A 144,179-nucleotide genomic window follows, 5' to 3' on the forward strand; every position below is an offset into this window, starting at 1 on the left:
GAAAGCAGGTTGTAAGTTGGCATAGGAAAGCACCAAGTCATCTACAAAGGAGGCCCATTAGAATCCTATCAGACAACCCAACTGAAACTTTGAAAGCAAGAAGAGACTGGAGTTATGTATTTCAGGCTCTGAGAGATACTAATTGCCATACCCAGCAAAACTACCTGTCATAACTGAAGGGGAAATAAAAACTTTCCATGATCAAAACAGACTAAAGGAATTTATGACCAAAGCCCAACAGAAGATACGTGAAGGAATACTACAGAATAAAGAGAAAAACAAGACATCCATGAGTCCTCAGGAAAACACAAACCATGCTAAAATACCAACACAAAGAGGAAAAGATCAATACCAAATTCCATGAAATCAACCAAATGACAGGAATCAATACATAATTTTCAATAAAACCCTATTAATGGCCTTGTTTCCCCAAACCAAAAGGCAGACTAGTAGATTGGATCAAACAGCAGGAAGTAATCCAGGCCTAGAAAGACAGATGCCACCTGTCTTCTCTCCTATGTGGGTCCTGGCTTTGAATGTTTAGATTTCTGTGTTTCATATGGAGCATCTGCAGAGCTCAGAAAGCTGGAAAGGTCCTTGAGAGGGGAAGGGGAAGAGCCCTTGAGGGATGAGAAGATAGTAGATCACATATGATGGGGGCAGGGAGCAATACTGGGGTTAAAAGGTTCTCATTGTTGTTATTGTTTTTAACTAACTTCATTTTCTCCATGTTAAAACAAAACAACAACAAAAACATAACCAGCTACTGTTGTCCACCAAGAAAATGTTTCTTTTGGTGTTCACGCATCTAAATTTCTGTGACGGTGATCTTGTGAAATTTTCCAGGGGATGAACATTTAAGCAAAGATGGGATGATAGGACAGGAAGAAGATGGGACAACAGGATGTATGAAAAGCTCTTATGGAAACCTACTACTTTCTAAGCTAATTTAAATATATATAATTTAGAAGAAAGTTTTAACAAAGGTTCCCTGCATGGATGGACAATGCTCCCTTGGAAGACATGGTTATTGAATGAAAATCTCAGTGCTAGAGGGATACTGTCCTATGAGTTATTGGCAAAGAACTTTCAGAGACCCCCAAAATAAAACAGACTATTATCTTTGCTCTTGTTTATCTACCAGGACTAGATGGTAAGATCCTATTGCTGATGACACACATATTTTGGTTGCAGGATATAGAGAAATCAAGCTGGAACTGATCTGAAAACTTCTTCCCTTCTGGCTAGCTTTTATAGTGTCAGGGAGTGCTATGGATGCTACTGAGAGAGAGAAACCATTGATGCTCTTATCCTCCAGTGAACCTTGCGTGCTATAAGACTGACCTGCCAGGCAAGATGTACCTACTAGTGTAACAGTGGCGCGAGTGTTGCAGGGATAACCAACCACTTTCTGATTTCATTTGAGGCCTGATCCACAGGAGGATAATTCTTACCTACTATATAGATCTGATCAAGAGATACAGCTGGGGAGGTCATAATCCCTAGCAGGGAATATGTTGTCAAATTGACTTTAAAATATTTATATTTATACGTACATAGGTTAGTGCTGCCCTCAACCTTGGTTAGAGAAGTTTCTGTATACAGTGGCCAGCAGATAGTGCAGAGACTCATACAGGTCAAAATATTGAGAATGAGTGACTGTTGAATGCTCATCCTTAAATGGAACATCTATCTCAATTCCACTCAAGGCTCTGGGAATATATTGGAAAAGGGGTCAGAAAGAATATAAGAGCCAGAAGATGGGGAGGAGTGCTGCTAGTTGCTGTCTCCAGGGCATGTCATGGTCCTTGCACTCATGTACTCACATCAGCAATACTTATCACCACTAGACTTGCATGTACAAGGTCATGCAATGACCATGCATACAACTATGCAATTGTTGTACTAGATAGGATTGTTGTACTAGATAGGATTCTAATGGGCCTCCTTTGTAGATGACTTGGTGCTTTCCTATGCCAACTTACAACCTGCTTTCCTTGTTCTATATATTTAGTGTTTTAGTTAAAATACAAGGAGGGAAGGTCAAGCTAACAAGAGCAGTCAATATTCCAACAGGCAGCACTAATTGAACTCACTGAGTTATGAAAAGGAGATGGAATGAAGGGAGTGCACATTAGGGTAATGGGAAGAGTGGGATGATCACTTAGTCAGGGTTACTATTGCTGTTATGAAACACCATGACCAAAAAAACTTGGGGAGGAAAGGGTTTATTCAACTTATGCTTCCACATCAGTTTGTCATCAAAGGAAGTCAGGACAGGACTCAAGTAGGGTAGGGACTTAGAGACAGGAGACAATGCAGAAGCCAAGGAGGGGTGCTGCTTACTGGCTTGCTCTTCATTGCTTGCTTAGTCTGCTTTCTTGTAGAACTCAGGACCACCAATCCAGGGATGGCACCACATAATGGGTTGGGCCCTCCTCCATCAATCACTAATTAAGAAAGTAACTTGCAGGTTTACCTATAGTACGATCTTATGGAGACATTTTCTCAACTGAGGCTCCCTCCTCTTAGATGACTCTAGCTTGTGTCAAGTCGATATGAAACTGAGACAGTACAGTTGGGGAAATGGGGTATATATAATCAAGATACATTGTATACATACATGAAATTGTTAAAGAATTAGAGATAATCACTTTAAAATAAAAATTAATTATTAAAAAGCTAGCCATTACAATCCACCCCTTGTCAATTTGACACACAAAAACATCATATAACCTTCTAATCTTTGTTCCCACTGTCTCATATTTATTTCATTATGCAGCCCAAGTTTAAAAAAATATCCCAAGTCTGCAATATTCTCAATAAATTAAAATCCAAAGACTCTTAACTGTGAAATCCTTTTGGAATAAAGAGCAAGTTATAGACTTTATACATATTATAAACAGGATCCTATCAAATGAATAATCACACCAAAGCAAAACCAAAACCTAGCAGAGAAAATGTCAAATCTTACAGCTCCAGTAACCAGTCTCTAGGGATCATGATGTAATCTTCTGAGCTCCAGAGGGCTGCTGTCTGCAGCATTCACAGCTTCTCTTGCAGGCATAGGCCATCTCTATTCCACACCTCAAATGTTATGCAGTGAAAACCCCTTAGCATCTCTTATATCCTGGGTTTTCCATTGCAACTAAGGCTTCTTCTTCCCCAGTGGCCTTTCAAGGCCTCTCTGCAGGAATTCCAGCATTGACACAAGGTACTGAGTCTCAGACCGTGTCTGACCACTACATGCATTCAAAACCAGTACTACATGGATGACTCTTATGTTGCCAAGTTCTTCTGACATGTAGGCTGGCCCACTTTGATGACCACTGTATAAACTTCTGTGCTTTGACCTGAAGGAAAAGCTTTCCTATCGTCCCAAGGAAGCACAGGGTTCACCTCAGTGGTGCTGAGCTCTTTGGCAACCACAAGTTTTTCTTCAGCCCGTCTAATCAGTACACACAGATTCTCAACCAAAATATCACATGGATATCCCCTGGTCCTGTTAACAACAAAGGCCTTGTTCTCTGAAATGCAGTGTGGTTCCACTGTCCATGTTACACTCAGCCCAACCACCTTTCAAGCTCCCACAAGAATTACTCATTAAGCTGTGAGCACTCTGACTTTTCCAGCCCAAAGATCCAAGTTTTCCACATTTCTCTCACAACATAGTCCAAGGCATAAAAGACATATGGTCATTTACATCACAGCAACATTGCTTCATGTCCTAGTTTTACTTCTGCTGCCGTGATAAAGCACCCTGGCCAAGGGAACAGAGGGAGGAAGAGTTTTATTTGGATTACAATTTCTGACTGCAGTTCCTCATTGCAGGAAGCCACAGATGCAGACGCTTAAGGGAGCTGATCACCCTACACCCATAGTCAAAACTGCAAAGAAAGAAATTCATGCAGGCCTACTTCCTCGCTGGCTCTCAGATAGCATTCTTCTCTTACACAGTTCAGGGCCCAGTCTAGGAATGGTGAAGTTAACCTGATAAAAATAATTCTTCAATAAGACTGTCTTCTCAGGTTATCCAAAGTTGTGTCAGGTTGACAATTAAAGCTAACATCACACTCACACATGTTGTGAGATGATATTGCATTCCCCAATATATTGTGCACCCTAATAAACTTATCTGGGGTCAGAGAACAGAACAGCCACTAGATAGACATAGAGGCTGGAAAATGGTGGCACACACGCCTTTAATCCTAGCATTCCAGAGGCAGAGATCCATCTGGATCTCTGTAAGTTCAAGGCCACACTGGAAGCAGCCAGGCATGGTGACACACACCTTTAATCCCAGGAAGTGATGGCAGGAAGCAGCAAGGTATATAAGGCGTGAGGACCAGGAACTAGAGTCTTGTTAAGCTTTTAGCTTTTGAGCAGCAGTTCAGCTGAGATCCATTTGGGTGAGGACACAGAAGCTTTCAGTTTGAGGAAACAAGATCAGCTGAGGAATTGGTGAGGTGAGGTAGTTGTGGCTTGTATTCTGTCTCTCTGATCTTCCAGCATTCACCCTAATACCTGGCTCCAGGTTTGTTTTTATTAGTAAGACCTTTTAAGATTCATGTTACAATGTTGTGATGGTTAATTACAATTTTCAGTTTGATAAGATTTAGTGGGGGATTATCTTGATTATGCTAGTTGAGGTGGAAGACCTGTCCACTGTGGGTGGTAGCCTTCTCTGGCCTGGGATCCTAGACTATAAAAAGGAGAAAAGGAACGCAAACATTCATTGTGGATATGACATGATCAGCTGCTTCAAGCTCCCATTGTTGTGATTTCCCCACCACAATGGACCAGAACCTGAAACTATGAACCTACAGAAACTCTTCCTTCCTTAAGTCCCCTTGTCAGGGTATTTTGTCACAGCCATAAAAAGGAACTGTGCTGGTTTGAATGCTTGGTTCCCAGTTGGTAGAACTTTTGGGAAAGGATTAGGAGGTGTGGCCTTGTTGGAGGAGGTGTGTTGCTGGGGTGGGCTTGGAGATTTCAAAAGCCCATGCCATGCCCAGTCAGTGCTCTTTGCCTCGTGTTGTGGATTAAGATGTAAGATCTCAGCTACTGTTCCAGCACTAGGTCTGCTTGTCAGCTGCCATGCTCCCCACCATGATGGTCATAGTTCACCTCTGGAACTGTAAGCCCCCAATAAACTATTTCTTCTATAAGTTGCCTTGGTCATGGTTTTTTGTCATAGTATCATAGTAATAGGAAATTAACTAGGGCAGTAACACACACACACACACACACACACACACACACACACAAACACAAACACACACAAAACCAACAAGAAACTAAATAATAGATTTTGACAGTGGATAAACCGATAGAGAATCTCACGTTGAGCACTATGGGAGTCAATACTCCACCCATCCTCACCATGCTCTTTGTGTCCTCTTTGTGTTCTGTGAGAATGCTCCCTGGCCCTGGTGACCCTCCCTGCCTCTTCAGTTACCATCATGCTTGACTGAAAACTTGGTGAGCTTCCCCCTTGAAGCCAACCTAAGGACTGCTTAGGGATGAGCCTGGGAGGCAGGGCACCTCTTGCTGGGCTGTGGCCTTGCCTCTCTGTCCCTCTCTTTCTCTTTTTACTGTCCCACTCTCACCATCTCCCTGTTCGCCTGTGCTGTCTCCTCATTCCGGCCTTCCTTCTCCCACCCTCCTCTTCTGTGATTTATCTTGTCCCTCTTTGCCTCTGTCTCTTCTCTGCAAACCCTAAGGACTCTTAGCATGTGAGAATAGACTCCGGCTGCTATCCTATCTCATTACCCAGGTTCCTTCAGTGAATTGAGATCCCTGTGAAAGCCCATTACCTCTGCTCAAGCACTTTTCCAAAGAACAGCTCTTAAATCTTTCTCACTATGTGAATGTGCGGGGGATGGGATACATGTTTTCGTGTGCATGCAGAAGCAGAGGCCAGAGGAAAGTTCCTTCCCCACTCGCTCTCTACCTTATTCCCTTGAGATAAGATCTCTCACTGAATCTAAAGCTCATTGTTTGGGCCAGCCTGGTTGACCAGCAAGATCTCAGGATTGTCCTGTCTCTACCCTGTCATGCTGGGTTACAGGCACACACAGTCATGCCTAGCTTTTACACAGGTGCTGAGACTGAAGTCGGGTCCTGGCACTTGCACACAGCCAACACACTTAGCCCTCTTCCCAGCCCCCACACCCTTTATTGTCTAATAAATTTTTATGTAGCCTTGGGAACATAGGTATATGAATTAGGTATACAAATCAAACACTGATATAAATCATGAAGAAAATTCATTTAAAAACAATTCTTTGATATACACATAATTTTACCATTTATTAAAGATGAAAGCAAATTTGCATGCTAATGAGATAGATGTGCTTGTTCATTTTTACATAAAGAATTAAATCTTGGCTGAATATTTAATACTGCAGGATGTCGAGCATCTTCAATGTTTTTCAGAGTTGCTCAATATTTTGATTTTATAATTATCAATGCTGAGAATACCACTTTGCATAAATACATAGTACAAAATGGTAGAAGTATGTTTAGGGCCATTTCAGAAATTGTAGGAAATTCTGTCCTAAACCCAAGCCAGAATTCATTTAATGACTTTTTTTTTATGCAGCCCAAGTCAGAAACTCAAACAGCAATTTTTAAAGTCAAACATTCTAACACAATACAATCCAAATATATACTAATTTGATATTTACATGCTGAGGAGTGACAGTGGGAAATATGAAAAGTCTTTGTTTTCTGTAATTAAACAGTTCTGTCACTGTGAGAGCAGAAAGGTTTGCATGTGCAATGGAAGCATGAGCTCCAGGCCAGAGGGCAATCCCAGTCTGTAAACGCTTGCTGCGAGAGTATGAGGACCTGAGCTCAGTCCTTATCCCCGTGGACTAATCAGAGTGTGGTGGCACACGCCCGTAATCACAGTGCTCGGGAGACAGACAGACAGACAGACAGATCACTGGGGCTCATTCGCCAGCCAGTCTAGTACTCTGTGAGCCCTAGGTCTCAGTGAGAGACTCTGTCTCAAAAAAACAGCATGGATAGTTCTTGAGAAATGACATCCAAGGTTCATCTCTCTCTCCCTCTCCCTCTCCCCTCAATACAACTTACCCCCCCCCCACAATCCATTTCATTTTATAACATATGACAGTCTAGAATCTGAGTTGAGGGATTTCATTGGATGATGTGATATAAACACATTGCAAAGTGGTCAGAACAATACTTCGGTGACATTGCATGCTGCAATGTGCGTAAACACTGCAACGTGCGTGAACACTGCAAGAGACACCTTAGATTCATGATGCATTTCATTTTGAAGTAACTTGGTTGTTGCATGTTTAGAAACCTTTTACTGGTGCCAATTTTTTTCGTGACCACCACATTCAGTTTCATGAGCTTGGTGTAAGAAATTGAGTTCTAGAAGAGTCTGTGGCATGCACTTGAGAGACTGAAGGCGGGGTACAAAGGTAATGGGGTGGCCGTAACTCAGAACCCCTTTACTGCTGTAGGTTAGACACTAACTCCCTGCCCATGGTCTCATGTTCCTGGAAAGAACTCAGACACATCCCCAGAAGGTCTGTGAGCAAGGTCAAGAATCTAATGGGAAGAATCGACCTAGCAGTAGAATAAGTTAAGACATGAAGATGGGTTTCCACAGTGTGTTGGAGGCACTGGTGGACAATATGTACTTTAGGACTCCTTGGGAGGTGTCTTATGTAGCTTTAATTGTCAACTTGACAGCCTAGAGTCACCTGAGAAGGGAGTCTCAATTGAGCAATTGCCAAGATTGGATCGGCACGTGGACACATTTGTGGGGGATTGTCTTGTAAACAGATGAAGAGGGCCCAGATGGTACCATCCATCTGTAGGCAGGTAGTCCTAGGCTGCATAATAAAGCTGGCTAAGTCTGAGTCTGGGGGTAAGCTAGCAAGGAGTGTTTCTTTGTGGTTTTTACGTCCAAGTTCCCACTAAAGTTTTTGCTGACTTCTCTTAACTAGACTGTGACCTGGAAATGTAAACCAAGTTGGTTTGGTCAGAGTGTTTTGTTGTTGTTGTTCATTTTTTGTTTGTTTGTTTTGGTGTGTGTGTGTGTGTGTGTGTGTGTGTGTGTGTGTGTGTGTGTGTGTGTGTAACTACAGAAACAGAAAATAAACCAGACAGAAAGAGGTACTGGGGAAGTGGGGTGTGGCTATGATGAATCTGATCATATCTTTCTATGTCTTTGGACTGTTTCATTGGGGGGTTGGGGGATTATCTAAAATTTTGGGCTGGAACTTCTCTCAAAGCTTAATGGGCCATAATTATGGAAGCTTAGAAGTCAATAAATCAGAGAGAAATGTGCACTGTGGAGGCCTGGCTTGTGAAGCTTCATAGGGAAGCAAAGTAAGTCTGTGAAGACTTGGATACAGCCTATTTGTATGATATTTTGGGTTAAGAATGTGTGTGTGCTCATACCTGGGTCTGAAATGACTGATTGACAGGACATCTGTGCCACTAAAGTGAAACCTTTTGTGCTTTGTTGAGATGACAGGAAAGTATTCCCTCAGGGTCACCACACAGAAGCTGTGCTCCACGGGCACCAATGCTACATCTCCAGCTGGCAGCCAAACTTGGCAATGTGTAAGAGTCCCCACATGGCACTCATTTTGAAGACATGAAAACTGCAGGATTGAGGGGGTTCTAAATAGAAGGTGAGGCTCGGCACCATGTGGCGGGGTCAGGGAACCATTGGTGAGGGTGCAGTTTCAATTGCAATGGAAAGCCTGGGATACTGGAGATTCCAGTACCATGAAAAGTCCACCAAGGACGGCAGCAGGTGTGGACTGGAGTGTGTGGAAGCCTGAGACAAGTTGTGTGTGCTGTGGGTGGCAGAACTGAGGGAGCGGGACTGCTCAAGCCTTTTGAAGCCAGATCATGAGTTAGTTCCAAATGCTGGACATGGTTCTTCTCTTTTAAAATAAGAGAGTGTACAGTTCATTTTTTATTTTATGGGAACCACTGCTAAGGGACTTTGGACTTTTAAAGAGACATTGGACTTTTAAAGCACTAGAATTAGTAAAGACTGTGAGACTTTTAGGAAAAGATATAATTTTTTAATTTATGTATTTGTTTGCATGTATGCATATGCACCACATGAATGTTTGGTACCCACAGGGGCCAGAAGAGGGCATTGAATCCCCTGGGACTAGAGCTATAGATGGTTGTGAGCTGCCATGTGGGTGCTGAGAACTAAACCCAGGTCCTTTGTAAAAGTAGCAATGATTTTAACCTCTGGGTAATCTCCCCAGCTCCAAACTGTAGGACATCTGAAGTTGTATTGTGCTTTGTATTATAACATTAACATGATGTCTTAGGGACAAGGAGTTGAAAGGTCATGGTTTCAAGTGTCAACTTGTGTGTCAAGTTGACAAGATGTGGTGTGTACTAGTTAGCTTTGTCAACTTGACACAGCCTGGAGTCATGTGAGAAAGGAGCCCCACTTGAGGCATTGTGGAGATTGGATTGGCTTATGAGCATGTTTATGAAGAAGAGGTCCCAGCCCACTGTGGGTGGCACTATTCCTAGGCAAGTGGTCTTGAGGAAGACAGCTAAGCATGATGCAGCAAGCAGCATGTCTCTATGGTTCCTGTCTCCAAGTTCCTGCCCCTACTTCTCTGAGAGATGGACTGTGACCTGGATGTATAAGAGACATACATATTTCATTCCTCTAGGCTGGTTTTGGATGTGGTGTCTGTCTCAGGAATAGCAAGCAAACTCAAAGGGGAGGAGACTGAAGAGTGAGGAGGATGAGATAGTAGAGACCTGGACTCAAACCCACCATTTTCTTAGTCAAGCTCCAATCAGTTACTTTTCTCACAGCCGTGACAAAATGCCAGACAAAATCAACTTAAAGAATGAAGAGTTGATTTTGCCTCACAGTTCCAGGTCACAGTCCATGATGGCAGGAGAGCCATTGTGGTGGGACCTGGAAGCAGCTGGATGTGTCTGCAGCAGGAAGCAGGAGGAGATGAAGGCTACAGCTTAGCTCACTCTCTCCTTTTCAATCAGTCTGGGACCCTGGCCCATGAAATAGTAGTGCCTGCCTCTAGGGTGGGTCTTCCTATTTCAAACCACCACATCTAAATAATATCACAGACTAACAATAATAAAATAACAGCCAGAGCTGACAACCAAGAATAACTGTCGTATTCCTCTTCCACGATGGGATCCTGTTTCCTGAGTCACTGACGGGAGTCCTACCTTCAAGGAAGTGACCTGAGTCATCTTGAGAGTGCTTGGTGCCATGTCTGGCCTGAACTCAGGGTGTGCTTTGTCATCTCTCTTTCTGAGCTGTGCGATGCTCCTGTGTGTGTCATCTTTATGAGCTGTGGGATGTTCCTGTGTACACAGAACTAGCTGAAGGAAAACCCTGAGAGTTCTTACTAAGAAGGTTCCCCTGAAAGATGTCGGGCATCATTTTACAAGGCATGGCATCAGTGAGGACTTGCAGGGCATTGCTATCCAGTGAGCGTGTGGATCTGGTGGTATTCTGCAGGTACCTCAGCTGGGAGGCTATGTTTATTGCCTCCCTGGAGATGGGCTTTGGAGGCCAGGTTGCTCCTTCCAGAGACTGCATGTCATTGCCCCTGTTACTGTGATGGAGTTCAGGCTCAGAATCCTGGCCTCCAAAGCTCATCTACAGGGAGGCAATAAACATAGCCAATGGTGACAGTGGGACCAGCTTAGGGACTGTGTAGCCGCTGCCCTTGGTCTTGCTGCTGGGAACACCTCAGTCACAGAGTGGTGGGGAGCATCCTGTCTAGAGACTCCAGGGTCTCTGGAAGGCTCTCCTCCTCTCTCTCCCCTCCAGCTTCCTGTCCTGATGGTATTATATGCTAGGGAGCTCAAGAGATATTGTTTCCCTAAAGAACTCAAACAGCAATGAAATATTTGATGCTATAGTTTCCGTAAGACCTATTCCCGAGAGAGCCTATCTTCCAATGACTGCCAGCTTCTTCAGTGCCAAGGCTGCCTTCCTTGGGGACCATCAACATATGGAACTTGTTTTTAATTTAAAATAAAACAGACTCCCCAATCCCCTTCCTCTCTTGCCTCTGCCTCCCACTGGCTGCCACTCTGACTGTCCTGGAAACATGGGAGTGTTGCTGCCTTTGTCCCTGTCTTACCTGGAAATTGTCACCTACTCCCTCGGCTTGGCCATGCTCCAGCCCCCCCAGCAGCCCCTGTGGTTGCTCACCTCAACCTCCTGGACCCCTTGACCTCTAAGCAAGTGGATCTGTGCTCTCCTCTCCCTAGTAGCCACCCCCTCCTGTTCTTGTGTGGCCTGAGAAGAATCCAAACAAGAACTCCAGGGTAGGAAGGGTTTCTGCTCACCCACACCTGCCTGTGCTTGCCCAGGAAAATGCACCTCTCACCCTTGGTGTGTGCTGTTTGTATTCATTTTTACTACAGCCCTGTTTTCAGGTGAGGAAACTGAGGGAATAGGTGTCTCTCCTCTAGCCTGTAGAACCTGTCACCAATTCTAACCCCAAAGCCTGCTCTTAACTCCACGGGAGTATTCCCAGCAAAATCCCACAGTAGCCACCTAGGACTGTCTCAGCTCAGGGTTGGCCATTGGTGGCATGGTGTAGTTACTCTGAAGGCTGTGTTTTTCCAGATGTTAGATTTTTCACAGGAGTTCAAGTTTCTTAGGGGGGAGAGAGAGAAGACACCATGTGGCAAATCCAGCCTCCAACCTATCACAATCTTTTTCTCTGGGCTTCTCCCAGCCCCAGAAGCCCCCTCCCCAGCTGTGACATCACCAGTCAGCCCCCACAGATGACAGCCCTGTGATCCATCATCAGCCATCTGCTTTCTTGCTGCCAGGGACAGGAGAGCCTGGAGTTGCCCCCACTGGGCTGGGAGGCAGCTGCACCCTGCCCATCACGGCCCACAATAGGCTGTTTGCGTTTGTTCATATTGGTCCCCCCACCCCTGCACCCTCCCCAACCCTCCACTATCTGAAGATGTAACATCTTTTCATCCAGGCCTGGAGTTTCTAACTAGACAGCCTTGCTCACAGGGACAGTGAGATTTAGATTTGATGAGGTAAAGCCTTGGGCATCTGTGAATCCATTCATGGTTCAGGCTGTGATGAAAAGGCTGTTTGCTTAATACCCAGACCAAATTCAGCCCAGGTCCTGGGAGCTTCAGAGAAGTGTCTCTACTTTAGCCTCTTGAAAATTTGGGGCGAGATCCAAACGCTTGTCAATCTTATCATTCCTTGAGAAGAGTGGGTTTAGGGAATGCGATGTGGAACCGTTTGCCAAGAGAGAGGTGGCCCGGCTGCTTTGCTGGGCTCAGTGTCGACCTCTTCATTCTTTGGGTCCAAAATGAAAACACTGAATCCCAGCCCGTTTCTAGAGGGGAGAGTCAGATAGGCAGGCCTTGGAGAGGTTTAAGAAGCTAGAAAAGAAATGAATACTGAGTTTTGCTGGCTCTTGGTTCCTAAAGTGTGTGGGGAGAGATGGGCAAAGAGTGGTCAAGTGAGCACCAGACTTTCTCCTCAAAAAAAAAATTAAAAGGGCTCTTTTCTGTCTCTACCTTGGGACAATGACCTCCCCAGACAGCAGCCCCACAGGCCCCTTCAAAAGGGCACAATTACCCCATAGTGTCTGTCGGTTCTGCTTGACGTGGAGAAATGGCTCCCTCCTCGGAGTCCCTAAAACATTTATCATCCCTGCGATTCCCGGGCAATTAATCAGGTGCTGCCTGGCCTATCTCTTCCAACGTTGTATCGAGCGGCTGTTTAACCCTTATCGGCAGTGGGGCTTTCGACAGCTTGTCTTTCTGACTCAACAGGAGCTTCTAGAAGGCCAGGCAAAGGTCCACCCATCACTGCGTCCTGTGCTCATTCTCTGAAGGCATCTGGTCTCTTTGGCGAGAGGTTCTGTCTATCCCCATAGATTGCATTTGCATGCAGGATGCTTAGCATAGGACTGAGCCCCTCAGTGCTCACAAAAGGACCATCTGCACTGGTATCCTCATGAATACTGCTCCTGGGTTGTTTGAACATGATTGAGTATCTGTGGTTTTTATTGTTGTTTGGATTTTTTTAAGATTTGTTTTATTTTTAAGTGTGTGTGTGCACATGAGAGCAGGCACCCTCAGAGTCCAGAAAAAGGCATCCCTTGGAACTGGGGTTACAAACCGTTGTTGCCTCCTGACGTGGGCTCTGGAAACCTAACTTGGGTCTTCTTAAGATCAGCAAGCACCCTTGAGTCATCTCTCTAGTCCTGTCTTAAGGCTTGATTAATGATTATTGTGGAGTTGGATGTGTGCCATGGTCTGTGTGTGGAGGTTTGAGGGCAATCAGTCTGTCCTTCCACTTCCAAGATTAAACTCGGGTCGTCAAGCTCGAACCACTGAGCAGCAGGAGCCTTCAGCCATGAAGCCATCTCACTGGCCCTCATGACTGAGCATTTCTGAGCTCCAGGTATTATGCTTCTGTGGACATTTAGAGCAGCAGTCATACCTTTTCCTGATGAGTTCGGGAACCTCTCTGGAAACACAGGCTTTGCTCTCCATTGTTAGCAAGCTGTCTGCTTCAAAGGCCCTCCGACTGTGTCACAGGGCCTTCAGTCTGGGTGAAGGTAGTTGTTTTGATTTCATGTGTAGTATGTGGCTTTCAAAGGCTAGAGGGTTTGTGGATAGAAATCTCCCACAGTCCCCCACTGGGTCTGGGGGTGGGGGTGGGGCACTCTGCTAGTCTGGGGCAGGGGTCTCTGAGAGGCCCATGCCTGATGTTGATGGAAAATGTTTATGATTCAGCAATTCATTTTCCCAGCCTCAGGATGGAACAGACTGGCAGCAGCCTGAGCGAGGCTCTGGGTGGCACCAGCATGTTGGTGGGATGGAGGATGCAGTCATTCCAGGAAAGCCAGCCACCACTGGGCCATCGGTTGTCCTGTACCTATGCCATTTTTTCGCCTGCCTGCAGAGGCTCCTGCTTCCTGTGTGAAAAATGAGGGTGCAAGGGGGATCTGTGAGAGCCGTCATGATCCCCTAGATGAAATCTCCGAGCCTGAAATAAGGAGGTGCTGGAGGAGGGAGGGAGACACCTCCCTTCCAGATCTTTCTGACTTGAACTTTTTGCCCTTTCCTGATTCCCTGTGTACCCCAAGGTCCCACCATTCCTCCCCCTATATTAAGGTTTCATTTACAGGTGTATTACCCTGTGTGCTGGGGAGTACCATGAGGGCAGAGCGTGAGATGCATCAGAGCGAGAGAATCACTGCCTCCCTGCCAGGGTTGAGAGCTTTATAGGAACTCCTTTGGGCTATTTCTTGCAGCCAGCCAGACCCTGGAAGTCGAGGAGCTGCTGATCTCTCCTGGCTGCTGATCATTCCATTCAGATTTGAGCATTCAAACCATGCCTCACTCCTGCCCGAGGTTTATGACTCTCTTGGGGTCCGTTCCACAGCCCACTTCTCAGCCAAAGCCTGATTTGGGGGCAGCTGAGACCAGCCCCAGGCCCCTGAAGGAAAGAAACCTACATCTCCCCAAGGGCCACCAGCCAGGGACAATGGATCCTCTGTCAGGCAGGAGCGAGTATTACAAAAACCTAAAGACATTATCCTGGCCCTGGTGAGACGTTTAGGAAATAAAACAGATTTTAAAAACACAAATATACATGAAAAATGAAGTGAAAGCGTTGGTGGTGGGGGATTCCAAGGTGACCTCACCCCCATCTGGCCCTGAAAGAAAAGAAAATAATGTGTGGCCATTCTGAAAATCCCAGGCTATGGGCAGCCTTCAGAGAGGAGCTTACCCCAATCAGGGTGAGGTCAAGCCCAGCAGAACTTCACAAGGCAGCTACGATGGCCCAGCTTCATTGTCAACTTAATGGCATTTAGAACTTCTTGGAAGGCACAGTCTTGCTGAGGAGATGTTTCCAGAAAGGTCTAACTGAGGCAGGAAGGTCCCCCCTGAATATGGGCAGCACTACTCCATGGGCTGGGGGCCCAGCCTAGATGAAAAGGAGAAAGTGAGGCGAGCATCATATTCACCTCTCTCTGGTTCACGATGAGAGGTGGAGTGTCGCTGCTCCTACTCCTGCTACTGCCGTCTGTGCCTCAACAGACTGCATCCTTGAAGTGGGAGCCTTTCCTTCCTTGAGTCACTTTCGTAAGGTATTTTGTCACAGCAAGGAGAAAAGTTAACTAATACATAATCTTATTTGGAAATAGGTTCTCCAAAGATGTGGTTAGTTAAGGATCTTCAGATAATCCTTGAGTTAGGGTGCCCCAATATCCAATATGTGGGGATCCTTGTGAGAAGAGAGAATTTAAAACATAGAGTCATGTGACAACAGAGTGGACAACTAGAGTAATATACCCACCAGCCAAGGAATGCCAGGAGCCACCAGAGACTAGAAGAGGCTGAAGGAGCCTTCCCTGCAGCATAGCCACACACCTAGACTTCATACTTCTGGCCCAGAACTGATCGTGTCCACATAAGCATTCCTATCTATGCTGGTTCATGTCCAAAGAGCATGATTCCTCAGTGGCTTCCAAGATTGTCAGCTCCATAGTGGCTATCTATCCACAGCTCGCCTGGAGAAGCTGAGCCCCCAGGGCGGGTGTGGGGGGTTGCAGAAGCTAGATTCAGCAATGACGTAAGCTTGCGCAGGAGACACAGCTCACCATGCAGCTTTCCATGAGGGAAGAGGGGAGAGCAAATGGAGCTGTGGCCAATGCTCTATGGAATGCTGGTTTCCACGGGCAGTGGGAATGAGAGACTTTCTCACCAACAGCACCTTCTGGAAAACCACCAGAGCCTCATCCATCCATTGGGCCGCAGACACGAACTTAGGGAGCAGCTAAATACAGTATCAAAGGGGTGAGTGGGTCAGGCTAGCTTGTGCCCTTTAAGAGGTACACATAAAGAGATGAGGTGCCAGGGTGGAATCCTGGGGAGGCCTACTGAGAACATGGCTAGAGTCATCTTTAAGCAGGCACCAATCAGGCTGGACCTGAACAATAAGGAATAATGTCCAGGGCAGAATGAGCAACGTGCATGAAGGCCCTGTGCAGAACAACTTGGCTAGCGCCAGAGACATTCCTTTTACTTTTTCATTTTTTGAGACAGGGTCTCTCTATATAGTCCTGAAACTCACTATGTAGACCAAGCTGGACTCAAACTCACAGAGATCACCCTGCCTCCGACTCACAAGTGCTGGGATTAAAGTGTACATCACCATATCCAGCCTCTCAGAAATGTTCTTGAGTCCACAATGGCTGGATAACAGGAAGGCCTGGGGGGGTCCGGGGAGGAACAGGATTTCCAATTTGTTATTTAGCTGAGGACAATGCTCTGGAAAGGAAGGCCCTTCATCGTCTCCTGGAAGTCTCTCAGAACTGCCTTTGTAGAGGTGAACAATGACTCTGAGGAGTTTGGGCTTCCGGTAACAGTTTCTCCAGGTTAGGGGATCTTCCCGTGGAGGTGTGTGACAACTGGAAAGCAATGTCTAGCAAGCCTGGACAGGGAAGTGGGGTCAGGAATGCCATGTTAGTCATCCTTTATGGAGAACATCTTGTTCTTCCTAAGTCTCAAAGGTTTTTTATCTCCTAACCCTGTGGCATATATACGATAGACATTTAAATATATTTATTTGACTGGTTGTCTATTGGTATTTCAGAGGCTAGTGACCACAAGCTAGGTGAGGAGAGAGGAGAAGGGGGTAGAGGTGCATAAGCATTTCAGATGAGATGGTCCTCACAGGAAGGCCAAGTGTCTCACAAACCCAAGCACAGGAAGTTGCTTTACATGCATGGTCCAAAGGGCTGGGGATGCCATGGGTTTGCCCAGGAAAGAACATTTCTTTTGGGGGTGAGGCTTGAGACAAGGTTTCTCTGTGTAGCTTTGGAGCCTTTCCTGGAACTCACTCTGTAGACTAGGCTGACCTCAAACTCACAGAGATCTGCCTGCCTCTGCCTCCTAAGTTCTGGGATTAAAGGTGTGTTCCACCACCGCCAAGTTTGAGACAGGGTTTTATATAGCCTAGGCTGACCTCAAAGTTCCTATGTAGCCAGGCTGGCCTTAAGCTCAACCTTAATTACTTTTCTGTTGCTGTGACAAGACACCATGACCAAGGCATGGTCTTCTCTGGAAGAAAGAATTCATCTGGGGTTTATGGTTCTGGAGGGTTGGAGTCCATGATGGTGGAGCAGAGGTCACAGAATGCAGATGACTGGAGCAGCAGTTGAGAGTTCACATCCTGAGCCGCAAGTAGGAAGTAGAGAATGCACAAGGGATGGCAGGCTTTTCAGACCCGGAAGCCCTCCCCAGTGACACACCTGCTCCACAAGGCCACACCTCCTCCACAAGGCCACACCTCCTACACAAGGCTACACCTGATTCCTTCCCAAACAGTTCCACCAACTGGGGACCAAGCATTCAAACACATGAGTCTGTGGGAGCCGTTCTCATTCAGACTTACAAGTTCCTTCTCCTGCCTCCATCTCCTCGGTGCTGGTGTAACAGATGTGCATCACTACACCCAGCTTTTTGTTGTTTTTGAGACAGAGTCTAATGCTATAGTTCAGGGTGGCCTGAAACTAAATATCCAGCTCAAAAGAGCTTCAAACCTGGGCCTGTAGTCCTGTCTTTGCCTTCCAAGTGCTAGGATTATAGACATGAACCAGCCAGACCTCCCCTCTACTCCAGGGAGGTGATTGAGCTCAGGTCCGGGTGCTTAAAAGATAAGTCCTCTATCACTCAGCCCTACTTTTCTCTTTTAGCCTCACGAACCTTTTCCTGGAGTCCTTGCTGGCTCCCACCTCCCAGTGTGTCCTACTTTAGTTTCTACTGCCACGACAAAACTCCCTGACGAAAAGCAACTTAGGAAAGAAAGGGTTTATTTCAGCTCACAGTTCCAGGCTGCAGTCGTCATTGTGGGGAAGTCAAGGAGAGTGTGCTGAAGCAGCTGTCACACCACGTGCACACTCAACCCCAGGAAGAAGTGAATGTGTGCATGCCCATGCTCAGCATGTCTTTTTCTTATTGTATCCTCAAACCCAGGGAATGGGGCCACCCACAATGGACAGATCCTTCCACTTCAATGAATATAATCAATACAAGCCTCCACAGACACACCCACAGGCCACGTTGATCTAGACTATCCCTCACTGAGACTTTCTTCTCAGGTCATTCTATATTGTGTCGACAATTAAAACCAACTACCATAACTCAACCTCTTGTCAACTTGATGCACAAATATACCGTATCAGTTTAAGTCATAACTTTCCAACCTCTTTACTTACTTACTTGTTTCACATTCCCCCCCCCATAATATGAAAATTTCAATTTTTATAACAATTCCAATTTTTTGGAAGCCCAAAGTTTCTTTACTGTGAGCTCTTATAAACCTAAACAGGTTGTATACTTCAACCATAGAATGGCACAGCGAAAACATCCTTATACCAAAAGGGAAGGGGTGGTTTGAATGAGAATATGACCCCCACGGGCTCATAGATTTGAATGTCTGATCACCAGGGAGTGGCACTATTTGAAAAGATTAGGAGGTATGACCTTGTTGAAGGAAGTGTGTCACTGGGGATGGGCTTTAAGGTTTTCAAAAGCCCAAGTCAGGCCCCAGTGTCTGTCTGTCTGCCCCTCTCTCTGTCTCTGTCTCTCTCTCTCTCTCCCTGTTGACTACAGATCCGGATATAGAACTCTCAGCTACTTCTCCAGCACCATGTCTGCCTGTGTGCCGCCATGCTTCCCACCATGATGATAATGGACTAAACCTCTGAACTGTAAGCTAGCCCCAATTAAATGCTTTCTTTTATAAGTGTTGTGGTCATGGTGTCTGCTCACAGCAACAGAACAGTGACTAAGACAGGAAGTATTAACAGTGACCAATCACATTAAAGCAGAACCAAAACCCAACAAGGAAGCACTGGTTCTTGCAGCTCCATATCCAGCATCTTGGGATTGTAACAACCTTCTGGGCTACAGAAGACTTGGATAGCCCCACTCCAGCTCTGCCACTGCACACACAACTTCTCTTTTAGGTGTTGGTCATCTCTACTCCACACATGCAGTTCTTCTTGGCAGACATCTCATAATCCTGGCAACTCTGCTATCTTGGGGTCTCCATCCCAACTTCACCAGATGGCTTCTTGGGGCCTCTCTGCAAGGACTCCAACCCTACCAGACAGTCCTCGGTCTTGGCTGAGCTCCACACATCCCCCACTCCACTCTTCCATCTTTGCCTTAAAGACTAGTGCCGTGTGGACAATGTTTATGGCATCGACAAAATGTGCTGACGGCTTGAGATTTATCCCCACCCTCTTGAATGACAGCTCCATCACCTTCTATGCAATGACCGAGAAAATGTCTTCACATTGTCCCAGTGAAGTGCGGAAAGCTCCTCCACTGTAGTGCTGATCTTTCCCCCAATTCCTGCTGTCTCGTCCACACCACCCCAAACACCATCCTGCCTTGAAATTTCCCTGGCAAACCAGTCAGTTGGTCATCTTCAAACTTAACCCCATTGATGCCTTCATGACACATGAAAATTGCAGCTTGATTCTTGGCCAAATGGCACACAAATGCCTCCTCACCTAATTCCCCCATTGAGTTCTTGTTCCTCTGAAACTTTATGAGCTGATCTTCCATTGTTCATGTTTTTCTCAGTATTCTCCTCTTTTAAGCTCCCACATGAACACTCCATGAAGGTCTGTTCACAACATGCAGCAGCTTTTCTAGCCCAGCGTTCCAAACTCTTCCACTCCCCCCTTCCCCCAAATTCCAAGGGCTTAAAAACCAGGCAGCCAGGTTTATCATTTCTGTCACTATTAAAATCCTCCAACAAAAGCAACTTAAGAAAGGGTTTATCTCAGCTCATGGCTCCAGGACACATCCCATCATTGTACAAAAGTCAAGGCAGGAGAGTCGTCAACAGTTAGTCTACCTGACAGCCACATACAAGAGCAGAGAGAAATGGATGAGTGCATGCTTGTGCTCAGCTCACTTTTTATACAGTTCAGGACCGAAACTCAGGGAATTGTGCCACCCACAGTGGGCAGGTCTTCCCACCTCCATGAACATAATCAGGACAAGCCCCGTCTACACAAGACCATGGGCCAAGCTAATCTAGACAGTCCTTCATTGAGACTCTGCTCCCAAGTGGTTCTAGACTGTGTCAAGCTGACAAATGAAAACTAGCCATCCCACAGCAGAACAGGAGGAGGTAAATCCCAGCCCCCTGGACGTTTGCCCATAGCTAGTGGCACAAAGGCCCTCCTTCATGTCTCAGAAAATGCAGAGTTTCAGCTTTCTTCTCAGAAGGGAAAGTTCCCCACAGGTCCTGCCCGCTGCCAGTGCACACATGTGGGACTGATTTACTTGCCTACTTGTTGGCCAGGGTTCCTCTGGTTACTGTGAATTCCTTCCTCCTCTCCAAGTGAAACAGTCACAGGGTGGTCTCCCAGGGGACTTTCTCCAAACTTGTCCCTGGTGGAACCTGATGCTGTGGAAATGCCAGGAGCTCTGTCTCTCGAGAGGTCTCTACCTCTCTCCCCTCACAGCATCCCGGGGGGGGGGGGAGGGGGATACAGAGCCACGTGACTCTGGAGTCTCCCCTGCTGTCACCACTATTCTGGGTGAGAAGGTCTGTGGTGAGCAGCGCCATTACCTTGTAGTGAATTTCACTGGGTCAAGAGCCCCAGGGACATGTTTTTCATGGTGTGGAGGTACTTCCAGCCTTGAGATAACAAGAGTTTCTTATCGGGTTCAGGAAGCTGCCAACAATAAGACACTCACGTTGTCAGCTGGCTGCTTTTGCCTCCAGGGCACATCTGCAACCTCTGGAGCATTTGGGACTGCACAGTGTGTGGGTCGGACTGTGGGGTCCAATAGACAAGGGCAGGGGTGCTTACTTCTGTGGTCTCAAGAGCCACCAGCACCTGACGGGGGACACCTGCACTACAGAGATGTTCTCCTGGCCTGCCTACTCCCCTAGCATCCCTCACTGAATTCCCTGGGGCTCTAGGAATGGCCACACCTGGGTCACCTTGGGTCACTGACCAAAGGAATTCTGGGAAAAGGACTTTCTCAGAGCCACTATCTGCCTTGTTTCCCTCCTTCCTCACCTCACCTTCCTCTTTCATTCCTCCATGTGTAGCCTGGTGTACCTTAAAAATAAAAATGAGTGGAGAGAGGTCACACGGTACTCCTGCCAACCTTCTCTAAGAGGAGAGAGTGAAGTCATTAGACAAGCATTGATCAGAGACAAAATACATCTCAAAATGGGTGGAAAGGAGCAAGGGAGAGAGGGGAGGGGAAAGGAGGGAGGAGGGGTGGAGACGCCTCACTGCTGGCCCTTTATGTGAGGCTCACACAGGTCTAGTTGTTTTGTAGAAACTTCTGGAGAAGGGCTTTGCAGTGGTTCCATTTGGAACAGTAGTGTGGGCAGCTGCTCACGAGGATGCGGCAAGGAGGCCACCCAGCAGGTGGGAGCTGCCAGCTAAGCACTGAAAAGAAAGTCTGCCCCAGATCTTTCCCTAACACCACGAACTTGGAAGGCCCACGTTCCTGTTTCTGTCCACCTCAGGGCCACAGGCATTTCAAAACCAGAGGCTGAGGCCCGTGAGGTGGCTCAGTGGGTAATGGCACTTTGCTGCCCAGCCTGACGACTGGAGCTTCATGCCTGGAACCAACATGGTGGCAGAGAGAACTGACCACACAAGCTGTCCTCTAATCTCTGCACCTATAGGAAATGGCGCTAGCCAGTTTATATTTACCACAGGCAAGTTCTTTACCAGAGGTGTTACTGGCCTTCACCCTTTGACCTTTGCCATTCATCAGTTTTCTGTTTTGTTTTGTTGTTTTTAAATCCCCTTCCTCTTTCCTGGCCCCTCTGCCTGCAACACTCAGTCCCAAGACGGTTTCTTGGTCTCTACTGCAGCACCACCTCCTCCAGAGGCCTTTCTGAGCATCCTTCCATGTCTCCTGTGTGCTGGGAGACAGGGACCTTGTGCCTTGCTGGCCATGTTTCCCCAGCATCCACTCTGCCAGTATCTCAGTGCTTTGACTCCCTACCTTTATGGGTTATTACGTAAGACCATTGTGGGGAAATGAGTAGTTCTCCCAAATGACATCATTGAAAAGTGAGGGAATGACCTCACGACATCCACAAGAACTCTGAAGCTACTCCTTCACCTATAAAATGGGAAGGTGGAAGAGGTTCACAGAGATGATCCAGTAGGGTGTAGAGCACAGGGATAATACACACTCAAGAAGCGGGGGCACCATTGGACGGCTTCCTGGAAACTCATGTGTTCTTTTCACCATGAACCGAGAGCCTGGGATGTTTCACCAACTTGTCCCATTTCCCATTTGCCTGTCATCTGAAAATACCAAGCAGCTGTGGCAAAGGAGATGCTGTGAACACTTCCATGCTGTCCCTTTGGCCCCTCCACTGCCCTAGTCCTGTGACGGAGGCATGCTGGGGCCTCCTACTTTGAAAACTAAAATATCTGCGGTTCTACCACTATCGACATATGTCTAACACTATGCTGGCTAGGTGCAAGAGAGCCCGATGGGGAACAAAGACACCAGCCTGGCAGCTTCCCTGGCACCTCCAGGGAAGAGGTGGCCGCCTTCCATCTCTACCTTGTGTCGTGCTGGCCTTCAGCAATCCAACTCAGACTCAAAAGAAGAGCTTCTTTGCACTCCATTCTGGGTGGGTGAGGGCTTGGCTTCCAAGTGGCAAAGGATTTGATCAAGTTCACGACTCTTCCTATCCTAGATTCGCCTGATACCTCAGAGGCTCCCCAAAACTAAGGTCCATCAACCTGGATTGCCACATCTGACAGGAGAAGCCCCTAACATCACAGCACACTGCCCTGAGCCCACCTGTCTGTCCTCCATATGCCAGTTCATGAGGTCACCCTTTGAGCTGTGACAATTGCCTGCTGCATGCCCCCCACATTGTTGTCCTAACAGTCTGGGTCCTGGGGCCTACCAGGTAAGCCAATCATGTTAGATGTGACACCCACACTGGCCTTCTGTGACACTCAGTTGGGTGGTGGCTTTATCCCCACAGTGAGGACTGCTTTTATCTCTCAGGAGGTTCAGCCATCCGTTGACTATTCATTTATTCCTTCATTCACTCAACAAATATTTGCCCAGCCCTTGCTCTGAGTAAGGACAGAGCAGAAATGAATTACGCACACACAATCTCACAGCTCTCCATGGTGCCAGAGGGGAGATAAGAAAATCTGTGCTAGCAACTCATTGTGGGGCTCCCTGTTCTTTTCAGCAGCTGGGGTCTGCTGCTAACAATACCCTGATTTTCCCTGGGAAAGTGCTGCCTTGGGTCAGAGGTGGGGGTGGGGTGGACAATGCTCCATAGTTTGCTAGCAGATAAACTAAACAAGGGCAGGGAAGGCTCGGTGACCTGGCTGTGGCCTGTCAAAGATGGGGGGAGGTGATCTGATTTCATTTTGGTACCTTTGTAGGGATGACCCATGAATCTAGTAAGGACAGAAGTTACCAGTGTGACTTGCCAAGGAGTTCTTCCATCTGCCATTGGCCTGGGAAGGAGTTCTAAGGGTGGGGCTTCCTGTCTGGACAGAACCAGAGAGTACAACCGGTATCCACGTGTGGCCACGGGTCACCTGCCAATCAACTGTCCAGTGTTGGGTAAAGACACGGTGTGTACCCAGTGGCCTCAAGTTTTTCACTGAGTGTGTCATGCTTTCCAACCTACCTTCACTCCGTACCCCACACTTTCAAACTACATCTAGGTCCAAGTGATTTTACCCCTAAGTGAAAAAATAACACCAATTAGTTAGCTGGATGTGGCCCTTGGGAGAGACTAAGGCAGAAGGATTATGAGTTTGAAGCTAGCCTGGGCTACATTGATCTTGACAAATAATGATAATAAAGAAAAAAAGAGTTCAGTTGTCCAGATAGCTAAGCAGTGAGACACTGGTCTTCATAAGGACAAGGAAAGATAATAAGATGTGCTCAGGGCTACTCTCAGCTTCCAAAAACTGGACTTCAAGTTCAAACTGTTTCCAAGCCACTATGTGACCCTGGGCAGATAGCTGCTTTTCCTCAGACCACACAATCATTAGGTATTTGTCCTAGAAATGTGTTATTTCTGTGTATTAGCTGCATTTCTCACTGCTGTGACAAAATGCTCGACCAAGGAAATGTAAGGAAGGAAGGTCTCGTTTGGAGTCAGCATTCAAGCTGACAGTCCATCATGGTGGAAGTCATAGCAACAGGAAGGCAAGGCACCTAGTCACATCGCATCTGAATTCAAGAAACAGAGAAGGATGAATGTTGGCACTCGGCTTGATTTCTCCTTTTTCAGTCTAGGACTGCAGCCTAGGGGATGGTACTGCCCACTCTCAGGATGGGCTTTTCCTCCTCAGTTGTCCCAGTTTAGAAACTACCTCAAAGATATATCTGGTGGATTATCTCTTAGATGATTCTAGATCCTATCAAGTTGACAGTCAAATCAATTAAAGAGAAGCACCGCGGTCAGGAGACTTGAACAAGAACTAGAGTCAGCGGGATGGTGACCTGGGAAGATCCCTGCCTGCTACGGGTCTCCAAACCCTGAAATGGTTGTGCCTCTGTTCCCAACACTATTTCTTAGCATTGCTTCTCCCCTATTTTTTCCTTTGATCCCAAGCAGAGGAGGGCAGGACCCTGTATCAAATAAAGTAGTTGGGTGTTGCTGTAACATTCCATCTGGAAGTTCTTCCCTTCTCAATTATCCAGTTTAGAAACTACTAGGAAAATGACATGGAAAGCTACACAAAGGACCCACAGTGCTTTTATCAGAGGAAACTTTTATCTGGAAAGAGCTCCTTTGTGGGTGGAAGTCTGCACCCCATGGAAAGAGGGGGTTCTGAAGAGGCCAACAAAGAGCCAGGCCTCCTAACAGAAGGGGGCAGGAAGGTCGTTAAGTCAAGCCCAGACAAAATGTCGGCCCATTCAACTCCCACCATCTCTCTCTAACACATGCAGACAAGAGAAAGACAGAGACAGAGACACAGAGGCCATTTTACACTTACTCTTCAAAGAGAAATCTGTGTGGCTTTTCTGGCCCATTTTGAAAGATGCTTTCCCTCAGGCATGCTCTCAGAGTAAGATCCAAATTCCCTCCTGTGTCTTCCAAGCCCAACAAAACTGGAACCAGCTTCAGGTTCCCAGTCTTCCCTGCTGCTTTCCCTCCTCTAGCCTGCTTGGCTCCTTCCTGCTCCTCGAAGACATCCTGCCCAGGCCACTACACAGCCTCACCCTCCAAGTGCCTTCTCCGTGGCACCTGCACAGACACACCTTGCTTTCCTCAGGACCATGTGCTCAGAAAGGTCTCCTGAGCTACAGAGGTCAACGTGGACACTCTGGCTTTCTACTGGCAGTTGTGCCTCTTGAAAGTCTCATTGTTTGCTGCTTGCTTTCTGGTTTCTTCCCTTAGAAAAAGATTGCAAGATAGGGCTGCTCGGGTCTTGTTCATCATCTATGAGTTAGGAGTGGGGCCTGGGCCCCAGTGGGTGTGTCTGCCAGGAAAGCGGAAATAAGAGCTGTGGATAATGAATGAATATGCTGGGGTTATAGAGACTGGCTGACCAGTTCTGGAAGCTGGCTAAGGATGTGTCTCTGGACTTCTGTGGATGTCTGAGGTCCAAAAGTCAGGCCACTGGGAGAAAGGTGGAGAAGCAGGGAGAAAAGGAACAACCTGTGTAGAGATCCCAGGACAACAGAACTGTTATCATTTTCCTGGATTGTGGGGCTGAAGAGTTGAGGGGTGCAGGTGTTGTTGGGGTGCACATTGCTTTCGGGCCACACAATACTTGTCAGTTACAAAAATGCCCACCACCTCCCCTTCCTTCCACATCTTTCAAGATTGTTCCTGGTGGTCCATTGAACTGTAAACATAACAGGAAAAGAATTAGGAGAAATGCAGTTGCACCAGCCAAGAGAACACATTCCCCAGCCATCATCACAGGTCTGCAGCAGCCTCAGTTGATGGAGTGAGGAACAGCCTGGCTCCTCTGTGACTCCCAGGGACAGGTACATCAGCCTCTGGGTGATCTAGCTTCTGCTGCCACCTCCCAGCCCCCACCTCCAACATCTGCGGGCCTGTGGGACTGTTCCCTCTGTCCAGAGCCCCAGCCTCAGCCACCTTTAAAGATTCCAGCTTCACACAACACCTCCTTGGAGTCAGCTCACATTAAGACTGAGTCGAGCTGGTATCTATACACACTTCTCAGCATCCTTCTCTGGGAGGACAGGTGTCCCACTTGGACACCCCCATAGTCAAAATATGCACCTCTTCTTTTCTCACATAACATTCTGGATCTTGGGTTTTCTTAATTTTTAAAAAAAAAAATTTTTTTTACATTTATTTACTTAGGAGGGGCACAAGTGGAGGTCAGAGGTCAACTGCCAGGAGTCTATGGTCTCCTTCCAACATATGAGTTTTGAGGATTGAACCCAGGGCCTCGGGCTTGTGCCACAATGCCTGTATCCACTGAGCAAACCTACCTGTTCCGAGTTTCCTTCTTTTAATACTGTATCTCAGAGAGCTTTCCAAATAGAAATACACAGATCCTCTTTATTCTAATGGTAGCAAGGGGTTCCACAGAGACAGATCTTAGGGAGCTTACCTTGTTGCCTTTTTACTGGACACTCAGAAAGTTTCCATTTCCACGAGAATAAGTAACAGATCCTTCTCACACATCCTGGCTTGTGTCTCTGCACCTTCTGTACATAGCTCACTTTCTGGTGCTCCACAGGACTCCATAGAAACATCCCCTCCTCCAGGAAGCCCACCTAAACCATTAAAAGTTAAGTTTTAACATGGTTTGACGCTTAGTCCCTCAAAGGTCCATAAACCAAAACCTTGGTCTGCCTTTAGGAGTGGGGCCTGGTGGAAGTGAGATCACTGAAGGTAAGCTTTTGTATGGGGTACTGAAGTCCAGTCCTTCATCTTGATCTTCCAGTGGTCTCTCCAGCATACTCCCTGCCATAATGTCCTGCTTCACCACAGGCCCTGAAACAACAGTGCCTAGTGACTATACACTGACATCCCGGAAACTGTGAGTGAACATTAACATTTCTTCTGTCTATGTTGATTGCTTCCAGCTATTTTGTCACAGCAATAGGTGACGCACAGAGGCTGGCATCTCTCCTTTGGCTTCCAGGGACATGCTGCATACCTGTTATATGACACTATCATGTTAACAAACATCTACTCACCCCAGATAGGGAGCCCACAACAGACCAAATAAAGAGACTGCTAAAGTCCAACTTGAAGAACCAATGCATTTTATTGGGGTTACTTACAGGAGTATGCATGAGGAGTGATTTACAGGAGCAGAAATAACTCACAGACAGCTGTATCACCAAAGGCCACCCCAGCATGGGTGACAGCTCATGAAAGCTGGGACCCTGGAACTTCCTGCACAATCTGCAGGCACAAGCAGCTCAGCTGGCCTCAACTTTTTCCAGGTAGCTTGACCTATCTGAGTCTTACCTAGTCATCTCAGCTTGTCTGAGAGTGCCTTCCTGTAGCCCCTGATGTTATATATGCTTGGGGAAGGAGGAACCTGGCATCTACTGAGTTTCAGGGACTTCCTGAAACTGTTCAGTTGTTTATTTCTTGTGTCCTAAGAAACTTCCCTACAGGATGGCATGATTCACCTTTCCTGTGAACATCTTGAACCTCTACTGTAAGAGATTGGTGTGTCTGTCCTTCCTGTGTCCTAACACCATTTACATTAGTCAACAACACACAGTAGGAACTCAATGGTTTCGTGAGTTCAGAGAACAGCTGATTTCAGTGACTGACTCTCAGTGGCTCCAAGTGTTGCCTCCCTCATTTTATACATCTACCCTCAGTTCCCAGATTTATCACTACTTTCCCATTGACTCTAGCATCACCAGCATCACTGCTGGTATCACGCTCCCTTCTGGAAGACTTTCCCCATCGTTCACACCCAGGTTTTCCCCCACCTGCTCGGCGAAGAGAGCTTTCGCTGAAGCACTCCTCATTCTCTCCCACTGCTGCCGCCTATGTAGTCACTTCAGCATATTTTTTCCAAGCTCCATTGCCTGCTAATTGTTTCCCATCTGTTGGCTTTGTGTCCCTGGGCTAGACTGCGTTCTTAGAGAGTGTAACCGCCTCTGTGATACTACAGAATCTCCCACAATACAGGGATTATGGAAGCTGTTCGATAGTTCAATAGAGCAATTGGTTCCTTCATTGACTGGGTCTGATTCCAATACCGATCACTGGCTGTTGTCCCTGGGGCACCAAGGAAGTGCAGAAATGACCGTCCTGTTGTCACAGCAGGTCCAAGTCACATGGAGAGCTACCATGATGGTCCTTCCAAAATGCCCCACACTTTCAGTCTCTTACACCCTAGCAACCAAGGTCTTGCCCTCCCTTCAGAAGATGTCCACAGTATGCACCTGGAATCACCCACCCCAGGAGGAGAAGAAACAGAATGCCCAGAGTAGATGGAGTGAACTTTACTCAGAGCCTGGAGTCTAGAAATACCTTTAGACATAATTTGACATGAGTCCTGCTTCACTGGCCTTTATTTCCATCAAAAGGCATGCAGTGGATTCTCCACCCCACCTTGGTAGTACAGTGATGCCACAGCTGATATGGCCAAAGGAAACACTGAACCTGGTTTAGAACTGAACATGAGGAGGGAAGAGAGAAAGATGGAGCCAGTGATATGTGTTTATTTCAGACAACCCAACCTAGAGGTGAACATTGATTTAGACTGCCAGCTATGGATGAGTCAGCCACTCTGAAAGAGAAGATGTACCAGTTGATGACACAAAATCACCACCCAGGTTCATCCATCCTTTTCATTAACACTCAGTTCCCTGTGGCTTAGAGATGCTACTTACTGACAGGAAGAAGGCCCTCAGAGGAAACACAGCTCAGAGGCAAGCCAAGCAGGGCCTATCTTCCACTTCTTCCCCATCTGGTAGAGGTAGACAACACAAAACACACCAATACACGATGGGCCAGAAGAGTGTTCAGTAAGCCATGTGTGGCCACAGTGTTTGTGTTCAGAGAAGTGGCTGGAGTCTTAGCTAGGGTGGGAATGAAGGAAGAAAGCACTTCTTTGCTGACACCAGAGTTCTATCTTGAAAGGTGGATGGAAATTTGGCAGAAGAGGATAATGTAGAGGCAGGCATTCACAAGAGAGGATATCAGCTCTAAAATGGACAGAAACAGCAAGCAGAGTGTGGAGAGATTGGAAGTGGGTGTGGTAGGGAGGGCAGAGACACTTCCGGCTTATTAAGGCAGTCTGAATCCATTTCTTCTACAGGCAGGAGGAAGATAAACCTCATCAGAGACATGTGGGCAGAGTGATCTTTCTAGAAAAGAGATGGCTTAGGAAACATCCCACTGTGGGACCAGCTCTAGAGTCATGGAGTCCAGCTAGATTAATCATTGCTGCAATCTCCCAGGCTAAAGAGGACAAGACTAGTGCAGAGGCTGTGTGGATGGACTGGAGGGCAGGCAGGTGCTTGGTCGTTTAGACCCAATATCTCTGAACTCTGGTCATGGATGGCATGTCAGCTGTTGTCAGGATCAAAGAAAAGCAAGGCTGGTAAGGGCATCATTGGGCCACCCACTGCTTCAGATCAGGAATAGAGGACAGAGTACACATTCAAGAGAGAAGCCAGTCACTCATGGTACACCTGTGGAATGTTCCAGAAGCTCTGTGTGCTGGAACCTTGCAACAGAGGGAAAGCAAAGGGTGGTGGTGGAGTTTATGGAGATGGTTCAGGGGCAGGTAACTCCTACACCAAAAGTAGATGAAAGGTAGTGGGGTAAAACATGGAGTTGGTCCAGAGAAAGATTCTGAAAATGAAGGAGAATCAGTAATGAGTCTGGGAAGACTAGATGGAAATGTGTAGATCACACAGTGGATAGAAAACTGACTAGAGGCAGAAATCTGTTGCATGTGAACACAGGACACCCATTTCTTGATTCTAACACACTAGTTGGAGGGGTCTAACCCTGGCCCATTTACCTTCCTAAGTTATGTCAAGAGGTCATAAGACTGACCTGGGAATATGATCATTATTTCTTATCAGTTTAGGGTTTAGGGCTAAAGATGTGACCCAAGATTTGCCAATAAGAGTCAACTGTAAGACTTTTGTTGAAACCTTTGGGAACATAAGTGTCCTGCTTCCTGCTGGGGTGTGATATTGTAGGACACCAGTACAGAGCTTTCTAGACACCAATTTGTCACCTCTCGAGGAGGCTGGCCTGCGAATGAAAACCAACACAGAGGAAGAAAGAGTGAGCACACACTCTTCACCCTCCAGATCATGCTGCGCCTAGGGATTTTATTTACTGGAGTCAAAGGAACTTGCATTTAAACTTAGCCAGTTTGATTTGAGTTCTGTCATTTGCAACCAAAAGAGTGCCGGCCCACGCATGACTGCATAGCTAATGAGAAACTTCTGGTGACAAAGTAGCGTCATGGAGAAGGCTAGCATCTAGCCCTGCACTTGCACATCACACAGATTTCCAGAGCAGGTCAGTGGTTATATAAACAAAAAACCCCAAAACTAGAAATTGACAAGCTGGCTGCATCTCAATACCTGTCAGTGTGAAAACACAATGATTTCCTTTCTATTGCAAGGAGTGAGTCATGCTGATGAGGCCTGGCTTGGCACAGAAGCTTCGTGCTCCTGCCAAGGGCGATGGTTATGATGGGAGCTGATTTATTTGAGGCCACATGTGTTAACATCATCCCAGCAACAGAAATGCAGATATGCTTTGCTGCTGTGTGCCGTCCCAAAGAGGTCCCTTGTTTGGCCATGGAGACCAAAAGCCAGGATGTTAGATATTATGTAAGTCCTGAGGCTGACCACATGTGGGTTCTGAAGAAGGAGAGTCCACTCCTCACAACATGGACATAGTAAAGGGTAGCTTTATATCAAGTGGATCTGGATTGTGCAAAGAAGTCATTTCTAGAAAGACCTAGAAAAGGGATACCAAGTGTTCAGGCAACCTGAATAATGAGGATGCCATGTGGCTGAAGAACCACGCTGGCTACAGATTGAGGACTACCATTCTCTCTGTAATGTGAACAGAGAGAATGGTATCTTGGTATCTTGTCTTTATAGTGTTTCCTGGTACTTAATGCATTCAATCTCATCTTTCCATGTAGAAATCTGTCTACCCATCCGCCTACCTTCCCATTCATCCCACAAACATTTATTGCACCAGACTGTAGGGGGCGCTAAATCTGGAAGGAAGCATTTCCCAAGCAGAATGGGAAGAGCCCATTCTGTTAAGAGCTTGCAGAGAAAGCTCTTAACGGATACTTTGGAGTGGAAGCAGCTTATACTATGGAGCCAGTTAGAAAGGGCTTTGGATGCTGACCTTTAGTACCAGGGTCTCTCTGCTGAGGGACAGAATGGAGGCCCTACAAGTCCAATGCCAGGAAAGATGAGACCATGAGGGAAAAAAAAAAAAAAAAACAGTGATGAAATGAACCCTCCTGGGATAAATCAGATAAACTCCCACACTATATTCTAATACAGCCGTGTGATAGCAGAGACTGACGCTTTAAGAGAAAATGAGGAGAGAAAATACTTAAGATGGAGACTAGTCCATCCATTAGCTTAATTTTTTCTGCCAACCAAGAGGGAACTGTCATTGCTTAATATTAGCAATAGCCCAGCTGAGAGAACACCTGCCTCATGCAGACAGTTGAAGACGGCTGCTGTGGCCAGAGGGAGCTGTCTCGGGGCCTCCATCAGGCAGGGACATGATCAGATTTGCGCTCTGGAAAGGTCACAGCGGCTGCACTGCAGAGGATGGATGAAGGGAAAGAGACGTGTGGTTGTAATGGGGCTGTTGGAAAAGTACACATGATGAAAGTTAGACTCTGGGCACCTGAAATGGAGAGGAAAATCCCTCGAGGGCAAGCGTTTGGGTCTGTTTGCCCCCTTTGACCAACAGCTAGCCTCTGCCACCAGTAGGATTTGAGAAATGCTTATAGAATTGAATTGTCTAGGACAGAAAGCTAATGGAGTCTGCATGAAACAAAACCGATGTCTCTTGCCATTTTCTGCTCTGGAATAAGCATCAGGGCTGAAGGCAGAGCTGGGAAGCTTCCTGGGGTCAGACACCCTTGAGGTTGTGAGCAACAATTTAGGTGGGCAGAATACAAAGCTGCTGTTTCCTGTGTCTGCCTGTCCGATCAGATCTCTGCACCTGAGCTATTCCTCGGGCTAAGGGATTTTTGCTGCTCATCTGGGTGTGGGAATGACCACCTGCCTTTTTAGAAGGTCAAAACTCAATGGTGTCCACTGGGACTAGCTAAACTCCCTTCCTATGAGGGAACGTTACAGCCACATCTGGATTCCCAAACCATTAAACAAGAATCTCCAACATGTGCTTGGATGTTGTTCAGTTCCCACAACTATGCCTTCCTCTTTGGGAGTGCAGAACCCAACCAATGCTTTCAGATGGCGGGACTGCTGCAGGAACAGATTCCCATCGTGCTCACTGTGTTGAGGATTAAGGGCTTTTCTAGCATGTCTCCTTTAAATTTCTTCCCTAAAGGCTGTGTGACTCTCACAGTGCTGCAAACCCATCTTGTCAAGCCACTAGCCTGCTCTTGAGATCCCGCTCTTGCTGCCAGCCTGCCTTCACAATGAAAGTACATGTTTATGGCCCCCTTCGGCACTGATTAGGAAGACAAGCAGACAATGGAACACTTGTTCCCAAAAGGGACTTCGTGGACCCATTGGCAAAACATTAGAGAGTGGGTCTGAAGCCCAAGAAACAGGACACCAAAGCTCTGTAAGCTTGGGGAGGATTGCAGAATCCTATCCCAGGCCAAGAATGAGTCACAGCGAAAGCTTTTAAAACATAAAACCATCACCGTAGATTTCAGTTTTAGGGTAACACATACTTGGCCATGAGGGAATGCTTAAAAAAAATCTGAAGCTACTTGACAGAAAAATGAAACAGCTAAGAACATTGGAATATAATGATTTAACACTCCCCCACCCTCCATTCCTGCTCCCCCGTAATGTGGGTCAGAGCCTACACGGACATAACCGCTGACAGGGAGAGACAGGACTTCTCCCCAGCTCTTAACACCAGTTCTTGCCCAAACCCTGCGCCTCCACGAGGCCGGGGCTTAGCTGCTCCAGGCTGCCTTCTGGCTCCTGTGCTCAGCTCCTGTATTCTTCCATCTCCCTGTTCCTGGGCTCTGGAGTTGCTTGAGGTGCCTGTTTGGAGGATAAGAGACTTCTTGTTCTATTATTCATATGTGCGAACACTGTTCATCTCTCTCAAAGAGATGCAGGCTTGGTTGGTTTCCTAAATGTCCTACAATAAATATTTAAGATTCACCAAGAAGGGTCGTCACCGTGGGCTGAAACACAACACCAGGAATTTCTCTGCTAAGCTTCCTGAATGCAAAAAATGAATAAATTACCATTCTATATATTATTTGTCCAGAATCTGTAAAATTATTTTACAAAGTGCTTGTATTTGATCTTCACAATAACCTCTGAGAGGTGGACAGGCACGGATTGCAAAAATTATTAAAAATCGGACATATATATATATTAAAATACATACACTAAAAGAAAGCTCTAAAGGCTTTAGAGACGCTGGATGGAGGTCAGACCATTTGGGAATTTAATTTCAGGTCTCCAATATTCGTGCACGTATTAAAAAACGATTTATTCAGAGCTTGTTACAAGCCAGATGAGATGGCAGTGGGTACAAAGATGACTAAAACACAGCCGTCCAGCGTAGGAGGAAGATCAGGTTCTAGCCAGAAGTAAACAACCCCTGCTTTGCAAGGTGGGGGGATGTGTGCTCTAGAGAATGGAAGAGAGAATAGGCCCACAGCTTCTAATCCGATGTTCCTGCCTGAGCCCGGCTCGGCGGTTGTTTACTAACGCCGTGTGCACTGAAAGGAGGAGGAGGAGGGGGCTTTGCCACGTGACTGGGGTCGGCTCTCACTGGAAGGGTCGGCTGCTGGTTGGCAACGGAACTCTTTCTTCCCTCACTGCACAGCTACTTCCCGGGGTCTGCACAGGCTTCCTCGCTTTTCTCTCCACGAGATGAACTCGGGGCCTGTGGCTTTGGGGCCGCCGAGTGCACGGTTCTACAGCCTCCAGCGGGGTCTGAGCCGCTTGTCGTCTCCGCAACAGTCCCCGCTGATCGTCGGCAGCTCTGGGAAGGGGACTTGGGGGTCTGCACCGAGCTCGGCAGCGGAAGCCGGTCCTCAACAGCCTCGGCATCAGCGTGCACCGCTGCTCGCCGGCACCCTGATTCTTCTTCCATACCTTAATTGTGTTATGTACCTCAAAGATACTTTGCACACGAATGCTTAGTTGCACACTAACGCACGAACATTTGCACACGAATGCTTAGTTGCAGACGAAAGCACAAACACGCGCCCTTAAGAGGAAAGGCACCCGGGCTCCTATGCCTGGCCTCGCCGTAGCGCCGGGCTCTGGGCTCTGCTTGGCCGGCGTCGGAGAGACGTAGGCGACCCCAAGTGTGGCCAAGGTGTCCCCAATGCAGCCCCCAAAGCTGTGGTCAAGACTGTGGGTGATACACCCCATGAATCTGCACTGCAGATATGGGTCTGTCACCCGAGCTTGCCGATGACCCCGGCCTGCTAGGCCTCTCTGCTCTAGGGATGCTGCAGCTGCAGCCCTGGGGGGGCCCTTGGCGAGTTCCCCCAAGCCAAGCCAGAGTATCAGTGAGTCGAATGCATGGTTCCAGAGACTGGGAGGCGACCCGAAGGTCCTGCTCGTTGGAACGCAGGCATAGCCACAACACAAATTTCTTTTGGGGAGTAGGACTGGGGGGGGGGTGTCTCCAAGTTAGCAGGGAACTTTCCACTTGACCAGTACAACACTGTAGTGCCGCCTACAGAGTGTGGCGCCCAAGGGTGGGGGCTTGACGACCCCCTGACTGCACGCAGCAAGGTTTGCAAGGCCTGGAGCTCAAGCTTTTTTTTTTTTTTCCTTGTTCCTTTTTATCGCCTGGTTGTTTTTCGGATTTTTTTTTTTTTTTTCAGTTAAAAAAAAAAAAAAGACCAAGCCATCTCAGCAGCGCCAGCCGCCTGCAGTGGAGCGTGCCTGGCCTGCAGAGGCAGTCGTCTCCCACTTTTTCTCCGCCCCCGCGCAGGACTAGGCTCTGCAAGAGCCACATTCTGTCTGCTTGGCAGTTGTGCTAGAAGTTCACAATTGCCTGGACCCCAGCGGTGGTTTTGGGCTCCAGGGCCAAGTTTTTGAAGTTTTTTTTGGGCCACGACGCCCGGCCCAAAGCCTGCACACACTTATGCAAAGGGAAACAGGGCACCCGGGGAAATACCCCGGAGAGGGCGGAGCGCTCCCACCCTTGGGGCAGGGCAACAAGGGAGATCCCTCTCCCGGAACGTTACAAACAAAGCCCATGATTATCGCAGGGGGGCACCCGTGAGGGACGGACAGGAAGAGGGCCGGGGGAATGCCGGGGAGGGGACCACAGCACGGAAACGGCCCTGGGGCAGGGCTGCAGCGGTGTCCCGGGACGGAGGGTGCCGGTGAAGAAGAGTGAGGAGGCCGGGGAGGCAGGCCGTGAGGTCCTAGTGGAGGCCTGCAGCCTGTTGGCAGTGGAGGACCAGGCCACCCGAGAAAGGAAGGGGTCAGGTCACTGAGCCCTAGAAAGCTCAGTCGACTTGGAGGGAGCTGCAGACGCTCCCTTGTAGTTTTGGGCTCAGGCCTTTTTGGTGTTTGGAGCAGGCCTCTTGTGAGGAGAGTTAACCAAATCTCGGAGTTAGAGCCACATGCCAGACACGCAGGCGCTAAGTTAGGGCTAGAAGGCCAAAATCTTTGGGGGCGGTCCTAGGAAATGAGTGGGTAGGGGTCTTTTCCATTCTCTCTCCTGATTGGTGGATTTGACGCTTGCACATCCGCGGTCGGATTGGGGAGGGGTCTCTAGGACGTTAGGTTTCGACGCAAGGATTGGGGGGATTCAAGTGCTTTGAGATCTGAGTTAGGCCTTGGTAGGGGGAGCCAGACAATTGGAAAGCCGAGGTGGTTATTTGGGGAGGGGTCTTTGCGCTTTGGCGGAGCGCAAAATTGCGCCTATTCTGGCCTAAGGCTTTGTCAAGAGAGGTTTCTATGCAAGGGCGGACCAGCTAGGCCAGAGCTAGAGAAAGAAAGGGGGAAAAAAAATCAAGAATATAAAGGGGTGGGGGACCCTGAGAGGGGGTTCACAAAGGGTGAGACATGGCCACCAGGCGTTTAACCGACGCTTTCTTGTTGTTGCGGAATAATTCCATCCAAAACCGGCAGCTGTTAGCCGAGCAAGTGAGTAGTCACACCACCTCCAGCCCTCTGCATTCACGTAGCATTGCTGCGGTGAGTCTCCTGGCGGCCTCTCCAGACACACACACCGTGTGCACTGCGGCTCTGCCTGTCTGTCTGTCTCTGTTTGTCTCTCTGTCTAAAAAGAAAAAAAGAAAGAAAAAAAAAAGGAAGAAAAAAGAACAAGACGACGACGATTAGGAGTGATACTAAGTGGAAGGGTTCCTTGGCCAGGGGTCATGGGGCACCTACAACCCCCAATGGGGACCACAGTATCAAGCCCTGCTCTACCTTACTTTACCCTTTTCACTTCGGTGGGCCTCCTAGTCCTCCTCCCCCATCTCCCGTCGTCACAGCACGACAGGCAGCTGCAATTTACATATGTTTTAACCACGAGGACTTGGAATCTAGGCCTTTCTCCAACCTTTTTGTTTTGTTTTGTTTGGAGTCCCCCCCCCAACCCGCCAACCCCCCCCCCCCCCCCCCCCCGCCCTCCTGCACCGGCTTCACTTTGGTTCTTTGAGCCAGGTGGTTGGTTAGCTGACTCAAATCCTTGCAGAGAAAACTGCCCCCCTCCCCCAGGAAGGAGGGGTGTGTGTGTGTGCCGTGTGTGCCCCCCTCCCCCAGGAAGGAGTTTGTGTGTGTGAGTGTGTGAGAGATGTTCTTTTCCCACCATTTTTCTTCAAATGGCCAAGTCCTCGGTGTAGCCATACACCCCAAGAATAATTGCTTTGCTGTTTTTTCCCGGGGTTCATGTTGGTGAGACTGGAAGGTGCCGAGCACTTTGTTTTCCATTTCCCACACAGGAAATTAAGCTTTCCCCTCCATTCGAACTTTTTTTAAAAGCATGATGTGGATGTGAAAATTAACACCCCCAAATAGCAGATGGCTTTTGATTTTATTGACCGGAACTTGGTCTAGCAGTAGTGGGGTTTTTTTGTTGTTGTTCTTTTTCAAAGCAATGTGTCAGAAAGATTGCTGTATTTGGTTTGTTTTTGATGGAGGCTTTGACTTCCTGAGCCTCAGTTTACTGCCCTCTCAGATAGGGGGCAGGTCTGAATGGTTCAACCAGACGAATATTGTTAGCTTTTGTAATACCTTTAATTGAAAATCAGGGAAGGATTGAATGGACGCAGCCTTGGAATATAGGGGAATGAACAGTCACCCCAAGATCTTAGGAGGTTGTATTTGAAATACAATTTGTGAAACCCTGCACCTTTCCCGCCTTTTAGATGCTGTATTGCCTTTTCATTTATTTCTTTTATCATTTATCAAAGTGCTAATGAAAAATTAAGCTCTGTGTCGTGATTGTCAATGTGTTGCCAAGACAGTTGTCCCTTTTTTAAGTCACTGTGGAAATTATGTTTGGCCATATTATTCACAGAAAAGGGATTTTAAGCGGTGTGAGCAGTTTTAAGAATAAAAGGATGCAGGATGTAAACTTTGGTTGCAAGGTATAGAAAACTGGCTCTGATTGTGCAGGGGCTTTTGTTTATATTCGAAGGATTTTTACATTTGTAAACTGAAAGAAATAATATTATATAGAAATAAGTAGGAAAAAAATCTTAGCATGGAAACGGGTTCATTCTAACACGGTTTTTGAAAAGAGTCTCCAGAAATAAGCCGAGAAATAATGAGTGGAGACGGAAAAATACAGCTGGTGGGTCTTCACTTATATTAAATAAGAGTTGCCTGCCCTTTATGACTTAATTTTATGCTACCTCATGGGGAAGGGGAAAAAAAAAGCCGAAAAAAAAAAGCCGAAAAAAAAAAAATGGAACTAATATGCTAAAGCTTCTAGGGTCTCAATTTTAATTGATGAAAAAGATATTATTTGATTTTTTAAATTTAATTCTGTAAGTTGAAAACACCCTGAACCTTTGGGTAACATGAGAAAAAAAAATTAACCATTAATTCAGAGAGTTTAATAACACGGTGTCTCAGACAGGCAGCTTTTCAAAACGGCGTTGCTGAGTCCCGCTGCTTTTTAAATGTTTTTCTAAGGCAAACTATTTGAATATGTATCTGTTTGTATGTCTAAATATTTGTGGAATAAAATAATTTAAAATGCTTAGCTATAGGTATGGTTTGGAAAAGCAGATAATGTCAACAGATACACAGATCTGTTTAGCAAATTCGGACAGTTTTTTGAAAGTGATTTATAAATGCAACTAAAATTCATGTTGAAGTTAAGAACATTAAAAATGTTTTCATATGTCATGCTTTTGAAAATACTGAATACTTTTATTAGCCTGTGCTCTGGCGTTTTTCTTAGATGACTAGAAGGAGTCAAGTCTATGGAAATACCTGCGTGATCAGTTTGGACTACTCCAAAAAACAGATTTTTGCAGTCCAACAGAAATAGTTTGCCTAAGTTAGAGTTTAAAAGACAAAAACACATTTCTACTTTTCTATATTTTAATTGTGTTCATGGAAAAAAATGCATGCTATAAATCTCTGTTTAAAATTAAGTGTTACATTTTCAGGTTTTTTTATAAGGTTTTTTTTCACAAATTATTTCTGCACATAAAATAATCAAGAATGTCAAGATATTAACAGAGATTACAATTTTTTAAATAACTTCTGGAAATCAAGAAAGCATTATAAATATTTTGAAGAAAAAGATATGCTTAAGACAATTTTCAGAAACTCTGGCATCGTTCATGCCGTGCTTCTGGCTCAGAGAAATTTGAAAACCACATTTTGACTTGCAAATTTCAAAACCGGGTGGTAAATCAAAACTATCAGTCAGCTTTGACTATGGACAAGATATTAGATGATATTAGGTTATCCAAATAATTATAATTACATTTGCTAATTTTATTAGATATTTATGGAGATGTTTAATATTAAAATGGCAATTATTTTATATATTCTGCTCTCAAAAATAGAGGAAGCAAAAGAGCAAAACATTTTTAATTGTTAAATCTAGTGATGCATTTGTATGTCAGAGACATTTTACCGCTTTGCATTTTTCTCAGCACGTTTTTCAGCTTGGAGAAATTACAAATAAACATTTAAAAAGTATATATTTGTCTTAGTCATATAAGACAAAAGAGACAATTTGTAAATACATATTTAAATTTACATAATTAAAGGGAAATAGCCAACCCTGAGAATTTAATTTTTAAAAATCATTACCTGGAATTTTACATTTCTAATTAGAAGGTAAAACTTTAGACATTGATTTTAGTGTGTTTGTTGTCTCATGTGTAATTAAAAGCAAATATCTAAAATAATAAAATTAAAAATTTAATAGTTAAATTTAAAAATTTAATATTGAGCTTTCACATCCTTATTTGAGGACAACCTACAGAAATGGATTACAAAGTAGGTTGTGGATGTACATCTCTCATACAACTCAAAACAAACCACAGTAGAAGCCTGAACATTTAAAAACAATACGCCCATACTTTTAAAATAGTGATTTGAAGAGAAAACTGCAGGTTTGCTGGTGGCAGTGTCAGTAGGAGGCTATGGAGGCACATAGACTTAGGGCTGGGTTCGGGTAAATGTGTCACCAGTGAGAAGGGATTTAAGGAGGACTTTCAAGCAGCAAAACAAGCCAGCAGCAACAACAATAACAACAACAAACCCAAGGACCAGAGTGGACCTAAAGGCCTCTGGCCCAGTTGTCCCTTTTTGTGGAACCCCCACGTTTCCTTGCTGGACTCTTCTGTGATAGATACGGCATTCTGGCAGCTGTCATCTTTTACTTCTAAAGTGTCTTTTACTTCACCAATGCCAGCAGTTTGTCTCCCACGCTAGGGTCTGTCCCCTGGTGTTTGTGGCATAGGACACTGATTCTTGCTGCATGTGGACCCCACAGCTGCTTTATTCCCTGGAGGGTTTTTCTAGGCTCAGCCGGCCCGGGTCAGACGAACAGCTTAAGTTCCTTCCCTGTGAATGAAGGCTGATTTTTCTGTATTCTTTTTAAAGCACAACAACTACACAAAATTCTACTCATTTAGAATTTTGAGTTCTACTGTTTTTGTGTTCATATTAGTAAAGTTAATTGTTAAAAACAGACTGGGGTTTGATTTTTGTGTCCAAGCCAAAGGCACTTGTTGGTAATTTAGAGGAGCTGTGTTCTGCCTTAGGTTTGGAGCATCCATCATGGTATCCCTCAGCAGCATATGATAAAAGGAGAGTGATGGATGGAAGTCTGGGAATTTAGTCTAAGCCCTGCTCTGCTGTGGATGTAATCTTTTTGGATGTCTTTTTGTCTTCTTGCTAAATTGAGGATTTTGAGTGAGGTGATCTCTGGTGGCCCCATCAATTCAACAGTGTTTCTGCAGTTCTGTTTTAATACTTGTTTCTCCTGACCAAAGCACACAGCCTTACCTTTAAATTGAAAAGGAGAAATCCATAGTCAACAACAGTTTTGGCTGTCAGCTCAAGGCTGCTGAAGAAAAATACGTAGAAGCAGCTCCAGTACTGTGCAAAAGTAACTCTTGACCTGTCTGCCAAGCACAGGGTTAAGTCGGTACCTTGTATAGGCAACTGCAGGCAGTTGGCTTCGGGAACCTAGATGGATTTATAAAGTTAAATAATAATTAACTTTATAATTAAAATCAAATATTTAATTATATAATTAATTAATTAATATGTAATAATTAATATACAATTATTATATAAATTAATTAATTAAATTATGTAATAATTAAAAATAAAAACCAAATCTTGGAAGGACTGAAGGGGAAGCTGAATTGGTTAAGGTGCTGTGTGGCTCTTGTTTTCTTTGATCTTGAGATGAATCTGAACCCGGGTAGGAGTGCTTGGTTAGTGCTGACTGCCTGATCTATACTCTGCTGCAGAAGCATACACAATCTATAAATGGATTATAATCTATAGAGTTAAGTGCTCCTAGATTAGTTTGAAACTAGCACATTATTTTTAATAAAATGTGTGCTTTGTGGGGGGAGGGGACCTAAGAATTAATTGTGGTTATTGGTACCTAAGGTCCTTACTGAGTCTTGCCTGTGGTATTAGTGAAGATTTATGAATGCTTACTGTGTGCCTGGCAAGGCTGAGCCTTTCCCATGTGTGACCTTGTGTTGTCCTGGATGAAGTTGGTGCTCATGGTTCAGATGAAGAGTGATGGGTAGAGGAGTTAGGAACTGACTCGTCACCCACCTCACGAATGTGGGATTGTGGGTAAATACCTGGGCCACAGTGGCCCTGGCTGCTTCCCAGTGGGTGTGGAAGGACTTGTTTAATTACATGTTTTTTCTTTTGTAGTAGGCTAGCCTGGTTTTTTATTTCTTTTTACAGCCGTCCATAGTCAGTTTTAACTTGCTCATCGAAGCTGGAGAATTATGTCTCTATGTGTAGGCTCCAAGTATGAAATCATTGTATATTTCTCTTTAGATATATTTGCTTTTCTGCGTGTGAAGGAAGGTTCCATTTGAGCAGGGAGACTGACTTTCAAATGAGGGTTCTTTGTTGGATGAAAGTGAAGCAAACTTTTATTTTGGCAGCAACAGGGATAAAGTAAACATCAGTATAGCACAGACCTGGGCTTCCAGCTCACTTTGCTCAACTCTTCCAGACCCCTAAGCAAACACAGATGGGTTTCCACTTCTCAGTTTTATGTAGCAAGTTCTTTAGACTATAAATTCCAAATGCTACTTGGAATTTTTCAATGTTTGCTTGATTGCATGCCATGGGCAGGTCACAAGGCTTGGTTTATATGATATAAAGGTTTTAGAAGGTGGTGATGAGTACCAAGGTGTTTGTTTTTGTTTTTTGTTTTGTTTTGTTTTTTTGGACTATATTATGGTCTCTCCTGATGGTGATTCTTATGTTTTAACTCAGTTCTAAATGACTAAATTTCCTGGTAATTTCGTGGCAGGAGCTTTGAAAACCTTCTGATTTTTAAGAAGTAGAATGAGGGTGGTCTTTGAAAAGGTGGTGTTCTGAATTTAGTCCTGATGTGCAAAAAATTCCAGGAATGATTAATAAAAATAGAGAGGCTGGAGGGTGGCATGGGGAAAGGCTTGGTGTACCTGAGCTGCCCCCATCCTCGCCAGCGTCAAATACTGTGACTGTGACATTTTGAAGTGTTGTTTTGAGGATTTGCAAGTGTTGCTTGTAATCCTAGAATCTCCTGACTGTAATTTCACCTCTTAGCGCCTAGTAATTGTAAGAATGAAAAGAAGAGGATGTGTGCGGCCAGCTGATAATTCAGTGGCACGGACTCAGGTGGCAGGCGCCTGAGACAGTGGCTCACGGTGCTGCTTCCCTAGACGAAGCCCTGGGAGGCCCCTCAAAGGGGTCTCGGCTCTAGCTCCACTGCAGCCTTCTTCTTGCATCTGAAATACTGATACAAGATGTCCATGCTCTCTTTATGGATCTGCTACACTTTTTAAAAATACAAATTTTGTTTTCTTTTTAAAGCAAAATGAAATGAAATGAGGTATTTTCATGACATGATCTCCTTGAGCCTCTACCACAACAGTCTGTGTGTATGGTACGTCTTTGCACCAGCGCAGAACATGAGTGCCGAAGCTCTCAGCTCCAAGATGCTCTCTCCTTAGATTTCTGTGCAGAGGGGTTGTGGGATTACTTTGTGTGTGGATTTTGTTGTTGTTTTTGATGTTTTTTTTGTTTTTGTTTTTAGTTTTTTGCTAGCATCGTGTGATAGTATTTTGGTATCAATAATCAAGTTTCATTTGTACTACTAATCTTTAAATAAGAAAATTATGTTATTTTTTTTAATTTACTGCTAAACATAAAAAATCAACACCGTTGATTATTGAAATTCACCACTAATTATTTCCATGATCGATACTGTAGGAAAAAAAGGACCTTGTTGTTTAGATTATCTGTCATTAGTAACTGTCTCTTCAGAAGATAGAGTTTCACGTTGGCCTAAAAAAGAAGCTTTAACTTTCAACTGAAATTTAACCCTTGAGTGCCCTTTGCCCCCTCTACACACTGGTTAAGTGGGGTCCTTTTCCCGTCTGCATTGTCTCCTTGGTTTGCAGGACTGTGTAGCCCTCTGCATAGCTGTGCCAAATCACAGCACATGCAGGAGTGTTTTTTCTTATTCCTATTGGTGTCTCCGTCACTGGGGATAGAGCCATGGCCATGGGGTTTGATTTGTACAGTCCTTAGGTAGAGTGGCTGCAATATTATTTGGATGCAGCCATTGGTAGACAGTTTTGTGGGTTATTTATATTTTATTTCATTGCATTTGCTGAGCTGATTGTAATGTTAAAATAGGCATTTATATGACACAGTAACATATTTTAGCATTTATTTTATCTTCCTAAGGAAATTTAGAAGTGATATTGCAAGTGATAATTGATCTTTATGAATAAAAATTACCACTATACTTAAGTGAAACAAAGCAAGTATGTTTTGCTTGTTTGCAATGTGTTTTAATTTTTACAACTATGTATAGATTTATTACCTCCTTTACCAAAAGAACTACAGTAAATAAAAACACATGTTGGTGTAGCCTTTTCTAAGAAGGAAGACTCCAGAACAACCTTTTAAGGGCTGGTTTTGTAGTCACTTGAGTATGTTGATGCGTGTCTCCTCACCTGATGGCCTTGTGTGTCTGTCTGCCCATGCCTTTCTGCTTTTCCTGCCCGGACGGACGGCCCGACGGCAACACCACAACCACAGGAGCTGGATGAGGTACTGTGCTTTGGGGATTTTTGTGTGTTGGGTGATTTTAGTTTATAAAACACTGTTTTCTTGCAGTCTTTGGTCATATAGATGACACTAGCCCTGGCATACATGTAGAGTTGATTGGAATTACTGTATGGAGTGTATTGATTTCATATTTCACCAGTGTTCACACCATTTGAAGTAGTGACCTAGAAGGATGCTTAGGAGACATGTCTACTCTTTGGGAAAGTTCTCAGTTTGGGAGCAGCCACAGGGGGAGAGTTGCTTGACTGGGCAGCAAGCTGCCTGCTTACAGGATGATGACCTGGGCTCCTGATTTCTGAGATAAAGGGGATATAGTGGTTCAAGTGGAGCATAGGGGGACAATCCATCTGATGGAAGCCCTCGAGCAGGCAGGGATGGAGCCACGAGTGCTGCTGCCATCTGGCTGGTCCCTCGCGCTGCTAATGAAGTGAGGGGTACTGCATGTCTCGGCTTCTGCTGCAGAGACCACTTCTGACCTCCTGACAGCACATGCTTGGCCTCTTCGTTTCTTGTCAGCGTCTCCCCAGGAAGGTGAGAGTATGCATCCATGTCACTTGATTTCAGTGGCCCTGCTAACGGGGCCAGGAGACCGGTGGGCAGGACACCGCTGCTGACCACATTAGTGTCTCTTTCTGTCTCAGCGATGAAGGGGCAGTGAGAGCATTTCTGAGAGAAGACTGCTTTGTACGGAAAGGCAAATCAGAGGTCAGGATCCCTTCCTCCTTTTATAGTCCTGCAGGTGCCAGCTCCTGGTTATGCTCTAGTTATATGTTGGAAGAGCCTAAACTCACAGGTGGTGATGCCAACACACTGTACCACTCAAGCATCCTTCCTTGTGAGCCAGTCAAGTGAAAAGCGGAACTCTTTAATCCTCATGACTTCATGAGAATTCCACCATGAAGCTTTACAAGAAGCTTCCTGCCCTGTGGTCAACTGGGAAGGATACAGGGTGCAAATGGTGATAGACTCCTGTTCCTTTTTTTGTTTTGTTTTGTTTTTGTTTTTGTTTTTGTTTTTTTAGAAGAATAACCCATATTCATGTGTTTGAAAAGATACATGGGATTCCATTAACAGTGGTCCCTCCTGAGATTGGGAGGGAGAATGGGGTAAAAAGAAAGCTTCAGTTTTTGATCCCCATCCTACTGTACACATGTGTTTAACCACTGGCCTGCATCATTACTGTCACAAGAAGCATGGTTAAAACACACCCCCAGCCTGAAGCTCAAGGACTAGGTAGCTGGGGCTAGACCTTCCTGTCCCACCCAGGATCCTCACTGCCAGCACCCAGCCTGGGCTGAGGAAGATGTAAGATTTCTGTTCCTACACAGTGAAGCTAGCAGGTGGGTCTCATGGGGCACAGCAGATGGAGATGGATTTGCTGATGAAACCTCTGCTAGGTTAAGCCCTGACACATAGACCCTGGTGGACACACATGGGACGTAAGGATGTGCCTCCTTGCTGAGCAGGTTGCAGCTGAGAAAAGGGGTGTGATTGTGGGAGGGCAGGTAAGTAGTTCTGACACCTCAGGCCAGCCCTCATGAGCACCTTGCTCTAGTCCCTGCTGTAGGGGCAGCTTCTAGAGACTAGCCATGTTTGGGAGGAGCTTGCAGACCCTTGTGGGTTTCTCTGGGGGTTTTGACCAGCATGTAGCCTAGGCTGGTCTCCAGCTCTTGGCAGCCCAGGTTCTGGGGTCACAGATGGGTACCAGCACATTGGATCCCTGTTTGCATTTCTTGTGCTTGGCATCTGTGCACAGGGCCCTGGCGGAAGTGCGGCGTGCTGAGCAGCCTTGCCCTCGTGCTCTCGGCTCTGCATGCTTCACTTCCTCCTTCCCCAGCGCCATCATGTTCTTCATGAAGTGTAGCTTCCAGAATTATGCGCAGCATACTTTATTTACCTCGTCCATTCATTCCACCCATTTACTGTTGACTCATTCAGCTAATTATAATTGTGTGTTCATTACTGTGAAGTGCCAGGTGCTGAACGAGGAACTAGGGATGTTGTTGGGAAAGGTGTCCAGAGGCTCGCTTTACTGAGGGAGGTTGGGCTTCAAAGTAGTGTCTTCTGGGAGTAGTAAACATCTGCCACTTGGGCATCCTGGCATGAATCCACGGATCTGAGAGCCCCTGCTCCCTACAGGTAGTCCTGCAGGCATACATGTTAGCCACTCTCCTACTCAGGCTGAGGACCCTGGAGACACTGCTTCCATTCTGCTCAGGAAATATGCAGTAGAGTTTTGGCCAAGGAGGAGGCCATTCTCCATCCACAGTGTTGTCCAGGACAATATCTGTTCTCTCCTCTGTCTTCTGTGCCTGGTCTTTGCATTTTCTGCCTTGGACAGATAGTCTTCCAGAAGATAGGAGCTATTAAAAAATTATAAGGTATAAATGTCAGGATCCCAAACCACCTACTCCTATGAGCTAGCCCTTGTGGCCTTGAGCAGGTGTCCATGCCCAAGGGTTTCAACATCCACTGAAGGTTGGAGCAAACCCTGGGGAAGGATTGTCTCTTTGGTTGCAGAAGCCAAGTCTGCAAGTGTGCTCAGGGCCATGGTGATGGGCAGGGTTGCTTCTCTTTGTTTTTTAGCTTGTGTATGTTGATGAAGGAGAGTCGGTGAATTAGCGCGATTATCAAGACAGTGCATGGGATTCCCAAGGTTTGTGTTCTCTGTTCTGGTGCCATCTGGAAAGTGTTTCCAGTAACTTCATAATGAGAAGAAAGCTGTTGTTGTTGTTGTTTGTTTGTTTGTTTTGAGACAGGGTTTCTCTGTGTAGTTTTGGTGCCTGTCCTGGATCTTACTCTGTAGACCAGGCTGGCCCCGAACTCACAGAGATTCGCCTTGGCTCTGCCTCCCGAGTGCTGGGATTAAAGGTGTGTGCCACCACCGCCTGGCCTGAAAGCATTATTTTTAATCTCAGATGAAGATAATTTGGTTGTGACTTCTAGATTCTTCTATCCACTTGCTTGTTCATCCCTCCGTGAGCCTGGAGATTTCTTAGACCACGTTGTTTGTTCTTGTGCTCTGGCTTCAGGATCCACAGCCCATTGCAAGAGTTGCCAGGCTGTGGTTTGTAGTGTCGCTTCTGGACTCTTGAATGTTGAGTGCTCATGCAGTCGGCTGCTTGTGAGAACTGCTCTTGTTCTACTGTTGAACTTGGTGTAGATCTCTGTGCTGTTCCTTGATCTCACTGCATGCGTCTACACATGCAATGGGGTGTTGTAAGCATGCAAAGCTGTGATTTGGAGCAGCAGGATTTATAAGACAGAGTGTGTATGTGTTTCTTCCATAGGTCAGGAATTTTGTCTTCAGACAGGGTGATAGACACCTGCAGGAAACCCAGACACTGTGAGCACTGTCAAGGGTTTCTGCATTCAGCACAAGAACAGGGCTCTGAGGTAGGACTGTGTCCTCTGTGGCTCTTGGAGGACAACCCCAAGTAAAAGACAAAAGAATTCTTAAATTCTTAATTCTCAAATGCGAAGCTTATATAACATTTTTTTCTTGTTTAAAAATACATAGATTTTATTTTATTTCTTTTTAACTTCAGAAATACAAGTTTATTTAAGAAAAGCCTTAACTCATGTCAGGTTTTAGGAGTAGGAAGAGTTGAAATTTGGCAAAGATAGATGAAGAGAAGCATGGCTAGTGAGGTCTGTGGGAAGGACGGCAGCCTGGAGACCAGTGTGAGCTCAGCGTAGCACACCAGCATGTTGGTAAGGGGAGGGAGGTTCGGGAAGTTGAAAGGGTGATTATTTATTTTGCCCGTAAGATACATTTTCATGTTCCTGTTTGTTCCCATTTCAAATAGTTGACGTTATCTTCAATTGTTTTCTCTTCGCAAAACACATGTTCTTTTTCAGTAGTACACACTGTGCTACACATTACAAACCTGTACCAGTAAGAGACATAGAATTTTTCTTCTCAGTAGAACAGGCTTTCTGTCACAATGAGCTATGGCCGTAGACTCTATCGGGGACAAATAATTGACCACATGCAAGCCTGCAGCCCTGGTGCAACGTGAGAAAGCCGCAGTGGCTGTGCAGGCTGGCGCCCGTCCCTCCTGAGGTCTCCTCGTTTATCAGCTTCCATAGAACCCCATGAACGAGTGGTCTGACTTCAGTCTTGATGTACAATTGGATGGGGACACCTCTCTTATAAAAGAAAGAGCTGCTTAAAACTGTGTGGTCTGCTTTAGCTGGATGCTCATATGTGGTGTCTGACCTTATAAATGATGCTAGTGAGAGTCCAGGTGAATTTAAAGATACCATCTCTCCACATCTTCCAGTTTTACGTGCATTTGTAAACAGTGAGAACAGCACTGCCTGTTTTGTTCACGAGTCAATACTTTCTCTGTTGAAACACACATGGGAATAATGCAGATTGGAAATTAAGCTCTATGGCTCTCATTAATAGAGACCGTGACAATTTAAAGTTGTCCTTTGTGTGGTATTCTGGAGTATTCATGTTCTACCCCTTGCAGCAGTGAATCTGTGGAGATCTGCTAAAGAACGTACCAGGCCAGAGCTGAGGGCTAAGCCAGAGGTTTGCCTGGTCAGTATACCCCCACAAGGACATGCTTGGTGGCCGGGGAGTGGGGTTGTTTCCACAGTGACCAGCAAGGCAGGCCTGGGCAGACTGGCACTTGAGTACTGGAGCCTTCTCTGGCCCCTGTGTAGATGCTACAGGAAGATCCAAAGCCCGGGGTCTCCTTTACTGTCTCAATTTAACAGCCTGTTGTCCTGGTTGATTTGCTTCGTGAACTGCAGTTGTATTGCATGGGTTACTAAGAGCAAGCTTGTGGAATGGAGTGGGGATTCTGCAATCAGCTGGCCCAGGTTTTAATCTGTCCCATTACCAGTAGCATGTGCCTTAAGGCAGGCTGTTTAACTTTTTTGTATTTCAATTCTGTATTTATGATTGAAATAATGTTTCTCAGCTCAGCTAGGTTTTTTTTTTTTTTTTTTTTGAGAATTAAAATCATAAACATGAAGACTTTCCATTAGTGAAGGCTTAGGTGGCTGAGAACCTCTAGGACCTGTAGTCTGCAGCACATATTTGAAGGACACACCATTAGCTCAGACATAGATGTAACGTGGGCCTGCAGTGGTGATGTGGACAATGGTGGATGTGGTCACAACCCTCAGGCCTTGGGTCCATTTCCGTCATCATAGCCCTTGCTGGATGCTGGGGTAGGTGGAGGCCAGGCTACCGGAAGTGTGTGGGGTGCTGAGGATGACAGTTGGAGTCTGAGTGAGTTTGTTCTTGGGGATCAGAGGCTTGTTCCTTAAGGTAGTGTGTGTGTGTGTGTGGGGGGGTTTTCCCTTCATTTGTGAGAATTTTAGATTTACTTCTTTATTGTTAGGTAAGCAAATATGAATTTGTCAGATGCATTGAAAAATAAATGCACATGATTGCAAGGAAGGAAGGTGGTAGATGTTGCTCACCCAGTGCTGCAGTATGCCCCAGCAAGTTCACAAAGTGTTGTCTGTGAGGGCGTCTATTGACCACTGTCTTTTGGTTATCATTTGGGTCTTTTGAATTAGCATTTAAAAATTCTGTGCTTTGGAGGACCTCTAGATCCTTTCAAATCCATTCATTGCCTCCAGGCAAAATAAATAAATAACCAGGCCAGCCTGTGATCTCCCTCCCACTCGCTGGAATTTCAAATTTAAAAAACAAAAACTTTCTGTCATTTCAAAGTAAGGGAAGTACAGCCAGTGGACATGCAGCTGAAGCAAAGAAATGGCTGGTGTGCAGAGGGCGGCGCTGAGACTGGAGGATGGCTGCGGTCCACGCACAGTCTAGTTAACCCTTCCGAGCAGTTCTTGGACACATGTTAACATGTGGTTCGTGGTCTTGTGACTGAGGTAACTGGCCCACCGTGGTTTCAGCAGCAGTTCCTGCTGCTGTCCCACCAGCACACTCACTCTGCTTCCTGCTCTCCTGGCTTAGTGCACTTGCTAAGGAGCTGGGTTTCTGACATTTTCATTACATTTCTGTAGCCAAATCGAGTCAAAGGCGCGTCCACAAGGATGTCCAAGGAAGTTAAGAACTGGTGCGTGAAAAGATAGGAATGGAGTTCAGACCCTAGCATGTCACAGGCAAGCTTGTAATACAGGCATGTCATTTCCCCTACCTTTCCATGTCCTCTCCGGGACAGTAGGGGGATCCATGTCCTAACTGACCTCTAACCATCTTTCAATGTCCATCATTCCCTGTAGCTTGCTGATGACCGCATGGCACTGGTGTCAGGCATCAGCTTAGATCCAGAAGCAGCAATTGGTGTGACAAAGCGGTCACCTCCAAAATGGGTGGATGGAGTAGATGAAGTAAGTTAAATGTTAGTTTCTAAGTGTTTTGTTTTGTTTGCTTTTTTAAGTTTGGATGATAACATCGCCTAAAATATCTGCCATATGAGTCAGTTTGGTTCCAGTTAAAGTTGTAACCTCAGACACACTCACACTTTGAATTTATTCATTTATATACCACACAATAAAATTAAGAGTGTGTCTGTTTGTCTGTCTAGATTATTTGGACTTAACATTAGCAGCAACTACTTGAATTATAGGAAGAAATGAAAAACTATGGAATAAGGAAGAGTGTGTGCTTGTTTTAGATGAGTTTATTCAATTATTTATTAATATGTTAGCTTTGGTTTTTCGAGGCGGGGTTTCTCTGTGTAGACCTGGCTGTCCTAGAACTCACTCTCTAGACCATGTTGGCCTTGAACTCAGAGATCTACTTGCTTCTCCCTCCGAGTGCTGGGATTAAAGGCATGTGACACCACCATCTGGCTTATTTCATTTTATGTGTATTAGTATTTTGCCTGCGTGTATGTCTGTGTACCAGGTATGTGCCTGTGAAGATCATAAAAGGACACTGGATCCCCTGGAACTGGAGTTACATAGATAGTTGTAAGCCACCATGTGGGTGCTGGGAACTGAACCCAATCTTCTACCATAACAACAAGTGCTTTTTTTTTTTTTTTTTGGTTTTTCGAGACAGGGTTTCTCTGTGTAGCTTTGCGCCTTTCCTGGAACTCACTTGGTAGCCCAGGCTGGCCTCGAACTCACAGAGATCCGCCTGGCTCTGCCTCCCGAGTACTGGGATTAAAGGCGTGCGCCACCACCGCCCGGCTTGAACAAGTGCTCTTAATCACTGAGCATCTCACTTTTGGTTTTTTGTGTTTTTAAGTTTTTTTTTTTTTAATTTTTTTTTGTGTGTTTTTTTTTGTTTTTGTTTGTTTGTTTGTTTTTTGGTAACTTGAATTTAAAAAGTTACTTGTGTGTCAGTAAGCCACCAAATTCAACTGAATGCAGAGTCTGGTATAGCTAACCATCTTGAATGCAGAAGGATACTTGCCAGGCATGAGGGATTCTCGTGACTTCCATTGTTTAGGTACAGTATGATGTTGGCCGCATTAAACAGAAGATGAAGGAGTTAGCCAGCCTTCATGACAAGCATTTGAACAGACCCACCTTGGATGACAGCAGCGAGGAAGAGCATGCCATCGAGATAACCACCCAAGAGATCACACAGGTGAGGACACAAGCCCAGCTTTTGAACGGCCACCTCCAGTGCCACAGAGCCCCTATTCTGAACCCAGCAGATGATGTCCTGGACTTTCATATTCCAGCCTAAAGCCCTCATGGGGACTTGCAAAAGCCCAAGGTCTATGAGTTGCCAGCATGTGTATGTGGTTTCTTGGAGGTAAGGGCACTGTTTCTCAGTTGTTGGTAGATACCACTGTGTTTGATTGTGTAAGAATTAAACTCAGCATAGTAATACATTTGATCATTTGATGTTAAAATGTATAATTGCTGTGATATACCAGGACTTGCAAATTTATGCTAAAACACAGTTCAGTAAGAAGACATCTTGGGGATTTTATTGGAAACCCAGTTTAACCTTTAGGTGGTGTGACTGTGTTTAAGTCGCCATCTTACTTTGAGAGTAGACACCCAAGTGTCTGAAGCCTTCGCTCTAGCTGAGTCACCATGAAACGTTTCTCCCTCAGTCTCTGACTCGGCCCTCCCATCTGTAAAGTGGGCACAAAACCACACCAGTACCTGCCTCGTGCTCCTCGTGTAGGAAGTCAAGGAGTGTCAGGCACACCGTGAGCGAAGTAAGCAGAGGGGGGCACACCACAGACACTGTACAAACAGAAGGTGGAGTGAGCAGAGGGGGGCACACCACAGACACTGTACAAACAGAAGGTGAAGTCTAGTTAGGTCTTCAGGGTGCACATGAAACCTCTGGCCACTCCCACCCCCTAACACACACACACACACACACACACACACACACCCAGCCCAGCCCAGCCCTGCATACCAGCCTGCAGAGCAGGGTGCCCCTTGGCTAGGAAAGGCTTCTCGATGTAAGCCAGAGCTATTCTCTCAGCTCTTCCACAGGTGCCAGCGTGCCGTGCAGGCCTTGCCCAGTCGGGCACGAAGGGCCTGCTCTGAGCAGGAAGAGCGGCTACTGCGGAACGTGGTGGCCTCCCTGGCACAGGCCCTGCAGGAGCTGTCTACCAGCTTCCGGCATGCACAGTCCGGCTACCTGAAACGTGAGTGCTGCCGGCCCTGTTGAGGGACTCTTGAGTAAGAAACATTGTGTCTTCTCTCCTCCTTTGGGCCCGGTTCTCTATCCAGCCCTTGCCTTTCATTGTTAACAGCTAATTAGGCACATTCACACCTTTTGAACAAGAGGAAGCTGCTTCCCCAGGAGACCCTTGCTGAGGAGGGAAGGCCTGGCTCCTGGTGCAGTGGTATTGACAGTTCTTGTCCAGGTGAATAGCATCAAGCTCTGGCTGTCCACAGACTTGGAAAGTCACAGCATATTTAGAAAAGAAGGCTTGTTGTGATGTGATGTTGGGCTTTGGAGTTCTGATGACACACATGTAAGAGCCATTTCCTCCACAAAGTGACATCTACATGGCCCCTGGGGCTTGAAAGTCGGGTACAAACACTCTTGCATCAGCTCCCCCATACTGCATTTCTCTCTTTCATCTTTGTAATGAATAAAACCCCACTTGCTCCTGAGACCCTGCTCCCCTCTCCCCACAACCTGCATGTCTGTTTTAATTTCATTCTACCCCTCCCCCCAGCCCCCGAATCTGACCAGAGTGCTTACTAGAGTGCTCCAGGAGAGAATACTGGTTTTGTGTTAGTGTGTTATAAGAGCAGTTAGAAGAGTCTCAGATGGTTGTGTCCTGCCTTGGCATCCAGTGAACTGGGCATTTAGAGAGTGACTGCCCCGAACACTTGCATGCTGTTGCAATGCTTTAATGCAAGGCTCCTCCCTCTGGAGGTGGGCTTCTTCAGACCTGTTTAGGGGGCCTCCCCTTGCTGTTGGGTTTTACTCTAGATTGCCTTTTTAATTGGTGGAACAGTAGCCATATGCATTCAAGTAAAGTGGGCCCCTGTCTGGTAGGCATGAAGAACCGAGAGGAAAGATCACAGCATTTCTTCGACACATCGGTGCCACTAATGGATGATGGAGATGCTGCTGCTTTGTATGGTCAGGTATGTGATGAGACCCCCATCTGCCTCTTCTTTTCCTAAGGTCCTTGCTCCTGTGCAGTTGAGGAAGTGGTGGTTGTTGTCTGGTGTCTGCCAAGTAGCCCTTGCACAGGCAGGATTGCCATGCTGTGCTTCCCTTCCAGTTGTCACAGGGAGGCCTGCAGTGTGCGTCCCAGAGCCTGAGCTACACAGAGCCATCCCTGGGCCCCATGTGGCTGCACATGTAGCTTCTTTCTGCACCCCTACTTCAGCCACTATATTACACACCGTGCTGTTTGGGGATTGGGTATTTACTTCCTTGTTGCCAAATGCTTTATACAAGTATTTTCAGAATTGGTTTTCCCTAACTGTTGTCTGAACTGCCTGCCACAGCTTTCCTAACGGGCGACTCTTGTTGGGACAGGGTTTCACGGATGACCAACTGGTCCTGGTAGAGCAGAACACTCTGATGGTGGAGGAGAGAGAGCGGGAGATCCGTCAGATTGTGCAGTCCATTTCTGACCTCAGTGAAATCTTCAGGGACTTGGGAGCCATGATTGTGGAGCAGGTGTGTGTCCTGTGGGGTGTCTCACCCATCCTTTCCTGTGGCCCTTTTATCCTGTCCTCCAGTTGGGAAAACATTTAAACATGTGCTCCTCACACTGCATGTGTCTGGAGGGGTGTGTGTTTGCAGTTACTCTGGGCTATTGTCATTCCCTGTGAAACTACTGATTTTTTTTTTTTTTAAATCTGCAAGAACAAAGGAATAGGAATTCTAATGCTTTCTGCTCTGACCCAAAGATACTTGTGTGCATGCATGCTTTGGAGGCCTGGTGGACTCTGACCAAGCCTGGCCTAATTCTGCCGTTGTACAAGATTCCCTTCTGACAGTGGCAGAGCACTGTGCAATGGCTGTTGGAACCACCAGCTTTTAAGTGGAATTAAATCGTTGCTCATTGGTATAATTTGATTAGGGCGTTTTTATTATCTTGCCAGTAGGGATTTGTTTGGGTCCTGGTCCCCTGAAACCAGCTACAGAGTAGAGCGTTGAGGCACCATCAGAGCCAGCTGATGAACTGCCATTGTTTCCCAGTGAATTGCCATCTTTTCTCCGTGCTTCCTGTAGGAACCAGGAAGAGACTGATTAATAACCTGTCCTTGAGGTCCAAGTTGTCATTTTAGACAGTGATTGGAGCAGCCTGGCCATGGTGGTAGAACCTAGTTGGTATTCTCCATCTGCCAGATCCCAGTATTTAAGCAGCAAGAAGTGGAAAGCCATGGCCCTTGGCTTCCCAGAGCCCACTCCTCTGATGGGTTTCCCAGCCCTAGTACATCTGAAGGTGGCCTAGCTACAGAAGTGATCAGCCGCTGAGACCCATGCTGTTGTTGCTCAGCTGACACCGCCACACTCTGCAGAGTGCCTGCACTGCTTGGGGTCGGACACTGCTCTGGAAGGAGTCCCGAGGTCTGTGATACGCATGTCTCAGGGCTTGACCCTCAGTCTCCCTAGCTGTAATTATTGACCATCTGTACTGTCTCTTATTACTCAGGGTACAGTCCTTGACAGAATTGACTATAATGTTGAACAGTCCTGTGTCAAGACCGAAGATGGCTTGAAACAGCTTCACAAGGTACCAATGTTCTCTGTGCTGGGTCTTTAGGAACTGTTATCAAATCTTGGGAATTCCTAGGAGGTTCTCTTCTGTCACACGTCCTCAACCCAAGACCCAAAGGGGTATAAATGGGAGCAGCTATGAGGCTTGCTATCATGCTGTAGTCTGGTTGTCAGACAGGCCTCACCGAGAGGTCAGCAAGGCTGGGATCCTTCTGTGGGCTGGGGTTTTCTTTCTGCTTTTTATCTGTCTGAGTTTTGTTAGAAGTCAGTTGATTGGCTTCTCTTGGTGTGGCCTGAGAGGCCATCTCTTGTTGCTGCTAACTTAGGGTGCTGGGGTTCACTTCTGATGACTTGCTGGTGGAGGACTGTCAACAAGGTAAAAATCGAATTATCCCTTCCTCTTTCACTCTCAAGAATTGTAGAAGTGAGGTGGGTTGTGCTCTTTCATGGGGTTTGCATGTTTGTTTAAATTTCTTTTTAAGAAGTCAATGGAAATCATTTTAGAAATCCTGTAATCAGTTATGAGAAATGGGCTCATGAACATGAGTGTCATGTGTGTGGTTGGACACATGCCTCCTGTGAAGGGAATGCAGCCGGCTCTGCTACCAGGTCAAATCAATCCTGTCTGCTTCCCTGTCATTGATACCAGTTGGTACCTCTGGCTGTGGGTTGAGCATTTTCCCAAGTGATGTTCTTCTTTTGAAAGCAGAAAGCCCCTCATCTATCTCTTCATGGTTCCAGGTTGCAGGGTCTAAGAACAGCGGCTTTGCTGTCCCTGTGCTGCACCTCACAGACTAGGGACAAGTCTTGCTTAGTAGGTATTTAGAGTAATGGAGGCGCCAGCCCGTGTCTCACAAGCTGAAGCTCCCTGAGCTTCCTGTTCTGTAGTGGGTTTGAGGTGCTATTGAATTGCCTATCAGTCCTAGAGTTTCCTAAGTCATACCTAGGAAACGTGGTTTGTGTTGTGATGCAGACACAGGGGGAGAGACATCTTCTCCATGGGAGGGACTGGGTCTGAGGCAAGCTTTTCTTTTGGTCTGATGTTATTGGAGAGTTTTCTCAGTATGTGGTCTGCATTGGCTCCTTGGTTCTTGGGGTTGCCTTGAAGAATGGGGCTGTCCTCAGCCCACACCATGGGGAGGCAGCTGGGACTTGGGAGCTGCTCCCATTGGCCAGCTCTCCGTGTGGTCTCCTGTCCTGTTTTTAGGTGAGGAGGGGCTTTTCTGGGTAGGTGGTGGGATGCTAAGCTCCCAGTCTCTTCCTGCTCGCTGTCCTTTGAGGGTCTGTGTCAGTCCCCAGCCATGGGAGGACGTCAGTGTTTCTGTACCACCACATATTGATGGGGAGCTGGCTCCCCAGTGCTTCTGTAGGAGAGGTGGGTACAGGTGGGCAGTGCTTCTGGGTGCTGCATGTAGGGGAGGTGTGCAGATGGGGCTTTGGGAACTCTTTTATGTGCCATCGGTCCTAGGGTAAGGGCAGGCTTGATCCTCAGGTGGCTCTTAAACCAACACAGATGGGCACATATGGCCATTTCTTCCTCAGACAATGAGGTATTCTGTTTCCAGGTTCAGAGGAAGTAGAGACAGGGCCTCTTGGGGCCACTGGTTCCATGCTGCACATTCTTCCTGGGTGCAGGGACATGGCTCAGGGTCTTGGTGGTTCACACTGAAGGAAGGTCTAACCATGAGGCCTGTCCTGTGCTGTGGATGTAAGCCCATCCTGCAGAAGCCAGGCTTGTGTGCTGTCTGTGGGGAAAATGACACCTTGCCTCCTCTTTTGTAGGCAGAGCAGTACCAAAAGAAGAACCGGAAGATGCTTGTGATCTTGATACTGGTTGTCATCATCGTAGTCCTCATTGTGGTCCTCATCGGCGTAAAGTCTCGTTAGTGGCGCCAAGTTCTTGAGTCTGCTACTGCATGGATTCCTTGGGTATGAGGGCTTCGCTGGCGCCACACTGCTGTACTGCCCACAGAGCGCAGCCCACTGGCCCAGCAACGGGCAGTGGGCCTTCCTGTGGGTGCCCCTCCTGTAGACTGGAATGCAGCAGGCTCAGCTGTGGGTTTCCATCTCTGTCCAGAGTTTAAGGACTGGGAGCTGTTGCTGAGGAGACTGGCCCTGTGACCAGCTGTCATGTAAACATGTTTTCTAGAAAGCAAGAGGAGAAAAGGTTTACAGGCATTGCCGAGCACCAGTACGATGTGTGTGAATGAAGGTTTACAGGCATTGCCGAGCACCAGTGTAATGTGCGTGTGCTCAGTTTTAGCACTCATGTCTGAGCAGCATGTTAATAAGTTTTAGGAATTTTTTTTTTAGCCATCTGGTTTTTAAGAAGTTTGGTACCAAAAATTTATGAGTAGAGGCAAAATGCCTCTTCATCTTCCCAGCTGAAAGCAGACCAAGAAGTCCTTCAAGAATTTGTAATCCGTCCCCATTAACTTAATTTAGCTTTTCCATCACTGTTAACGATCAGAGTAACAAAGTGTGAGAAATAAGAAACCATCATTGATGTTAATTAACACATTTAGACGGGCCAGTTAAACCAGCTTCATGCATTTAAATCAATTGTAAATAGTGTATTCCTCATTCAGAATTTTGCACTGTATTTTCTATTGTAAACCAAGAGCAGTTACTAAGCAAAACCTCCTGAATCAGAGAGTTGGTCATTTGAACCAACCTGACATTATAAGAAAGCTTGACAGTATCATGAACTAGATTGAGCCAGTGTGTCTCTAGTCATCCTTACTCAGTCCATTACTTACATTCTAGCTACGTAATGACCTGTCCAAACCTGACTCCATTTAATGAACTGTAAATTTACACAGAGGCCATTTTAAATGGGTCACCCCATTTAGGATTAGTGGATCTCAAATTATTAACCAAACATCACTCCATTTCAAAGTAAAATATTCTCCCCATGATTTGATTTATCGACTCTTCCATTGTCACTTAGCAATGCCCAGAAAGCAGGGATATTCCTGAGGACAGTGAGAGCCCTATGTGTATGCTTGCTGTGTGTGTGTGTGTGTGTGTGTGTGTGTGTGTGTGTGTGTGTGTAGATATGCATGCTCTGTGTATGCACATGTGCTATGTGTAGATACGTGTGCTCTGTGTGTGTATGAGTGCACATATCACATACATATCAGATTGCCAAAGTAAGGTTCTGTTTACTTACTTGTTAACTCTGGTGCTCGAGTGCTCTGCAGAGCTAGAGTGATGTGGACAGTGATGGAACTTTGAAGATGAGGGTGTGAGTGTCTCATTTGCTGTCTTCATTGACACTGCTGTCATTTTAGTAGTCTTTGTGTAATTTTTGATGGCTTTTTAAAATTGTCTCTGCCTCTCTTAAATGATTTAAGAGTGTGGCCTGTTAAGTGTGTCACAGTTCCATTATTTAAGAGTCTGGGACTGTTGAGTGTGTCACAGGTCCATTTGTATATATGCAAATGTATGTATGTATAGATATCACTGAAGGGGTGGCTCAAAACTCTAATTCATGCAGACCCACCATTAGCTCAGCCTCCCTGCCCAGGCTGTGGGATATTGGGGTCCAAAGGTTTACCAGATCCTTTGGTGACATTCGTAGGGAGCATTGGGGAGTCAGCACCTACCCCATCACTTCAGAATCGAGAGAAAGGGTCCCACAGGCCTCTTCTCCCGACTTCTGAGGTTTAGACAAGCTGCTTCTGGGTGGACTGGTCAAATTAGGAGGCCTGCTTCAAGCAATCTGTGGAGCATGCTGAGTCATTGTGAAAGCCTTGAAGAAAAGTGACCTTTTAAGAAAGGAGCACCATTTATTTCTATTTATTTCCCTCAATAGGGTTTTTTTTTTTTTTCCAGAGGGGAGGTAGTTTTTCCCCAACCCTTCTGGGTAACCTAACAGTTCTGGTTAGAAATTGTCCCAAGGACCTGTGGGAAGAGGGACTGTCCCCTTCTGTTTGAAGACAGTATGGTTCTGGTCTGGGCCCAGCCACCCTGATGGTCATCCTGAGGGGGCATGGACAGGCCTGACCTGTAGCTGGATCAGAGCCTTGTACACTAGCTCTTTGGGGACCCCACTGCTCTCTTGTGTTGAGCCTGGCCTGGGGGAAAGATTAGAAACCTGTGAGGACACAGAGAAGTTAGTGCCAGTGTCCTAGTAGGGACCTCAGGATAATTGGTTTTGGAAGAGGACTCTTCTATCTGCTGACAGCCACTGTCTGTGGGCTCCTTCTGCCCTTCAGTCTAGCCGCAGAGGTGACAATCACATCTCTCCCTGTGCCTGGGAAGCACCGTGGGGAAGAAGCCCAACCCCTGGACACCACCTTCCACTGTCCTGGGAGACTTCTGTAGAGTGGGGTGGAAGGAGAGAGAAGTGTTGGTCCTTTGGGGCCCCTGATCTTTCCTAAGACTAGCCGAAAACTGCTGTCCATCTGTCTGTCTGTTGCTGGGGGGAGGGGTGTTGGGGTGCTGGCTGGGCCACTGTGTGAAGCAGCGTGTGTCTAATTGAACGGATGTTCTGCGCTCTGCTAATTGAGAGAGCGTTATTTATTTGTTTTGACACAAGTGCTCGCAGTGTTTCAGCCCAGCTAATGGCTTCTTAAAGGTAATAAAACCCTCCAACCTAATTGGCCAGATAAGACTGTTTTCCTTGTGTGCTTAAATAAAGCAATTAGTGGAGCGCTTCTATCCAAAATGACTTTTTTCTGTCCTAACTAATTCACCGCTACTGGAAACTTTGTACAATAAAGCAGTCTCACAGACGAAGAGCATCCTGCATTCTTAGTGTTAATTTTAATGATGGGGGTCATATTTTGTTCAAATGTGTTGTGTTAGCAGAGGGTCTGGCCACGTCTGGGATCTTTGGGGCCATGGCTATTTATTTTGTGCCTGAGGCCTCTGCCTCAGTGTCTAAAAGTCGATTTGTCTATATAATGGAGGCCCGCAAAGGGACCAATCAATTTGCTATCCAATATACAAAAAGGGAAGCCACATAAAAGGCAGATAATTATTTTTCTTTATGAAAACACACTTTATGTGAGCATGTTTGGCATTCTTCAGATTGTGCCCAAAGTGGTTTGCATGTGCAAATGCCTTCCTCCAGTGTGGTATGACGGACATGAGGTACAATGTTTGCTAGGAATGTCCAGGTCTTCCTCCAAGGCCAGAACAGAATGCTGATGTTCATTTACATGCATATCTGGGAGAGACATGATGGAGGGCCAGAGTCGGGTTGCTATCACTGCCCGTGAGTCCTGGCAGACAGGTGGTCATGATTGTGAGTGCTTCCCCAGAAAGCTTGTTGAGTCACAGATAGCGTCCTGCACTCTGCTGTATGGTCCCTCTGTTCTCATCAACCATTACCTAGCCCTGTCTTCCATAAGGCTAGAGAATTGAGTCCAGGAGTGGTGCCGATCAAGCCCTCCCTCCTGACGTGGCTTGAGGTAGGAAGCCCTCCCTCCTGATGTGGGAAGGCCTGGAAATTTTTAGACTGATAGATGTAAGGGGAGAGTATGTTTTTTGAGACAGGGTCAAGGTAGCCCAGGTTACTCTTGAACTTGTGACTCTGTCTTTGCCTCTCAAGTGCTGGGATTACAGGCAGACAAGTGCTACCATGCAGGATTGTGGGTGGCTCTAGAATGAAAAACGTAGTCATCTTTGCAATGGAGTCTTTGGTGACCTGGGCTTCAAATGGTCGCACAAGAGTGTGTGCATACAATTGGACACTGCCATTAAGCAAACTGCCCTGAGACTTGGGCACCGGGTCAGGGTTGGTGGACAGTAGAGGTGTGTGATCCCTTTGAGTCTCGTCTTGACTGTCGGAGGACTAGCTGTGTATGAAGTCACTCCACTAATTGTGGTGAGCATCGTATGTGAAATAAGAGCAGCCTTCTTCATGTGCTTGCCATTGTGAAGTCAGAGCTAGCCTACCTATTGAACCAGAGGCATGTGAAAGCCATAACAGCTTGCCAGCTGTGAGCCTCCTTGCTCTGATGGTCAGAGTCCCTTGTATCTCAGCCATATGGAAATGTGGAGAAGCCTTTTCATGGTGGGCTGCTATTAAGTGGGTAAAGAGGGGACAACAGCATCTGTAGTTACACAATAGGATTTAATTTTTTCTAAGGAGGCAGCTCTGCTTCATCTGATGTGTATTTGGGAGCTTCGCTCTGCTCAGTGCATATAAGTGTGGGTCTCAGTTGTGTGTTTCTGTGTTTATTGGCCCTTTGAAACCTCTGGGTTTTCTCTGAATTCTCTTGACCACCCACACAGCACCTTTAACCTTGTATCTGATGTTTTTGTTTAGTTGTTTTGAAACTGAAGGAAAGCAGACCCTGCAAGCTGATGGGTGTCAGGACAAGCTAATGAGGGCACTGGTGGGCATGTAGACAGCTCGTGTAGAAGTGCTTCCTATTTGGGGCTTAGACTTAGATTGGGGGACGCCAGCTGTGTGCATCTAGTCCCTACCTCCAGACCCTCAGACAGGCTAAACCTGGCTGTGCTGGGTTTTCTTACCACATCAAGGACATTCCACAGAGCCAAATGGCAGAGACTCGTGCACAATTATCTGGCCAATTGGGGCAAAAGAAAATAATCATTTGTCCAATTGTGCAAATGAGCTCCCTGGACTGTCCTGAATACTGAGATAATTGTGTGGTCCTCCACTTTCATTCCATAATCTGGCAAAGATGGGCTATTTAAACAAGGCTCCATTTGAGAATGCACATTGAAATCAGGCTCCGTTAAAGCAGACCACTGGGTTTAGCATTTTCTGTTTGTCAACTATAATTCTATAATTGCTTTAAGCTAACCATCCAAATTCCACCATTAGTAATCACTGTTTCTCATTTACAGATGTGATAGAGGCCAAGGGCCCTGTTTGTATCATTTGGTCTCATTTTCCCAGGAAATGCTGAGGGAATCAAATGCTTGTTTTTTTAACTTAGTGTTCTGACCCAGGGCATCAGACCTCTGTTTCTATCCACTGTGGGGGACAAAGAACGCCCTCCCACACTGAGCCTTCCCCTTTTCCAGACAGGGAAACTGAAACCCATGCCCAGATGTGCCATGGTCACAAGGCCAGTGTAACTCAGAACTGGAATTGTCAGCTTCCTAATTTCTAGACCAGCACTCCTTTCTGCTTATTCCATTTTAATTGTTCATTTCTTTCCATAAAATTAAATGACCTTCTTCAAGAAAGATTTAATGGTCAAGATGTGATTTGGTAAAAAGCTTCCTCAAGGGTTTTTTTCTTATTACAAAGATGATGCCAGGCTGCAGCTAAGAGAGATTTGCAGACAGTGGTGAGCCATTATCCCCAGTTCAGCCTCTGTGTAATTGGTGCGAAGAGATTGCTGCCGATGAGCCAGCCTGCTGCCGAACAGAAGAGGAGTGATGGGCTGGTGACTCGCGTAGTGTGCGTACGTGTGAGCTTGAGCTTGCAGTTGTTTACAAAAGGTATATGTGTGCACAAAATGCTCACAGAGATGGAGGATGTCATTTTAAAGTTGTAAATAATAAAAAATTGTCTCGGGCAGACCTGATTTTACAATTGCCTGAGAATGTGGTACTTCATTTCAACACTATGTGATGGCTAGAAATTGATTTTTTTTTTAAATCCAATTAAGCCTCAAGGTTGGTTATCCATTTAAAAGGTCGGATGAGTTAAACAGTGACAGCGTCTTCGGTTCATGCTCATAATTAGATTTACACAGAACTCCAGCCCTCAAGTCTGCCTTATGGAGGCATATGTTTTCTGTTTGTACAACTGGGAGCTGCCCAAGCCCCCAGCCCATAGTGCAGACAGACCAGGAGAGCAGGGACCCAGACTTTCTGAGTCCCCAGCTGGCTACTGACTGCATCATGCCTTCCCCTCAAATCTCCAGAATCTTCCCTAAGGAGTGTGGGTCACAGCACCAGGCTACCTCCTGGTTTGTAGCCCTGAGCGTCCTGGGAAATGGAAAGTAGCCTCTCATTTGAAGATTTGGTGTCATCTAGTTTCATGTGCTACTGAGTTTAATGCAACAAATAAATCCTGGTTTAAAAACGGCACCTTATAGCACATATTTGCTGAGTGTACCTGGCATGGGGAGAAACAGGCTTCAAAATGCCCTTTTAAGGTTCTCATGGGTAATGTTTTAAGTGTTACTATGTTATGAAGATGTTGGAAAATCCATGAGTCTGAGTAGAATGCTTTTTTCTGTGCTTGAGCTAGAATGCCAGTCAAGTTTTATAAATGGCTGAGACCTAACATTTCAGCCTGCACTGTAATGTAAGGCATTTCAGTAAGCTCCATTCATAACCAGACCAGCCTGAAATAAGAGACCTTCTAGAACTTTCCATCCATAACTATGAATCAGCCTGAAATAAGGGACCTTCCAAAACTTTCCATTTATAACTATGAACCATTCTGAAATGAGGGCCCTTCCAGAATGTTGCATCCATAACTATAAACAAACCTTATATAAAGGCCCTTCCAGAATGTTCATTCCATAACTATGAACCAGCCTTAAAGACCCAGAATTTTCCATCCATAACTTTGAACCAGCCTGAAATAAGGGACCTTCCAGATTCAGTGAGAAGAAAATATTGACTTTGCTTCTCATTACTCACTGTTCCAGACAACAAAGAATTTCAGGTTAGCTCTTTGCCTCCCCCACCCTTTCCTCACACCACTCAATTGCCTAAATCCTCAGCAACAGATTTATGATTCTTTTTGAAAGGTCTGCGTCGGATAGCACAGATAGATGTGTAATAAACACAAGGGTGTTTGGGAAGTAAATGTGACGCAGGTTGCAGTGAGTCATTTCAATACACTGGAGAAATCCGCCTTCTAACAGGATCCTGCCGGGGAAGGTTTTTCCTCAGGAAAAGATTTGATCAGAATAAACATTTACCCCCATTTTGCTTTTCTGTAAGTCTTCGTGTTCACAGGTTGAGTTTGCTTAAGGGAATGTGGGACTGTAGTTGCTGTTAATCATTTCCCTCTTCCTTCCTGCAACCTCCCAGTCCCAAGGCTCTAGGTCTTCAATATGCCCTCGAAAACTTTTGCAACTACAAAAATAATTGTGCTGGTGTTCGAGGTAAATAGGAATTTAGTTCCTGAGACATGAGGGTTATTGCTGCCTTGAGCTTGGAGGCTAATTCAGGGACTAGCTCAGCCTCTCATCTTCTCTGGAAGTCCCAAGACCTAGTATCCAAAGGACCAGGTTCAACTTGTTAATAAATGGTTCTGCTAGTACACTGTTCTTAGCACGCTCTCTCTTGTCCTTCTGATGGCAGAGAGTGGAGACCGTTGAAGAGATGCGATTGCACGACGTGCGCTTTTCAAGCCCAGTGCAAAAGATCATGTGGCACCTTTTGTGTAAGATGCATGGTGGTAGGAGCTATATTTTTCTCAAAGAAGAGGCAGGCAAGATAAACCAGAAACTAATAGAAATGGCTACCTGTGGGGGAAAAGGGATGAATAGAAGCCGGGACAGGAACGACCCCTTTTGGAGCATTCCTTTTTACGGCTAGGATTTCTGAGCTGTATAAATGTTTCATGTATTCAGAAAAGAAAATAGAACAAGAAGCAAGAAGAGCAAGCCTCCACCTGAACAAAAACATGAACCTAAGTGCCTATCACAGATAAACCACACAGAAATGAATTCCTGACATGTTGGTGGGCATACTGCAAGCATAAAAAGAATAAAGAAATGGCAAGTGTGTGGTCAGGAATAGAGCTGGTGCTGTTTATGGTTGTTGAAAAGCAAATGATCATCCATGGGAGGGTAGGTGGGTGGCAGGAAGAATCCTGCAGAGGGATCAGGAAGTCCATGATGTCCTATGTTGGTCCATCTAAGCCCAACAAAAGGACCAGAAGCAAGGACCCCATGGCAAGTAGGGATGTAGGATCTAGTGTGCTCCCACTTAACCAACCAGCCAGTCCCAATGCTACCCAAAGGAGCCACAGCATCCTGGAAAAGTGGCTGCTAGAATTTGGGCAAGAAGGAACAGAGTGAGCTAATCATCTTATAATTCCAGACCAAACTTACAAACAAACCTGTAAGAATGTGTTAGATGGACAGGTGAACCAGTTCAATAGGGCTGCCACCAGCCTGAGCAACTGTATTGAAGACAGGTAGGCAAATACCTGTGAGTGCTCAATAAGGACATGGAGGCAGGGTGCTGGTGCCCTAGGGCCTCATGCTTGGTTCAGTTCCCTGCCTTGTTCCTTTTGGAGATAGGAATTCTGCATTTTCACTCTCTATTGGATTTACATGATGTAGCCAGTCCCAGGGGTGAGAAGGAGACCACTGCTCCGAAATAGCAGCCGTTGAAACCGCAGGACCGTTGTCGCACCTGGTGCAGGATTAGGGCTGGATCTCCACTGACACTGAAGACACTGAACACCAGCCCCAGAGTGTCCCCCCAGCCCTGCGAGGGGGGCGCAGTTTCCCCATGAGGAAAAGAGAAAGGTTCTAGCAGGGGAGACACTGTACCCTTCACAGTGGGTGAAAACAAATGTCTGTTCTGGTGCCTGGGTTCAGAACACCAAATTAACAGTAACATCATGGTTAGTTTCTTTCGTCTCTCCTGAGGAAACGAGGCCAGTGCGAGCCAGAGCCCTTTGTGGCTGCTGCTACTGCATGAGGGAGGTAAAGACTGGGAATGTGGTCCAGTCGATCGAGTGCTTGCCTATCATGCATGAAGCCCTGAGTTTATTCCCAGCTGATAATGGCACGCACCAGCACTCCTAGCAATCCTAGGAGAACAGGCAAGAGGATCACAAGTTCAAGGTCAACTTCAGGTACATGAATGAGTTCAAGAACATCCTAGGCTATATGAGTCCCTGTCTCCAAAACATTTTTTTATAAAAATGGATGACAGAAATGGAGGTTATGAATAGCAGAACTTGGTTTGTAAAGCAGACATTGCCTTTTAATTCTATCATTTATAAAGGGAAACTATACTTTGACCATGAAGAAATCCCTCAGACCCCACTTAAACCAAATGTAATCGACACTTAGATCCTGTACCTCCTCATGAGGGACAGTGGAAAGCATAAAGAGGTTTTTGCCAAACAATTTTAACACAAATCTAATCGTGAGGAGGCAGACAGATGCAAACTGGAAGGCCTTTTACGTGACACAGCCGCCTTGTGAGAGACAGAACAGGGATTATTCGGGATTCAGGGAGACTAGAGAATCTGACAGCCAAATGGAACGCCTGATCCTTGCTTGGATTCTGGATGTTAAAGGTAAAAGCCACAGAGGATGTCTGAGGACAACGAGGAAGACGGTGCTAGAGGACACTGTTGGTGACTCTGCAGTGGGTCTGAATGGCCGTTGCTGGGATGACATGGTCCAACCAGTGTCCTTGTTCTCAAGACACAGCCTCAGGTTCACAGGGATAAGTGCGTGCAATCTGCTTGAAACAGTGCAGGAAAGAATATGCTCACATATATGTACACATGGCTGTACAGATTATAAACATACATAGTCTTGCTGAAGGGCACAAAAGTGTTTTCATTGTACTAGTTTTTTAACTTTCCATAGTTAGTGAAGGTTTTTGTTTTTGTTTTTTTAATATTCTAGAGAAATGTGTTTTCCACAACAGTGAGCTCCTCTTTCTTCAGGGGACTCTGGTGTGAGCAGAAGTGAACCGTCTGGTACCACCGGTTACAGAATGTAGCCAAGGCATTTCCTCATCTTAGGGAACTCAGGACATGGTGTAGAGAAGCAAGACAGACATCACAGCCTGAAGCAGCACTCAGGGAGGTCACGTAAACATTCCAGTCTTTGCTGGTCTGGGCTCCCTTCTAGGCTAGTAGCTTCAGGAAAGTGTCATAGAGTGGGGACCAGCAGACCAGAAGCTGGCTTCCACTTCCTTCATGCTAACGTAGATCACTGCCAACAGCAATCAGTGTGCTCTTATCTTACTTGAGTCCTAGCTGAGGTACTTCCTACTGGTCGGTGTACAAGGACAAGCACAGCCCTATGGCTGAGTATTATCTTGGGCACATATTGGGTCCAGCCATGTGAGTTCAGATGTCCCAAGTGGACTGTGTCCTTTACCACCCCAGGGCACCCTATGAACAGTTACTTCCTGAAGCAGGATCAGACTGCCAGCAAACTTCAGTTCATCCCTCAAGACCCAAGCCAAAGGTCTGTCCCAGGCCACAGGGCCTTCCCTGCTCAGTCCTGTCCCAGCAACTAGGTGTCTGGATTTTGTGGCTGTGTGACACCTCCCATCCACACCCTTCAGCAGCTTTCACACACTAGTGTTCTCTTTGGAGGTAACGGCCTAGAACTGTTCAAAACTGATGTTTGCTGTTGGACTGAGGAGGCGGAGGCAGGAGGATTGCAAGTTCAAGGCCAGCCTAGGCTAGAGATGAGTTTAAGACCTGTCTAGTGACATATTGAGACTCTGTCTCAAAATGAAAAATGAATCTAGGGATGTGTTTCAGTGGCAGAGCGCTTGCCTAGCATGCTGAGACCCTGGGGCTCAGTCTCCAGCACCAAAATAAATATGTGACTGTGTACATGACAGGGAAGTGAAGATGCCAGAAACGAGCATTGAGAAAATCTGTGGATCAGTGAGTCTAAACGGACATGTCCCGGAATGTGACTTAGCAACTGCTGAGAACTCTACTCTGCTTTCTTCCAGAAGCCTCTGAACTTTTCGGCTGTTTCTGCACTGCGGCTGAATGCCCGGGTGTGGAATTGGTTTCAAGTCATCAAAATTGTAAGTTGCAAACTCTTGGGTTGCAGGGTCTGGCCATTTGTTTTCAGAAAAAAAAAATAATAATAGTAAGTAGAAGTTGAATTTTTCCTTGACAGGGAGGTGTATCCCGAGCCGTGGATTAACACCTTCATAAAAATGTATCTAAACCAAGTGCCCTGTCTTATTTATGCTAGTGTCTGTGAAGTCTGCTGGGAGAGGGGAAGTGGTTTCCTGAAACTTAACTTGTATCTGTCACATGTGTTGTCTTGAAGAAATCTGTAGGCATCCAAAGTGGAATGTTTTGTTTGGTTTGGATTTCTTTGATTTCGGGGGTGGGGGTGGCATAAAATAAGGAATCAAGAATCCTTGTTCATATGAAACATCTAACTCCCCCCTTGATCTGTGTGTAGTAAGTTTTCAATAAATGTTGGCTGAACTGACCCACCTCATTCATCTTTGTGGTTCACAGAGGTCATTTCCTCTATTCATGAATTCCGGGGGGGGGGGGTTGGGGGGCGGGTTCTGAAAGTGTTCCAGATGACCTGTGAGTAGCCTCTCTCCTCCTTCAACTCCCTGGCAGTCACAAGGCTGCCAGGCCCTGCTGTCTGAAATGCTGGTGTGTGTGTGTGTGTGTGTGTGTGTGTGTGTGTGTGTGTGTGTGTGTGTGTGTATGTGTGTGTGTGTGTGTGTGTGTGTGTGTGTGTGTGTACATGTAGAGGTCAAAGGCTGACTTTACGTGTCTTTCCTTAGTGAATCTCCATCTTTGTTTTTGTTTGGTTTTTGGGCAGATTTTTGTCTTTACAGTTACTTATATATTTATTTTGTGTTTGTGTTTTTGCTTGAGTGTGACACAGTACTCATGGAGGTCCAAGACAACCCATCTGAGTTGGTCCTCTCCTTCCCATGAGGGAACTGAGAATTAAACTCAGGTCATCAGGCTTGGCTTGTCGACAAGCGCCTTATCCACAGACCCCACCTTTCTTTTTGAGGCAGTGTCTCTCACTGAACCTGAAGTTAACCAGTTAGGTAAGACTAGCTGGTCAGTGAGCTCCAGGGATCCTCCAGCCTCTGCCTCCTCAGTGCTGGGGTCACAGCCCATCTTTTTACATGAGTACTGGGCATTCAAACGCAGACCCTTATGCCTGCATGGCAAATACTTCCTACACCAACCCATCTCCCAACCCCTCGGAAATGCTTCTTGGATCTCTTTATGGTCTGTAGTATCTGTAAAGTGAGTAGATTCCCTGCTTACCTCCAGGCTCCCATTCTTCACTCTCTGTCATCCTGTCTGTCCACCCCACCCCCCCACCCCCAGTGTCATTCCTGGGAACATCTTGCTGTGAACTGGCCTGGGAAGTCCTACTTTGCTCACAAGGATCAGCTTGATCCTGCCACCCTCTAGGTAGATTGCAAGTTGTCTTGGCCCCTCCTGAGTGCCTTGTGCCTCACACTGTATTTGCAAACACCTTAAAATCAGGATAGATCTTCGAGGAACACTTAGTACCCTTTACAAATGTGTGAAAACATTCAGTTGCTGTAAAAAAAATCTTTTTCAAGAAAATAAGATCCAATTAGCGTTGACTCTTGTGTCAGGCAAGCTAATGTTTCAAAGGAATTCCCTCTGCTTATTTAGCTACTATTTTGTGGTGTCCCTGCCATGCCTGTCTTTAGGGCTGGCCTGCTCTGACCTGTGTGTTGCCACAGAACCCTTCAAACCTGAGGGAGGACACCACAGGTGGCTTGTGGGTGGTGACAGCAAGGCAGGTGGTATGGAATGCTATGCTATGAATCTGGCTTGACTAGGTTAATTTTTTATTTATGTAGTTTTCTATCTCTCTCTGTCTATCTCTGTCTCTGTCTCTCTCTGCCTCTGTGTGTGTGTGTGTGTGTGTGTGTGTGTGTGTGTGGTTGTGGGTGTGAGTGGGTGCCTCTTGGTCAATGGATAACTTATGGACGTTGGTTTGCTCCTTCTAGATACAGGGTTAGAACTCAGGTCTTTTTCTCGCTGAGCCATCTCGTGTTGCTACTTGTAAAGACGGTTATTAAAGAAAAAATTCAGATCAAGAGCGACATATAAGACTGGAGGTCACTGAGGGGTGCCAGCACCATGCCTGGAGCAGTCAAGACCTGGGCAGTGTTGGCTCCTTTCTAATGACTTCCCATAACGTCCCCACACTGCTAACTTTTCTTCACATAGGTGACCAAGTGCAGGCTGTAGGGGCAGCTTGCTCGCACTGCTGCTCGGTGACCTTTCTGCCAAGGGTTAGGCTGAGGAGGCGGCCTACGCTGAAAAAGGGGGTAACCTGAAAATGCCTAATTGTCTGGCCCAGTAGCCACGGCCGCCCCTGGCATGGAAGGCTTCATCGTGTCCCGGAACCTACTGGAAGGCGGGCCTGGGTAGGAGCTAGAGCTGGAGCGGTTCCAGGGGCTCGCGCGCCACTCGACCCCAACGGTGGCCCGGAAGGCGCAGTGCGGCCCGCGCCCCGCCTCCGCCGGCGCCCCCTCGCGCCCCGGGTGGGCCCTGCAGGGCGGCGCGGCCCAGCGGCGGCGGCGAAGGCGGGGCGCCGAGGCCGGGCGGGCCGGGGCGGCGCCGAGCCGGGGCCGGAGCGGGGCCGGAGCGGGGCGCAGGGTGCTGGGCGGCCGGGCCGGGGGCGCGCGGGGGGCGGGAGATGGCGAGCGTGGGGTTGCAGTTCCAGGCGAGCGCCGGGGACGCTGACCCCCAGAGCCGGCCCCTGCTGTTGCTGGGCCAGCTGCAACACCTGCACCGCGTGCCCTGGAGCCACGTCCGCGGGAAGCTGCAGCCCCGGGTCACCGAGGAGGTGAGCGGGCCGCGGCCGCCATGCGCCCGCCAAGCCCAGGCCCCGCGACACAGGCCCCGCCTAGCCCGCGCGCCCCGCCGGGCCCTGGGCGCAGGCCCGACACAGGCCAGGCCGCCTGTCCCGAAGGCCCTGGCCTTGCGAGGCCCGGCCTGTGTCGCCGGCCTGCCCAGGCCGAGCCACCTGGTGCCGCCGCCGCCGGGCCTGGCCTTCCAGAAAACCCAGTGGCAGCCTTTCGCGTGGCCTCTGGCCTCGAGACCCGCTTCCGTGGAAACTGGCCAAGGCCCAGGAGCCGGGCTTCCAAGTGTTTGAAGCAGAGGGTCCCCAGACAGGCCTTGCCAGCTCGAGGTGCAGTCCCACGAGGGTGGAAGGGCCAGAGGGCCGTAGACAAGCAGGCGTGGCCAGTAGGGCATCTCCTGACACAACACGTTCTGAAGCCCGTCTCTCGTCTCCTTTCTAATCTAGCTCTGGCAGGCAGCTCTGGCCACGCTCAACCCCAACCCCACGGACAGCTGTCCCCTCTACCTGAACTGTGCCACAGTGGCAGCTCTGCCTTCCAGGGTGAGCCGGCATAACAGCCCTTCCGCCGCCCACTTCATCACCAGGCTTGTGCGAACCTGCCTGCCACCTGGAACCCACCGGTGTATCCTGGTGAGTGCTGAGCAAGGGCCCCACTGTGCTGGCCCTTCAGTGTACTCAGAAAGCCAGTGGCCCACCCCAGGCAGAGCGTGCTGGTCCATGTGACCTCCCATTCTAACTCTTCAACCACAAAGTGATTTACACCAGATCAGTTCGCGTGACAAATCAGAGAGGCCAGCTTAGATTTATGGAGGCCTGGGCTTAGGTCTGTGCCTTGCTCCTGTGTCTGGGAAAGAGCAGACAACATCTGGTGGCAGACACTTTTCTCACGTAGCCTCAGGTTACTGTGGGTCACAGACCTCTGGGTTTGTCCACTGTAGCGCTGGTGTTGGGACAGTCCCGGTGGCATCCTGCTGTAGCCTCAGCAACCCCCCCCTCCTCCTCTCTCACTACAGATGGTCTGTGAACAGCCTGAGGCTTTCGCCTCCGCCTGTGCCCTGGCCCGGGCCTTCCCACTCTTCACACTCCGCTCAGGGGCATCCCGTCGCACAGAGAAGAGGACGGTTGTGGTGGAATTCTTCCTGGTGGGACAAGACAATGGCCCGGTGGAAGTGTCCACCTTGCAAGTGGGTGTCTAGAGGGCACACTGCCCCCTGGGAGCTCAGGTGGAGAGAACTCTTCCCCTCCCTTGCTCCCCAAAAATGCAGCAGGCCCTTCTGCCGCAGGCTGCTGTTGTGCTGTGGTTGGGTTCCTGTTCTGTTTTGTTGAGTACCTGCTCAGCACCTGGTGCAGTTGTGTTTTGGTTCTGCACTGTTTGACCCTTGGTTGGGGAGCACTTTATTGTGTGTCATCTCACTGAAGCCTAAGTCAACCTGTGCAGGCCGGAAACCATCCCCAACCTGTCAGTCAGTGGAGCTGCCTTCCCACAAAGCCCACTGCTTTGGCGTCACTCCCACCCAACAGCCAGAGACCAGCTTGTCCCTCCACTTTGGTTTCAGGAAGGCTGTCACCTTGAGCCCCAAGCCAGCCCCTACTTGGGGGTTTTGTCCTCTGTCTCTCTGGGAGAGTTAGAGAGAAGGTGGGGTCTGCCTCTGCCATCTTGAATCAGCTTTGTGTGTTCTTGAAAACAGCCTGGTGGCTTTGCTTGTTTTAACTTCCTTTCTCTACCCACCCACCCAACCTGGTTTGGGCCCCTTCTCTGTTTCTGATGGCCACAGTGTGGCCATCCCTCCTGGAAGCATGCCCACCAATTCTCAAGCCCCTGCCTCTCTGCTGCTTCCTCAACCTGCCTTCATCCTCCTGCATTCTCTTCCCCATTGGCCTCACTGCCTCCACTCTGGGAGGTGTCAGCTGCCCTTGGACTTCACCTGGCAATGGCCACTGAGACCATGTCTGTCCCTGTCTCTGGGGAGTTCCTTTGCAGCTGCAGGCTCACCTTCTTCCAGATCCTAGCCTGGAGCAGAGCCCTCCCTTCTTTCTGCACACTGCTGGCCCTGGCCGTTTCCATCCCTTCACTGCTTCCCACCCTCCCACAGCAGACTCCCTCATCCCTCAACTAGCCGGGCATGTTCATGTCTGGACACCCGGTGCTGCCTCCTCCTTTTCCTCAGTAAGGTGTCCCCTCAACCCCCAGTCCTAGAGCTCTGGGTCCTGTGGACTTCAACTTGTTGCTTCACTCTTGTCTCTGCTGGCATTGCCTCCTGTCACCTGAGAGTCTGTCACATTGCCTGACATGTAGCAGGCCTCACGCAAACACGTACAGAAGAGCGAATGGACTTTGCTTTTCTTGTCATGTAGAAACTAAGGCTTTCATTCTCTTCATTCTCACTCATTGCCTTGTGGAGCTCTGTGCCTGTGGAGGTCTCCAGGGTCATCCCTGCCTCCCCTGAGGCCAGTCCTCGGCCCAACACACATCCCACGCAGGCCGCCGCCTGCTGACAGGTGGAAGGGGCCTCACAAGCACAGCTCATATCTGAGCTGTCAGCTCCCAGGTCTCTACTCGGAGCCTTCGAGGTTTAATTACCTGGGACAGGCAGTGGCTCTTGTGATGATCAGACAGCGGGGGCGGTGGCCGGCTGGCAGAATCGACCTGCGCCTGCCCTCCTGACATACAAGTCCGGGGGAGGCGATGATGGACTTCAAGCTGCTGCCCTGCGCCTCCGCAAGCCCCTTAATATCTGTTTCTTCTGGCCAGCACAGAGGCACTGACGTAGCCAGCTGTCCCTGGCTTCAGAGGTTTTGGGTACATGAGATTAAATGAAGGTAGAGGTATGCTCAAGTCAGCTAAGAGGAAGGCCCTATGGCAGAGAAAGGTGGGCAGGCAGGGGTCTAGGGCTGTGCTGGCTCGGCAGACACATGGGACCACACTTCTCTCAACACACCTAGCATCTTCAGTCACTGTTGGCCTGTCTCTGAGTTGTCCTTCTTGGCACAGGACCAGAGGTCTGGCGGGGGTCCGTGATCTCAGATTTCTGTCTTTTCCTTGGTCTTCTGAGACTCATGAGTTCCCTAAGACTGAGCTTGGTCCGGTTCCTTCCACAGCCGTGCCCCAGTAGGCCATTCAGTGACAAAGAAGACAGGGTGGTAGACCTCTGTGCCTCCAGGGGACTCATGGGAAGCACCCCTCAACACCCTGGGGTGGTCTCCAAAGTTCCTGTTCCCACCTGCTCCCTCCATGGCTGTGAGCAGCCCGCTGCGTTCTCCTAGAGTCTTAGGTCTTTGAGGTCTTTGGTCCCTGGGGAACTTCCCACCCTGTCCCCGGGTCCCAGTGGTGAACTTTCTTTTTTCCTAGTGTTTGACCAATGCCGGAGAAGCTGTACGGCTAGCTGCCCGCATTGTGGACACACCGTGCAATGAGATGAACACAGACATCTTCCTTGAGGTTTGTGGCCTTCTCCTTCTAGAAGAGGGACAAGCTGACGTGGGGAGAGGGGCATCTGACCACAAGGAGAGGCCAAGGAAGCCTGAAGTTGGTGCTTTCTGTGCCCAGAAATCCCCGTGTTGTTTCCATCAAATTCTAGAGTCCATCTTTCTCCAAAAGGTCAGCATCCTCAGCTGAGTGCAAGGGTAGGATGGAGCCTCGCTGGGTCTGTCTGTAGGACGGGGACCACCAGCTGCAGGAAGCTGAATATGCAGGGCCAGCCTTCCCCCCAGACTTAATCATGAGAGGTGCAGCCACTGGCCTCTGAGTGGCTCCTTTCCCATCGCGAAGCCATGGACAGACTCCTCTTTGGCATGAGTCCCAACCTTGCCTTGACTCAAGCCTTCTTCTCGTGTCTCATGTCGTTTTTCCGTGAATATGTCCAGGAGATTACTCAAGTTGCAAAGGAGCTGGGGATCACCCCCACCATCATCCGGGATGAGCAGCTGAAGACCAGAGGATTTGGAGGTGCGTAGAGTTGCCCTCCCACAGCTGTTACCCTTCAAGAGAGGCTGGGGGACCCCAGGTGGCAGGGCTAGCAGTGGGGACATTTGGTACAGGGTCCCAAGTTTCATACTGCTTGGACCTGAAGGGAATCAACCTTGGTTCCAGTCCAAGACTGATCTGGGAGGCAGAGCATCCCTCAGGGAGACAGGGGCAACCTTCCAGGCTCTGATGCTGATCCTGGGAGCCACTAGACCCATGTCCTTTTCCTGCCTGATCTCCTCCTGCCTTCCACACCCCTGCTCAGAGCCTGCTCAGCAGGGCCTTCTGTTCCTGGAGTACACAAATTCATGGCCGTTTTTGGCATCTCAGTGGATAGTGTTCTCCATATAGAATATTTTACTGTGATATCCATGCAGTGGGCTCTGTCACGACCTTCATGTCTCTCTCAAAGCCACCTCCTCTCTGATCTCTTTGTACTTAGGAACTGGAGGAAAAACTGGGCTGTCTTGAGGGGCTTTTAGACTGAGCAGGCAAAGGTCACTGTCACAGTTGTCTGTGACTATGAAACAAGTCCTTTCTAAGGTCCAAGTCCCTCCGGGCTCAGGAAGCAGCTCTCTTGGTCACAACCCTCTGATGACTTAGGGTTTCTCCTGGCCACAGCTGTGTGAAGACTCCAGGAAAGAAGCTGTTGCAGGGTGCCGGCTAGACTTGGGGCTGAGGGGAGCTGCTAGTCACAATGTGTCCAGTGTTTACCTCAGAGCAAGGTGTCTGGGGACAGAGTTGTGAACCATGACCAAGCAAGATGTCCATCTAGTCTGAGAAGGCCCTGTTGCTTCTGAGTGCTGTTACAGATGAGACCCTAGGACCACCTCATCTAAGGGAAAGGGGATTGCAGGATCCAAATGCTTATGAGCGGTGTCATTGGGGGCCGGCCAGTTGCTTTAGCCAACCCCACACGTGGACCAATTGACCACTGAGGCAGAGGCCCTTTATGTTAGGGAGTTTCTCTCAGGATTTAGCAGTTGCAGTGGGTCTTGCCTGATGAGTAGGAGTTTCTCAGATGGCCATTTTCACCCTCGTCATGGTTGAAAGTGTTTGGGCAGGGTACCTTGTGTAGCCTCTGTGCTCAAGAAGCTCCTCATTCTTTGGGAAGTTGGAGCATGTAAGCAGTGAGCAAGGGAGGTGGTGTTGCAAGGGCCGTGGGAGCAGGCTGGAGAAGGAAGACTCAAAGATCAGAGTAGGGGGACCCATGTGGGCAGGAGAGGCCTTGAAGCATCATCCAGGAAGCCTCTCACTCTGTACTCCTGTTCTCTTCCTCCTGGGCACAATACAATATTTTTTTCCCTCAGTGAGTTTTTCTTGCCTAACAATCCTTTGCAGTCTTAGATGTTGGAATGGGTCTGCATTCCCCCATCCCACACTGGCCCCTAGCAGGAGGGGGAAGGGAGATCCATCCAGGGTTGCTCTGCAGGGAAGTGTGGGCCAGCTAGCACCAGAGTTTGCAGGCCCCCGGAAGTCTCCGCTGGGGAGTATACACCTCACCCTCTCCCTTTCCCTGCACAGGAATCTATGGGGTCGGCAAAGCTGCCCTCCACCCGCCTGCTCTGGCCATCCTCAGCCACACCCCTGATGGGGCCACGCAGACCATTGCCTGGGTGGGCAAGGGTATCGTCTATGACACTGGTGGCCTCAGCATCAAAGGGAAGGTGAGATGTGGGTTTTGGGGTGCAGTTCAGACCAGTGTGTTCGAGTACCTAATGCACTAGGTATCAGGAGTGGGCGATTGTTTTATTTAAAATCCCTCCTCTTCTATCCAACACAATTATTTCCAGGACTACTCAGGGAATGGAACTAATAATACAAGTTTAAAAATAACCCCAATAGCAAACACTCTCTTTTATTGAATTCCACACATATTATCTTGCCAGTTGAAAAATTTGAAAAGAAAAATATTCCAGTCCAAATAAAGAGAGCGGCAGCATATTAACACTTCAAATATCATTAATGTATTTTAATAGGGATAAAACCCACAAAACAGCTTCCATCTCAGTCTCTGCTAATTGCTAATGGACTGCGGCATTAAAGAAGTTTGTCCGGGTCTCTCTCATCCTGGGAATTTGACTTCATCTAACCTGCACATGTCTGTGTTGGATACACATGGGAACCAGGGCTGTTCGTGGGTCCCTGCTCAGAACCCCAGAACACTGTTACTTAACTCTGAGGAGTTTCTGTCACCCCAGGCAATTGATACCAGAGGCTCCTGAAAAACAATACTAGATCACATTCTAGAATTTGCCGTGCTGGCCATGTGCTCAGATCTCTGAAACCCATTTTAACAGCCTCCACATATCTGTGTGTCAAAATGTCTCAAAACACCACACTCGAAGACTTGCAGAGAACAGAGGAACAGGACTCTGGGTTCGGTCACACGCTTCTCATCTGCTGTGATTGAGGCATAGATGTCCCAGCTCTGCAGGCAGCTCAGCAGTCTTGCCCCTCTGTAGCATTCACAAGTGGGTGGTTAGCTGAGTCTGTCTGCCAGGGCCAGAGGCCCTTTTACTCCAACCACAAAAAACAGGCTGCTGCTTAAGGGTAAATCGTGAAACCATAAAGTCAGGTGAGTGCAGAAGATAATGTTGATATGGTTATAGCAGCAGCTGTAGAAACTGCTGAAACTTTGAGCAACTGAAGATTTGGGGGAGGACTGTTTAGTTTCCAACATCAAGTAGAAGCAGGGTAGCTGCTTTATTGCTGTTGGAAAACCCCACCCAGGCCATGCTCCTGACCCTGCACCTGGCCATGCTCCTGGCCCTGCACCTGGCCATGCTCCTGGCCCTGCACCTGGCCATGCTTCTGGCCCTGCACCTGGCCATGCACCTGGCCATGCTTCTGGCCCTGCACCTGGCCATGCTCCTGGCCCTGCACCTGGCCATGCTCCTGGCCCTGCACCTAGCCATGCTCCGGCCCTGCACCTGGCCATGCTCCTGGCCCTGCACCTGGCCATGCTCCTGGCCATGCACCTAGCCATGCACCTGGCCCTGCACCTGGCCATGCACCTGGCCATGCTCCTGGCCCTGCACCTAGCCATGCTCCTGGCGCTGCACCTGGCCATGCTCCTGGCCCTGCACCTGGCCATGCTCCTGGCCCTGCACCTGGCCATGCTCCTGGCCCTGCACCTGGCCATGCTCCTGGCCCTGCACCTGGCCATGCTCCTGGCCCTGCACCTGGCCATGCTCCTGACCCTGCACCTGGCCATGCTCCTGACCCTGCACCTGGCCATGCTCCTGGCCCTGCACCTGGCATAGCAACCCTGAGTGCTGCCCTTTGCAGTTACCTTCTCTCTGGTGGGAGGTGAACTCCTGCTTACTCTTGCTGTGGGCTTGTTGGTAGGTCAGAGCACGGATCATGGCTTCTGCAGGCTGGATCCCTCTGATGTGGCTGTAACTCCTGTTGTTCAGGAGGAACACTGGGCCTGAGGTCCTCTCACTTGGCCTCTGTCGTGTAGCTTCCAGCAGGCCATAAACTCTGGGTAACTGAAAGAGCTGCCAGAGCACAGGGGTCCAGGCCAGCCTCCAACACTGAGACACCAGCTTTGTCTTCCTGTGGTCACACTAACCTGCAAACATGTGGTAGACATAATGACCATGGTGGCACATTGGCTGTTCTTAGCCAACCCACTTGTCCCCTACCCTTGGAAACATTTCACCCCAATTCGAGGTGAACCAGGGGTGCTTTCTGAGCCTCAGCCTGGCATGGGATTGGACAGTGAGCCTCCAGAGGTCGACACAATATCCCAGGCCTGACCTGTAGATGCTTCCACAGCCCTCTCAAGGCCGGGCATAAAACTCAGTGCAGTGAGAGGGAGCATGAGCTCATGTAGTGCCCCAAGAGCAAACCGTGTGGAATACTTGCACCACTCTTTCCTGGCTCTGTTTGCAAAGAGGTCAATGGCAGATTGGAATCAGTGGAGTGGCAGGTCCTAGGAGGCCTCAGACGTCCCTCCTGACCTCTCTACACTCTTACAAAGTACTGATCCCAAGTGGATTTGGTTGGTAATGCTGGTTATGGCCTGTAGGTCCTGTGCAGTTAATTAAAATTGATAATTAAAATTGGGATCCATTTGAAAATAATACACCATGAATAGTAAAATGTGATGAAGATAATATGATTTTCAAATGAGAAACAGTTCCACGTGTGGCACTGGGCATTCTGTCAATCTCTCCTTCATGGGGACCTAACGGGGCAGCGAGGAGCCTGTGCTGAGAGCCGGCTGCCTGTGCTGAGAGCCGGCTGTCCCTGTGGGGATGCATCCAGACAGTCTGGCTGCACATTTCATAGGGGCAGCAAGGAGGAGGCATGGCCCATGGCCCTGAACAGTCTTTGCTCTTCTACCCAAACTTGACAAGTGGTATTTGTGAATGATTGTTCTGCTATGGGGCCCAAAGCAGTAAGTGAGCTGTCTTGAGCTTCAGATGTCTGTCTTGTACGTGATGGGTAGATCTTTGGAGGCTGTCAGCACACAGAGCTGTGCAGAAGCAGTGCCTTTTTGTGGACTTCCTTCTACCAGAAACCTCATATTCCTTGACGTCACCATCAGCTTATCAGAGACGTCCTTGAGCCGGGGGAGGCTGTCAAGTGGCAGACACAGGTTTCTCCAAGTTCTGCCTTGTGCGGGAGAGCTCATGTTAAAGCCGGGGGTGATGCTGCCCCTTGCTCTCCCACTCTCGTGGCCGCCCTGTGCTCTCACTGACCGGGAAGAGGCCGCAGAGGCATGCCATCATGCACTAGCGATAGCGACTCACCCGCAGGTGAGACTTTTTACCTTTTTTAGAGATTTATCTTATGTATCTGAGTGTTTTCCCTGCATGTCTGTGCACCACACACAAGCCTGTGAATGGTTCTGACACCACACGGGTGCTGGGAACTGAGCTCTGTCTACTCAGCAAGTGTTCTTAGCCTCTGAGCCATCTCTCCAGCCCCAGGAGAGTTTCCAAACTTAGCATTACTGATTCATGGAGGGGCTTCTGCAAGTGAGGTCGCCATGACTTGGTTTTCCTGGAGTGCATGAAGAGGAAGCTGGTCAGTCCTAGTTCACTGCCAGGCCATAGCCTCTGTTGGACTAGGGCTCTGGCATTTCCACCAGCCATGGCTTCTGTGCATGTGTCAAAGTGACTAGGGCAGATGGCACCTTAGCATTGAGAACCTTTTCCTTTATAATGACAGAGGTGACACAGATGAGTCAGGAGACCTCATGTGAGCAGCCGAGCTTTATCTGCGAGCTTGGCACTCTGCTTAGGAGGTAACACCTGTGCAGGGGCACACCATGTTCCATGAACAGCTATCATAGACATTTTCTGGGTGGGTCACTTTGAAATGGTTTACTGCCAGGCCTGTAGGGCCATTTCTTCATTTCGACAGGCCTGTGCTTTGTTACTGATTAGGTCAGAAAGATGGCTTCTTCTCAGTCATGCAAGATGGGTCCTTTTCATTTGATGTACTTATGAAAGCAGCATAGTTTATGTCCAAAAATACTTCCAGCTAAAATCCAGACCTCATGGAATACAATAAGGACTCCAAAAACCCTACCTTTCAAGCCAAGATTCTTACTTCTGAGGACCTGTTTTTATTTAAAATATGAACTTGTCAGTTTGAGTTGGAAGCCTATACAACATAAACATGTGTAACGACATAAATAGTTCATAGGAGGCGACATTGACATTGGTGGCAGGGGCTACAGCTTAGACCCAGCAGGGAACTGAACACAGTAGGGTGGAGAGACCCCCTACTGATGGTTGGATGGCAATGGCATAAGAGGTGACCAAGGTGTGCAAGGAGAAGAACTGGCCTAGACCTGGGCCTCCCCGGGAAAGCTCCAGGGGTGGGCCAATGGAGGTGAGTGAGGGTGGCTTCAAGGGTTGCCTGGAGGAGCAGATGGGAGCAGGCCAGGGTGAGTGGGAGTGTCTATGGCAGAAGGGGCTGGGCTCCAGGGCACGCGCTTAGAGGACAAGTGAGCAGGACGTTATGTAGGCTGTACCCTCACTGTGACTGGAGATGGAGGGGCCAAGGGCAAGGCAATCAGCACACTCTGACTCAACTCCTAGAAGCCAGAGCCACTCACAGGATGGCTGCCAGCCTATGCTCAGGGAGGATGGGATAGGCATGAGCCTGGGGTTACCCTGTATCCCTCTTCAGAGTAGACACAACAGGAACCTGTGGTAAGTGGGGAACACAGGCAAATGGCATATCGGCAAACACATCACCTCCAGGGCCTCACATCCGAGGTGGGACCCATAGTTCTGATTGCCACTGGGAAGCCTGGCCAAGCCTCTTGAGGTGCTGGCTGGGTGACTCCTTGTGAGTCTCAGTTTCTATGGTGTTTGGGTGGAGAAGAAGGCAGAGGCCCCGAGTGTAGGCTTCCAAGCTGGCATGGAGTCCATGCTTCTGAACTCGGTCATGGTGAATCTGGCCAATGGACAGCTCTTGGTCTCCCTCTATCATATTATCTATTGCTTGAAAGCTCTAAAACTCCACAGAAATAAAACATCTATCACCACCATTTCTGAACATTACTTCTTCTTGCTTTGGTAGAACACCCCCTTTGGGTGGTCAGTTTCGTGGTTCTAGGGGTGTTCAGAGAGCCCTGATATGCCATGCAGGTTGGAGCCTGAGAGTCTGCTGCCAGCTGTGTCCGTGCTCCTGTGACTCATACCCTCTCTTCTGGTCCTTTCATGTCACCATAGACCACCATGCCAGGGATGAAGCGAGATTGTGGGGGTGCCGCAGCCGTCCTGGGAGCCTTCAGAGCCGCCATCAAGCAGGTGAGGACGAGAGTTCTGGTTTTTCTCCTTTAGACTCCGTTTGACTCTCCTCTCTCCAGGACTTCACTTCCCTGGCCATGGACCTTATCAGGGGTTGTTCAGTAAGAAGCTAGTTTAGGGAGCTTGCCAAAGGTTCTCTGAAGGAAGCAGCCATGGCTGGACCTGTTTGGAGAAGTCCTGTTTGTTGGTTTGTACCAAAGACACGCTAGAAAGGAAATGCTCAACAATGGTTGTTCTGGACTTTGCCCCAGCCGATGCTGCGGTACTCACTGATGGGCATGAGGGGTACTGGACCTACAGGAAGCTACAGCCAGTGACTTGCGGGTGCTGAGAGGACCTCTCCCCCGTGTGGAAGTATCCCCCACACATTCACACGAGCCCCTGCCCTCTCTGGTTAACACACATGTCCACTTGGCACTGACCTTCCCCTCCGCCCTCTTGAAGAGGAATGTGCCTCAGTGAGAGTCCCAGAATGAACAGCAACGGCAGTGACTTGACCCACAGGATGCCAAGGCCCCACAGCCACAATGGAGGGTCTCACTGAAGGAACACAGCGGTGGAAAGCCTGGTTCTCGCCATGGGGGAGGGAGGGTGCCCACTGCAAACTGAGGAACTGAAGTCATCTGCCAGTCCTCAGTAGCAATTGTATGGGGTAAGAATGACGGTCAGGAGGCTGAGGCAAGAAGATTGCCTCAAATTCAAGGTTTTCACGTGCTGTGTAGTAAAGTCTGCTGCGTGGTCTGCACTCTGGAGGGCTTTGCCCCTTCTAGCAGGGATTTCCCAAATTGCATCTTCAGACCTGAGCTCCACTTCCTGCTCCTGAGGTCCCCAGTCTGTCTCCTGCTGTCTGCAGGTCTGAGAGCACCTGGCTCTCCCCTTCCAGGGCTTCTGGTCGGTATACCATGGGACCTCTCACCTGCTTCTCCTCTCAGGGTTTCAGAGATAACCTCCATGCTGTGTTCTGCTTGGCTGAGAATGCTGTGGGCCCCAATGCCACCAGGCCTGATGACATTCACCTTCTGTACTCAGGAAAGTAAGGACAGCCCTCTCTCAGCTCTGGAACTGTTGTTTAGACTGTTGGCTTCCTCCCAGAGCCAGGCTAGGTCAGTTTGAGCATAACCCAGGGTGCGCGAGAAGCCCACCCTGCCTCCCACCTGCCACACTCCTGGGGAGGGCACATGTCTTGGAGATGGAAGAGCTACAGTAGCAAAGGGGTCACTCAGCACTCTGGAGAGCTGCGTTTCTGAACCAGGATCTGTGTCCCGCCCAGGACCGTAGAGATAAACAACACAGATGCCGAGGGCAGGCTGGTGCTAGCCGATGGAGTGTCCTATGCTTGCAAAGACCTGGGAGCTGACATCATCGTGGACATGGCCACATTGACTGGAGCACAGGTGAGTGTCACATGTCACACCTTACGCCCCCATTAGCCTGGACCCCTCTTGGCAGGTGAGAATGGAGCAACTGTCATTTGGAGGCGACGAAGCGTACCCTCATGCTGTTGAACCAGGATGTGCTCTGCCTGCTTGTTGTTCATGGTTCCTTTCTCTGCCCTCCTTTCTGCCTCTCCCTTGGTCTGTCTGTCTGTCTGTCTGTCTACTGCTCCACTTTTGCCTTTTGTGTCTCTCTTCTGTTCCCCCTGGTATGGTTGCTTCTCTTGTGTCCTTTGTCTAGGGCATTGCCACAGGGAAGTACCATGCAGCCGTGCTCACCAACAGTGCCGAGTGGGAGGTGGCCTGCGTGAAGGCTGGCCGGAAGTGCGGAGACCTGGTCCACCCTCTGGTCTACTGTCCTGAGCTGCACTTCAGCGAGTTCACCTCAGCTGTGGCTGACATGAAGAACTCAGTGGCGGTAGGTATGGGGCCTGCCTGCACTGATGTGCAGAGCTGTGCCCCTGGGGAGTCTGTGAGCCAGAAGACCAGTATCCCCAGGCACCAAGAGCAGTGCAGAGGTGAGGTGTGGCTTTATTCAGGACACACTCACTGAACATGCTCAATGAACAGACTACACTGGAGTCTGACTTAGTTGCCCCTTCAGGTTCTTTGTGGTCCTCCCTTGTCCTGGGGGAGGTAGACGCCTTGTTCTAGGTCAGAGCCCTCCTCAGTCATCTGGGTCAGCAGGTACCTCTGTGCTTATGGCTGAGGGATAAGGGTAGACTCTTCCCACTCCTGGGAACAGGATGTCACCCTCTTGTCCTCAGGACCGAGACAACAGCCCCAGCTCCTGCGCTGGCCTCTTCATTGCTTCACACATCGGATTTGACTGGCCTGGGGTCTGGGTCCATCTGGATATCGCAGCTCCAGTGCATGCTGTAAGTGCCTCAGGGATGCTTCTCAAGGCCAAGCGATACACCTACTCCTGCCAGACACATTGTGTCTCCTCCTTACAGCCTGGGCTCCTCCCTCCCTCCTGTCCTGTCCCTACAGAGCCCTTCTGGCTCAGAGCTGCTTCTGAGATCATCAGAAAGATTCTGTGTTGTGTGTCAGATTGTCTGTGGCCCAGCCTCCAGCCAGCTGTGGTCTCCCTGACCTCTGGTCTCTTCCCCACCAGGAACAGAGTATCTGCTCTGGTGCAGTCACCCCCCAGCCAGCCTCGCCAGGGCCTCTCCACTCGGAGCTGTGGCATTAACCACCTGGTTTCCTCTGTTGGCCCTAGCATGTCAGGACATCTTCAGGAAGGCCAAAGACACAGCCTCGTGTCCTAGGCCCTCCGTGTGGAAAAGAGGGATATGGGAGGCCTTAAGGTGCCCCCTGGCCTAAGATTTCCACCTTCTCTGTCCACAGGGCGAGCGAGCCACGGGCTTTGGTGTGGCCCTCCTATTGGCACTTTTTGGCCGTGCCTCCGAGGACCCGCTGCTGAACCTGGTTTCCCCACTGGACTGTGAGGTGGACGCCCAGCAGGGTGATGATGTGGGACGTGACTCCAAGAGACGCAGGCTCGTGTGAGAGACGCAGGCTGGTGTGAGAGACGCAGCTCGTGTGAGAGACGCAGGCTCATGTGAGCGCTCCTTCCCACCTGGTGACATGGGTTCCTTACCTCATTTGCACTGGCTGACTGGTTTTAAGCATTTGAGAGATTAGATCTTGAGATGAGTTTGGCTTTTCCTTCTGTAACCCGTGGTGATGGGAGTGGCCATTCTTCTCTTAGAAGACAGCTTAGCGTTTGGTGGGATCTGGTGAAGGCTGTCACAGACCTCCTAAGTCGGCTTCTGCAAACTCACTGTCCCTTGTCCCCCACCTGGTCTTTAGAACCACCTCAGGTCACCTCTGTGGTGAGTGCACTTCCTGATCCAGGCCCTTGCTCCAGCTGGGGCTCACTGGGGTGCCCAGCCAGCCCATGCCTTGGTAGATGTGACTGGCCGTTAGAGGCTCCATGCTGTGAAGCAGGAAGAGCCTCACAGCCCTCCAGTTCACTTGAAGTTGAAATAAATATGACCACAACATACCCTTGCCTCTGCTCATGTTTTTCCTACTCCTCTGTCTGATAACCCGCCTGGAGCCTGGCAGAGGCAGAGGTGCGGAATTGCTCCCAGCAGCCCTTAGTCTCTCATCTGGTCTTGAGATGGCTAGTTGAACTGGTTTTGCAGCCCAGAGCCCTGGAGTCTGGGGCAGAGGACAGCAGCCCTCAGGCCTAGGACTGTTGGCCAGCTGCTTTGGTTTTCCCAGTGTCTCCACAGATTGTGGGATGGCTTCTGAGAGGCTCTGTTATATTAGGGTGGGCATGGCTTTCCTCAGCTCTGAACCTGCATCTTCCCAGTTCCTACCAGAGAAACACTAGGCCACAAAGGGCCTGGTTTGGAAACCACTTATGACTCCCAGGAGCCCAGCCAGGGTTCAGAGTCTGTAAACCACACCTGGGCTGCAGGGGAAGCCGGCCTCATGGTGTCTGGGGGTATGCTTTCTCCAGTTTAGACGAAAACCGCCTGCTTCCCTTTGTCTTCCAACACAGTCCATCCCAGTGTGACTGTGAGAGATCAGGGCTAGCCCAGCGAGTAGGGACAGGGTTTCCTCCGCCTTCTCTGAAGGGTGATGAGGCAAGAGCCTGACTGTAGCTTTGAGAATGCATGCATTGGGACGTCCTAAGTCCATGGCAACTCCAGCCTAGGCATCCTAAGACTCCAGGTCTCTTCTGCCTTGGAAAGAAGGTGTCCTGTTTCTGGGTCTGATGGCCATGCAAATGTTAACTACCTACTGTATACATAGCCCTAGGTGGACCTGAAAAGTCAAAGCCAGCTCCTAAGTCCCAACCCTATATGAGAAACCTTGCTTGACAATTAATAGTCATTGTGGGCAGTGGCCAAATGAGTGAGAAGCTGTGGGCTTCTGAGCAGGGAGAGGCATGGCCAGGCTGGAGGGCAGGAGCCTTCATGGGTCATTAGTTCACTTAATTGCTTGCAGTAGGCAGCTCTCACCAGCTTCCCCCAGTGACACCCCAGAGGAGGCAGGGGTCACCGAGGTGGTCTGGCTCCTTCTCCGGGGCAGCTGGCACCATCACTCCCCCTTCCTCATGCCAGGGAGCTGTGCCCGTGTAGACACAGGAAGCAGGGTCACAGAGCAGCAGGGGAACTGAGTCTCCCTTGTGTGGGCACAAAGGCAGCTACAGGGCTAGGGACCCAGCTGGGGACCAACTGCAGTCCGAGGGCCTGGATGGCATGCCCAGTGTTGAGGCTTCCAGGGGTGAGCCAAAGGCTCTGCTTTCCCCAGGGCCAAAGGACTTAAGGGTGTAGCATGAGTCTTAAAAGTTCTTATTAATAAAATCAAACCTGAAGCCAGTTATTGGGGTGAACACTGGATGATCAGAGAGACAGAACAAGCCACAGCTATCTCACCTTGCCAATTCCTCAGTTGGTCTTGTTTCCTCAGACTGGAAGCTTCTGTGTCCTCATCCCAATGGCTCTCAGCTGAACTGCTAGAAAGCCTGAATGCTTAACCAGCCAAATGCTTAACCAGGCAAATGCCTCTAGTTTCTGGTCCTCACGCCTTATAAACCTTTCTGCTTTCTACCACCACTCCCTGGGATTAAAGGCTGCTTTCTGGGATTAAAGGTGTGAGTCACCATGCCTGGCTGTTTCCAATGCGGCCTTGAACTCACAGATATCCAGAGGGATTTCTGTCTCTGGTATGCTAGGATTAAAGGTGTGTGCTAATATTTTCTAGCCTAAGTATCTTGTGGCTTTTCTGTTCTCTGACCCCAGATAAGTTTATTAGGATACACAATATTTTGGGGAACACAATACCACCACATTTCCTCTCTTTTTGTCTAAAATTAAAAAAGGCTTATAACTAATACAAAAAAAACTATCCAATAAGTATATACAATATATACAGCCAAAAATTACATTAATGATGTCTAGTCCATTAACATTTGACAGATTCAGATAAAAACTCCATTATATATATTAACAATGTCCAGTCCAGTAACATCTGATAAACTCAGACCAAAATTTTTTCATTACTTATCTTATTTAAAACAAGTAGCTCCTTTTTAAAAGTAGATTCCATAATCTCCCTTTTTATCTTATCATATCCATATTCTCTCTTTTTTCTTTTCATAATAGATTCAGTAGTCTACCTTTTGTCATTTTTATATCTTCCCCTTTTTCTTCAGTGTAGATTCAGTGATCTACCTATTTATTCTTTATCTTTTTTCTCTGAGTAGATTCAATGATCTATCTCATATCTTATTCTCTTTTTCTTTTTGCTTTCTTGGGGTGAAGATATCTTTAGGGAATCTTGAAAAGAAAATTTTTGAGTTAATTGTGAAGTCCTATATCATTTGTCCAGTCTCTGTATAACAGGAAATTTAGGGCTTGTCACAAGTTCTTGTTTGAGTAGTCTGTCAGGCTGGATCATCTCAGCTAGTAATCTCGAAATTGTCCTGACCAGTTTGTAGTCCAACGTAGATCTTTCCTTGGTGTTAACCAGCTTAATGGCTTTATCATAGTCCATGTGGAATCATCTTTGTGGAGTCCTGTCTTCTTTTTGAAGATTTCAAAGTTGCTGTTAGGCGTAGTCATGGTTCCCTGCAGACTTTTTTTTTTTTTTTTTTTTTTTTTTTTTTTTTTTTTTTTTTTTTTTGCCTCCTCTGTGGTTTGGAGCAATCACAGTCTGATAAATGTCTGTCTCTTGGAACCATGAACATTCTTCCCTAGAAGAGAAAATCTTCACAACAATTTCTCCCCACCATTTGTCTTGCCAAACTTTTCCAAACTGACCTTTGTTGATGCTTTCTTGTAACATGATGGTCCTGGCAATTCTTCTCTGAACAAGCAGTAGTAAACCCTTCTTCCCAGGTAGCAGCATCACCGCAGTCACCAACATGATGAGAAGTAGCCAGCAACGTGGAGCAGCAGTCACTGCCTCCATAGTCCCACTACCATTTGTCACTGGGTCCCAGGCCGAAGCTTTTCCTTAGCAAACCTCCTAGGCAGGCCTCAAACTCGGGATCCTCCTACCGGCCAAGTGTAGCTTGGGCCTGAGCTGGGGCCCACAAGCACCTTTTTCATGAATTCGTACCATGAACATTGGGCGCCAGATGTAGCATGAGTCTTAAAAGTTCTCATTAATAAAATCAAACCTGAAGCCAGTTATTGGGGTGAACACTGGATGATCAGAGAGACAGAACAAGCCACAGCTATCTCACCTTGCCAATTCCTCAGTTGGTCTTGTTTCCTCAGACTGGAAGCTTCTGTGTCCTCATCCCAATGGCTCTCAGCTGAACTGCTGCTAGAAAGCCTGAATGCTTAACCAGCCAAATGCTTAACCAGGCAAATGCCTCTAGTTTCTGGTCCTCACGCCTTATAAACCTTTCTGCTTTCTACCATCACTCCCTGGGATTAAAGGCTGCTTTCTGGGATTAAAGGTGTGAGTCACCATGCCTGGCTGTTTCCAATGCGGCCTTGAACTCACAGATATCCAGAGGGATTTCTGTCTCTGGTATGCTAGGATTAAAGGCGTGTGCTAACATTTTCTAGCCTAAGTATCTTGTGGCTTTTCTGTTCTCTGACCCCAGATAAGTTTATTAAGGTACACAATATTTTGGGGAACACAATACCACCACATAAGGGTACAACTGCTTCTCCAAGCTCTGCTGGAACCCCAGCAGTAGGAGTCACAGGACAACTGTCTGGGCAGATGGACACCCCTGGAGTCATGTCAGCCTGGGCTCTGGAGAGCTGCACAGAAGAAATGTGGCTTCTCAGTGTGGATGAGGAAGATGTGCAAAGCCAGCCTGACCATCACCACCATCATGAGGAGGATGGTTGCTTTGTCAACTTGACACAACCCAGAATGACCTGGAAAAGAGTCTCAATGAGGGAGTGTCTATGCTGAGCTGGCCTGTAGCATGTCTGTGGAGAATTGTCTTAGTAAGTTAAATGCTGTGGGAAGACACAGCCTACCCTTGATGGCACCATTTCCTAGGCAGGGTATCCTAACTACGGAAAAGTGGAGTGATTGACTTCTGATGACCACAAAAGAAGTGCTCTGAGTGAGCTGGGCTGTGGTTGTCACTGCCATCACCACAGCAGAGTCCTGGCATGCTCAAGGAGGGAGTAGAACCTTCAGCTTCCATGCTGAGAGCTGGCCAGCTTCTCCTGGACTTAAAGAGGACAGAAGAAAGACTTTCCTCTCTGCGTTAACTTCGGGAGCCTTAGACAGAGCCATTAACAGGAGCCTGTGTGTTTTCAGTGCTAAGGGGACACGGAGACACATAACTTAGACCTTTTAGGGAGCAGTACAAATGACCTGTAGGTGCTTAGAAGCATGGAGTGGGTTGGGGGGGGGGGGGAGTTGGTGGGCTGAAAGCCATGGTTTCTATGGCCAGGGGTGCCTTACCCAAGCTCACCTTCTCTGGACACTTCTGTGCCCCCAATCACCCAGTGTCTGGATTGTTGCCCTAGCCATTGGGCCTAAGCACCTCATCTGGACCATTGCCTTGCAGGAGACAGCCAGCCAATCTCCATGCTACAGCCTGAGGGAGTGGGTATATGAAAAGGGTGTAGTCAACAGCTATAAAGGAACCCCCACTCAGGTTTCAGAACCACAAGAAGTCACTCCCCCCAAATCAGTTCTCTCTCTGCCAGCAAAGGGGTGTTGACCGGCTTTCCACAACTGTGGTAAAATACCTGAGAGAATCAGTAGAAAGGGGGAAGTTCATCATGGTTTCAGAGGGTTCCATCTGTACTTTGTCTCATTGCGTTGATTTGTAACAGACACAAGGCAGCTGGTGGGGCCAGATAGCTGTGGAGGCTGCTCATCTCACGGCAGCTGGGAAGCAGAGAAGAGAAGAGATGTCCTTCAAGGCCTGCTTCTGACCGTCAGGCCTCACCACAGGAGCATTCAGCAGGAACTCCTCAGTGCCTAATCCACCAGTAGAGTTAGTGCCCTGCCTCCTTCCATTTCTGTTGCTAAAATAACTGACGAAGAGCAGCTTAGGGAGAAAGGGTTTATTTTAGCTTAGAATTCCTGGTTACAGTCTGCCACTGTGGAAAGTCATGGCAGCAGGATCTTGAAGCAGCTGGTCACATCACATCCACAGTCCAGAGCAGAAAGAAATGAATGTATGCATGCTTGTACTCAGCTCAATGACTCAACTTTTCCCAATTCAGGATGCCCTGCTTAGGGAATGGTGACACCCACAGTAGACTGTGCCTGCCCAAATCATTCAACTCTTAAGACGATTCCCCATGGTGTAGATAATCCCTCATGGAGACTCTTCAGAGATGATGCTTGATTATGTTAAGTTGACAATGAAAGCTATCTGTCATCCTCATGATCCCACCACCTCTCCATCCCATCACCTCCGAGCATGGCTATGCTGAGTGTCAGACCTCCAGCACAGTATCTCCAGAGGACAGATCCATTCAAAGCTGGATCCAAACTGCAAGGAGGAAACAAGGCAAAGTCAGTGCCAGATCCAGCATCTTTGCAAATGACCTGCTGCTGCTTGGACCTTGGAAGGACCAGGGCTACTCAAAGTGACGACAACAGGAGAATGACGCCTTATAAGACATGATGAGTGTTTTAGGGAGTAGGCTATGCTCACCTGCCCTTTAGGAGTGCTGAAGTGGTCTCTGAGGCTCCTTGAGATGGAAGAGATAGAGGCTGGAGAGATGGCTCAGCCAGTAGTGTTTGCATGCAAGCAGGAGGACCCAAGTTTAGATGCATGGCACCCAGGGGACGCAGGTACGGCAGCGTGTGCCTTTCGTCCCAGCTCTGAGGGGTACAGACATGAAGACTTGGAGCTTGCTGGTCAGCCTGTCTAGCAAATCAGTGGGGGACAAATTAAGATATAACAAATTAAAGTAGACAAGCAATCGAGGAAGGACACTGAATGTCAACCTCGGGCTTCTATACGTAAACACACACAAGTACCCACATATTCTCACACCCCCCCACACACGCGCGCACACACACACACACACACACACACACACACACACACACACACACACACGTGAATCCCTACAAATATATACACCACACACACAAACACATTCAAAAATATTTTTTTAAGAAGGGAAGCAAATGAATGTTATTTCTACGGGGGATGTTGGGGGCCAAGGGAACCAGTGAATTATTAGCTCCCCCACTTCCACTGCCGATTACGTCTGCTTGTGATTCCATCAGAGACTGGTAAGAGCAGACACCTGTCCCTAAACCTTTTCTTCCAAGCCCTTCCCAAGAGGACATCCTGTTCAGGCACATCTCTCTGCACCACACCAACCTGCCCCCTCCCCCCTGCGCAGAGCCCATACCTAAAGCATCTGCCAGCATCTCCTGTGAGTTCCCGGCTGGAGGGCTTCCGGGAAGGTTGTGCCCTGCCTGTAAGGACATGTTGCTGTGCCCCCAAAGCTTTCACCCAGGTGCTGGCCTGGTCCCAGCAGGCCCCTCCAGCCCAGTAAACGCCTGTTGAATTTTCTGCTGCGATTGTCTGCCTGGGGCTCCAGTTCAGACTGTGTTCCCTGGCGAATTAGCGTTCAGCATTTTTGTTTATTTGTTTGTTATTTAACAAAAGGTTGTTTTGGTTTGAGATTCAGCAAAAATACATGCTGCATTCAGCTTCCTCTCCATTCAGGACTCAGTAAATTAGTTGTTTTCCAGTCTGTTCTGAGTCCTTGCCTCAAATGAGCCTCCAACAAGATAATGCATTTAAAAGCTCTGGAAAAGTACCAGCCCCACGCACATGTGGGGGGACTGTCATCCTCTGAGCTCTCAGAAGACAAGCCCTGCAGCTGGCTCACTCCATCCCTGCCCCCACACTGGGCCTAGATACAGGGCCTGCTGCGAAGCTCCAAGATAGGACTCAGATGGGGAGGGAGCTGCCTCCAGGTTGGTCCCCCAGAGCCCAGAGCTGTCTCCACCCCCAGAGGCTTGGGGTTTGTGGTCCAGGCACGGGACTGAAGGGAAGGACAGGTGCAAAACCAACATTCCTTAGAGGAGATGATCTGTCCATATCCATGTCTGATCCGAAGGCTGTTTTGGCTTCCTTTGGGCCCTGCTGTGGTCCTGAGGGTTTTGGGATCAATCCAGGGAGGGTGCTGTGGTCGGGAAAACAAACTCAAATCTCCCAGCTTAAAAGGCTCGGAAGCCTGCTCCTTACTCCCAATCCACAGTCAGAACAAAAGGTGCCTCCAGCCATAAGACTCTGTTCTTGTTGGCTGGCCCTGTCCTGCTCTGGGGTAATGGAGTGGGTGGTAAACTTTCCTTCTACCCCATAAACCTTTCCTTGTTTGTATGCCTCTTTCCTGTCATGATCTGGATGACTCTGTGAGATTCATACCTATGCCTAGTCCAGTGTGCCGTTCAGTATACCAATGGCATGGAACTAGCTTCCTCATTCACCAACATTTATTAGGCACCACCTGCATGCATGTAAACACCCTGAACCACAGACCCCTCTCTTGGGAGTGTCTTCCCATCCTGAGCCCTAGAAATCACTTGTCAAAAGAAGCCAAAACTGCCTTGCTGGGGGCTGGAGAAAGCTGTGTGTGGTGTTCAGGGGGGCTGCCTGGTGGAACTGAGAACCCTAGGGCTTACCTCAGAGACTGGCATTATTCCAACCATAGAGTACCATGAGCCATCACAAGAATAACTAATATGCCACCACCAGTTTTCTGCTTGCTAGACAGCCAGGCCCTTGGCTGTATGCTATGATCTTGTCCTGTCTAGCATCTACAGAGGGCCAAGGTCACACAGATCATTGGTGCCTATATGTGGAGTAAGGGGCATCAGAGCTGGCACAGTCCATGCATGACAAGATCTGCTTTCCTTTCACAACGTTTGCCATTTGTTTCACCCTGTACAGGGCAGATGAGTCCAGTGGAGCAGACTGTGTGTGGTCAGACATGGCACTTCCCAAGACACCAGAAAGCAAATACCCAGGATGGTCTATGTGTGGCCCTGGGCTCTGAGCCTCGGTTTCTGCATCCGTAAAGTACATAAGCCCTACAAAAGCTTCATGGCATTGTTTGGTAGTGATGTCTAGGATGTGACCTCAATAGTGCTGGCAACAGCAACAAAAAAAAAAAAAAAAGAGAGAGAGAAAGAAAAAGAAAATTAGACTTGGTGAAAATTCTAAGATGTTGTGCATCAAAAAGGACTACAGTGGCTGGGGCTGGGGCTCAAAGGGGAAAGTGCTTGATACAAGCATGACAACCAGAGTTCATCGTCAGCTCCACATACAAATCCTGTCAGCATTGAGAGCTGGAGACAGAAAGATCCCTGGAGCTTGATGGACAGCTCATGTTGGTCAACCAGTGAGTTCTGGATTTAGTGAGAGACCCTGTCTTCCCCGAAAAAATACAATGGAGAGCAGTAGACGAACATACTCAATGTTGATTTTATCCTCCATATGCACCTCCCGACAGGTGTGCGTGAACACACGCACGCGCGCACACACACACATACACCCATACACTGAAATACACATATCCAAAACACTATTAACTGAGTATAAAGGAGAAAACATTGGTAAATTACATATCTAATAAGGGACTGACCCAGAATACATAAACACCTATAACTCAAATTATGTAGCGGAGCATTGTCTAGCAGACACAAAGGCTTGGCTCCTCTCCCCATTCTCATTCTCCCAAAGCGAGACAGACCAATTTAGGTGGACACAATGGCAGGCACCTGTAATTCCAGCTACTTTGGAGACTGAGGTGGGAGAATCACGAGCTGGGGGCCAGGTCAGGCTACATAGTTCGAGCTCATCTCAAAAGCAGCAGCAACAACAAAGCCTCCACCAAACAGCAACAACAGAAAACAGCCTAATTCAGAAATAGGCAAAGGAGTTGAATAGACATTTTTCCTAAGAAGATACACAAACGGCTAATGAGCGTATGAAAAGATGTTCAACGTGACTAATGGTTAGAAAAATGCAAGACAAAATTACAGTGAGATACACGCTCACACCCATTAGGTGGCTGCTATGCAAGGAACCCAGGAGATAATGAATGTTGATGAGGCTGGAGGGAAATTGGAGTCGTCACGCAGGGCTGGTATGTCTCGTGGCATGAGCACGAGGGAAAGAGCCTGCTGCTCTTTCAAAAGTTCAAGTACGATTACCCCATGACACAGCAGCTCTGCTTCTGAGCACGTCTCCAGAGAAGCCAAGGCAAGGATAGCAGAGAGAGGTGTGTAGGCCCATGGTTGTAGCGAAACACAGAGCGAGTAGTGTGGGTGTGGAGGGTTAGGGGGTAAATGCAAACACGTACAATGTGTGTGGGGTGGTCCCGAGAGAGGAGGCAACCCAGACCCAAGCAACAACTAGGATGAACCTTGGGGCCGTTCCGACATGTGAAATAAGCCAGTCACCATCCCACTCACCGGTTCAAAGCTGAAACTAGAAGGCTGGTTGCAGGGCTGAGGGAAGGAAGGAGGGAGAGCTGGTTTGATAGCGCTTTAGCTGAACAGGATCAATGGAGTTCTGGAGGTGGGTGGGAGGGATGGGATAGCATGAGTCTTCTCAAAACCCATATACTTCAAACTGAGCAAGATGGTAAACTTTATGTTGTGTGTATTTTACCACAATAAAAATCAGATGTTTTCGTAGGGGCTGGGGAGATGGCTCACTTGGTAAAGTGCTTGCCACACAATCATGAAGACCTGAGTTTGATCCTCAGAACCATGTAAAAAGCCAGGTGAGGCGGCATGAAGTTACAATACTAGGGGTGGGGGCAGGGGCTGTTCTTGCACCCCAGCCTAAACAGCAAGCCCTGGGCCCACGAGAGACCCTGTCTTAAAAATAAACAAGAAGGTAGACCCTGAGGCACAAAATCTGAAGTTGACCTCTGTCCTCCACACGCAAGCATGCACATGTGCACGTATACCTGAACATGTCACAGACATGAACACACACATACGAAGAATAAATAAGTAGGAACTTTAAGACATGGATGAGCTCTGGGCTCCCCTGCTGGGAAGCAGGCTGGTCTGTGAACAGTACATCGGCTCTGAGGCCAGCAGATCTTTGACTACCTCTGTCATCTTGGTAGCTTTGAGACTTGGAGTTTCCCCCAAGTCTTCCACTTGTGTGGCATGCCTGGTGATCTGTCGGGGTGTTGTCTTCTAACACAGAACACATCTTTTCTGTTCCTCACCCACAGTAGCTGGGCTGGACAGGACACCCTTTCAGCAAAGGCAGGCCCCACCTGAGCCAGGAGGACATCTCCAGGGCTCCCTCCTGGCATGGCTGAGCATTTGACCAGTGTTGTTGTGGCTTGCTTCTCCATGTGTTAGGCATCCACTCTGTGCTGGCTAAATGTTTAAATCTTCTTGCCCAGAGATACAATACTAAAGCAGGGAGGGAAAGCCCAGGGGGCCAGAGGCCAGTGCCTGGGTCTCAGCTTCCTCCCTTCTCAGCAGATGACCCACCTTTGTCCCTCTGCCCTGTTTCCTCCAGTCAGTCTTCACCCAGCCCTGGGAACGCCAAACAAGACAGCCACACACGGCTCCTTGAGACCCCAAAGGAAGGCATCATATCCTTCTGTGGTCGGGAGCCATCATGGGCCTCTTTCCTCCCACGCTATAAATAAATAGCTGGCAGATGTGGAGACAGCAGAGAAGGCTACGTCATCTTTCTCCTTACCTTTGAATGCATTTTTATTTATTCATTTGACAAGCATGCATCTTACTCCTCCTCAGTGTCAGATGCCAAGAGACAATGTTGAAAAGATAATCTCCAGTTACATGATGGTCATAGCCTAGCTCGTGGGGTGGGGGTAGGGGGAATGGATGTTCATCAAAATGTCACACAAATGAAGACACTAAAGTCTGCAACTGCCTCCCCAAAACCTTGGTAGGTGATAGGATGAGGACATTTTGGAGACATCACTCAAAGACTAGACAGCTGGTGGGCTGGAAAGATGGCTCAGTGGGCAAAAGTACCTGCTGTGCAAGCCAAATAAGCCCAATTTGATCCCTGGAGCACACGTCACTGCCGAAGGCGATGACTGATGGTACAAAGTTGTCCTCTGATCTCCACACACTTGCCATGACACAGGTGCCCATCCGTATACAACACACACACACACACACACACACACACACACACACACACACACACACACACACACACCTAATTATTTTTTAAGGACCAGCTGATTAAGCTAAAAGTACAGAGATGCAAATTTAAATGGAGAAGAAGATAGAGAAAATCCATCCAGAAAGAAGGAAATGTATTTGCAGCTAGGAAAGACAGTGGCAGGCTGATGGATAGCACAGAGGCCCCTGGAGTTGGAAAAAAAGGGTGGCATGAAGGAGTGCAGTGAGATGGGGAGGTGGATTGTAGAGGCAGCTGAACTGCACTCTGAGAGCCGTAGAAGCCTGCAAGGAGTTATGAGCAGAGAAGAGCTTGGCAGAATCCACATCTGTGAAGGAGCCCAGGCTGCACATCACATCAAAGGCTGTCCCCGCTCACCCAGGTACCTGGAACCCATTTTCACACACAGGAGCCACTGGGGTAAACAGGTTCTACGTAATGCACAATTAGGGTGCGCTAGGACGTTGTTCTGCACCCCCTCGTGGCTCCTCCACATCCTGGCCATGTGACTTTTGCCCCAGTGACTCCATTATTCACAACTCAGCCCTTTCCCTTGTCACTGGAGAAAATAATAGACATTTGCACCTCTCAGGAGACCCCCGGGTAAGCATTGTGTCAGTGGTTGTTGGAAAACCAGAAACAAATGTGAACGCTCAACAAATACAAAAGCCAATTGCCTAAAAGTGCTACTGGACTGAAGGAGGGAACTGAGATGTGATGGTCAGTCTTCATTGTCAACTTGACTGAACTTGGAGTCACCTTGGACACACATTTGTGGGTGTTTATGAGGGTGTTTCTAGGGAGGTTTAACTGAAGAGGCAACACCCACCCTGAATGTGGGTGACACCATCTCCTGGGCTGTGGTCCTGGACTACATAAAAAGGAGAAAGCTGGCTTCCTGATGCCGCTACAATGCCATCAGATGCCTCACTCTCCTGCTGCTGTGGCTTCTTGACATGATGGACAGTACCTCTTTAAACTATAAACCAAAGAAACCCTTTGACCTTTAAGTTGCTTTTGTCACAGCAATGGGAAGAGTAAGGGATATACAAGGGAGAAGCATGCTACCTGAGCTTTGCCCCTGAAGATGCTCCAGTCCCTGGCATGGAACAGCTGGACTCTAGCAGAAGAGCCCTGTTCTTCTGGCCCCAAAGGCGATGCCAAAGCACTTGGAGGCCAAAGGTCTGAACGACAACACTCACCATCACTCAAGCCCAGGCTAATCTCTGAGAGACACAAACAACAACGTTGAAGACGCAGTTGATGCTGGAGCCGCCATCCACAGAAGAAACCGGAAGCTTGCAGTGGGAAAGGGACTGGGTGCCAGATATAAGAGAAAGGAAGAGGGGTTGGGCAGAGGGTGTGGGGAGAAGAGAGGGGTAAGGACTGAGGAAGGAGCAAGAGAGCGGGGAGAATGGGGAAGGGGGAGGAACCAGAGAGGGAACTGGACAGTGAGTCGAAGGAAGAAGAGAAAACTATACTCTCCAAATAGTTCACAGGACCCACTCTTCTTACACACCATACACAAACATCCAGGATAAAAACTAAACTTTACTCAGTTTATCAAGAAGAAAGTCAATCAACAAAACAAACAAACAAACAAACAAACACCAAACAACAAGACAGACAGAGGAAACAAAGTGGTAGCCAAGCTGCCGCAAGGCGGTCTGGATGTTGAAATTACCAAAGAATGAAACCAGCTCTCTGTGTCATCTTTACTTAGGTAACACTGAAAATCTTGATATAAATGGAAAGGAAGAAAACCTAGAAAAGAGAGCCACTGACTGTGATGTGACATCCTGGGCCAGTGACAAGGACAAAGGATGTGAGTGTACAAGAACTAGTGTAATCTCTGCAGGGACTAGAGTCTGGGTCTTCCAAGGCACCACAGTCACCAAGGGCATCAAGCCAGCATTAGCTTTGATGGGCATATCATGCTACATCATGGCATGGGCATTAGCATCAGAGAGAAATTGGTGGGGTGAGGGATAGATAGAAATGAACTGTATTCATCTTGACAATTTTTGTAAAAGACAAATTATTATCAAAATCAAATTCTAATTAGAAACCAGCTAGATCAAAGTTTTAGAATGGAGGGGTATCTGAAATAATAATACAGAGTAGAGTCACAGCAGAAAGAAAAAGATGGGGGAAGGTGGGGGACAGAGTCAGTGAGTTGGCTCAAGAGCAACAGAAATGTCCAGTCTGAAAAACTAAGAGGGGCCTAACTGTTTCAGGAGATGAGTGACTCCAGGACTTGTGGGACAGTGTTGGAGTGTCTAGTTCTTGTCCCTGAATTCAAGAAAGAGATTGATGCAGAAAAATAGTTTTCTTTTTTTCTTAAATTTTATTTTTAATTATGTTTATCTCTGTGTGTCCATGTAAGTGCAAGTTCCCACAGAGGTCAGAGGGGTTGGATCCCCCAGGGCCGGAGCTAGAGGAAATTGTGAGCTCCCTGTTATGGCTGCTGGGAACTGAACTCAGGTCCTCTGCAAAAGCAGTACATGCCCTTAACTGCTGAGCCATCTCTCCAGTCCAAATTTTTCTTTAAAATTTCTTTGTGTAGGGTTGAGCCCTTGTGAGGTTTCCCATGTCCGTGTAAGCCTGTCTATTGCTGTTACCCTTGTTCAGCTCATGTTTAGGCAGCCATGTTGAAATGCTGAGAGCTGAAGAAATAGTCTTCATACCAACATTTATATGGACTGAGTAAATTATGTTTATGTACTTAGGAGTACATACACACACACACACACACACACACATATAACAATGATTGAAAAAAAGAGCTCATGAATTTGAAAGAGAGCAAGGAGCATATGGGAGGATTTGGAGGGAGAAATAATGATAATCTCAAAAAATAAAAACTATTGCATTTATTTATTTACACATGTGGAGGTCAGGAGACAATCAACAAGAGTCTGTTGGCTTCTTTGTCAGTGTGCACTACGCATCTTCACCTGCTGAGCTTCCCTAAATTTGATAAAAGGAATTAGCATATGAGTTCAAGCTTAGAAGGCTCAACCAGGTTAAATTCAAAGAAACCAGCATGCAGATACATCATAATGAGGCCAGCAAGAACCAAAGACAGAGGCAGATCTTGAAAGCAGATAGAAGTTTCTGCATTTGACAGCAGGAAGAATTTCAGACTCCTTTACCTGAGAACAGTTGTCACAACCCAACACATGGCATGAAACTGTCCACTCAGGGTTCTATACCCAGCAAAACTACTCACTCCAGGATGGACGCAAATCTGAAACAAAATGTCAGGTGTGTGGCTACAGGGAGAAGTGGGAATTGTAGAGAGAGAGGATGGAGGACAAAGACCCATAGACAGAGGCCACTTGAAGTCCAGAAATACTGAACTTTAGGTACAGTTATAAAAAAACAAAAACAGGCCGGGCGGTGGTGGCGCACGCCTTTAATCCCAGCACTCGGGAGGCAGAGCCAGGTGGATCTCTGTGAGTTCGAGGCCAGTCTGGACTACCAAGTGAGTTCCAGGAAAGGCGCAAAGCTACACAGAGAAACCCTGTCTCGAAAAACCAAAAAAAAAAAAAAAAAAAAAAAAAAAAAAAAAAAAATCAAAACAAAAAACGGACCCTAGCACAGAGTGCTAAGCAAAACAGTGGGATGGAAGAGAACCCTCCTCTGAGGCTGTGAGCAGAGAACAAGGGGGCACCTAAGCATATAGCTGGTCCCCGTGAAAATAAAGCTTAAGACAGGAGAGCCCTGTGCTGTCCATCAAGAAGATCCAAGAAAAAGGGTGCCCTGAAATCCAGTCTTGCTCATTGGTAAGGGACTGGGGACTTGTTTTGGAAGAGGGCTGGTAGTCAGATCTCTTGGTTAGGAAGAAACAAGAACCCTGCTCTCCAGTCTCCAAGCTCGAAGGCCTCTCTGCTTTCACTGGCCCAGTGAGTGACACCGCCAGGAATCACTGTGAACCTAGGAAGTCTGTATGACTTAGATTCATTCACAGATGCAAATCTGCTTAGGTAGGAAGCAAGCTGCTGAGAGACAGGAGCCAGGGACCACAGAGGGAAGCCCAGGAAGAATGCTCTGGGGGAGGTGTAGCTAGAGTTTTCCTGCCTGGCCCACAGTCAGGACAAATCTCTGTCACCCGCCAGTCCTATAGCTGCTCAGACCCGACCAAGTAAACACAGAGACTTATATTGCTTACAAACTGTATGGCCGGGGCAGACTTCTTGCTAACTGTTCTTATATCTTAAATTAATCCATTTCTACAAATCTATACTTGCCACATGGCTTACTGGCATCTTCAGATGCTGCTTGTCATGGCAGCAGCTGGCAGTGTCTCCCTCACTCAGCCTTCCACTTTCCAGAATTCTCCTCTCTCCTTGTCCCACCTATACTTCCTGCCTAGCCACTAGTGTTTTATTTATACAGAATGATGTCCACAGCAGGGAGGTGCAGGACAAACAGTAAAGAGGGAGAAGTTTGATGTCTGGGATGTGAGTGAAGACCGGGTGGACAACTAAAGGCCAGAGAAGAAATCAAAAGACGCTGGACAGTGATGAAGAGGACAGTTCATGAGACTGTAAGCATCTGTACGCTGCGGGTTGGCATACCCAACTTCAGACAAGATCGGGCTGATATTCAGAGTGATACGGCTGTAGCAGGGCATCTGATTTCTTAAAACAAAATACTTCTAGACACACAGGCGCAGATGGGCTCAGACATAGTAAGAGTCAGAGATCTCACTTCCCTGCCCTCATCAGAAGGTTGATCACCAAGACAAAGAAACGACGGAGTTAAATATCAGCAGAGAACAAATGGACTTAAAAGACATCTTCTGGCCACAGACTATTTCACTGAGCAGCTAAGGAATGTACAATCGTCTCAGAAGTTCCTAAACATGTCTCTAAAACTCTCATATTTTAGGCCAAAAAGAAAGTCTTAACAAATGCAAAAAATAAATAAACAAAAAAAAAAAAACCTGAAATAGTTTCTTGTATTTTATCAAACCATAATGGAACACAATTAGAAATCAATAGTAAAATTAACTACTGAAACAATATAAACATGGGGAGATTGAATAACATACTTTTGAATGAGTGGTGTACCAAGGAAGAATTAAATGAAAATGAAAACACAATTTCCCATAGCTTGGGAGCCAATGAAGACAATTCTAAAAAGGAAATTTATAGTTTGAAGAGCCTACATTAAACAAAAAATTCAGCATAAGGCTGGAATTACATCCAGGGGATCTAGCACCCACTTCTGGCCTCCATAGACACTGAGCGCATAGGTGGTATACAGACAAAATATCCATACACATAAAGAGCAAATAATAATAATATAGAAAGTTTAACACTATGAAAATGGCTCTATGATCAAAAGGGATCCATAGGTTCAATAATATATCACCACTATTCTGAAGATATTCTTTCCAGAACTAGAAAAATACATCTTAAGTTAAAATGAATCACAGAAGATCCAGAATTTGAAAAAGCAATCCTGAACAAGAGACCAACAAAGGAAAGATCTCAATGTCTGATCTCAAATTATAATATTGAGCTATAGGAACAAAGATGTCATGGTACCATCACAAAAACAAACATACAGACCAAAGGAATAGACAGAGGACCTAGAAATGAATTAGCTATCTAATTCTTTGATGAGTGAGGGTGCCTGTGTGTGTGTGTGTGTGTGTGTGTGTGTGTGTGCGTGTGTGTGTGCGTGCGTGTGTGTGTGTGTGTGTGTGTGTGTGTGTGTATGTGTGTGTACTACCATGTATATATGTCCATATGCTTGCAGAGGCCAGAAGTCAATCTTGGATGTGATTCCTGGGAGGCAACACCTCATTTTGAGGCAGCCCCTGGGACCTGGGGCTCACCAGTTAGGCAAGGCTGGCTGGCCAGAGCACCCTGGGGAGTCCTTCTTTCTCTATGCACCAGCACTGGGGTTCTGTGCACAGACCACCATTCATGAGCATCGGACTCAAGCCATAATGCTTGCCTAGCAAGTACCTTGCTTGCTAAGTTGTCACTATAGCTGCTGATGTCTTCCAAAAGGACCAGAATCTTCCTCAGCCCACCATCTAGGAAAACTGGATATCTGCATGTAGAAGAATTATCAACCCATTCTTTACTCTGTACCAAAACCAGTTCAAAAGGCATTACAGACTTTAATATAAACTCAGAACTCTGGAACTACTGTGGGAAAACACCTCTAGACACAGGATAGATGGCTGCCTTCTGAATGGGCTCCAACTGCTCAGGGAATAATAGCAGGAATTGACAAATGGACTCGGATCAAACTAAAAAGCTCCCCACAGCAAAGGAGACAATTACCAGAGTGAACAGACATTACAGGGAAGACGATCTCTCCCAGGTACAATTCTGACAGGGATCAATACTCAGAATATATAAAGTACTTAAAAATTAAACAACAGGGGGCCAGAGAGCATTTCAGGGCCCATGAAAGCAGAAGGATCAGGGAATCCCACAGGACAGGGGCATGCCAAGGGTCCAGAGGACAGCTCAGGGCCAGAAACCACTGAGAAGCAGGCCTCTAGCTCCCAGAGCTCCACAAAGAACTCAGATTGGGGAGACTAACAGCTCTCATTTCTCCTCTGCCACACGGCACCACATGGAACCTACTGGAAGCAGAAGGATTTGAGAACTTCATCTTTCAGCTCTGCAGCTGTGCCAGTAACTCATCCCACAGGTAAGCTTTTCATCTCTTGTGTTGAATGCATTGACCTTCTGCTCTTACATGTACGGCTCATGATGGCTTTGCCTTCGTTTGTGTGTGGCTCAGTTACTTTGAAATTGTTCTCATGTTTTTCCACCTTGCCTACTAGACAATATTCTTCATCATTTGCCTCAGTTCACACACTCCCAGTCCTTTTCCCTTCCTTCCTTCTCTTGTCTGTCTGTCCTCCTCCTTCTACTTCTTTCAGATATTTTAAGTATATTTTATTGTATGTCTATGAGTGTTTTGCCTGCATGTATGTCTGTGTGACATGTGTGTGCTTGGGACCCTCAGAAGCTAGAAGAGGAGGTCAGAGTTCCAGATGGTTGTGAGCCACCATGTGACTGCTGGGAATTGGATCTGGGTCCTCTGGAAGAGCAGCCAGTGCTCTAACCACTGAGCTATCTCTAGTTCTTCCTTTTACTTCTTAGTTATAGCCTTGCAAAGTTTAATAGTCCCTAAATTCTGTAGACCCAACAGTACCCAACTCTCCTCTCTCAGATTTACCCATTCTGTCTTTTTTCTCTTCTTCAAATTTATCTAGTACTTGATTCTTATTGCTACCCACCCCATCCTTTCAAGGTTGTTCTTACCCATTCCCTCCCACTGCTAATCTTAACTAAAATCTGTGTGCATACTATACTATGCTTGGTTGTTCATCTTCCAGTCATTTTATTAAGACAGGGTTTCTCTGTGTAACCCTGGCTGTCCTGGAACTCACTATGTAGACCAGGCTGGCCTGGAACTCACAGAGACCCACCTGCCTCTGTCTCCTGAGTGCTGGGATTAAAGGTGTGCACCACTACTCCCAGCCTCTTCCAGTTTTTTTTTTTTTAATGTCTAAGAGGTCACTGTTATTACTTAGCTATTGTGACAATACCAAACAATTATGAATGCTCAAGTTAATACAGGGGATATTATACAGCTTATTACACCAGATACTGGGTACTTCCTGGACTGAGGAATTATTTTGTGAATTACCACCTTTGAATCCCATAAGAACATTGCAAATACTGCAACTGAAAAAATATAGCTGAAAAAGTTAAGCCAAGTAAAGAAGTAGCATCAGGTTCATAAGTCCCAATTCATTAACTTAAGAAACACAAAAAGCCAAGGCAACATAATTAAATCCCAGATAGAGAACTCAGATGATGCTCATAATTATGTTCAAAGACACAAACAAACAGCTGAATTAAATAAGAAAGGTGGCAGATGATACCGAAGAGGACTTCCACAAAGAGATGGAAATAATGAAGCAAATCCATCTGAGATGCTAGAAACAAAGTATAATAAGCCATGAAAAAACTGGGGTGGGAAAGGGGTATATCTCAGTAACGACGTGGGTCAAGGAGGAGGCAGTATATCTGAGTCTGAAGACTAGATGGGTGACAGGAACAGTCCAATAAATTAAAGGATGAAAAATGAATGGGATTTTCAAGATATACAGGCAACTCTGAAAAGACAAACTGCATGAGTCATAGGTATAGAAAATGGAGAAGAATCTCATTCTAAAGACATAGAAAATATTTTCAAAAGAATCAAAGCATAAAATGTCCCAGGGTTAGGAAACAAGATGTCAATTCAGATACAGGAGGTATTTAGAGCACTAAACAGACAAGACCAGCAAAGATCCTTCCCTCCCCATGCTAGAATTAAAACATTCTCCAAAGGAACAGAATTGATAGAATGAAAGATTTATTAGACAGGCTCCAGGCTGTGGTCCAGGTAGTCCAGCAGTGGCTGTCTCATAGTGGAAACGCTGAGAATCTGGTCCTCATTCAGTCCATGAGGGTGATGTCTCAGCAGTCCCAATCTGGTGCTGGAGGCCTGGAAGATTCCTGGAGAGCTGCTGGTCTTCAGTCTGAATTAGAATCCTGAAGACATTGGACTGAATAAAGGTTGCAGCAGCAGGATAGACAGACATGCCAGTGAAACAGCAAGCAGGCAAATAGCAAGAGCTCCCTTCTTCTGTGTCCTTCTATGCGGGTCGCCACTAGAAGGTATAGCCAGATTCAGGGTGGGTCTTCCCACCTCAAATAAATACTCTGATTAAAAAAAGAAAAGAAAAAACAACCCTCACAGTTATGCCAAGCGACTTGAGTTTTAGTTGATTCTAGATGTAGTCAAATTGACAACCACTTCAGATACTAAATACAGAGAACAAAAACAGGACATTGAAAGTGGCAAGATACTGAGTCACACCAGATTACACAACCAAGACTGTGAAAGCCAGAAGGGCCTGGAATGCTGTATTTAAAGGTCTGGAAGACGACAGCAACTTGCCAACCAAGGCTACTATACCCAGCAAAACTATCTGTCACTCTTGAAGGAAAATTAAGAAGTTTCCATGATAAAAACAGACCAAAGGAATTTGTGATCACGAAGTCAGTTCAACAGAGGACACTGGAAAGAATCCTATAGACTAAAGAGCAAATGAGTCTCCCCATGAAGAAGGCCACAGGAAAGAACAAGTCAGACTAAGCAAGAGACAAAGGAAAGCAATCCAACCATTACAAAATAAACAGATTGACAAGAATCAATACACAACTTTCAACAAAAATTCTAAATATTAGTGATCTCAATTCCCCAGTCAAAGACACAGACTACTAGAATGTGTCAAAACACAGGGACCATCTATGTATTGCCTTCACAAAATATAGCTCACCAAAAAGGACAGACACTAACTACCTTGGGGTGAAAAGATGTAAAAAGATATTCCAGGCAAATGGACCTAGGAAACCAGTAGGCACTACCACTGTAATATCTGACTTCACACAAAAACTGGTGGGAAGAGAGAAAGATAGTCATTTCATATTGATTAAGGGAACAATAAACCAAGAAGATATTACTGTTCTAAACATATATGCCTCAATACAAGTACCTCTAATTTCATAAAAATAAATATTACCATAGATAGAATCCTAGACTGACCCAGTGCAATCTTAGTGGGTGACTTCAATACCTCACTCTCACCAATCGACAGATGATCCCAACAAAAAATAAACATAGAAATGTCTGAATTAAATCATTACCCAAATGATTAACAGATGTCTACAGGATATTCTATCCAAATACTGTAGAATATTTTTTTCTTCAGCATCCCACAGAACTTCCTCTAAAATAGATTGTATTTTAGGATATAATGCAAGTTTTAACAAATATAGAAAAACTGAAATAATTCCTCATGGTTTTTCTGATCACAGTAGAATAAGACTCTAAGTCAACAGCAAGAGAAACCCCAGAACATACACAAACTCATGGGGCTTAAACAACAAACTATTGAACAATGAATGGGTCTTTGGAGAAGTCATCCCCAGAATTTAGTAAAATGGTAATAAAAACACAATTACCAAAACCTATGGGATACAAGTCTATAGCTGTAAATGCCTACTTTAAGAAAGCAGAGGACCAGACTGTAGAGGTGGCTCAGCTTTTAAAGGCTAAGACTTACAACCAAAAAGACAAGACTTCACAGGAGCAGGCCTTTGGCTCCACAGGGGTCAGAGGGCATGTTGTAAGGCAATAGGAACATTGAAAACAAGCAAAAGAAATATTTGAAATGAAAGAGACGCTCAATCAAATTTTTCAAAAAATTAATGGACAAGACCATGCAGAAGAATGAATTTCAGGGATGGAAGATAAAGTGGAGATGATAATATAGACAGATATACATAACGGGGGGAAAAAGCATTAGCAAGATTTTCAAGAAGTCTGGGATGCATTCAAGAGGCCAAACCTGAGAATTTAAAGTCTAGAAGGAGTAGAGGTAAAATCAAATGGAATAGACAGACTAGTTACATTATAGCAGAAAAATCTCATAAGGTTATGGGAAAAAGCAGACATCTAAATGCAAGAGGCACACAGAACTCCACATAGATGTGACCAAATAAGAAACTCTCCATGACATATTATAATCAGGATGTCAAAATACAAAGTATAGAAATAATCCTAAAAGCAGTCACTCACATACAACAGCAGAAATATCAGAACTACCCCAGAGCTTTAATCAACAACCATAAGGCTGACGGTGTGGAAAGAAACATTCCCAGCTCTGAAAGGAAACCACTGTGGCCAAGAACTCTGTCCCCAACAAAGCTGTCTTTCAAAGTTGATGAGAAACAGATGTATTTCAAGACAAACACAAAATAAGACCATTCATGACAACCAAGGCAGCACCACAGAAAATTCTTTTTTTTTTTTTTTTGGTTTTTCGAGACAGGGTTTCTCTGTGTAGCTTTGCGCCTCTCCTGGAACTCACTTGGTAGCCCAGGCTGGCCTCGAACTCACAGAGATCCGCCTGGCTCTGCCTCCCGAGTGCTGGGATTAAAGGCGTGCACCACCACACCCGGCAAAATTCTTAATTGAATACTTTATAGGGAGGAAAAAGAAAGATTGACTGCTTCACGTGACTATGAAAATGTAAACCTTATCAACATAGTGGGCCAACAAACTAGATTTAGGGTAAAAAAACAACAACCATGTCCAACACTCAGCAAACCCTCAAACCAAATACAAGAGAAAAAAAGAAATATCAATAATTCAATAAAGCAGAACATCACCTGACAAACTTATATGAAATAGCAATCTCCTTTTTATAGCAGCCTTAAGTGCAAATGGCCTCATCTTACCACTAAAAAGATACAGACAAATGGATTGGATTAAAATACAAGAACCAACTTAGCTACCAGGTTATCCAAAAATGTAATATAAAGGGTGGAAAACAAACTGCCAGGCAAACAGAAAACATAAACAAGTAAGCATAGCTTCCTTAGTATCAAACAAAGTAAACTTCAAACCAACATCAAGCAGAAGAGATAAAAAGGGATAGTATATTAACAAAAGGAACAGTTAATCAAGAAGATATAACAATGTGAACATTTACACATCAAGTATCAGAGCCCCTGCCAACCTAAAGCACACACTAAAGGGGTGAAAGACCATAGCAGTCTGACACACTGACCATGGGGACTTCAGTTCTCCAATCATAATTAGATGGATTTTCCAAACCAAAAACAAGTAAAGAAACTGCAGAGCTTCAGTATACTACATATATATATACACACACAGGATATCCCACCCAACAGATAAGGAACATACGTTTTCTTAGCATCACATGGAACCTTTTCCAAAACTGATCATATCATAGGACAGAAATTAAATCTCAACAGATATAAAATAATTACACAAAATGAGATAATTACTTGTGCTTTATTAGACCATAATAAAATAAAAGTAGAAATCAACAGTGAGAAACTACAGAAAACATAAAAATACTCAGAGACTAAACAACATATATTTGAATAAATAGTAAGTCATCCAATAAATTGAGAGGAAATTTTACAATTACTAGAGACAAAATGACAATGAAAACACATCATATCAGAATCTCGGGGATGAAGCCAAGGCAGCCTTAAGAGGAAAGTTTGCAGTGGTAAGTGCTCATATTAAAAAACAAAAATAAACAAATGAGAAAAAAAACCTTAGAGACGTCCAATAAACAACCTAATGATGCATCTCAAAGATCTATAAAACAAGCACCAAATTCCAAACACAATAGACAGCAAGAAGTAATAGGTTATTAATATTAAATAAAAGAATATGGAAGAAATTAATGAAACAGAGATTAAAAGAACTATGCATAAAATCAACCAAACAAAAAGTTGGGTTTAAAAAAAAATTTTGAATAACATTAACAAACCCTTAGCCATCTGATAAAAAGAGTGAGAAAACACAAATTAACAAAATTATAGATCAAAATGGTATTATTACAACAGACTACATTGAAATACAGAACATTATTAGAGATTACTACAAAAACTTAAACTCTAGAAAGCTGGGTAACCTAGAAAAAATAGAAGAATTTCTAACCATATAATTTACCAAAATGAAGCCAAGAAGATATAGGAGACTCAAAGATACTCATTACAAGCAATGTGATCAAAGTTGACATCAAAGCCTCCCCTAGAAAGGCCCAGGATTGGATGCAGTCACTGCTGAATTCTATCAAACTTTCAAGGAAGACTCATACCAACTCTTCTTAACTTGTTCCACAATCAGAAAGCAAAGGAACTAAACTCCTCCTATGAAACAGAGTAATATTCTCATCTCAAACCAGGAAAAGACACATCAGCAACAAAGGAAACACTAACCGTTTCTTTGATGAACAAAGATGCAAAATTTTTCAACCAAACACTTGTAAACTGGATTTAGAAACACATGAAGAATGTTAGACATTACAACCCCCTGGGCTTCATCCAGAAGAGCAAAGTTGGCCCAACATACACAAATCAATAAATACAGTACACCATATAAACAAACTTAAGGACAGAAATCACATGATCATTTCAATTGATGCTGAAAAGGCATCGATGAAGTTTAACATGCCTTTGTGGTAAAAATTTGCAGATTTCAGGAACAAATGGGACACATCTCAGAATAATGAAGCCTGTGTAGAACAAACCTATAATCAATATTTTAGTAAATAGAGGTAAACTGAGATTACTTCCTCTAAAATCAGGAACAAGACAAAGATGCTTTCTCTCCTCTTATGTGATAGAGTATTCAAAGTAGTAGCTATAGCAATTAGATAAGAGAAAAGCAGAAAGGGAATAAAAACAGGAAAGGAAGACATCAAACTATCCTATTTGTAAAAGGTATAATTCTTTTCTTAAAATACCCTACAGAATCTACTAGAAAACTTTTGGATCTAATAAACATTTATGTGGGCATACAATTTTCTAAAACTGCCTTTGCCTTCAAAAAGATTGAACTTTATCCAAACATTGCCACCAAGTCAATGATATGCCTAGAGATAAGTTAAGATTATATCTAATAGCTATCCTACTGTGTATTCAGACTATTTAAGTTCAATCTGACTTTATAAGAACAGTGTAATGAAGCTTGTTGTGCCTTGGATTTCCTATGCCATCAATTTTACAACCTAAGCTTGATACACAGCTCTAATCTCAAATTATGTACTCTTTCATGCCCTGACCCAGAATAATGTATATACATGGGTATGTGTGTTTGTATGTGTACAACCTTAAACAAAACAACTATCTCATAACTGTTGGAAGCAACGTGTGAATATAGGTTGATAACATCTGCTTGAGACTTTGAGCGACATTGTATATCAGTTGGTGTCAGATAAGTAGTGCCTTCCCTGTTAAGGATTTCAGTGAAGAATTTCTTGCTCTTTCCTATACCATGTCCTCTGTACTGTTCAGCAAACCCTTTGTTAAAGAGAGGCACAGCAAGACAGGCAACAGGGACCGATCAAACACACAGTACAGACAAGCTATAGACAGGCCAATAACCACGAACTACAGACAGATGGGAATACACAGAGAGAGAAGAAGAAAATTCAAATTTCGGCTCATTCTTGATTAAACTACTTTATAAGGAAGTAATTTTTGTCATTCCTTAATGCGATATTGACAAATTTTGATACTCCCTCTGAGATTTCTTTAATGTTAATCAACACACACAATAAATTGCTGGATACAACTTTATATATATATATATATATATATATATATATATATATATATATATATATATATACTATATATATGCCTTCATATGTACCAACAATACACACTCAGAGAAAGAAATTAGAAAAATAATCCCATTCAAAATAACTCCAAATTGGGCTGGAGAGACAGCTCAGCTGTTAAAGGCTAGGCTCACAACCAAAATAACTCAAAAAAATATTTAGGGACATACCTAACCAAAGTATAGAAAGATCTCTACAAGGATAGCTGTAAGACAATGAAAAAGGAAATCACAGATGATACAATTTGATGGAAAGACATTCCATGGGTTGGCAGACTTAATATTATGAAAATGGATATACAACCAAAATTAATCTACAGGTTTAGTGAAACATATTTGAAAATTTCAATGTCATATTTCACAGATTAAAAAAACAATTCAAACGTTCATATGGAGCCTCGAAAGACCACAAATAACCAGAATAATCATAAGCAGTAAGAATACTGTTGGAAATATCACAATACTTGACCTCAAATTATACTACAGAGCTATAGAGATAAAGACAGACACATAGACCAATGGAACATAATAGAGGGCCCAGCAATAAAATCACAAATGCACATCCACTTGGTTGGTTTTGTCTTGTTTTGTTCTTACAAAGGTGTCGAAGAACATACTTTGGGAAAAAAGACAGCGCATTTAACCAATGGTTCTATCAAAACTGGGATCTACTGGCAGATGAATGAAATTCAATTCAGATCTTTCATCTTGTACAAAAATCAATTCAAAATGGATCAACGGCCTTAACTTAAAATCTGAAACACTGAGACTTCTAGAAGAAAACTGAGAAGATTCAAGACCTTGGGGTAATCAAGAGCTTTCTAAAAAGAACGCCAACTGCACAGGAACCAGTGCCAATAACATCAGACTGGATTACACCAACATACCAAGTGTTTGCACGCCAAAAGAGCTATTGGCAGGGCACAAAGAGAGCCCGCAAAATGTGAGAAAAACTCCATGTCATACTTCAGTCAAAGAGCTCATATCCAGGTTTTGTGAAGAATGGCAGAAATTAAATAACAAAGAAGTAAAACTGATAATCAACCAATAGGCAAAATAGACCAGATAAACAGCTTTCAAGAGAAAAATGAAAAAGAAACACAAATGGTCAATAATTATCTTTAAAAGTGTCCAGTATCCCTGGCCTCAAGGAGATGCAAACTAAAATTTATTTGAGAAACCACCTCATTCCATTCAGAATGGCTGTCATCAACAAATCTGATCACAAATGCTGGAGGGGATGTGGGAAAAGCAAAGCCCATGTTCACTGCTACTGGGGGTGCAAACTAACACAAACATTATGAAAATCAGTTTGGAGATTTCTCAAAAAGTTAAAAATAGAACTATCATATTTCACCCCTGTGCATATAATCAGAGAAATTCACATCCTACCATAGAGATATTTGCACACTCATGCTTATTGCTACTATAGTGAATACAGCAGTGTGCCAGTAAGTTTAATGTCAACTTGACACAAGCTACAGTCATTTTGGAAGAAGGAACCTCAATTAAGAAAATGCTGTGGTGCGTTTCTTGATTGATAATCGATGTGGGAGGGCTCGAATCAATATGGGCAGTGCCACTCCTGGACTGGTGGTCCCAGGTTCTACAAGAAAGCAGGCTGAACAAGCCAAGAGGAAGTAAGCTAGGAAGCAGCGTTCTCCAGAGTTCCTGTCTTGAGTTCCTGCCCTGACTTCCTTGGACGACAGACTACAAACTCTAAAATGAAATAAACCTTCTCCTTCTTAAGTTGCTTTTGATCATGGTGTTTATTACAGCAAGAGAAACCTAACAAAGATGGCAAAGTAGTGAAACCAACCTAGTGTTCCATTAACAGATGGACAGACAATGAAAATCCGAACCTAGTGTTCTATTAACAGATGGACAAACAATGAAAATCCAAACCTAGTGTTCCATTAACAGATGAATAGATCATGAAAATCCGGTATGTATATAAAACGGAATACTATTCAGCTCTAAAGAAAAATGAAATCACGGAACTTGCAGGAAAAATGGATGGACTTAGAATGTATGATGTTAAGATAGGTTACAAAGTCTCAAAAAGAAAAAAAAATCTGCATGTTCTGTAGATGTATCCAACCTTCTTATTAAATAAGAAACACAGAACCAATGCAAAGAAGAAAGCCAAGAGGTCAGAGCTAAGAGCTAAAACCTTACCCTTCCTCCTGCGGTGGTCCTACCTCTCCGAACCAGAGCTACCCCTGTGTTAAAGTCTTTATATAGAGTTCCTGTCCTGCCTTCTCATTGGTTGTAAACCCAACCACATGACCGCCTCCTCACGGCCTGTCTGTATAGGCCTCCAGGTTTTCCATGATTGGTATTAAGATTAAAGGCATGTGTATCCAATAATGGCTGTATCCCTGAACACACAGAGACTTACCCAGCTCTGCCTACCAAGTGCTGGAATTACAAGCATACGCTACCACTGCCCTGCTTTCCTATGGCTTGCTAATAGCTCTGACACCCGGGCAACTTTATTTATTAACATACAAATAACATTTTAATACAAATAAAATATCACCCTATTTCCCCTTTTCTATTTTAATAAAAAGGAAAAAAAAGAAAAAGCTTATAACTAATATAAGAAAAACTATATACAAAAGTACAATAACTATATACAATATATACAAGTAATAAATACCTAAACAGTGTCTAGTCCATTTGTATTTGACAAATTCAGAGAAAATAATATCATTATCTATCCTATTTTGGTAAGTCCAAAATGTATCCTAATTAATCTTCAACTATAACTAACTAACCTTCAACTATAACTAACTAATCTTCAACTCCCTCAGAGACCCAAGAAGGAAATAATATTAGCTAACAAAAATAAAAACAGGAAGTGCATGCAAGCAACTTCCAAAAAATTTGTGAGTTGACAGAAACAGCCAGCTGTCTGGACAGTCACCTGAGGTTTCTCCGAAGTGCTGGGACATCATCTTCAGCCTATAGGCTTAGCATATCTGACAGACTCATTTGTGAAGTAGGATGTACACAAGGTCAACAGTTCAACCTCACATTGAGTGAGAGTAGTCCATGTACCAGAAACACCTGAATTCCACTAGTGTCATGTCATGATTCAGGATTTTAAATTCTGGAAATTGTTGATGGTTTTTTAATTCAGCTGTCCATTCTTCTTGGCTGTGTATATATGGCTTCATCTCAGCATCCCATTCTTCTCCATATCCCTCTATCAAATGCCAGTCTACTATTGAGAGGCGTGAGCTTAGTTACTCTTCAAGAATAACTGTTTCAGCTGCTGTTCCATTGCACATCAGAGGCCATCGGCCCACTGCCTGTTCAGCTGCCTTCGAAGAAAAGGGCACTGTACCTTTTCCGAATTGCGAAGGCCACTCACTTCAGGGATGGTGCCATATTGTCCTGGCCTCTGAAGATGCCTTTTGATAAAGCCATAACCACACTTGTTTTGGCAAGAATCAGTAGTCCTTTGTTTCATGTCCTGTCTGTTCATTTTGTCAGCAGTTGATTCGAGGATACTTTGTTGTCCAGTGGCTAACTTTTGCCACAATGAAAGCTAACTCCATATACAGTTTCTTCAATGCCCATATTTTCTCTGAAGTAGATTGGTACTGCCAGGAGCCGACATGTCTCATAGTCATAACAAAAAAGAAAAATTTTCTAAGTTATTAAAACATTTTAAACGCCATATTCTGTAGATCTCTGAAGGGTTTGAAGATAACCTGTCTATCTAAAATATATCTACTCAATCTTGAAAACATACCTAATATAACTACAAGTTCTATTATAATGTCTAACTACTAACTTTCATTTCTTTATAGCCTAATAGTTGGTAATAACATTCAAGGATCAGAAAATTGCATTACATTGTTAGATGAATGGTACAATTAAAAAAATATATATAACATTTTCTAACAATATCAATTTCAATATATATATAATTTGTATACAATATAAAACAATCCAATCCAATGTAAAGTATTTACATTTTTCTTTTCTTTCTTTCTTTTTTTTTTTAATAAGAACCTGAAATCTAATCTCCTTTGCTTAGCCTTTTTCCTAACCCTTGACAACAACTTGTAACCAACCCTCCTAATCAATGAAAATTATCCCAGACCCAAAACCCATTAAAAGACCAGAAAAAACCAACCGCCCCACACCACCTCTTTGGGAATGTGGGCGTCGTATTCTTGAAATTGCTTCCTGCTGGGTATGGGCGAAGGTATCTTTATCCTGAAAGAAAAATTTTAGGTTAATTGTCAAATTCTAGGAAAGGTAAATATATCCTTTGTTATCCAGTCTGTGTATAATGCCAAAATTCAGGGTTTATCTCAAATCCTTATTCAAGTACTCTTTGAGACTGGATCATCTCAGCTAGCTCTCTCAAAATTGCTCTGAGCACTTTGTAGTTCAAAGCTGATCTGTAGATGATGTTTGTCAGCTTAGTGATGTTATTATTGTCCACGTGGAATTGTTGTTGTTGTGGGGCCCCATCTTCTTCCTGGAGACTTCAGTTAATGTTAGGCCTAACTGTGATTTCCTGCAAAAATGATAAGAGACTCGAACACAAAGACTATATATGCGACTTTTTAGAATTAGTTAGTACTCTATATGACCATTTATATCCTTAACAAAGTTTAAAATGTATATATATCTATATATATATTGATCTTGTAAATTTTGATATAAAATTCATACTTTAAGAAAAGTTTAAAGAATCAGAATAGAATCAAAGAGTTGAGATTCGTAATAGAATAGTCCCTTAATTAATTTGGCTTTTCTCCTGTCCCATAGCAGAAGATGGCTCTTTTCTTCTGGCATGATACAGGGAGTTTGCATTTTCCTTTTAACAACATGCTTGAGTTTAAAGAAGGAGAGAGCCATTCTCCAACTCCAAAGTCAGCTTTAAATTTTAATTGAACTGGGACTATTAGAAATTAAATAGTGTTAAATCTTTAAAGAAAAGCAGAAACAAACATTTAGGAAGACATAAAATTTTTTTTAGATAACATACCCATACGCCATTTCACTCTGTTTCTTAAGATAGATGATTTGTCCCTTTTCTTCAGTTGTCTCATTTGTCCAGTGTTCTTCAGATTCCTTAACCTTCATTCTCCTAAAAGACAAAACCAAAAACCTTTCCCTAAGGTTTTTTTTGGGGGGAATGTTCCTTTTTGACAAGTTATCTGATTAAATGAAAAGGCATGTGTTACTGGTGTAAGTTAGTTTAAATTGGATGTTTATGATAGTTGATGAACTATCACCTCCTCTAATTAAGAGGTCTCTCTTGTTCAAATCGAACCTTTATCAATTTTGATGGTACCCACAGCTTATCTTCTCCTGTAGAAATAAAAGCAAAACCTCGTCCCCAATGTAACACATATCCTGGTTTCCATTCTGAGGTCAGCACATCCTTAAAGTATATAGGTTGATTTAATTCTGTAGTTTTTTCTATTATCCAATGTCTCTCTGCAGCTGTTGTTCCTTTCTCATTGGCATTGAGAAAATTCAAAGTTAATAGAGCATTATGTAGTCTATTTCTGGGGGTTTTTTGTTACTCCTTTTTGTTTATTTAGCATATCCTTTAGAGTTCTGTTTGATCTTTCTATAACTGCTTGACCTGTAGGATTATGTGGTATACCTGTAACATGGTTTATATTATAATAAGCAAAAAACTGTTTCATTTTAACAGAGACATATGATGGAGCATTATCAGTTTTGATTTGTGCAGGTATACCCATGATGGCCATAACTTCTAGCAAATGAGTGATTACAGAATCAGCTTTTTCAGAACTCAAAGCAGTTGCCCATTGAAATCCTGAATAAGTATCGATAGTGTGGTGTACATATTTCAGTTTTCCAAACTCTGCAAAGTGAAACACGTCCATCTGCCAGATTTCATTCCTCTGAGTACCCTTTGGGTTACATCCTGCTGGTAATGGTGTTTGATTGTAGAAGGAACAAGTAGGACATTTCTTTACTATGTCTTTGGCTTGTTGCCAGGTTATGGAAAAATCGTTTTTTAAACCTTTACTATTTACATGATTTTTTTTATGAAATTCTGAGGCCTCCAGCACATTTCCTATCAATAATTTATCAATCTCATCATTGCCTTGTGCTAGAGGGCCTGGCAGACCAGTATGGGATCGGATGTGAGTTATATATAAAGGATGACTCCTTTTTCTGATTGTATCTTGTAATTGAATAAATAATGAAGTTAATTCTGAAGCATTGTGGATAAATTCTGCAGTCTCAATATGTAATACTACTCTTTCAGCATACTGAGAGTCAGTTACTATATTGAGAGGTTCTGAAAAATCCATTAATACCAACAGAATAGCATACAATTCTGATTTTTGAACTGAATTATAAGGACTTTGAACCACTTTACTTAAATTTTCTGATTTATAACCTGCCTTTCCTTGTTTGTTGGCATCTGTATAAAATGTACGAACTCCAGATATGGGTTTTTTCCTCACAATTCGAGGCAAGATCCAATCAGCTCTCTTTATAAGATCAATTCTATTGCTTTTGGGATATTTGCTGTTAATTTCTCCCAAAAAATTACTACAAGCTTTTTGCCAAGCTTCATTTTCTATCCATAATTTTTCAATGTCCTCCTTAGTTAAAGGTACGACAATTTCTGCTGGGTCTATTCCTGCTAATTGACGAAGTTTCAATTTTCCTTTCCAAATCAAGTCAGAGATTTTTTCCACATAAGTTTTTAATTTTTTATTTGGTTTATTTGGTAAAAATATCCATTCCAATATAATATCTTCCCTTTGCATTAATATTCCTGTTGGGGAATGCCTAGAAGGTAAAATAACCAAAATGCAATCCAGCTTTGGATCAATACGATCTACGTGCCCTTCATGTACTTTCTTTTCTACCAAGGCCAATTCTTTCTCAGCTTCAGGTGATAATTCTCTTGGACTATTTAAGTCCTTATCACCTTCTAAGGTTTTAAACAAATTATTCAGTTCATCATTTTTTACCCCAACAATAGTTCTTAGATGAGAAATGTCTCCAAATAATCTTTGAAAGTCATTAAGAGTCTGTAGTCGATCTCTCCTAATTTGCACTTTTTGAGGTCTAATTTTTTGAAGTTCTATTTTATATCCTAAATAATTAATAGAATCTCCTCTTTGTACCTTTTCTAAAGCAATTTGTAATCCCCAGCAAGGCAAAATTTTCTTTACTTTTTCAAACATTCTTTCTAAAGTATCTGCATTTGAATCAGCTAATAAAATGTCATCCATATAATGATAAATTATAGATTTAGGAAATTTTTTACGTACCACTTCTAATGGCTGTTTTACAAAATATTGGCACAAAGTTGGGCTATTCAACATTCCCTGTGGGAGAATCCTCCATTGAAATCTTTTAACCGGTTGAGAATTATTATAAGTAGGCACTGTGAAAGCAAATCTTTCTCTGTCTTTTTCTTGTAAGGGTATTGAAAAGAAACAGTCTTTTAAATCAATAACTATGAAAGGCCAGCCTTTTGGTAACAGAGTAGGTAAAGGAATTCCAGATTGTAAAGAGCCCATTGGCTGAATTACTTTGTTAATTGCTCTAAGGTCTGTTACCATTCTCCATTTACCAGATTTTTTTTTTTATAACAAATACAGGAGAATTCCAAGGGCTGGTTGATTCTTCAATATGATGAGCATTTAACTGTTCTTCCACCAGCTCTTGTAAAGCCTGGAGTTTCTCTGTTGTTAAAGGCCATTGCTGAACCCATACAGGCTTATCTGTTGACCATTTTAAAGGTAGAGCTGTTAGTGTTTTTGGAAGATTATCAGTTGTTGTGCCCTGTTCTTGTATGACATGGATGGCTGGTGAGCACTCATTAGAATAATATCTTTTAATATTTCTCTCAGAAACATGTACTAATTTATGATTTGTTTCTGAGATTGGAGGGATATTAATCTGAGTATTCCATTGTTGTAACAAGTCTCAACCCCACAGGTTCATAGCTATGTTAGCCATATATGGTTTTAATTTTCCTCTCTGTCCTTCTGGACCTATACATTCGAGCCATCTTGCACTCTGTTTCACCTGAGATAATGTCCCAATTCCTAAGAGTTGAATGTTTACCTCCTGAAGAGGCCAAGTTGGATGCCAAAATTCTGGTGCAATTATGGTAATGTCAGCACCTGTGTCTACCAGACCAGACAACAAAACACCATTTATTTTTATTGTTAGTTTTGGTCTTTGTTCATTAATAGAAGTTTGCCAAAAAATTTTCTTTATGTTTTTTCCTGTATTTCCTATTTTCTCTGTTTCATCATCTCGACTAACATGATTTATTCCAATAGACATTTGGTTATTTAGTTGCTTTGAGTAGGGGTTTCCTCTACAACTGCAGGAAAGGTTTGAACTGGATTTACTGTGGGGGCCTGCCTGAGGCCCCTCTGGGAGTTTCCCAAAGCTCGAGCCTGAGGGTTACCCTGTCTGTCCCTTGTTGATCTACATTCGTTGGTCCAGTGTTTTCCCTTACCACACCTTCTGCATACTCCAGAAGGAAGGGGCATTCTGTTGCCAGTGTTCCTTGAAGAAACATTATTTCTAGGAATGACCTGTTTACAATCCCTTTTCAAATGTCCTTGCTTTCCACATCCAAAACATCTAACATTGCTCAAACCTTTTGAAATTGCTTTTCCTACCCACATATCATCATGGTCATAAGCCTCTACATTAACTGTATCTCTAATCCAATCTTCCAAAGGTGCAGATCTTGCCTTTAACGGCCTGATTATTCTTTTGCATGCTGCATTTGCATTCTCAAAGGCTAAAGATTCAATTATTATCTGACTAGCCTCTGAATTCGGGACCATTTTTTGTACTGCTGAAGTCAATCTTTGTAAGAAATCTGTGAAAGATTCTTTGGGGCCCTGTATAACCTTTGTAAATGACTCAGTTTTTTTTTCCTAGTTCTTCAACTCTGTCCCATGCATTCAAAGCTGCCGTTCAACATAGAACTAGGGTTTGGACATCATATGAACATTGTGTTTGTACTGAAGCATATTGGCCTTCTCCAATAAGCTGATCCTGGCAGACTTGTATTCCGCTATCCCTCCATTGTCTTTCTATATTTTTAGCCTCATTACTGAACCACATTTTCCACTGGAGATTTTGTCCGGGTTCAAGAACAGCCTGTGCCAATTCCCACCAGTCCTTTGGTAGAATCCTATTACAAGTTGACCAGGTGTTTAATATTTGCTTTACATATGGGGAGTGCATGCCATAAGATGCTATTGCCTCCTTAAATCTTCGTAAGTCTAACATTTCAACTGGAACCCAAGTATTTTGTTCATTCTCTTCATCAGGTAGCTGCTGTACGGCTACTGGCTAAATTAAGGGTGATTGTGTGAAAACTGGCTTTCTTTCTGTAACCTTATGATCCAATTTTGAAACAACTTCACTATTTCTTCTGTCTGAATTTGAATTTCTCTATAATTCATTTTTACCGGTTTAAGAAGTTTTTCTAAGACTGTTATCCTGGCACTTAAGTTGACGATCTTTTTAAATAGTAGAATGAGGATAAGAAAAGTAATAAACTGAATAATTCGTTCAATATTAATCTTTTCATATAGTTGTTCCATTGTCAGAGTGCCTAAAATTTCAAACAAAGCCCAATTTTCTTCCAATGTACACATAAAGCCCATTTTTTTTTTTTTTTTGGTTTTTCGAGACAGGGTTTCTCTGTGTAGCTTTGCACCTTTCCTGGAACTCACTTGGTAGCCCAGGCTGGCCTCGAACTCACAGAGATCCGCCTGCCTCTGCCTCCCGAGTGCTGGGATTAAAGGCGTGCGCCACCACCGCCTGGCCCATTTTTTTTTTTTTAATGTAGAAAAAAATTCTCTTTTAAATAGATATGTTAATTGACTTACCAAGTCTGGGTAGAACAGTAGAATCCCAGGGAATTTCACAGCCACCTGGTGTTCGAGGTGTGAATCCAGAGAGAGAGAGAGAGAGAGAGAGAGAGAGAGAGAGAGAGAGAAAGCATAGCCGCTTGAGCCGAGTCAAGCCTTGGCTTTACAGGCAGGGGCCCTGTTCGGCAGGGCAGGCCTGAGTTGTTTGTAGCAGTTGCAAGTAACTCCAGCTGCGGGTCAGTCAGGCCTGGGCCCAAGCTAGGCAGCCGGGCTGCCCAGGCTGGAAACCGGACCTGCCAAGCCAAGCCAAGCCAAGTGGTTTTTAATGAATTCTTGTCACGTTGGGCGCCAAATGTAGATGTATCCAACCTTCTTATTAAATAAGAAACACAGAACCAATGCAAAGAAGAAAGCCAAGAGGTCAGAGCTAAGAGCTAAAACCTTACCCTTCCTCCTGCGGTGGTCCTACCTCTCCGAACCAGAGCTACCCCTGTGTTAAAGTCTTTATATAGAGTTCCTGTCCTGCCTTCTCATTGGTTGTAAACCCAACCACATGACCGCCTCCTCACGGCCTGTCTGTATAGGCCTCCAGGTTTTCCATGATTGGTATTAAGATTAAAGGCATGTGTATCCAATAATGGCTGTATCCCTGAACACACAGAGACTTACCCAGCTCTGCCTACCAAGTGCTGGAATTACAAGCATACGCTACCACTGCCCTGCTTTCCTATGGCTTGCTAATAGCTCTGACCCCCGGGCAACTTTATTTATTAACATACAAATAACATTTTAATACAAATAAAATATCACCATAATGTTCCCTTCCGATGCAAATCCTAGCCTGTAATATACATATACATATATATATATATATATATATATATATATATATATATATCGAGATGCACATATATAAATAAATGATCTTGTGGGTACAATAGAACATGCAGAAAGGAGAATAAGAATGAGCATATGTAGGCAATAGGAAGGACGTCCGAGTCGTGGAAGAGGAGAAAAGGTTAATTGCTTTTCTAGTTTTAAATCTGTCATGGGCTTTTGTATTTTTTTGTGTTGGATAAAATGATATTTTGGTAGTGGGAATGTGCAATCCAGTGTGGAGTTCCATGGCTTCAGGCTGGCTGCTGTAACTGTGTAGCTCACTGAGAAGGATGGATCTTTTCCAACTGTTGAAGTTTGCTAAGAAGGATAAACTCTGGGTCTGGCTAATCTGGCTTCGTGCTGTTTTACATTTGCATGTTTTAATTATAAAAAAAAAATTAAAAACATCAAAATAAGTCAGAGGGGAATGGACAAGTGGCCCAAAAGTTAAGAGGAAGTCCCACTCTTGCGGAGGACTTGAGTTCAGTTCCCAGTACCCACACCCGGCTGCTCATTACCACTTATACGTCCATCTCCAGTGGGTCTGATGCACTCTTCTGGTTTCTTTACACACACAGACACATGTGGCATTCACTCACACTGACATACACACACATAAATAGAAAAATGTTTTAAAGTTAAAAATCTTTTTCTTAAAAAGAAGACAAGAGAGAGAGAAATAAAAGGGATGACAATGAAATCCTTAAGGTTACACCTTTAAAGCTCCTGAGGAAGGAGAAACCAAACCCCAAGTCACTAGAAAGAAAGAAATCGGTATGATCAGGGCAAAAATTAATGAAATAGAAGTTTAAAAGAAAATACAAAGAATCAATGAAAGAAAAAGATTTTTTAAATAAGATAAACAAGATTAACAAACTCTTAGCCAAACTAACTAAAATAAGGAGAAGACCCAAACTGATAAAACAGGAAACAAAAGGGGGTCATTACAACAGATACTGATGAAATTAAAAACATCATTAGGTCTTGTCTCGAAAAATACATATTCCACTAAATTGGAAACTGTAAAAGAATTAGATTGATTTCTAGATACATGTATTACCAAAATTAAACCAAAAGGAGACAAATAATTTAAACATATTGATAACAAGCAGTGAAATTGAAACAGTTATTAAAAATCTCCTGACTAAAAGAAGTCCAGATGTAAATAGACTCACTGGTGGATTTTTATCAGACATTCAAAGGGGAGCAGACACGAACGCTCCTCAAGCTTCTCCACAGGAGAGGAAACAACATGACTGTTCTCTCTGTGTGAAACTGTGCTAGCCCAACACCAAAAGCTAACTAAGATGGGACAACAATCAAGAAAATTATAGAGCATGCTCCCTAATGAACACAGAGGATGAGAAAATTCTCAACAAAATGCTTGTCAACTGAATTCAAGAGGCCACCAAAAAAAGATCATTTACCACAATCAATTTGGCTTTGTTACAGAGATGCAAGGATGGGTCAATATATGTAAATCAATACGTTTCATTAACTACATAAATGAACCCAAGGACAGAAATCACATGGTCATCTCCATAGACGCAGAAAAGATTTTTGACAAAATCAAATATCTTTTCATATTAAAAGTCCTCAAGGAACCTGGAACAGAATGAGCGTATCTCAACATTATAAAGTATGTATATGAGCATATCTCAACATTATAAAGGATGTATATGGATGGCAAAGCTACAGTCATCATTATATTAATGGGGGAAATCTCAGAACATTTCCACTAAAATCAGAAACAAGACAAGGGTGTCCACTTTCTCTACTTTTATTCAGTTTAGTACCAGAAGCTTAGCTAACCCGAGGACAAGAATAGAAAACAAAAGGATACAAGTAGGAAAGGAAGGAGTCAAAATATTTCTATTTGCAGCTGTTATGAGTCTATAAATAAGGGATCCTAAAGGTTCCACCTTTAGAACTGATAACCACCTTCAGCAAGAGGGCAGCGTACAAAATTAACACTTACCACCACTGGTTTCTTTGTAGTACTGACAAGCACACTGAAAAAGAAATCAGGGAAACAATTCCATTTACAATAGCCATAAAACAAAGCAAACATAAAAACTTTTGGAATAAACCTAACTAAGGATGTGAACAACATCTACAGTGAAACTTTAAAACATACTAGAGGATGGGAAGATCCATGTTTGTGGATTGAAAGAATAAATAATTGTGAAATGGATCTCTTATCAAAAGCAATCTAGAGATTCATGCAATCTAATCAAATTCCAGTGGCATTCTCCACAGAAACAGACAAAACGATCTTAAAATTTATATGGAAACAGGAGAGACCCCAGCCGGCCAAAGCAATCCTGCATCAGAGTACTGAGGAGGTCTCAACATGCCTGATTGCGAGTTACACTACAGAGCCATAGTATTGAAGAAAACACAGCGCCGACACAGAACCAGACTTGTGATCAGTGGAACAGAATGGGGGCCCGTTAAGAAGCCACATAACTACAGCCATCTGAATTTTAACAACTATGCCAAAAATACACATTGATGAAAAGGCAGCATCGACAGCAAATGGTGCTGGAAACCTGCCATTAAGTGCTTGGTGGGATTTGCCTGTGAAATCCGCCTAGCCAGAATTTTGGTTTTAGTTTTTGGAAAGTGAATCATAAATGAAAGTTCTGTTCGGGAAGACATACAGCAATTCTATCCATATTCTTCTAATAAGAAGCAGGCAGAGGAGTTCAGGTTCTAACTCACATTGCAATGCCAGTACTAAACTACTCTGCTACCAAAGCTAAAAACATTCCAAGAAACAATTCCTGGGAAACTGGGCCAACAGGATGGCTTAGCACACAGAGACAAGTGCTGCACAAACATGGTACCTCGAGTAGGAGCCCCAGGGTCCAGATAAAGGTCCAAGGGAGAGAACCAACTCCACAGAGTTGTCCTCTGGCCTCCACACACACTGTCATGGTGCACACACACATATATATCATGTACACACACATGATAGTAAGTAATTTAAAAAGAAGAAAACGAAAGATCACTTTATACCTCACGGACTGGTATGTGAGCACCATCAACAAAACAACAAAGCAATACACAGAAGGGCCCCACCGTGAGCTAGTGCGGTTTGTCCTGGAAAAGTAAAGCGGTTCAACTGTAGAGAACAAATGAATGCCATTTGCCACCTCAGCCCACGAAATAAGAAAAGCCTTACGATCGCTTTAACAGATCAAGGGAAAAGAACCCGGTAGATTCAATGTCCTGTATGACGGAAATATCTCAGTAAACTGTGAAAAGAAAGTGCCTTGTCATAAAGCCTTCTGCCTGCCGAAGGGTAACTATGAAAGCCACAACTGACGTCACACTTAGTGGTGAAGGCCTCAGCCCTTCCAACACCAGGAATAAAGCCATGGTGACTGTCCACCACTTCTGTACAACACGATACAGTTGCATCAATGCTGCAAGGCAAGAATGAACTCTGGGGACAGATGGCGGTGGTAGCAGGGTGACGTGAATGCACTCAATGTCACAGAACTTTGTACGTCAGCGGGCTAGGACAGTAAGCTTCCTCTGTGTGTTCCACAAGTTTAGAAAATTAAAAACATCATCAAGTCCAAATGCACACTCCACGGCTGAAAAGCAGAATCTGGAAGCGGTAGTGCTAGAGATGCTGTGGGGTTTGTGGCGATGTACTGGCTGGCTTCTCACCTCAGCAACAGCCTCCTCCAGTGAAATATTCATTGAATGTTCATGGCAGAAATGACAAAAGAAAGGGTCAGTGGACTTAAAGACAGATGCAACATAACGGAGAGAGAGAAAATTGAAGGCCCCAGGAAGTGCAGTAGAGCATGAAAAAGAAATAGAAAAGAATTGGCAAGAAGGAAATAACCTGCTCTTATTGATAGTTGACTTGCTTGTCTACAAAAACAAAAAACAAAAAAACCACTAAAAATCCACTGGTGCCCACAAAAAAGGCCCCAGAATGCTAAATTCGTTTAGTGAGGGTACAGAATTCAAGGGCTACAATGTACAATTGGCCGTGTTTCTCTATATTAGGATGAATATTTGAAACATGGAGTTGGAGTCAGTGTCACACAGAGCTCACGGCTGGAACCCAAAGTGAACGGCATTCAACTGTCTGTCAATGGAAGAACAATTAAAAATGCATTTTAGATTTATTTTTAATTATATACCTCCCTCTGCCTGCCAGAGAGTGTGTGTGTATGTGTGTGTGCATGCACATGTGGGTGTGCATATTAATGTAGATGACCATAGAGGCCAGATGAAGGTGTGTGATCCCCCTGGAGCTGGAGTTATAGAAGGCTGTGACCTGCCTGAAGTGGGTACTGGGAACTAAATTTAGGATCCTCTCTGCAAGAGCAGTGAGTATTGTTAACCATTGAGATATCTCTCCAGCCTCCAATTTAATTTTTTTAATAAAATAAAATGTAGTATGCGTGGGCAGCATGCTTTCAAAAGGAAATGCAGGGTGTGGGGAGCTGGCGCAGCAGATAAAGTGCTTACTGTGAGTGAAGACCTGAATTCAGATTTGGAGCACCCACACTGCCATCGAGTGCCTCTGACCCAGCCCTGGGGAAGCTGAGACAGATCTCAGGGCCCCTGTGCAGCCAGTCCAGCCAAATAGATGAGCTCCAGTTCAGGGAAAGACCCTGACTCAAAAATTAACATGATTGAGGAAGATTCCTAATGCTGACCTCTGTCTCATACACACACACTTGAATTTGACATACACACTACTCAATTAAATTAATTTTAAATGATATTTTAAATTTTATTATAAAAGCAACAATGCACATTAAAAAAAATCACACACTGAAATTCACCAACCCAAAGACTGTACAGCTCTGTGAACTTCTGTACAGTGAGAGAAGCCGTTTGGACCCGAGGCTGTGGAGCTTTACACTAGATTTTATACTTTCATTATCAAATATATGTTTATGCACTTATCCACAAAACAAAAACAACAACAACAAAATCCACAACAGAGGTAGAACTAGAAAAACATTTAGCTTTATATCTTCTTTTATAACATGTTTTAAAAATAAATGTTTTTATTAATTCCTCAAGATTAATTCTACAGTGTATTTTGATCATATTCATTATCAACTCCTCCCAGATCCATCCCTCCTCTCCCCTCTCTGCTCAACTTCATGGCTCCCTTTTAAAAAATGTAATAATGGAGTGACAGCAGTTTGTGCTGTCCATATAATTTTTTTCCTTAAAAGAAGGAGACTGTGGCTCCTCTTTAAGAAAGCTGGAGAATGGCGCGCTAGGTGGAGTACACAATCGCAGGAGGGCAGACACTGTTCCGATCCTGCCTAGTCATGATGATCAGGTTTACAGCAATGGAGGAAGAGCGGCACTCCCAGGAGATAGGAGTTAAGCTTTTCAAACACTGAAAACTGGGCACAGATTCAGGTTTGCAAGATGAAAAAGAATCTGTGGGCAGATGGTGGGAGGTAGCACCGCTCTGTGAGTGCAGTCAGTGCTGTGCAGCTGGACCCAGCAACAGGTTTGGGTGGGAGATTTTTCTGAGTGTGTTTGGCCACAATTTGAAAGAATTTAAACACTCAAGACTAAACAGAGCTCCAAAGCTGGGAAGCACAACATGTCAAATGAATGATCATCAAATGTGCTTTCATAGCGAAGAAAAGGTCAGTAGATGTAAAGACAGAGAATAGTACAGCAAATGAGTGTGTCGCCATGATCAGCCAGGTGATTCCAATCAACTGAGCACACATACCGTTAGCTTGAGGCCCAGGCACGAACAGAAAAAAAAAAAAGTTTGAAGAGAAATAGCTAAAGGTCTATTGAACATGATAAAAAATATCATTGAGACTCCAAATGATCATCACAACCAAAAAGAGATAAACATGAAGAAAAAACGTGAGCAGAAAAATCTCAGTCCCAGAGCTGAAAAACCAAGACAAAGTAAAGACTAACAGCAGCTAGAAGAAAAGACATTTTGCTACTAGGGACCACACGAGCCTTTCTCCACCAGAAGGCCAGAGGGTGACCTAAGGACAAAGCTACTACTTTTCAGTTGTTAAAAACAGTGGTGATGGAGGGCTGGGGAGACGACTCAATGGTATGAGGAATGGAGTTTAGGCCCCGAGCTCCTACGGAAAAAGCTGTGTGAGGTGATGCACGCCTGTATTCCAGCGCAGGGGAGGCAGAGACAGAAGGATCCCTGGAGCTTGTTGACCAGCCAGGCTAGCAGACGGGTGAGCTCTGGCTTCAGTGAGAGAGTCCAAGGTGGAGAGGGATTGGAGAAGATGCACAACAGAGACCTCCAAAAGCATGAGTAGACACCACACACACGAGAGAGAGAGAGAGAGAGAGAGAGAGAGAGAGAGAGAGAGCACAAAACAGTGAGGACCAATGCTGAAACTTGGAGAACCACACTAGGGTTTTCTAAAGGATGCTCACCTGGATGGACATGGGTAACAATGGCTGAAACCCACAGCTAAAGGTGTCAGTCAAAAGCAACTGAGATACTAAGTACAGGAGCAGCTCACAGTCCTTCGCTGTTATTTTCGTTCCCCTCAAAAACAACTGATTGCTCAAGCTGAAATTCTGATTGTACTGTAGGTGTGTGCCACATGTGTCCGAGAAGTTCTCAGCAACAGTACCCAGCAGGTTGCACAGTTCTAAGCAGCTGTTGGAAGCACAATCTTTGATTGACATGTTCCTACCACCTTGGCTGCTCTCCAAGCTTCAAACAATCCCTGGACTCTGTTTATATTCCCATTCCTGGTGTTGTGGCCTAGAAACTCTCTCCAGCCACACAGAATGAAAGAGGAAATGAAAAATAAGTAAGACACGAAATAACATGTAAGCGGTCCAAACATACCAGACAGGATCAGCAAGGTAGCTCTAAGGTCTGAGTTCAATTCTTGGGACTTACATGGTGGAAAGAGAGAATCAACTCCTACAAGAATTCCTCTGGCCTCTACATGTGTGTCATGCTATGCCAACCCCAGCCTTATAAAATAAATAAATTTACTAAACATTTTTGAGAGAAAATATAGAAACAATGCCCAACTCAAAGTCTTTCCAAGAGATCTACTTTATTTTATTTGTGTGTGTGTGTGTGTGTGTGTGTAGAGAGAGAGAGAGAGAGAGTATATCCGGTATGTGCACATTTGTGTGTGAGACATCTGTGTGCAAGAGTGAATACATGTGTACCACCATGCTCGCGGGTGAAGGCCAGAGGATAACCTTGGGTGTCCCAGTCTCTATAGTATTGGCCTCTGTGGACACCCACATAGCTGCTCTTGAGCTTGGGGTTCCTTGGAGGAGTCTTCTTGCTGCAGGAGCACTGACATTACAGGCATGCACTGCAGCACCCAGTTTTACCTGGATCCTGGAGACTCAGACACAGGTCCTCGTGCATGTGTGGCAAGCTCTCATACCCAGCGAGCCTCTCCCCAGTCCAGGAGCTGTGACCATGAAGGGTTAGCAGTGAACAGAGAAAAGGAACAGCACTGGCAGTGACCACAGGGAGCCAGATTCACCTCCCCACGGGGCCACAAGGCTAGCTTCAGCACAACAAAAGGAACAGTTCCTTGGGAGGACCAAACCACCTCAAATATTTAACTACCAATAACAGAGCTTCAAAATCCAAGAAGCAAACTGTTGGTTTTAGGAAGAGAAATAGGCAAATTCAGGATTAATGGTGTTTCAATGTCCATCCCTCCATAACCGGAAACCAAGACTCTAGCTAGTAGACCAATAAACTAGTTAGTAAACCAAGACACAGTTGGTAGATGCTCAGAAGGCTCCAGCAACACTGTCAGCTCCAGACAGCTGGAGTTCGCTATCTATACACAAGGGACCTAGAAGTCAGTGAGGATGACATATGGAAATGCCCCCAATATGGAAAACTAAAAAGCATTTAAATGGCCTGTGGGTTAAAAACGAAATTACAAGAGAAAGAATCAAATATTGAACTGAATAAAAATTAAAATGACTTAAGTTAGGAGATATAACTAACCTTAAAAGACCAATGTTAGGCATCTGATGCCTCTATTGGACAAGTGTGAAAAACTTAAGTCTACTGAAACCTGTGAGACTAGGAATGTAATTAAACCTGAAGTTCAGGAGCATCAAGACTCTGAAAGCAAGAGATGAATTTGTGACAATGCGAATAAAACCGAAGAACCTCTGGCCATATTGGTCACGGAGAAAAACAGAGAAGAGATTAATTATCCTGACCAGAACTAGAGAAAGTCCACCATTACAGAATAATAACTTAAAGAACACCAAGTCCAAAAGCTTGGTCAAAAGTGCAGCGTGTTATGTGGGCATCCCAGTGACTGTTACATATATTGAAACTGAACTGTACTTTAAAACCTTATCACAGGCTGGAGAGATGGCACACACTACTCCTACGGAAGACCTGAGTTTGATTCCCAACTCCTACACTGGGGTATTCACAACCACGTTAACTCTAGCTCCAAGGAGATCTGATGCCTTGGGCTTCCTCGGGTACCAGCAGCCACATGCACATGCCTCAACACAGACACGCAGGCATGTATATAATTTAAAAAACCCTTAAAAATTATCACAAAGATAATCCACAATCCAGATGGCTTATGGTAAATTCCATCACACATTGGAGGGGGAAAATCTACACACACACACACACACACACACACACACACACACACACACACACACACAACTCCTGATAGTAAAGGATGAAGGTGAACTTCCAAAGTCATCCTACAAAGCCTCCATTGCCTTGAGACCAAAGACAGACCAATCTGTGCTAAGAACATAAAACTATAAAATAGTATCTCTCACACACATAGATGTAAAGATTCCTAATAGAGTAAAAAATGCAAATATATATAAGTAGTAAAAATACGTATGTATATGTGCTTTAAAAATATATGCACATGCATACACATATATGCGTGTATATTATTGTTTATATTAAAGGTAACACCTAATGGTTAGGTGAATTTTTTTTTTCGGGCAATTCATGAGAAGTGGCTTAATTGTAGAAAAAATCAATCAACTCAATCAAATTGAAGTTAGAATTTAGACACTAAGGGGGACGGCCATATTATCTCCGCATGTCAGGACTAGGCTTTGTCAAAATTCAGCATGCATTCACTATACGATACAAAACAAACAAACACACAGCCCTCCGCAAACGAGGACTGAAAGGGAATCGCCTTCACTCAGTCCTGAGCAACTATAAACCCTTGAGCTCCTACCATTTGTATTAGTTTTTTTCTATTTTCTCTTTCTATTGCTTTGCTAAAACCCCATGACCAAAGACAACTTACAGAAGAAAGATTTTTTTGTGGCTTGTGGCTCACAGCTCCAGAGGCACAAGAGTTCATCATGGCTGGAGGCCTGGCAGCAAGCAGCAGACATGGTGGCGGGAGCAGAAAGCTGAGAGCCCCTATCTGCAAAGACAAACTCAAACAGAGAGTGAGCTGGAACTGATGAAAGGTTATATTCCCTTAAAGTCCCCCCAGTGGTATCCTTCTTCCTGCAACCTCCTAAACCTCCCTAAACAGTGTCAACAAGTGGAGACCGAGTGTTCAACCCCTGAGCCTGTTGGGGACATTTCTCATTTAACCCACCACACTATTGGTTTATAAGAATGAACGGAATGCTTTCTTCTTAACATTAAGAATAAGACAAGTAAACCAGGCATGGTGGTGGACATCTTTAATCCTAGCAAAGTTCAGTGGTCACCTTCCTATGGGTCCTGCATGTCCAGTCGATCAAGCAGTCCAGGCAAGAACAGTTTCTTGCCCAAATGGCTAATTTTGCCAAGGTGAAGATAAACTCTAAATAGAGTGTCTTTGATGCCCATCCCCCTCTCTGAAGTAAATTGGTGCTGCCAAGAGCAGATTCGTCTCATTGTCCAGAAAAGTCTAAGTTCTTAAAACATTTTAAATGCCATATTTTTTAGATCTTTGAAGTGTTTGAAGATTACCTACCTAATTGAATTATATCTATGCATGCCTAGAAAACTTAACATGACTATAAGTCTATCATAGAAGACTAATTATTAATCTGTATTTTTTAATTATCTATTACAATTTAAATGAACTACATAAACATAATACCTCAAACAAGAGTAGAAATATATATACAGTATAACACAATTAAGTTTAAACTTGTATCAATAAACTAAAATTCATAGCAATGTAAAACATTTCTAAACAAGTTGTTGTTCTTTAAAAGTAGGTTCATTAATCTACCATTTCATCCTATAATATCTATACTATCCCCTTTTCTTCTTTAGAAAGAGATTGTATTTATAATCAATCTGTTTTAAATAAAAATACTGGTTTTTCTCTGTCCCACACCAGAGGACTCTTCTGATATGGAACTGAAGAATCTCTCAATCTTTTCTTTTAGCAATATGCTTGGGTTTAGAGAAGGAGTGAGCCAATTCCATCTCCAAAACCAGCTTGGTATATTTGGGAAATTGGGTGTAGTTTCTCATACTACTTCCTGCTGGGTGAGGGCGCTGTATTCTTATGGGAACATAAAGAAAATTTTAGGATTATGGAGTAGTCCATGAGGCTGATTGTCTGAGCCAGTTGCCTTGAAACCGTTCTGGATGTTGGATCATCTGGGCCATGGTGTCATCGGAGACCTTGGGGATCTTGGCTGGTCAAACCTGATGTATCTTAATCTGGAACAAATCCATAGCCTCTTGCTTTCTGTGGAAACAAAAGCAGAGCCTCCTTCCCAAAGCAACATATCCTTACATCCAAATTTTGAAGTCAAGATACCTTTAAAATATACATATTGGTTTAACTCAGCAACCTTTACAATCAAATGTCTCTGTGCAGTTAAAATATCAAAGACAACACAATCTAGATTTCTTGTGTAATATCCATCTTTACATGGCTTATTTTTTATATTACCTTTACTGTCTCTTTAAAGACTTTATTTTTTAAAACTATCTATTTCTTTATATAACTGCATATATTTCTTTTTCTCTCTCTTCCAAGCCTATGTACATTTTTACACACATTGTAAACTATTCCATCTGAATCTGTCTTATTGTGAACCTATTGCTTTAAACTGCAATATTACTAGGATTGAAATGGCAGCTTTGGCTGTTGCCTACCTCAGCTCCCCAACATGGTGGAACTATGTTTACAACCAGCTCTGGGAACCATGCTCACCACTGACTCTGGGAAGCAGTGGGTCTATGCTTTTATTAAAGCAGCGTGTAGCCCAGAAACCTCGTTTGTTGTTGTTGTTTTTGGTAGTGGTGGGTTTTTTTTGTTTTGTTTTTGTTTTTTTTGTTTGTTTGTTTGTTTGTTTTTGTGCTAGCAAAGACTAAATCTACCAAGTAGGCAGCGTAATGTGTGGCTTGCAGATGCCTCATTCCTGCCATGCTGTAGGTTAAGCCCACACGCCATGAACCTGCCATAGAGTAGTTCAAGCCGCAGGCTGCCGCTAACTTGAGAGAGACAACTAGGAAGCTGTTTTTAGCTCCGCTTTAGAATCTTCTTTCTCAGGCTTTAGGTGGAAACTCTTGCCCCACGTTCATTGGGTGCCCTTTGTAGCTGGAGTTTTTCTGTGTCCACATGGCTCCTGCAGCCACTCAGATCCAAGTAAACACACAGAGATTTATACTACTTATAAATTGTATGACTGTGGCAGGCTTCTTGCTAGCTAGATCTCACATCTTAAATTAACCCATTTCTATAAATCTGTACCTTGCCACATGGCTTATGGCTTACTGATATCTGTACATCTTGCTTCTTATTTTAAATGCCATATTCTGTAGGTCTTTGAAGTATTTGAAGATTACCTATCTATCTGAAATATATCTACGTATACCTAGAAGACTTAACTAACATGGCTACGAGTATGATTATCATAGATGACTAATTATTAATCTATTTTTTAATTATCCATTACAATTTTAAATGAGCTTTACAAACATAACACCTTAAAGAAGAGTAGAAATATACATACAGTATAACAAAATCAACTTTAAGTTTGTATCAATAAACTAAAATCTATACCAATGTAAAACATTTTAAACAAGTTGTTGCTCTTTAAAAGTAGGTTCATTAATCTACCCTTTTATCCTATCATCTCTATATCCTGTATATATATATATATATATATATATATATATATATATATATATATATAATTTTCTATATACAGACAAGCATATTCTAAAATTTAAATAAAAATTCCCAGCTTAGTAAAGCCAAATGTAGAATAGGAATGAGTCTGTCAGAGGCTTACACTCTAGCCGCAGTAGCTGATAGTGTGGTATCTGTAGAGGGAAAAACACAGAGGTCAGTGGAAGTCAAATATCTAGGGCCAGCAAGATGACTGCAAGTAAAGGCACTTGCCACCAAGCCTGGGGACCAGAGTTAGATCTCCAGGACCTAAGTAATAGAAGTTGAGAACTGGTTCCTGAATGTTACCTTCTGTCATCCACACATACCATGACAATCTTGCCCACCTACCCCCCAAAATTTTTTTTTTTAATTTAGAAAAGAGAACAAACATCTACCTATATCTTAACTGAAAGTAATCCAACATAGAAGTTTAAAACACAGAGCTTAAAACTCTTAGAAAACGTCTCAGTGAACTGGTAAGATGGCTTGGCAGGTAAAGGTACTTGCTGCCAAGCCACAGGAACTGAGTTCCAATCCTGGCACCCAAATGGGGGAAAGAAAGAACCAATTCTTGCAAGCTGACCTCTGGCATACACACACACACACACACACACACACACACACACACACACACACACACACACACATCCTACATGAATAAATATAATTTAAAGGTTAAAAAAAGAAAACACACAAGAAAATATCTTCACAATTTAGGGACAGTCAGAGCCAAGCAAACTGTTAAAAGATAACTTGGTAAATTGAAACTAATCAAAGTTTACAAGCAGTGGGCTTGAAAAGAATGGTTAAGAGCTCTGACTGCTCTTCCACAGGGTCTGGGTTCATTTCCCAGCACCCACATGGCAGCTCACAACTGTCTGTGACTCCAGTTCTAGTGGATCCAACACCTTCACACAGACACATATGCAGGCAAAACACTGATGCATATAAATAAAATAAATAACTTAAAAGTGTACAGGTAGTTTCCCTTAAGAGAGTGAAAGTTCACGGTACAGACCTTGAGGAAATGTTTGTAAACTCTACATTCCACAAAAGGAGGAACACTGATCATGTGTTAAGAATTCTCAGCAGTGAAACAATTCAATTAGGAGACGAGCAGAAGACAAAGAGATGCTTCACTTTAGAGGAGCTCTGAGGAGGGACTTAGGCTCTGGGAAGCTGCTGACATCTTTGTCTTCAAGAAAATGCAACTTAAATGTAACTCACCAGGCTGGTGGCACACTAATCCTAGCACTCCCAGAGGCAGAGGCCAGCCTGGTCTCCAGAGTGGGTTCCAGCACATCCAGGGCTACACAAGGAAACTCTGTCTCAAAAAAACAAACAAAAAAGCAAGCAAGCAAACAAACAAAAAAAAAAGGAAAAAGGGAAAAGAAAGGAGGAAAGAAAGAAAAAAAAACACAACTTCAAACCACAGTGAGCCATCCTGACACCTATCAGAAAGACCACAGTAAAATAGATGTGACCCCAAATGTTGGTAAAGAGGTAAACTCCAGGACACCAGAACGACTTTGGATTTTATTCTTCTCCACTAAAGTTAATTGTATAAAATAGTGGGTTTTATTACAACATTCTAAGCACGCACACAATGAAGCTTCCTCATACCTACTCCGATTGCCCTTTCAATCCCTTTCCATGGTCCCTTGCTCCTCCCAAATGCCCCTCCTACCTTTATGTCTATAAAGGTGATCTAGGGGCCTTGGATGTAGCTCAAGCCCGATGGCCTGAGTAAAAAGCCAGACTCCCAGGGCGGCGAGCTTGGTGAATGTGCAGTGTAGCAACAGAAACAAGGTGGATCCTGACGCAACAAGATGGAAAGAAGAAACTGACTTCTGAAAGTTCTCCTCTGACCTCCGGGCGTGCGCCACGGTGTTCACACACAGAGACACGCACACCATCAATAGCATGTCCTTCTAGGCTTGGCTTATTTTATTAGCATAGTAACCTCAAATCCATTGTTTTCATGAAAATGACATGATTTTGTTTTTAAGAGACTATCAGTCCATTGTTATATTTACCACATGTCCCAGTTTACTTCTCTGGTGCTGTGCTAAAAACCCTGACCAAGAGAAACTTGGGGAGCGAGGGTTTATTTTCACTTACAGGTTACCATCCATCAAGGGAAGCCTGGAGGCAGGAGCTGAAGCAAAGACCACAGAGGAATGCTGCTTAGTGGACTGCTCCCCAAGGCTTGCTCAGCCATTTTTTTTATACAGCTCAGGCCCACCTGCCTAGGGATGGTGCCACCCAGAGTGGGCTGGGCCCTCCTGTGTCAATTAGCAATCAAGACAAGGCCCCACAGACATACTACACCCACAGGCCACTCTGTTTTGGGCAAGTCCTTAACTGAGATTCCCTTTTCCCACGTATGTCTAGGTTTGTGTCAAGCTGATCAAACAAACAAACAAATTAATTAAGAACTAACCATCACACCTTAGCTCTTCATTCATTATCTATTGATGGGCACCTAGGCTGATGTCATAACTTTAACTATTGTGGCTGGTTCCTCAGTATACAAGGATGTGCAGGTGCCTATAATATATGCCACTTTGATTCCTTTATAGCTAGAAGTGCTATGCCTGGATCATCAGGCAATTCTGTATGTGATTTGTTTGTTTGAGACCCGTGCATACTGATCTCCCCCAGTGGCTGGTCTAATTTACATCCCCCCCACCACTGTAGCTCCCCGCATCCCCCACCCTGCCTGCATCCCCACCAGTCTCTGTGACTTTTTGTTTCTTGGACAGCAGCATTCTGGCAGGGAGAGGAGGATTCCTGGTGATGGCTAAGGGTTCCGCACGTTTTCTTCCTTCTCCACTGGCTGTTTACATGTCTCCTTTTGAGAACTCTTTCACTCACTTACCCATTTGTTGATAATGTTATTTATTCTTTAGTTAAAAAAAATACATTCTGTATGTTAATCCACTGCCAGAGAGAGTCCAAGACTTTCTCCCATTCTGTAGATTGTCTTGTTCCTGTGGCACCTGTAACTTTGCTAGACAGTCACTCTTCAACTGGATATAATTGCAAGGCCTGTGGGTGTGCAATTCACTCTAGTAGTTTTGCATTTTCAAATCTTTTTAAAATGTTTACTTATTGTTCTTTATTGTATGCTTGCCTGTACATATGTATGTGCACCACATGTGTGTGGTTGCCTTGGAGGCTGGAAGAGAGCACTGGATCCCCAGGTACTAGAGTTACAAACAGTTGTGAGTGACTTGATGTGGGACTTGGGAACTGAACCTCTGAAAAGCAGTTTGTGACCACTGGACCATCACTGCCCATCCATTCTGAATTGACTTAGGGATGCAGCTTCATTCTTCTACATATGAATATCTGTTGAAGAGGCTGTATTTATGTAGCATCTTTCTCAAGATGGCTGTAGCTACACCAACTAATTCCATGTTTTCTACTCTATTCCACAGGCCTGTAGGTCTGTTTAGGGGACAAGATGTGTACACTATGGCTCTATAGCATACTTGGAGATTAGGTATTGAGTTACTTCTCCGGTATTGTTCCTTTTTGCTCAGAATTGTTCAAGTTATTTGGGGTCTTTCATGCTTCCATGTGAATTTTAAGGTTTGTTTTCTAATTCTGTGAAAAACGTAATTGGAATTTTGAAGTAGAATGCATCAGGCGCAATTATTTTCCCAGCATCAGTTCTGTCACTCTGTGAACATGGGCTTCCTTTCAACTTCGGTGTCTTTTTCGGTGTTCCGTGGGGTTCATTACAGAGGTCTTTTCATAATCTTGGGTGGTTTTACTACCAGGCTTGTTTTGTTGCTCTTGTTTTAGGCCATTATGAAAAGGATTATTTTCCTGATTTCTTTCTCAGCATGATTGTTTGTGGTATATAAAGAGCTACTGATTTTGTTTCCTTGATCTTTTATCCTGGAACTTTGCTTAAAATGCTCATTAGAGATAAGTGTTTTCTGTAGGTTAATTTCAATGTAAGATTCCATCATTTACAAAAAGGAGTGATTAGCATCCTTCCTATAAGTAACCCTTGGCTTCTTTCTCTTGCTTGGCCTACACTGAACAAATGAAGACAGGGTGGCCAAGCTTGATTCATTCCTGATTTTAGAGGAAATACTTTTAATTTCCCCCTCATTTAGCACAGTGTTGTCTTTGTCTTTATCTTTGCTGTGCACAGAATCCATACACTTAAGATCTGATCCTTCTTATCTTTTCAATAATATGTTTATTCTTTGAAAGTTTCACACACTTATACAATGTATATTGGTCAAATCTATCAACCACTGCCTCCCTCTGTATCCCCAGGATCCTCACCCCATCTTCCTCCTAACTTTATGTCCCCTTTGCAGTTTTTGTTTTGTTGTTAAGAACCCTGGGTCCAATTTGTGCTCCCATACACACAGGTGTGTAGCTGCACACTGCAGCCTGAGGTCTTAATTTATCTGTTCCCAAGTTTGTTCGAGGAGGAGTGTTTTGTTGAGACAGGTTCTCATTATATAGCTCAGACTGTCTTGGAACTAACTATGTAGACCAGGCTGGCCTCCAACTCATAGAGACTCACCTACTTCTGTTTCCCAAGTACTGGGATTCAAGCTCTATGCCACCATGCCCTGCCTAGTCTCAGTTTTTGCTTTTTGTTTTTTTAATGTTAGTTTTTATCGCAAAAAAAACCCATTGAGTTTTGTCAAAAACCTTTCTGAGTCTGTTGAGATGATGAGGTGGTTTTCTGTTCTTGATTCTATTTGTGTGCTGTATTATATCCATGGATTTGCATGTGCTGAACTACCTTTATATTCCTAGAATGACACCAACCTAATCATGTAATAGGATTTTTTTGAATGAAATGTTGAATTCAGTTTGCTAATATTTATTGAAGATTTTTGCATTATTATTCATAAAGGATATTGATAGATTTCTTTTTGTTGTATTTTAGTACACTTTCAGTAGCATGTAATACTGGTCTTGTAAAATGAGGGTGAGTTTTTGGGGTTTTGTGATTCTGAAGTTACCGACTCTCTTTGTGTGTAGACCTATTGAGTCAGTTGTGTCCAGTAGTGCTGTGGGATGTTCTGTATGTCAAATGTGTTGCTGATTAGTCAATAATTAAAACACTGATTGGCCATTGGCTAGGCAGGAAGTGTAGGCGGGACAAGGAGGAGAATAAAGCTGGGAAGTGGAAGGCTGAGTCAGAGAGACACTGCCAGCTGCCAGGATGAGAAACAGCATGTGAAGATGCCGGTAAGCCACGAGCCACGTGGCAAGGTATAGATTAATAGAAATGGGTTAATTTAAGCTGTAAGAACAGTTAGTAAGAAGCCTGCCACGGCCATACAGTTTGTAAGCAAAATAAGCCTCTGTGTTTACTTGGTTGGGTTTGAAAGGCTGTGGGACTGGCAGGTGAGAGAGATTTGTCCTGACTGTGGGCCAGGCAGGAAAACTCTAGCTACAAATGGCGTCCAACGTGGTGGCAAGAGTTTCCACCTAAAACCTGAGAAAAGATTCTAAAACGGAGCTAAAAACAGTTCCTAATTGTCTCTCTCAAATGAGCGGCAGCTGCTGGTTTGAGCTACTGGTGGGTTCCTAGCGTGCGTGCTCGACCTGCCTATGGCGGGAATGAGGCCTTTGCAAGTGGCACTTTGAGCTGCATAGTGGATTTAGCCTTTGCTGGTGCAGAGCAAAAGGGGAGGTTTCTGGGCTACACGCTGCTTGGCTAAAAGCATAGACCCCCGATAGCTCCCAGAGCTGGCGGTAAACCATGGCCATGTTGGGAAGCTGAGGTGGGTGGATCCAGCAGCCACAGCTGCTGCAGTTTAAGGCAATAGATTCACAATAAGACAGATTCAGATGTAATAGTTTACAATGTGTGTAAAAGATACGTAGGCTTGAAAGAGACAAAAAAGATGATATATAGAGTTATAGAAACAAATACATAGTTTTAAAAAATAAAGTCTTTAAAGAGACAGTAAAGGTAGTATAAAAAATAAGCCACGTGAAGATGGATATTACACAGAGAATCTGCATTGTGTTGTCTTTGGGACTTTTAACTGCAGAAAAACATTTCATTGTAAAAGCTGTTGAGTTACGCCAAAATGTATATTTTAAAGGTATCTTGACTTCAAAATTTGAATATAAGGATATGTTACTTTGGAAAGGAGACTCTGCTTTTGTTTCCACAGAAAGCCAGAGACTATGGATTTGTTCCAGATTAAGATACATCAGGTTTGACCAGCCAAGACCCCCTGAAAGGTCTCTGATGACACCATGGCCCAGATGATCCAACATCCAGAACGGTTTGAAGGCATCTGGCTCAGACGATACAGCCTCATGGACTATTCCATAATCCTAAAATTTTCTTTGTTTCCCCATAAGATACAGCGCCCCCCTCCAGCAGGAAGTAGTAAGAGAAGCTACGCCCAAATTCCCAAATTATATGTAATTTTATTTTGTTAAGGTTAAAACCTTCCTTTTTGAAAAAAAAAAAAATGGGGGAAGTGCTGTGGGATGTTCTGTATGTCAAATGTGTTGCTGATTAGTCAATAATTAAAACACTGATTGGCCATTGGCTAGGCAGGAAGTGTAGGCGGGACAAGGAGGAGAATAAAGCTGGGAAGTGGAAGGCTGAGTCAGAGAGACACTGCCAGCTGCCAGGATGAGAAACAGCATGTGAAGATGCCGGTAAGCCACGAGCCACGTGGCAAGGTATAGATTAATAGAAATGGGTTAATTTAAGCTGTAAGAACAGTTAGTAAGAAGCCTGCCACGGCCATACAGTTTGTAAGCAAAATAAGCCTCTGTGTTTACTTGGTTGGGTTTGAAAGGCTGTGGGACTGGCAGGTGAGAGAGATTTGTCCTGACTGTGGGCCAGGCAGGAAAACTCTAGCTACACAGTAGTATCTAAATAAATAAATATACAAAATAAATAAAGATAGACCACCTTGCAATACATATATATTATTTATTTATGTCAAATGAACTGAGTCAATCATTAGAACCCACATGATGTAAGGAGAGAAGGGACTCATGCAAGTTGTCCTCTGACCTCTAACCATGTACACAAATAAGTAAACAGGTAAAAGTTAAAATAAAACTCACATAGGTATGGAATAGGATGGTGAATACCAGAGGATGATGTGGTATGGAGAATGGAGAGGAGATGTTAATCAAAGATATAAGGTTTCAGCAGATAGGAAGTATCGGTCCTAGTGGTCCATCATAGAATATGATGATGATAGCTAACAATAATACATTGTTTTTTCCAAGTTGCTAAAGAGTACATTTCTAATGTTCCCACTATAAGAAAATAATAAGTATGTGTAACAATGGACATGTTGTTCAACCTAATTTAATCAATCACTCTACAGTATGTGTATCACACAGCACTCCTCAAATACATACAGTTGTTATTTCTTTTATTTGGATCTAGTTATTTTGTGTACATGTTTGTCTTTGTGTGGGTGCACATGCCATGGCACGCATTTGGAGGTCAGAGGACAACTTGTAGGAGTTGATTCTCTCCTTCCACCGTGGGGGTTCTGGGGATTTAACTCAGGACATCAGGCTGGGCAGCAGGTACACACTAATAGAGCTTGCTGGTCCTATGCTGATGCTTTATTTCTTCCTTCCTTTCCTTCTGACTGATAAGCATTTGAAAAGAAATGCTCAAAAATTTTAATAGAAAAATAAAATTAAACTATAAGATATTGCTATATGGGGCTGGAGAGACAGCTCAGTGGTTAAGAATGTTGGCTGCTCTTCCAGAAGAGCCAGGTTCAATTCCCTTGTGTGGTTCAGAACCCTTGTGTGGCAACTCACAACTATCTTGTAACTCCAATTCCAGAGGATCTGATGTCCTCACACAGACATACATACAGGCAAAACACCAATCAATGCTCATACATATATAAATTATTTTTTAAAAGCTATTGCTATATAATGATTATCTATTGATTAAAAATTTAAACACTGAAAAGAATAAAACAAGTGAAGAAAAGATACTGTTAAGAAAAGGCCAAGTCTGCTACTAGGGACTCTACATGTGCCTTTCATTGTCTAGAGGCCCAGAACCAGCCCACAGTGCCAGAGGAAGCACACTTCAGGCATCTAGATACCTCAGTCTCAGTACCAGACAGTAGCTCACATGCAAAAGACATGGCATAGAGCCTATAGTCCTAAATACCAGACCATGACACCTCAATCCTACTATGAATTAATTCCCTCCTGAATATTATTTCAGCAGAGGTATTTGAAGTATTTAGGAGAAGACTTTGGCTGAAAAAGAAAGGTGACTTGAACAAAAAGGAGATGAAAAAGCCCCAGGTATGCAAATTCCAGATCAGAAATGAAGACAAAACCAAAACAACATGTCTCTTCCACAAATTACTAAGCTCATAATGATGACCCCTAAAGAAATGACCTGAAGACATCCCAGATAAAGAATTCAAAAGACTAATTACAACTTTGTCCAAACAATTCAAAGGAGACATGAATCACAAGATCACAAAAGCAAAGAGCTGAACGAAATGTGCGAATCAACCAAGATATGAAAACAGACTTCAGCAAAGAATCGCTGAGAAGAAGCCAAACTAAAATGATGCTGGAAACACACAGCAGCAACAAAACAAATAAACAAAAACCTAAAATGAAAATAAAGACCTACATGGAAAGCCTTGTTGCTTGTGGTTGTGAGGAAAATAAGGTCTGAGAAACAAGAAAACTGGAAACAAGGAACTGGATCATACTGTAAAAATTAAAGATAAACTTAGAAAAATAAATTTATAACATTAGAGAACTGTGGGATATGATGAAAAGATATAACTTTTGGATCATGGACATAGAATAAGGGGAAGAATAACAAATAAAATCATGGAAGAAAAAGTTCTAAGAGATGTCCATCCAAGTACAAGAAACCTATAAAACACCAAAATAGTTTCCAGGACATAGTGTAGTTAAAATATTAAAAACAGAATAAAAAAGAATATTGAAAACAGAAAAAAAGGTCAAATCACTTATAAAAGCAGGCCAATCACAATAACATCTGATTACTCAACAAGAACTTTAAAGCCATAAAAGTGTTTAGAGATTTATTCCAAGTTCTGAAAGCCCACAACTGTTAACCCAGACTATTATACCCAGCAATACTATCTATCAAAATTGAAGGAGAAACAAAAGCTTTCCATGATTAAAAAGAGAAAGAAAGAAAATGAAAGGAATTTATGACCACTAAGCCAGCTCTACAGAGGATATTGGAAGTGGTGCTTCAGTATGAAGAGGATAAACACACCCAAGAGTTCACTCAGATTATATCCCTACCATACTAGGATAATCAATCTAAAGATCTTTAAGAAAACACCACAAAAATCAACAAAATGACAGAATTAATACATGCATGTCAGTAATATCTCTGAATGTTAATTATCTCCAATTCCCCAACAAAAAGACACAGACTTGCTGTGGGATGGTCTATATGTCAAATTGCTCTGATTGGTCAATAAATAAAACACTGATTGGCCAGTGGCTAGGCAGGAAGTATAGGCGGGACTAACAGAGAGGAGAAAAGAAAGAGCAGGAAGGCAGAGAGAGACATTGCCAGCCGCCGCCATGACAGGCAGCATGTGAAGACACCGGTAAGCCACGAGCCATGTGGCAAGGTATAGATTTATAGAAATGGATTAATTTAAGATATAAAAACAGTTAACAAGAAGCCTGCCACGGCCATACAGTTTGTAAGCAATATAAGTCTCTGTGTTTACTTGATTGGGTTTGAGCGGCTGTGGGACTGACGGGTGACAGAGATTTGTCCTGACTGTGGGCCAGGCAGGAAAACTCTAGCTACACAGACTAGCAGATAGGATTTGAAAACAGAGTCCTTTTGCTGCCTCCAAGAAACACACCTCAATCTCAATGATAGCCTTAGAGTCAAAGAGTGGGAAACAGTATTCCATATGGAACCAGGAAACAAACACTACTCAGATATCTGACAAAGTAGAGTTTAAACTAGAACTAGTCAGAAAAGATAAGAGAAGTCACTGCATATTCATGACAGGAACCAAGAGAATTTCACAATTCTGAAGATTTATGAACTTCATACAGGTGTACCCATTTCCAACAAATACTACTAGGTCCAAACCCACAGATTAATCCCAACACAGTGATGGTGGGTTCAATACCCAACTCTTATCAGGTCAACTGGACAAAACTCAAACAGAGAGACACGGAAGTTAAATTATGTCATAAATCAAATGGACCTAACGTATCTACAGAACATCCCTCCCTAACACTGCAGAATACATATCCTTCTCAACAGTTAATGGAGCTTTCTCCAAAACTGATCCCATATTAGGACACAAAGCAAATACAGGAAAATTGAAATAATGTGCTATGTTCTATAAGACCACAATGGAATAAAGCTAGATGTCAGCATCAGTGGAAACTACAGAAAATACACAAACTAATGGAAACTAAACAACACAAAGCTGAATGATAAATGGATCACAGAAGAAATCTGAACAACAACAACAACAACAACAACAACAAAAAAGATCATTTCTAGAATTGAATGAAAATGAAAACACAGGGTAACAAGGCCTATGGATCGCCATGGAGGTGGTTCTAAGATCTAAGTTTATAGTGCTAAGAACCTATATAAATTTTTTGTGGGATCTCAAATTAGTATCTTTTATTGAAAATAGATTCTTCTCTCATACAATACATAAAACAATGTCCTCTCCTTCCACTCCCAGCATCTCCAACATCTCCCCTCTCTCCCAGATCTACTCTGCCTTTGTTTCTCATCAGGAAGGAGCAGGCCTCTAAGAGACAACCAAACATGACAAAATAAGATACAATGAGACAAGTCAAAAGCCCTCATGTTGAGGCTGGACAAGGCAACCCAGTAGGAGGAAAAGAGCCCCAAGTAAAGGAAAAAGAGCCAGAGATACACCGGCTCCCACTGTTAGGAGTCCCACAGAGACACCAAGCTAACAGCCATAACACACACACAGAGGACCTGGTGCAGACCCATGCAGGCCCCAGGCTTGCCACTTTGGTCTCTGTGAGCCCATGGGAGCCCTGCTTA

At 45.0% G+C, this 144,179-nt stretch overlaps 2 protein-coding genes across 10 annotated transcripts; both read left to right on the top strand.

The window, feature by feature from the left end:
- The first annotated feature begins 35,543 nt into the window (after positions 1–35,543).
- On the top strand, positions 35,544–68,277 carry Stx16 (syntaxin 16). Of its 8 annotated transcripts, none has more exons than XM_052726022.1 (10): positions 35,544–36,429; positions 44,011–44,022; positions 50,263–50,370; positions 51,440–51,580; positions 52,442–52,607; positions 53,474–53,565; positions 53,966–54,109; positions 55,092–55,172; positions 56,939–57,085; positions 67,781–68,277. In XM_052726022.1, exons 1-9 carry the CDS (start codon positions 36,298–36,300, stop codon positions 57,041–57,043), a joined length of 981 nt encoding a protein of 326 aa, XP_052581982.1. In that variant the 5' UTR covers positions 35,544–36,297; the 3' UTR covers positions 57,044–57,085; positions 67,781–68,277. The 8 variants fall into 8 exon arrangements, with proteins under 8 accessions (XP_052581982.1, XP_052581983.1, XP_052581981.1 ...); XM_052726023.1 differs by having other exon boundaries at positions 67,784–68,277; XM_052726021.1 differs by lacking the exon at positions 67,781–68,277 and having other exon boundaries at positions 56,939–59,904.
- A 2,202-nt stretch (positions 68,278–70,479) lies between these two features.
- Positions 70,480–84,861, top strand: Npepl1 (aminopeptidase like 1). 2 transcript variants are annotated; one of them, XM_052726020.1, is made up of 12 exons: positions 70,480–70,656; positions 71,119–71,304; positions 71,688–71,858; positions 74,024–74,113; positions 74,539–74,620; positions 76,163–76,305; positions 81,340–81,417; positions 82,350–82,450; positions 82,688–82,811; positions 83,092–83,268; positions 83,596–83,728; positions 84,201–84,315. In XM_052726020.1, exons 1-11 carry the CDS (start codon positions 70,507–70,509, stop codon positions 83,677–83,679), a joined length of 1,386 nt encoding a protein of 461 aa, XP_052581980.1. In that variant the 5' UTR covers positions 70,480–70,506; the 3' UTR covers positions 83,680–83,728; positions 84,201–84,315. The 2 variants fall into 2 exon arrangements, with proteins under 2 accessions (XP_052581980.1, XP_052581979.1); XM_052726019.1 differs by having other exon boundaries at positions 70,483–70,656; positions 83,618–83,728; positions 84,201–84,861.
- Positions 84,862–144,179: the final 59,318 nt, after the last annotated feature.

The sequence above is a fragment of the Peromyscus californicus genome, unplaced genomic scaffold (assembly GCF_007827085.1).
Source record: "Peromyscus californicus insignis strain IS unplaced genomic scaffold, ASM782708v3 Scaffold_7__1_contigs__length_154581171, whole genome shotgun sequence".
Classification (NCBI taxonomy): Eukaryota; Metazoa; Chordata; class Mammalia; order Rodentia; family Cricetidae; genus Peromyscus; species Peromyscus californicus.

Coding starts and splice junctions, on each gene's coding strand:
- Stx16 (XM_052726022.1), top strand. CDS start 36,298: ATGGCCACCAGGCGTTTAACCGACGCTTTCTTGTTGTTGCGGAATAAT. Junction 52,608..53,473: donor ACAGTCCGGCTACCTGAAAC/GTGAGTGCTGCC, acceptor CCTGTCTGGTAG/GCATGAAGAACCGAGAGGAA. Junction 53,566..53,965: donor CTGCTGCTTTGTATGGTCAG/GTATGTGATGAG, acceptor TTGTTGGGACAG/GGTTTCACGGATGACCAACT.
- Npepl1 (XM_052726019.1), top strand. CDS start 70,507: ATGGCGAGCGTGGGGTTGCAGTTCCAGGCGAGCGCCGGGGACGCTGAC. Junction 83,269..83,617: donor ACATGAAGAACTCAGTGGCG/GTAGGTATGGGG, acceptor TCTTGTCCTCAG/GACCGAGACAACAGCCCCAG. Junction 83,729..84,200: donor TCGCAGCTCCAGTGCATGCT/GTAAGTGCCTCA, acceptor CTCTGTCCACAG/GGCGAGCGAGCCACGGGCTT.